The sequence below is a fragment of the Gigantopelta aegis genome, chromosome 4 (assembly GCF_016097555.1).
Source record: "Gigantopelta aegis isolate Gae_Host chromosome 4, Gae_host_genome, whole genome shotgun sequence".
NCBI lineage: Eukaryota > Metazoa > Mollusca > Gastropoda > Neomphalida > Peltospiridae > Gigantopelta > Gigantopelta aegis.
This window is the reverse complement of record NC_054702.1, coordinates 65013828-65153167: the sequence shown is the minus strand read 5'-3', so window position 1 is coordinate 65153167 and position 139340 is coordinate 65013828. Positions and strand designations below refer to the sequence as shown.

Genomic DNA, 139340 nt, shown 5'->3' with positions numbered 1-139340 from the left:
AGAGAGAGAGAGAGAGAGAGAGAGAGAGAGAGAGAGAGAGAGAGAGAGAGAGAGAGAGAGAGAGAGAGAGAGAGAGAGAGAGAGAGAGAGAGAGAGAGAGATAGAGAGAGAGAGAGAAGATAGAGATGAGAGAGAGAGATAGAGATAGAGAAAAAGAAGATAGAGAGAGAGATAGACATATGGTTAAGGACCACACAGGTATTGAGAGAGGAAACCCGATGTCGCCACCTCATGGGCTACACTTTTCGATTAGCAACAAGGGATCTTTTATATGCACCATCACACAAACAGGGTAGTATTACCACGGCCTTTGATATACCAGTTGAGGTGCACTGGCTGTAACGAGAAATAGCCCAATGGGCCAACCGATGAGGATCGATCCCAGACCGACCGCGCATCGAGCAAGCGCTTTACCACTGAGCTACGGCCCGCCCAAACGGAAACAAAACATGATTATAGTGTTATAATGTATTTTATGAAGATATTAACTAGTATCAATGGACGGCGTCGTGGTTAGACCATCGGTCTACAGGCTGGTAGGTACTGGGTTCGGATCCCAGTCGAGGCATGGGATTTTTAATCCAGATACTGGCTTCAAACCCTGAGTGAGTGCTCCGCAAGGCTCACTGGGTAGGTGTAAAATCACTTGCACCGACCAGTGATCCATAACTATCCTGCCTGTGGGAAGCGCAAATGAAAGATCCCTTGCTGCCTGTCGTAAAAGAGTAGCCTATGTGGCGACAGCGGGTTTCATCTAAGAAAAACAGTGTCAGAATGACCATATGTTTGACGTCCAATAGCCGGTAAGATAAAAATCAATGTGCTCTAGTGGCGTCGTTAAATAAAACAAACTTTGCTTTAGTATCAATGCACCAGGTAGGTACCTCTGTATTTAACACAGGAATAACATAATATGTTGTCCACAACTACGAAAGTGAAGGACTTTACTTGGTATCCCAGCAATCAGTATAGCTGTGACAGCACCCTTAAACATGCTGACGGTCTAATAAAGAAAAATAATATTCCTGCAACGACACTCAGTGCATTGTTTAACCAGTGGCTTTTAGGGTGTATACTACCAAATAAAATCCCATATCCGACAATAGTAACATATGTGGCTAAAACTCCTACCTGCAGCGTATCAATCGATATAAACGCCACGGATATAAATACTACCACCCCTCACCCTTAAAGTGAATCGGAAAATATTTGGGGTCAAGCTGCTCATTTCTGAAATAACGGGTAGCGTCTATGACTACCTTAGTTCCGCACAAAATTCGAGTACTTTTTTTTATAGGTACCCTATACATGTTTCAAGCACACGGCTACTTGACACAGTGGTACTAGATGAAATAAAATTGCATACATGTTTTGCTCAGGTGAAACTTGTTTTTTGTGTGTGTTTGTTTTTTTGTTTTTTTTACAACCAACACACTCATATTTATCACCAAACACAGGACGTGTGGTATTCGGTATTCACTTCAATATTAAAAACACCACGAACGTTGACCCAGCCGGATGTTATTTAGTTTAGTACTCCCTTTACATGTCTAACGCTTAGTAATTACAACACATGGTCGATAGTACAAGTTCAAACATTGCTACCGTTGTAGAGGCTCTCCTTTTTATTGATTAGCAGGCAGGTATTGTTTAATTAACTTTCCAACTGTCTTCCTAATTTGTGGTCTGCTGTCGCGAAACGCCACAGTTATACAGGAATATTAATAATAACTGTCATGTTACCAAGCAACCTTGCAGACCGCCATCTATTTTTGTTTTGTTTCTTTGTCTAAACCATGTGTGTTTGTTGTTTAACGACACCACTGGAGCACATTGATTAATTAATCATCGGCTATGGGATGTCAAGCATTTGGTAATTCTGACACGTAGTCATCAGAGGAAACCAGCTACCTTTTTCCTAATGCAGCAAGGGATCTTTTATATACATTTTCCCCCACAGACAACTAGAAATAACGTCAGTACAGAATCTGGGACTTAGACAGTGCCAACATAAACTAAGTTAGACACTACGCGGCCGTAGTTTAAAAGAGTGTGGGAATCGGTTGAAATTTTTATCATAGATCATCGCTTATAATCGATTGGTACCAATCGATCAACTTTCGATTGTACAGTCCGTTAGAACATATAATATATTTGGAAATACTTACATTATTAGGACTATGCACATACTGTCGTGTTCACCGGGGATCAAATTTCCTATGCGAACCAATTCTTTATTTTTTGTTGCTCGTCCCAATCAGTGCCCCACGACTGGTATATCAAAGGCCGTGGTATGTGCTGTCCTGTCTGTGGGGAAAGTGCATGTAAAAGATCCGTTACAGAAATCAAAATTATCAACTGTTTGACATCCAGTAGTCGATTAATAATTATGCAATGAGCTATAGTGGTGTCATTAAACACAAAACGCTTTCATAGGTTTCCTTTGCCTACACAGGAAAACAAAATCCACAGCAAAAAACTATTGTTTTGTTTAAAGACACCATTAGAGCACATTGATTTATTAATCATTGGCTATTGGATGTCAAACATTTGGTAATTTTGACATATAATCTTAGAGAGAAATCCTGCTACATTTTTCCATTCGTAGCAAGGGATCTTTTATATGCACCACCCCACAGGTAGGTCATACCACGGCCTTTGATATATCAGTCGTGGTACACTGGCTAGTCCAATAGGCCCACCGACGGGGATCGATCCTAGTCCGAGCGCGCATCAAGCGAGCGCTTTACCACTGGACGGCGTTCCGCCCCAAACCACAGCATATTTTACATATATTACATACATGACCTACACTATAGAAATAATCAGAGGCGGATCCAAGGCAGAGGGACCAGAGGATCCTTCCCCCTAAATGTATTAAAGTGCCGCCTTTTTTCTGGCTTTTTGTTGTGTATGTATGTATGTATGTATATGTATGTATCTATCTATCTATATTATTATATACAGTTTATTATATATACACACACAATGGATTCCTGCTCAAGGTGGCATTATCGGAAATGAGAAAGTCGACCAATTAGCAAAAGAAGGCTGTCAAAAGCCACAGTATCTACATCGGATGTCCTATGATGAAACACTCATCAAAAGAAGATATGAAAACATTTGGAAATCCAGAACAGGTAGTACATACCCATCGGACCCAATGTGGCACCCGGAAAGAAAACAGCAAGTCCAAATTTTCAGACTCAGGACTGGACAGTGTAGACTAAAGGCTCACCTCCATCGCCTAAGGCTCAAACATATAGGAGAATGTCCTTGCAACAGTGGATCTCAGACACCAGAACACGTTCTTCAAAGCTGCACTCTCCACCAAAACATGCAAAACATCTGGCCAGAAGAAAAGAGCATCAAAGAAAATCTATGGGGCAATCCAGTTCATTGATGCAGCACAACTTAGTGAGCATATGAAACCGAACGAGAAGAAGATATATATATATATATATTTAAACCCTGGATCTGCCGACAAAAGTATTAGTTAACATTTCCCATGAAGATCTATTATTGATTTCATACTCGATCCTTAATCGGTTGAATCCAAAATATTCTCTAAATTCCATAACTACATATTGGAAAATTCAATAAGCTGGCCACCATTTTAGATTAGGCACATTTTCCCATGGACGATTTTTGTGGATTTCTATTGTTGTTCAAGGAACATCACTAAGATGAATTGTGAAGAAAAACATTCTATTGCAATTTGTTTTTGGTCCGACCATATTTTGACTAGACTATTGCGTAGATGTTAAACAGCATTATCAGCCAGAAGAATGTACCTGCAGTTCAAAACGAATCCTTTTGTCCTAATGCACGGGAAAGTATCCAGATGACATGTTTTAAATGCAAGATGTCTCAGTATTAGTGGTCGAATGCTGCCATGCTGCGTGATTCTGGTTTGTTTTTGATTGTTTTTTAAATATATGCTTAATTTTTCTTCACATATATCCATTTAATATCATTCATTGATCACATGGAAACAATTAAACAAGTCAATTGTAAGCCATTCAGTAAAACTTGACCTACTTATTACACAAAAGTAAGCCATCAACATTGTCTACCATCAACGTACTACAGTGCTCCCTAGACTGTTTTTGTTTGAATTTTCAGTGTGTTATATAACAGGTTCTCAAAACATTCCTGGAACATGAATACATTTCAGAATGAGGCCTGACAGTGGATCTCGAGTGTCATTGTCCGTGTAATGTATCACAGCTGAAGTATATTTCTCGTTCTAGACAGTGCACCACGACTGGTATATCAAAGCCCGTGGTATGTGCTATCCTATCTGTGGAATGGCGGATATAAAAGACCCCTTGCTACTAATGGAAAACATTTAGCTGGTTTTCTCTCTAAGACTATATGTCAAAATTACCAAATGTTTGACATCCAATAGCCGATGATTAATAGATCAATGTGCTCTAGTGGTATCGTTGAACAAAAGTAGGTTTCTATAGTCTTGGATGACGTTTGGTCACATCTGGAATGACGTTCCATTCCGCATCTCCGCTAGGTTAAAAATTATACATTAATGCCCAATCTGATTAAAATTAGCTCCACTGGTTAATAACTAGGCCTATTACCTGGTAAACCAGTAGAGCTAACTTCAATCAGATTGACTATTCTGATATTTTTTATTTACCACAGCTCCCTATACTGTGTTTTGAGGGTTTGATCAAAACATTTTTATTAGCTTTTGTTCAGTGATTTATTAACGCAGCCAGGATGTTATACTGGGGGAGGAGACACCCACTGTCTTTTACACGTGTTATGAGGTGACAGGCAAATATAAAAGGTGATGGGGAAAAAGAAGCGTGGTTGGGAGGGGCAAAGGGCCCATGCCACCTCCACCCACCCCCACCCCACCTGGCTACAATAAGCGCACCGATTTTGTACCCAGTGATCCATTTCCCTAACTGATGAAGTAGGGATATTTAACGTTCATTTATTCCAAGTGAGACAATTAAAAACACTCGCTTAATAAGGTCTCACTATACAGATGTCATCTGCCATTGAAACCCATGTTAAATTGCCCACTTTCAAACAAAGATTGCCAATAGAACGGGTTCTCATTGGCACTAACAACATATACCATTGCGAACATACATTATATAAGCATTTATTTATATCGATGCACAATATTACAAAATAACATGGGTAAAATACAGCCAGAAGGCTTACCATTAAACATACATATTGTTTTAATTCTTCACCATTTCCTAGAAGTGAATATGTGAACCATAACATGTGTCACAATTAGGAACTATAGTGGACCGTGATCAATGAACTCTCACCCGAAAGTGATCTGTGTAGTGAGACCTAAACCAAAAGAACAATGACGAGTTCTTTCCCTTCTAACCGAAAGCTAAGCTTAAAGGGACATACCCTAGTTTTTAAACACTAAGGAATATTTTTCACCTAGACCCTAGTTTCAACCCGTAAAAATGGAAACTGTTTTGTTAATTTACAAACCTGCAACACATTTGGATACAACAATGTGAAACAAGAGTCTGTGACGTTGAAATACCCTTAAAAATAGACAAAAACGCGACTCCATAACCGTTACTTCTCAGACGCACGTGCGTTTTTAAAAATATGAAGAAAAAAATGCATTTTGTGGTATTAGAACACCGGGATGACCAGAAACACATCGGTTGTTCAGAAATGGATAATCTAAGCAATACAATAGAAGTAACGTATTCTTTCGGTGGTCATAAACGGCTCTAATAGTGAAAACAATATGCCTTAGTCTTTAAAAACTAGGGCCTGTCCCTTTAAATAAGTATAACCGGCCTCGGTGGTGTCGTGGTTAAGCCATCAGACATAAGGCTGGTAGGTACAGGGTTCGCAGCCCGGTACCGGCTCCCACCAAGACCGAGTTTTGATGATTTCAATGGGCAAGTGTAAGACAACTACACTCTCCTCTCTCTCACTAACCACTAACCTAGACAGACAGCCCAGATAGCTGAGGTGGCAGCGTGCTTGAACCTTAATTGGATATAAGCACAAAAATATGCTGAAATGAAATAAAATGTTTGGCACCCAATGATCCATTTTAGTGACTGCTGGGGTGTCGATATTTAACGTCCATTCATTCCAAGGGAGACAATTAAGAACACTCGCTTAATAAACCAAAAGAACCATGACGAGTTCTTTCCCTTCTAATCGAAGAGCTCTAAGCTTATTTGTGTTCAGGAGTCTGAGCGCTAGCGAATAATTTGACTAGTACCATCGTCTTACATCGTATCATTTCCTCGAATGTTACGCGCAAAAAACAGAACATGCCTCTGGTTTAAGTATGCATGTAATACAAGGCGCTCATTATATTAAGGCAACCGCACGCTTTCTACGTCCGATTCACACCAGTAGGCCTATGCTTGCATCTGTATACACGTCTGTCTGTCTGTCCATTTGACCAATCGTCTGTCTCTCCGAGTATTCGTGCCTATAATATAGTCCAATTCAACTATTATGAGATGAGGGAACAGAGACGCAAGTTAACTGCAAAACTAAAAACAATTTATTGCTTTAAATAATTATTACATGTGGTATTAAAGAACAAATTAATTAGTATTAAAATAGAAACTAAATAATGAACATACCTGGAGATAAATCCAGTAATTTATGGTTTGCCCACACACAACCACAGATACGAGCACTGGTTGGGACCAATCTAATTAAAATTAGCTCCACTATTACATGTGAATCTAACAGCAGCCAGTTGGAGCTCATGTCCACCAATCAAAACCTTACTTGCAGAATCATGCCAGTGATTTAAAAATAATTTGAAAACATTCCGAATTATCCTGAGGGTATACAACATGTTTCGTGTGAATTACGAATGCCTTAAAACATGTTTTATTTTATAAAATAAATAATTTATAATGTAAAACTGAAGACTGATTTTTTATTTTTTTTTTTTTTTTTTTTATAAAATAAATAATTTGTAATGTAAAACTGAAGACTGATTTAGTTTTTAGTTTTTTTAATAAATAAATAATTTGTAATGTAATATTGAAGACTGATAACCCATCCCGTACGTATTGGTATGGTTCGCTGTACTGCGGCCACAAAAATAGACTCGCCCGATATTTTTAGAATTTGTATGCTCCCAAATAACGTTATAAAAGGCGAAGTGTGATTGGTCAATATTTAAATTATTATTTACAGACGAAATGTAACTTGGACACTGGAGACTACGCAGTGTTGTTAAAATTAAAATTAGTTCTGCTGGTTTAAATAAGGCATTCGTAATTCACACGAAACGTGTCGTATACCTTCAGGATAATTCGGAATGTTTTCAAATTATTTTTAAATCACTGGCATAATTCTGCAAGTAAGGTTTTGATTGGTGGATATGAGCTCCAACTGGCTGCTGTTAGATCCACGTGTAATAGTGGAGCTAATTTTAATTAGATTGGGTTGGGACGAACAAAAAACCCCCGAGTCCACTGAGAAAATAGATTCTGAGATCACACCTCTGGCGGAAGCTTCTTTTTTAATGCATTTTCTGGAAAAGTATGACCTGACCACTACCACCCCACCCACCCTCTCCTCCATCCTTAAACACTTTGCTCGCCACAGTCTAGACCCAGGAACGGCGGAGCGGGGAGTGGACTGACTCTGAATCAAAGATATTATTGGTAGTCAATTTTAAGGCAGAGATGAATATTATTTGTAGAATGCAGGAAACTGCATTTCAGGACATCTAGTTTGCCAAATTTTACAGGGGAGCATATCCCCGAACCCCCTAGAAACTTTGCTTTGCGCCCTCGATGCCAATGTCTACATGCTTCCGCCGTGCCTTTAGACCTCACCTCCAGCACACTTTTCTGCAAACGCGCCTTCTCTTCCACTGAGCTACATTCTTACGCATATTGACTAGGGATGGGGGAATGGGTATACATATAAACAATGATTGATAATATCAGTAGCATATATTTAAGTTTAATTTTTCTATCATTTTAAACCACCCCTAGTCAATGCGTATAACATGTTATTTTACAATAACTGTGATACAAACCATATATACAAGAAACCAGACTCTTAATATATACAAAAGGACATAATAAAAAACTACATAATATCTGACTTGTTCAGTAAACTGTACGTTTAACAATAAAACATTATAACATAAGACACAAAAGACGAAAACGGTTAAACGGCAAATAATTAGACCACAAATGCCCCAGATTAGTTAACAATATATATATATATATATATATATATATATATATATATATATATATATAAATGTATATATTGCACATTGGTCCTACGCTATTACTCAGAGTTTCACGCCCTTCGACGATCTTCAGATAGCTGACAATGGTGAATAGATTGCAGGGTTTTTATGTACTGCGGGTTGCGTGGTTTAAGCTTGCTGGTGTGACGGCATTTTGACATGAGCTCAGTCCCTTTGTTCAGATTATTTTTGTCTTTTGTTTGTAGGATGGCGAGCTTTTCCTCAATGCACAGATTGCATTGGCCGGAGTTTCGTTTGTACGTGTTCTACAAACAAAAGACAAAAATAATCTCAACAAAAGGACTGAGCTCATCTCAAAATGCCGTCACACCAGCAAGCTTAAAATATATATACAGCATTGCAATTTTCATCACAATCAATTCTTTGAACGTCTCCGATTGTGGGTTACGAAAACAAGTTGCTACTATGCATAAGATAAATGATCTTCAAATGAAGTCAGTTTTTGTCATACAAAACCCTCCCTTCTCGGAATTGGCCACTGGTGAAATCACAGGTTAAGTCCGAGATGGGCGTGCCTGAACCTTCACTGTATATGGGCACGTAAAAGAGTTCCCATCCCATGTCATACAAAACTATATAGTTGTGAATTTCCAGCGTACAAATATTAGCGGCGCTCCACATAAAACTACACCACATTTAATAATACAGGAATCCACACTAACTCTGAACATCGATTAATCCTGTTGCACAGGTCTGTCTCCATTTTACTTGTCCCGTCTGAAACAGTCGAGCAACATTTGAAGTTGTCTTCCACAAAGGACGCCATTCCATTGCACCCGCAAAGTAAAGGACAGATACGTACAGCTAAGTACAGCTATGCACATTTCACGACTATAATTATTTAGAACATATATGTTCTAATCAGTTAGTACTACAGACCGCGAAGTGCGTGATTAATAGAATCAGATACATCCTCAATACATTGATCTTTTTTCTTCTCTCTCTCTCTCTCGAAAAGACGCCATCGCACTGCTTCCGCAAAGATACGTACAGATACCCACGTGTTACTGGATGCCAGTGACAGAGTCATGGACAGTCGAAGATGTGCATGTGTGCGTGTGCGGGTGGAATTTGGAATACCATGTTGATGGAAGAACCTAAAGACTCTGCGATAAAGCGTTCTAGAAAAATTAGAAGCTTAATATAAAAATTTGTCTGCTCAGCCAAAATAATGAAGGTGATTGATTCAGTTATAATGGGTTGTGGAGACATCAGAAAAATGTGCGTCGTTAACGAAAATAGATACATACTAAATATATTGATTTATTTATCTTTTCAATAAAACGTGGATCTGTACGTGTTTGTGCGTATGTGGCAGTATTACAGACACGGACAGCAAAACTGTTAAACATAACACAGCATTAAATTCTGGAATAAATGATAATTTTGTTAATATCATTCTAATGTTTAGGTAACTTGTCTGGTAGAATAAGTTGTTGGAACGTTTTACTTATCCTACACCTACAACAACTTGTCCCAGACAATCGGACGGGTATTAACGTGCAGCTTTGCATTACTCTGCCGAATCATTTCTTATTTATAAGGATCTCCTTTTGTCCCATTCGGAACACAATGCCTCTAGGAGAAAAATTTGACGACTAAAATGTGTAGAGACCAAACGTCCAGACGCGTGTGCAGAGAGGGTTGGTAGGTGGGTGGGAGTCGAACCGCCCCAGCTCGAAGCAACAAATTTCTTTTGAATGTATTTTCCAGGGATGCCTGACCCGATCCCTCCATCACTAAAAACGTCGATCGCCAGTCTAGACCCAACCCTCCTGCACTACTTCCTGCATACGTGCCTGATGGTGTATACTATGTGATTACTGCGCCTAGAAATAATAACTAGTTTACACAAGTTAGAATCATTGTTTTAGTTTTTAAGGTATTTACAATGAAGAAAGTGTTCCTCATGGATCAAAAAGGAGACTCTTATTTATGTGAAATGACCCTGCCTCTTTGATCTGAGAGTAGATTCTGCAGAATTATTCACTGTTGAATGTTAAACATAACTGCAGCAATATCCCTCCTCCACAACAGGCGAGCTGGGTGTTACACCAATCCTGATGCTGGACGTATCGGAGTCGAACATCTTACCAGAAACACTATTGGTCAGTTCTGAAGCCATTGTGTAAAATGCCTGGTCAACGTTTGAAGCGTTTTTCGCACTGGTCTCCAAATACGGAATACCCAGTCCTTGTGCATATCTCTGTAAGTAAAGTTAGAAATGAGTTTACAAATAATATAATTAGTCAGAGCTGGACGGAGGGGACGCAATGTTTTAAAATGGTATCAACGGTATTCACATTTATACCAACACGCAGCATATTTTTCGAAGTCGAAGTTCGGGGATGGGGGTAAGTATCCCAAACACACACATACCCTGGATTAGCGCCTGAACATAACATACGTAACACACTCTTATTCATTTTGTTATCCGTCATCTTTTCAAGAACGACAAAAATAGTAATGGTGTCTCATTTTAATTAGACTTATGTTTTACATTAAAGCCGCACGCCCTAGTTCCATCCAGCGAAAATAAATTATAATTTGGTTAATCTACAAACCTGTAACACACTTAGATCACGTTTTTATCAAATGGAGTGAAAAAGCAGGTTTTATATCCATAAATACCATGGGAATCCCCATGTCCCAATTGCTTGAAATAATTTTGAAAGTTAGTATTCTGATGTTACCGGTAGATGTCTCTCGAAGCACAACAATGCCTACGTCACGACAAATTTCACAGAGTGCACACAGACTTGGGGTGCGTTCCTTTCACCTCTCCTGGACATGTTCCAACTGTTCTGTCCTGGTTGTATCCCCTCTCCAGATATTGTAAGACTTAGCAAAATTATTGGTTTTAAGGGTTTGTAACGTTTTGTATTGAGATACTTACTTGTCTGAACTTTATTGTTTCTGAAAATGTTCACGAACTGTGAAGAAAAATCTCACAAATGAACAACAAGCAAACGACAACAAATCGGATGTTGATTGCGCGAACCGTGCACGAGAAAACAAACCGAACCAAAATGATAACGGTCACGTAGTATACCAACGTCTGTGACATTGAAATGGGAATATCCCCTCTAAAAATAGATTAGACCTTGTCTGCTCAACGTTTTTTTCTCAGAGGCCCGTGGCATTTTATGAAATACGAAAAATGCATTTTGTGGTATCACAAACACCAGGATTACCAGGATTACCAAAAAACACTTCAGGTGAATGGAAATGTATATTCTAAATAATAAACGGTAAAGTAAAGTGCAAGTTTATTTGTGAAAAATGGGTTTAATAGCGAAAAACAACGTCGTAATGGTTAACAACTAGGGCGTGTCCCTTTAATTAATATAATAATACTGAAGCATACTTTCCTGGGAACACATATTAGTTTTCTGGTCTGACTGTTCAAAGCAATGTTAAGTGACAAAGAGTAGCTATGTGGTGGTTTTACAATCGTCTGACTAGAAGAGTACTCAACTGTTTGCCGAATGTTTACAGTTTGGCTGACAGACGTTATTCATAACCCTACCTCTACTGCTATACCTAACCGTCTGTTAGCAAAATCTCCAACCATGCGTCACTGAACTGAAAGTGGGTTCTTTTACAGAGATTTTTTTCTCTGTTTATTTGTAAAAAAAAAAAAATATATATTAATTTTGTTGACAACAAGAGTGCCGGACGGACAACGCCATACTATAATATGTCCGGTCAATGACGGGCGTACCGAGACCGCCAGTGAAACATTAGTCATCTAATGCCTGTGAGTCTTGTGTGAGTCTTGTGTGTGGCATATGATGCCTTACTGCAGTCTGACTCAAATTCCTTGGCGTCAGGGTCAGGATAATCTTTGATCAATGTGCGTGTACCCATCATCAAAGTTCATGCACGGTCACTACGGGTCCGGTTTCTGACAATGCCAGCCTCTGGAACCGGGATTGAGGGTCAAATTATTTTACTTAACAACTGGATATCACTAAATTATATGGATGCAGTATGTAGCACAATATCCTTCGCATGTCATTATAAAACGAAACATTACATACCTCTGCAGTTGCATAGCCAACTTGTCGCTTGGTCCCTTCGTCACATTTATTACCCACTAGTAACAGCTTCACAGAATCGTCTATACGTTGATGAAGGTCATTCAGCCAGAGACACTGTACGTTCATAAAGGTAGTCTAGAAAAACAAACAAAGCAAAATTACCCACATTGACAGAGGCAACCGGCCTCGGTGATGTAGTGGCTGGTAGATACTGGGTTCACATCCCGGTACTGGCTCCCATCTTGAGCATGTTATAACGACTCGGTGGATAAATGTAAGGCCACCACACCAATTTCTCTCTCACTAACCACTAACCCACTGTGCTAGACAGACAGTCCAAATAACTGAGGTGTGTGCCCAGGACAGCGTGATTGAACCTTAATTGGATATAAGCACGAAAATCATAAATTCACGACAAGGGCATCAAACTGATTTGGATGCTAGTCGTACTACTTGAGCCGTCTCTCACTTCAGTCCAAGTTCAATATTTTTAACATGCTCATATCCCCACAAGAGTTTCGAGCATGTCTATCACGGGTCCCCGTCTCTGGATAGCCAGTGTCCCGACCCAGGACAGATCTCACTTCAGGCGAACTATGATCATCAGGGATAAGTAATTCACACCAACTGGTTAATAATTCAATCGGTTGTAATATATATGTGTATTTAGGAAGGAAGTTTAAAAAATATCAAACACATAAAATATTTCTCACCTGGCGGGTAATATCAAACACTAAAATAATCCCGTGAGCGCCATGAAAAACGGAACTGGAGAACGCTCGAAATCTCTCTTGGCCTGCCGTGTCCCACTGAAAGCCGAAAACAATAATATGTGCACTAAAATTAAATATCTCACATTTAGACACACGAAATACAAGAACAGACCCTACTGACTATCGTACGAATTGATCATAATGTAAGTGAGAAATTCCAGTGACACTAATTATTAAAGACTCATTGGTTGTTACTGGTGTCCATGGTGATTTTAGTTACGCATCTTTTTCAGATTCAACAATGTCTTGCATGCTTCGGGCTAAATTAGCATGTTTACATGGTGATTCACTGTGGTTGAGAAAATAAGTTGTGGGTGGTTATCTGCATATATAGTAGTGTAGAGCCAGAGATACAGATGCAACTTGACAGGATTAATGACTGGTTGCATATTAATGCATCAGGCAGATTCCAACTGAACGGTACACTCTGCTAGCTTGACAGAACACAGGTACATTGTGAAACAGTTATTTGTAATTATATTTTACGTTTTTAATGTTAAAAGTGTCCCGTTTTTATAATACATGTGAAAAATGCAGTAATATAAATGAGAAACAGTTTGTATTTTTAATGATTTTTTTGCATATATTTATGTAAAGTAATGTTTGTTTTTCTGGTTTGTTTGTTTGTTTTTGTTGTTGTTGTTGTTTTGTGTGTGTGTGGGGGGGGGGGGGGGGGTTGTTTAACGACACCACTGGAGCACATTGATTTATCATTCATCGGCTACTGAATGTCAAAGGAAGTGTTTAAAGAGCTCTTCTGTATTATTTTTCGTTGCTTATTTAGCTGCAACGAGGCTTTCATGCATATTGTACTCGATGTGTTGTCCTTTCAAAATATAATGTTTTGTTCTAAGTACTGCAAGGTGCGAGCAGCAAAAAGAGACGTAATGGAAGAATTACATTTAAAAATGAAGACAGCTACTTTTGTCGTAAACTTATACCCATTTTCCTGTAGTTCCAGTTTTCAAATCGAGAACTTTAAAGTGACAGTCCCTAGGTTTTTTTTAAACACTACGACGTATTTCTCACTGTTAGAGCCGGGTTGTTTTTTGTCATTTAAATTAGAATTTAATTACATTTTATTGCTTAGAATATCCATTTCCGTACATCCGAAGTGTTTCTAATCATCCTGGTTTTTGTAATACCCCAAAATACCTTTTATCATAATTTTAAAAACGCAAATAAAACATTTCCTTCCTTCCTTTGTGGGGTATCGTTAAACATTCATTCATTCAACACAAACGCTACAAGAAAAACTATTTCACTCTATCAGAAACCAGAGGACTATTTCGGATAGGGGTATCGGGTTTGTACTTGGGGCGTTTGGACTAATCTCCAATATACAAGTTTAATATCGTGAGTGCCCTCGAAGATGATTATACTAAAATCTGTGGCATCACATTTAAGAAATCGTATGTATAGCCGACTAGACACAGTATGCATCGACCGTTTGGTCATCGGAATAAAGCTAGAGGACTCGAACTATTTTAACAGGTGAATGAAGTTGAAGTGCGGTTACAACTTACTATCACTAATTTCACTTTGTGCCTTCCAACTTCTATGGTTTTTATTTTCTGAAAATAATTATTTGAAACTCGTTAAAAAACAAAACAAACGTAGACATATCCATAACATGATAACAATACAGAACTTTATGAAAGTGATAAAAAATGGTATGACATTCGAACTCGATTATTGCTTTGTTTTTAATTTGTTGTATTTCAATAAATATTTTTACCAAATCATCAGAGGTGCTGGAAACGTAGATCTATGTAGTTCGCATGGTAACAATAAATTGCTTCCTTGACAATACAGTTACTACACACACACAGAGAGAGAGGGAGGGAGAGAGAGAGAGAGAGAGAGAGAGAAGAGAGAGAGAGAGAGAGAGAGAGAGAGAGAGAGAGAGAGAGAGAGAGAGAGAGAGAGAGAGAGAGAGAGAGAGAGAGAGAGAGAGAGAGAGAGAGAGAGAGAGGAGGGGACACAGCAGGCACGTGTGCAGGCATTTTAGCGGGTGGGGTCTAGGCGGTGGTGAGGGTTGAGACATGCTCCCCTAGAAAATGTATTAAAAAAAATAAGAAAATTTACTTGAGCGGAAGGGGAGGGTGGTCGATCTAAAAAAACCCACCAAAATACACCCCCCCCCCCAAAAAAAAAAAAAAAAAAAAAACCAACCCAAAAAACCAAACAGTACCCTGCACATGCATTTGCAGAGAATGGAGAGGGAGAGCGGTGCTAATATTAAAGATGGTGATGTTGACAAAGTTTATCACAAATGTTAGTTTTGAAAGATACATGAGATTCCGTTCACCTTACCCAGTCTATTGTTGTGATCTGGTAATGCTCGTTAAATGTGTTGTCCTGAAAAAGATGATAACAGTATATCAGTCAACCAACAGACATCGAAAAATGCAATCCGACCATGTACATGTTACCAAAACCTACAGACCTGGTAACCTGGTACAAAACATTTATATTACCATTAGTATTCTTTTATATATAAAATCCATTCACAGCTGTACTGGTGCATTGTTACTGATTTAAATTCAGGGCCGTACCCTCCGGGGGCAGGGGTGTGTGGCAGTTGCCCCCCTGAGAATCTCATTTTGTTCTTTTTTTTTAACTCCAGAAAATAGCATACACATCTCAGGGTTTAATTTGTATAGTGTTTCATTTATTTATAAAAAGTAGTGCCCCCCCCCCCCCCCATGGATTTTGATCAGAGTACGGCCCTGAAATTACTGTTAGCACTGTACTGATACTGTATGTGTATTTAAATAACACTCAGTTGATCAAAATATAGGTGGTGTAGTTTTAAGTTAATAAGATTTGGAGGAGAACGAAGTACTGTTCTCGACTTTCTTGACATGTAGTAACCTCCTGGTAACCTGAACAACCGTTCTCGACTGATTTCAATGCCTGAACCAACCAACCAACCGAGTGATCAATCAGTAGACCTACCAACCATCCGTCCAACCAATCCATCCACCAATCTGTCGATCGACAGATCGATCAATTAATCCATCCTACCATCTGTCTATCAGTTATGATGGCTATACAAGCAAAGCGTCTTCCACAAATACAAAACGTTCTTGTTGCTAGGGGATATATTTTTAAAGAATTGTTTTAAACAGGGAAAATGCAATGTAAATTGCAGTGTCACTTCAAATTGTAATGTAATGTAATGTAATGAAAAATGTAATGTAAAGTAATGAAAAATGTAATGTAATCATATGTAATCCTATTTCAAATTGCACTTACTGTAAATCGTAGCAACAGGGACGACTTCCCAACACTTGGATCGCCAATAACAACGAGCTTGAACATGTAGTCACTGAAATATTAATATTTTCATATTATTATTTAGTTGCAGCAGCAGCAGTAGTAGCAGCAGCAGCAGCAGAAGCAGCAGCAGCAGTAGTAGTAGTAGTAATAGTTATAGTAAAAACCATTATAGTTGTTTTATTATATTTAAAGAGTAAAGTTTTAAGAAGATAACTGTCGTCTGATATTTAAGTGTTTTATTATGTCAAGATCTCTAAATGTGTAGACCTATCAATTAATCAAGCCAAGTTAAAAACAAATCTTTTAAAAACTTGGAAAAGTATGCTGTTTTGTGGCTGAACGCTATTTTTAACGCACTTTTTTCATAATGAATATACATGTATGTCTAAAATTATAAAATAATATTGGGTTAATATAACTTTTTGTGCGTAATTTTTTTCTAATGAAAAAAACTTTAAAATATTACGTCTCCATCCTGTTAAAACTTCGCCTTTTTAAAGTTTGAAACAGAAATGACTTCATGGGGCCTGCGGAGCGGGATGTAGCCCAGTGGTACAGCGCTCGCTCGATGCGCGGTCGGTGTGGGATCGATCCCCGTCGGTGGGCCCATTGGGCTATGTCTCGTTCCAGCCAGTGCACTGCGACTGGTATATCAAAGGCCGTGGTATGTACCACCCTGTCTGTGGGATGGTGCATATAAAAGATCCCTTGCTGTTAATCGAAAAGAGTAGCCCATGAAGTGGCGACAGCGGGTTTCCTCTCTCAATATCTATGTCTTCCTTAACCATACGTCTGACGCCATATAACCGTAAATAAAATGTGTTGAGTGCGTCGTTAAATAAAACATTTCTTTCTTTCGTGGGGCCTGTTTATCGTGTCGTTTTCATAGTTAAACATGCATTACCAAGTGACATATTTTGAAACTTTTTACATTGGTTTGTTATATACTGAACAAAAAAAGAAACTTCCGATTTGTACATATAGTATTTGTTGTGTTAAAGAATTCATTGTGTAATGAAATTATATAGGTAGTATTAGCCTTGAGCTGTATTATCAGGATTCATGAATTTTATCGATTATTTTTGCACTGTTAATCGTCAACAACGTGAAATTCAATTTGCACGTTCATGCATGGTTCGACATGTCCCGTGTAGTATTCGGTCAATTTGTTTTACTTGTCTTACTGACATTGTTGTCAAGTAAACGAAAACACTTCAACATTTGTAACAAAATTAACGTTTTTTACATTGTAGCATTTTTAGTATGCCGAGAATACCCAATAATTTACGCGAACGGGCGATTGGCATGCTTGATGCTGGCATGTCGACAGAAGACGTTGCAAGACATGCTGGGAGTTCTAGTCGAGCGATACGAAATCTTCGCGTAAGATTTCGAACGACAGGAAGCACCAACGACTTGCCACGTCGTGGACGTCCGCGTGTTACAACGCGTGGTCAAGACCGCTATATCATGAACACGCATTTGCGCAATCGATTCCAAACTGCCACTGCTACTGCCGCTAACACACCTGGGCTTCGTAATAACCGAATCAGTGGGCAAACTGTTCGTAATCGTCTGCGGGAGAATGGTTTACATGCACGACGTCCTTACGTCGGATGCGTTTTAATACAACGTCATCGTCTAAATCGTCTTAATTGGGCACGTGTAAACACTCGTTGGATACGGCGACGCTGGAATACCGTTCTTTTTTCGGATGAATCCAGATTTTCTTTACAACGTGGTGATGGCAGGGTGCGCGTCTACCGTAGGAGAAATGAACGGTATGCTGACTGTTGTGTTCTTGAACGAGATCGTTTCGGGGGTGGGGGTTGTGGCATGGTCTGGGCAGCCATTGCCCATGGTTATCGTTCACCACTAGTCGTCATTGATGGCAATTTAAATGCTCAACGTTACCGCAATGACATTCTCGCTCATCACGTCATTCCTCTGTTCCATAACAACGCCAACATCTCGATTTTTCAGCATGATAATGCCACCTCTCATACAGCTAGAGACACTGTAAATTTTCTTAGGACAAATAACATTGATTTCATTGATGACTGGCCCGCTAAAAGTCCTGATCTCAACCACATCGAGCATGTCTGGGATAGTCTGGACAGACGATTGAGGCGTCGTCCCAACCCACCCGCTAACGTCAACAAACTTCGTCAAGCGCTCATTCAGGAATGGAACAATATTCCACAGGCAGAAATCAACACTTTAGTCAATTCTATGCGCCTGCGATGCACTGCAGTGGTCAATTCAAGAGGTGGTCATACCCGTTATTAAGTAGTTTTTTTTTTTTTTAACCCCTACCACACTTGGTCAAAATTCCTCCCAGTTTCTGTTAACCTATGGCCATGATTTTTGCACCAAACGATGCATCATGGAACACTCTTTAAACGCATATATAACAATTATTCCCCCGGTTTGTTTTCATCAAGTTATGTTCAAGCAAAGTTAGCGGAAGTTTCTTATTTTGTTCAGTATATATACTCTTCAAAAAAAAAGAAACTTGACATTGATTTTCAAAGTTTAATTAAAACAAAAAACCTGGTAGACATGATACACACAACCAAAGATCAAGACATCATGGGAAGGGGATTACTATGTACATGTCCGAAATAGTATCTCTGGGAATCCACCTGAAACATGTACACAGGCGTATGTGTGACATAGGGGTGGGCAAAATGTCGGTATCGGTTATGACCACCACGAGCCCTGATGACAGCTTGACAACGTCGACGCATAGAAGCAATCAAACGTTGCACAACACGTTGTGGAATGTTCTGCCACTCATGCTGCAGTGCCGTAAGGCGTTGCGGAAGTGTCTGTAATGGTGGATTCCTCCGGCGCACACGCTGATCCAGTGCATCCCATATATATTCTATTGGATTTAAATCCGGCGAACGGGCAGGCCAAGGCAATGTCTGGACGTTGTGGCGCTGCAGAAACTCCTGACTAACACGTGCAACATGTGGTCTGGCATTGCCATGTTGAAACATTCCACCGTTGACGTTCATGAATGACGTGATACTGCAGGATCTCGTCTCGATATCTGATGCCCGTCAGTGCACCTGTCACACGCACAAGAGCCGTCTTACCACCATGGTGGATTCCTGCCCACACCATGACACTGACACCACCAAAACGGTCGACTTGTTGCACGCAGTTTGTAGCATAACGTTCCCCTCGACGTCTATAGACATGTATGCGTCCATCAGCACGTGACAGGAGAAAAAGACTCATCTGAGAATAAAACAGTCCTCCACCTGGCATGTGTCTATCTCACCCTCCGCTAAGTGACGTGGGGTCAAAACGTTACATCGCACTGGTCTTCTAGAGAAAATGCCTACCTCCCTCAGCCGATTACGAACTGTCTGGTCAGAAATTCTGCGTAGTCCAGGGATTTGTGTCTTTGTGGTTGGTGCTGTTGTGGTTCAATTTCGAAGATAACAAAGTAAATGATTGGACCAACAAATGGGGACTCCAGCTCAACCAAACAAAAACATTTCAACCCTCTTTTCCCTCTGTACTCAAAGGGAGAAAGTGAATCTAAAACTTGAAGACCAGCCAGTGCCACAATCAGATACACCAACTTTCCTTGTACTGACACTAGATACACGGCTGATATGGAAATCTCACATCGATGCCACAGAGGCAAGAGCTGTCTGGAAACTGTCATTAATGAAGAAACTGGCTGGGACTAACTGGAGTGTCAACTCCAAGATCCTCAAGCAGGTATACACCGGAACTATAAGACCTACAATGGAATATGCCTCTCCAACATGGATAACTGCTTCAAAAGCAAACAGGAATAAGTTGGATAAAGTGCAGAATAATCCTTGGTGTTATGAAGAGCACTCCAATCAGAGAGAGAAAAAAACAGACCTTCGTCACACACCCTACATCAAAAGCTCTAAAGAAAAAAAGAAATGTTTTATTTAACGACGCACTCAACACATTGTATTTACGGTTATATGGCATCAGCCATATGGTTACGGCCAAAAGCTCTAAGACATGACAAAAACAGACTAAAAAGGCAGTCTCAACCACTATCTGAAGAACCTGCAAAAAATGCATACTAATGAACTCATGCAAAATGCCAGTCAATATGAAGAGCTTTCTCCAAATGTCAGGTCACCAACACACCATCTCCCAGAAATCAAATTGGATGTTCCAGGACTTACAACAAAGGGGGAGCAATCACCATCTCAACATCTAAAATGATAGACAGGCGTTATTCAAAGACAACCTGGTTTCATGCATTCACAGATGGCTCTGTGGAGAATGCTATACGAAAATGTGGAAGTGGAAGTGGAGCATACATCAGTAATCCAGATGGCTCCTCGACCCCCCCCCCCCCCCCCCCCCCCCCCCCCCCCCCCCCCCGCCATTCCAGTTGGTCAGTTAAGCTCCAACTACAGAGCAGAATTGCAGGCCTGATTGCCGCGACAGAGCTTCTGATAGAGAAAGTAAAGAAACAAAATACAGTGCTTTTAACAGACTCCTTGTCAGCTCTCCAGTCACTTTCATCAGGACCCTCAGAACTTGTGATTAGACAACTGCAAGAAAACTGAATGCTCTTAATCAAATCTGCAGTGGATCCCTGCACTTGTAGGAGTTGCAGGCAACGAAAAGGCCGACCGACTGGCCAAAGCAGGCAGCTGCCTCCCACAACCCAACTCTTCCATATCATACAGTGAAGCCAAGACAATCCTAAAGCGAAAATTCAAATGTGATTGGAAGACGAGGAATGGTGGATACAGCCCTGGCTGTGACAGCATTAACCAACTAGACAGAAAAGAACAAACTTTAATCTTCCATCTTCACACTGGACATTGTGGCCTAAAGAAGCACTTAAAAAGGATAGGACTTACCGAGGTGGCCCAATTTGAATGTGGTGCTGAAGAGCAAACACCGGAACACGTTCTACAAACCTGCCCGCACCTAGAAGAAATCCGACAGAAAGTTTGGACGGAAGACACGTCCCTCAACACCAAACTCTAGGGACCTGTCGACGACCTCCGGAAGACGGCAAACTTCATCGCCACATCCGGATTACTGATATGACGGCTGTAAAAAGATTGAACGCAGAAGAAGAAGATGAAGCACCCAGATGTATCAATCTGGAGCGGCGGTCATTAACACTTTGAGTGGTGTTGTACTGTGCCCATAAAGCAGAGATGGTCTGTCTGGAGACTCCAAAGTGCCTTGCCACAGCATGTTGAGTGCCCCTGCTTGCAATCTCCCAATGGCATTATTGCGTTGAGCTGACGTCAATTTTGGCTTTATTGCGTTACCTACAGTGTAGTTATGCGGTCTGTTTGAATCACCAACGGAGGGTTCGGCATGCAAAGTTACAGAACTGCATGATGCACGTGCTTCTCTGAGGGTTGCGCTCTTTGCGTTTCAGTACAAACGTCGACTATGACTACGTTTATGCGAATCGAACGTGTTTTCTAGTGTTTTTGAATCACCATTCGCTCACTTACTTGATTGTCTTTACGATGTCTTTGATTCTGTAAAAATAATCCGTTAGCATTATTTTTACCAATGTCAAGTTTCTTTCTTTCTTTTTTTAAAAGTATATATGCAGTTTTACGTATCAGCCATTGTTCAACCAGCGCAGCTACCCGGTGTTAAACACAACTGTTGTTAAACTTGGCATATAAGTAAGCCACACTTTTCTATTTGCAGCAAGGCAACCTTTACATATATTTCTCCAGTCATAACACAGTATACTTCTACATTCGATAAACCAATGGACAAACACCCGTTGGAACGGGGAAAAAACATCACATATTTTATGATAAGACTAAGTAAGGATAAAACCTATGACTAGGGGCAGCTAATACGGTTGTGTTAATGCTGACGTACAAATTCTTTCCAGCTGGATTAAAAAAAAAGTTTATGTTATGAAAATATTGACGTGTCCTAACTTGTTTTAAGTGGCATAAACACGGTGCGAATTAGTGCAGGGCGCTCATCAAGTCAATACTTTTCTTATGTCCGTTCGGACTCTAGTCTGTCCCACAGAGATCGCATTTTTTTCTTCTTCATATTATATAATTTACTACAAGTTATTTATTTCCGAGCCGATTAATTTGTAAATTTTCTAAACACTTTTACTTTTCTTCTTACGTCAAACCAAACTGAAATTATTTACAAAACAACATGTTAATAGAATTATGGGACGGACAATACTATAGATGAGAATCATGGCATTAACAATGTACGTGACATGGAAATAATTACACAAAACAGCTGGCAGCTGCTGTTTGACATTTTCGGGACGCATTAACAGTCAAACACGGTAATACATTTACTTACTAATCAGCTGATATAGAGACTGAGCGTTCGTCAAATTCCCCTGGCATGTTTCATAAAGCATACGTGTATATATCACGGTACGGAAGCAGGTCACTTTGACATTCTGACACTGGTCACTGGTAAAAGTATTGTAATGGCGGTCTCCTCTATCAAAATTCCGTACGAACAGAGCACGGACTGGAAGTCAAGAAACACTCAAACATGGAACCAGTTGATCAGTCATTTCTAGAAGTACGCAGATTAACCAAATACTGTAATTCGAACCATGACACAGCTTAAATAGTCACAATACATAAATACAAAATGCCGTCGCTGTATTACGATAGGGGATTTCCTCATTCTATAAATAACATTTTAACTCGTGACACGCATGCGCTTTAGAGTCGCGAATGAGTACTGTATCGATCGAGCTAACAGTAACATTGGCGTAGCAGTAATTTTATAATGGGGTGGGGGAGAGGGGCGAGGGGCACCCACATTAGGAGGGGACACTTGCACTATTTGTTTTTACACGGGTGATCGGTAAATACAAAAGGTGGTGGTAGAAAAATAGGTGTGATGGGGGGGGGGGGGGGGTCCCCATCCCCCAACCATCTACGCAAGTGCTAGTGAAATAAACATAACACTGTAATTAAACATTATTAGACTTTGTTGAAATCGTATGTTGTAAATTAATCTACAGGCACGCAGGAAATATATTTGGAGGGTGCACAATCTGTAGCAATCTAATTACAATTAGCTCCACTATTACATGTGGGGTAGGCCTAGTAGAGCTATAATTTTATCTTTATATAGAGTAGGACAAACAAGAGACAAAAACACGTAAACAAATTTCTTTTGTTTTATTTAACGACACCAGTAGAGCACATTGATTTATTAATCATCGGCTACTGGATGTGAAACATTTGGTATATTTGACACAATATCATAGTCTCAGAGAGGTAACCCGTTTATATTTGTCCATTAGTAGCAAGGGATCTTTTATAGGCACCATTCCACAGACAGGATATCACATACCATGGCCTTTGATATACCAGTTGTGGTGCACTGGCTGGAACGAGAAACAGCCCAACGGGCCCACCGACTGGGATCGATCCCAGACCACTCGAGGCGAGCGCTTTACAACTGGGATCGTTTAGAAAATGAACTAACATGCACTACTAGAATATGACAGTTGTTCGTCGAAATACCAAGAGATCACAGGGCTTCTGGATTATTATTTTTTTTATATCCACTAGCCATGGGATCAGTGAGTTTAAAAATGTACTAGCCACGATTAAAAATTCACTAGCCCTACTTTACTTAAATTAATATAATTTTACTAAATAATAGTAATAATTAGGTGTGTCACCTAGAGGGAGATAGAGCTTAAAAACAATAACATTGGGGGTTGAGGTAGGGTCAGGATATTAAGATTTACAAAACAGATTTAGCTGCAACATTTGACCCCAAAACATTCACTAGCCATCGGGCATGGCAATAGTAGTTATTTACTAGCCCAACATTGAATATCACTAGCCATGGGAGTGGGGCTACCATAATCTAAAAGCCCTGGATCAAGATATTACTACATGCTACCCACTAACATTAAAGAAATCCATTAGCAATCTGATTAAAATTAGCTCTACTGGGTCTACCCTGATAGATGTAACAGCATTGCGTGGACTCCCATGTCCAGGTGACATTTCATCTATAAATAAATTCAAATATCGACCAATTACACTTCGCCGTTTATAGCGTTATTCGGGAGCATACAAATTCTAAAAATATCGGACAAGACTAGTTATGTAATAGGCGAACTTGTTGGTCTATTTCAACATTAAAAAAACGGGGGGGGGGGGGGGGGCAGTAATAAACTCTGGATTGTATACTAGTATAAACAGATTTTATGGCTATATCATCACGGGTTTTTTTCCGTCTTGAAACGAATTTTATATAAAATTTTATATTGAAATTAGTTTCCGGCATACTTCGTAATTCACCCGAATCATTTCGTATACCCTCGGCATAATCCCGAATGTTTTCAAATTCTTTTTAAATCACTGGCATGATTTTGCAAGTCAAAGTTTTGATTGGTCGAATGAAATGTCAACTGGACATGAGTTCCAACGGGCTGCTGTTAGATGCATATGTAATAGTGGAGCTAATTTTAATTAGATTGATCCATTAGCCACTAACATTAAAGAAATCCATTCGGAATTGGTGTTGGGGTTGGGGTACGCAATCCCCTGTGTATATGTGTAACGTCAATTTTAAGCCTCTGCACACGTAGTCTAGATATGCATATAATGTGTTAATAATTGATGGTAATATAAGTATATATTTTGTATTTCTTAAATGTATACATTAATAATATTGTTACAATGATAGCAATTCGTCAAGAGGTCTCATGCCAGCGATTCATTTCCATAATTAATATAATCAATGTGCTGGCCTAATGATGGTTATTTAGTTTCGGGCGTATAATAGGGTATATTCAGTTAAAAGTCCACACACGTTACCCCTGGCATACATCTCTATCCACAATAGGGGGCGGAACGTAGCTCAGTGGTATTAACGTTCGCTTGATGCGCGGTCGGCCTAGGATCAATCCTCGTCGGTGGGCTCATTTCTTGTTCCAACCAGTGCACCACGACTGGTATATCATAGGCCATGGTATGATTTTGTTATTGTCTGTGGGATAGTGCATATAAAAGATCCTTGCTACTAATGGGGAAAATGTAGCGGGTTTTCTCTATAAGACTATATATGTCAAAATTACCAAATTAATGGAATAAAGCAATGTGCTCTTGAGGTGTCTTTAAATAAAACAAACATATTTTGTTAAGGACAAGAGGTCTCATTGCCAGCGATTCATGATCATGACCATAATTAATATAATGTATGTGCTGGCCTAATGATTGTTATTTAATTTCGTGCCTATATTCAGTTAAAAGTTCACACACGTTGCCCCCGGGCATACATCTCTATCGACGATAGTCCAGAGGTTAGTCAGAGAGGGAGTAGCCTAATACGTTTCATTTACTACAGGCTGTCCATAACGCGCCGTGGGCCTGGACCTCTATACCATCGAGACTGTCGTGGTATTTACTTATACGTGTACCTAACGACTACGTGTTTACAAGTTACAACAAGTTACTAACACTCAAAGATCAAAGTATCAGAATCGCATTGATGAACACATTGGACACGGCATGCATGGAGTATTGTTTAACGTGATAACCCTGATAACACGTGTACATACTGTCGTTCGACTAAATTGTATTTGGACATACCCGGATTTGTCGTATTTAAGCCCAGCGCCGGGCTTAAATACGGCAATTACTACCTTGGAGATAATAAAGTTTCATCTATAATGAAGGTCAGGACTTACGTTAAGTAGCTGGGAAATAAATATACTAAAGACAGAACAGAACAGAACAGAACTTTATTACACTCAGACCGTTATGCACCGGCGTAAGAGGAACATACATATTCTGATTTTGACAAGATGGTTAACAGGAGGATACAAATAATAGGAATACATTGCTTGGTACATATATGAATACAAATACAAATACATGACATTACATTACAAAGATATGTGTGACAAAAGGAGTACATAATAATTATCGTTCCATGGCAACCTTAGTCACATGCACATGATTCAATATCAGAGGAGGGGCCAGTTATTAATTCGACTTCAACTGAGGAGGAGAAAAGCGTATATGCATGCATTCTAGCCACCAAGGTTTCATAACTGAGGAAAAGAAAGAGAGGAGTGCTTCCGACGCCTATCAATGTAACCTCGTGTACGGTTAATTTAAAAGTATATACGTCAGGGCCGTACCCTCCTGGGGGGGGGGGGGGCAGTAAACGCCTGAGAATCTCACTTTTTTTTACTCCAAAAAATAGAAAATAGCATACACATCTCAAGGTTTAATTTGTATAGTGTTCATTTGTTCATACAAAGTAGTCCCCCCCCCCCTAGGATTTTGATCAGGGTACGGCCCTGCACATCATGTTTAGCTAAGGATTCTTGGCGAAGCGAGTAAGCTTATTAGCACGTTACAAGTTTCGTTTTATCGAGTTATTTAATTACGTAAATATTATATAAGATATCGATTAATTTGAAGGTGTTTTGTCTGAATTTGTTTTGTTGTGTTTTTTGTTTATGATAGTTAAATGAGAGAGAGAGAGAGAGAGAGAGAAAGAGAGGGGGGGGGGATAGAGGACTAGGGCAGTTGGAGGCAGCATATGTGGGTGCCCCCCCTCCCCCATATACATGTACTTAAGAAATCCAATACATACATACATACATACATATTCATGTCGTTCAATGTTAAATTTAGGCAAACAGTGTATGATCGATCAATTTGGAGTTGTTTATTATTAGCCTATTTTGTTGTACTTTGTTGTATTGTGGGGCGCTGCGCTACGTTGCACTGTAGGCTACTGGCGTAGCCAGGATTTTATATTGGGGTGAGGGGTGGGTGGTGAGTGGGGGTGGCGGCAACCAACATTTGGCAACCGTTATCCACACTATGTATGTATGTATACATGTACGTACGTACGTACGTACGTGTGTGTGTGTGTGTGTATATAAATGTATGTATGATTTTATAAAATTTAATAGTTAAAAAGCAAGTATGATTGGGGGGCATGGTCCCCGTGCCACCCCCTCGCTACTGTTCGGGGGAGCATGTCCTTAGGCTACACAAGAAACTCAGGCGTGCTGCGCCCTCAATCTTAGCCTGCCATACTCTAGACACCCACCCCCCTTCCCCTCCACTGCAAATGTTTAGCACAAGCGCCTGATAAATTTTAAGATTCCAAACAAGAAAAGCCAAATAAGGCCAAACAAAATAAATTTCTGGTCTCTGTTCAGTGCGTGCGTCGATTTTGACCTCGCGCGTTAACAATATTTTGTTTTTTAAATTTTCCGCGGTATGATGTCCATTTTTGTAGAAGTAACCTGTGGGATGTACAGAACACCCCCCCCCCCCCCCCCGTGCTACTGTTTAGGGAAATATTTAAGGTACCAAGGCAAAGGAGGAGGCACCATGGCCATTGAGGATGGACCAAAGCAGATGAGAAAGACGGCAAAAAAACTAAATATACCCTCTTCTTCTGCGCAATCCATGCTTAAAAAAAAAAAAAAAAAAAAAAATTAAAAAAAAAAAAAAAAAAAACAAACATTCTGAAATCTCTGTCCCCAAAAACATATATTTGTATATGAAAGCCATCTTCATACAACAAGCAGAAGCTAAAAAAACCACCACAAAAAACAACAACAACAACAAAAACCACCAAAAAACCAACCCCCACAAAAAACAACAACAAACAAACACGCATTTTGATCAATTTAGCGGTCATCTCAGTTGGATTTCGCCACTTGGCGGAGTTAGCCCACACTTTTGAGAGAGTCGCCTCCGCTACTTTTATTTGTAGATATGAAAAACACCTTCAAACCTTTGTCCCTGTAAATTGGTCACGGGTCTGTATTAAAGTGCCTAGAGCCTACCACAGAGCAGGCGTTCAAGCAATTTTTAATTTTTGGGTTTTGTTTTTTTCAACGTGTTTTTCAGAGGAGCATGACTCGACCTCCCCCCCCCCCCCCCTCCCTAAACTTCACTCGTCTGTCTGGATTCGACGCCTGCTAAAAGTCCTTCACCCGTGCACTTGGTAGAGGCTAGGGTCTCCAAGAGTACTCGAGTAGGCCTACTCGAGCACAGGCCGATTCTAGCAAGACTCGAGTCCGTGCAAGGAAGAGCATTATATTGTATTGTATTGTCTTGTCTTGTCTTGTCTTGTCTTGTCTTGTCTTGTCTTGTGTTATATTATATTGTATTATATTACAATCTAATTAAAAGTAGCTCTACTATTACCAGGGTAGAACCAGTAGAGCTAATTTTAATCAGATTGATTATATTATATTATATTATATTTGTTTACGTTTAATATTTTGCAGCCCGTTACATTATATGGCTATGAGACATGGAGGAAAAACAAAAGTCGAATGTGTGAAGATGCCTAATGCCATTTTACTTTATTCCTTAGTCTCATTACCATCTAGCGTAAGTGTCAGGTAGGCCTACTCGGGTCCGGGTCGAGTTTGATCTTCGAGTACTCGAGTCCAATATTACGGATTTTTGGAGGCCCTAGAGGTAGAGTTATCTTAGTCTACGTCTTGTATAAAGACCTAGGCCAATCATAATCATATTCATATATATATATATATATATGCCTATATTATATCATTTAAAGTACTGAAAGCCAATCAGTTTTCCACATTGTTTTCAAAACTATATTTTCTTTTCTTTTCATCCCACTTTTGCTGACATAATTGGTGGGTCGGGTTACATTTTGGAAACATGTTATTTTAATTTATAGTATTAGACACTACAGGTTTTATTTTGTCTACTGTTTTATTTTGTAAAGTATTTCAGATGTTCACATTTTATTCATGACTGGTTAAACCATGTAAACATTATTACGTAGTTTGTTAATAATTTTGAGAAACGATTTTACACACAACCGGAAGTTCTAACCTCGTGATGCCACGTTGGGATATGACATCATGGATATCAATAGTTGAATCCCCCCTCTAGGAGCATATTGCTAAATCGGAAGAAGGAAGCCATCTTTATTTCGCAGGCGTTTATGTCTGCCAACGAAGAGTTTGTGTTAATACAATTTTGATTATCCTAATCAGATACTCATATTTATAAAGCGTGTATATAGTAGTATGTCAACAATGAATCCTGAATAGTAAGTATCCGTGGGATAAATATGAAAATTTATATTAAATAGAAGAGATAGAAGGTTTGTAAGGCGATGTGTCACGGGAGAAAAGGGGTGATGTCACCAGCAGCTGATGACGCCCCAACTGTGCCCCCAGCCTTAAATTAAGCGATTATTAAAGTATTTTAAAAAACAAAATTATACAGTAATGAACACTGTTTCATAAAGGTCTTAAAATATGTGATGGGAATGTTTTTGTTTTTTTTTGTTATGACTTATGGTTGGTTGATTCTATTACCTATTGTCGTTGTCAACCAATTATCGATTATCTTTTAGGAAAGAATTACATATTGTTCTCTCCAACAGCTCTACATTTTACTTTTTTTTATAAATAAATGTCATAAGGATGTATTGTGACTTCATGAACCGAACATTTATGGAACTAAAACATTCTACCACTTGTAGTATATTTACTAATCACAAAGTATCTCTCTCTCCCCCCCCCCCCCCCCATTTTATTGATATATGTATAGAGGGAACCCTAAAACTAACCCTAACCCTAAAACTAACAATAGGGGGTAACAGTCGGATATTTTACCGTTTCATCCACAGACAATTCGTAAACCCACCTCAAACAATTCGTCCACTCGATTACAACATTTAGACCATTAAATCTAAAATGTTATTTCTTAGCCATTGAAATGGTTAATTATATTTCGTTTTGTGGTAAATTACTAGTATATGAAACAAACTAAAATTTAGTGGCACTATCAACTTGTTATTGTCTGTCTGTGTCCATTATAGTACGTTATTGATTTTCATTGTTTCTACTAGGAAGTTTGTGCCAGAAAATAATAGTCAATGCGCACCGGATGAAAATTTTGACATTTATGTTAAAAATACCATAATGTGATGTTGTTCGAAGTAACCAACCAATAAACAACAATATTATCTCCATTCCGCTGCCAAGTTCTTTCATCTGTTACATCCATAAAATCATAAGACATCCTTAAGGGGTGCGCATTGCCCCACTGTCCCCTACCAGGGCTCACCCAGGATCAAAAATACCTGTAGCCAAAATATTAGCCAAATGGAATTTTTATTAGCCATATTGAAAATGTCTTGGCCATTTTTAAAAAAAAAAATTCGCAGTACTGTATAGAGTATTTATATATGAATATGAAAATGTATCTTTTTCAGCTAATTGTGTACAAACTGGAATAAATAGGAATAACAAAACTTCAATGGGGGTAGGGACAGTTAATATATTACTTCAATTTGTCAGCGGGGGTGGGATTGGAATGAGGTTATGCAATATTTTCAGAGTTTGAAACCAGTACCCATACACCCACCCCCACTTCTAAGGCCTATGACATTAAATTAACAAACATACAGAAATATGGGGTGGGTGGATGTTTATGGAGGGTGTTGTTTTTTCTTTCTTCCTTTTTATGTTAGTTTGAATTGCTTTTTTTTTTTTTTTAAGTGACCCATCAATTTCATAATTTGTGCCACATTGTTGCTGTTGATTTCAGCGTCGTGTTAAATGCTTGTTGTGATTTATGCTTACAAAATACCTCAGCTAAGAATGCCGACTTCACAGTATACTCCATTTAATTCATTTATAAAACTAATTTTATTCAGTGTACATTTAACTGCAATTTGTACAATTTAAATACTGCATGTTCATTTCCGGCGATCACGATCTGCATGCGTGCTCTCGACCATGGGTACGAAATTAACAGACAAAGGAATACACAAAAACGGCAGTTACACATGTAGGTATTCATTGATGCAAACAACTAGTTTTTCTACAAATTTACATCAAGATTTACTTTTACGTAATCGTATTGTTTAATGTCCGCAACGATGTCAGCTGACTGAAACGTGACGTATATTCCCACCGAAAGCTGTCCTCGGTTCAGCCAATGAACGTTCTTCCCAACGTTCGCGAACTATTTGATTGATGTTCGTCGTGTCCATTTGGTTTAACGTGAAGCGCACAAACCAGTCTAGTGAACGTTTTGTTTTCGTTCGGTCTGGCTGAACTCGGCCCTTGAGACGGCCTACATGTCTTTCGGCCCTGAACTGGCATGTGTATTCAAATTGACACGCATTGTCGGTCTGTTTTTATTACTTTGGTTCAAAGATTTTACAAAGTAAAAATAACAAGTTACAGATCTTCCAGACATTGCTGTCATGCATGTTGAATGCATGCCGTTAAAATTAATAACCGTGATTATTAAAATAAGCAAACATTATAAGGCCTATGCTGTATTCTGCATGACACTATTTTTCATTACCGTTCGCGAGATGGCTATTACGCTAATTGAATATTTGGTAGTATTGTTATGTTTGAGGTGTTGGATAGATTGTAACCGTTTGTTCATATCAGAAGACAGAAAATGGCTTAGCCAAAATTTTAGCCACTTGCATATTTTATTAGCCATTTTTTTAAAAACTTAGCCAATGGCTAATTTGGCTACCAACAGCGTGAGCCCTGCCCTACACATATGCATGTGCTTTGTCGCCCAAAATAAATAATATTATAGTGAACGAATTGTCCAAGAACAAATTTTGGTTATGGACTAATCCTCTTGAGGTTAACAGTGGACAGATGTTTAGTGGACAGAACGTTCAGAGGACGAATCATCTGCATCCCACTCGAAACACATTAGCCGAAGTATAAGTAAGAATCAATTGGCCCAGTTGTTTCAAATGGGTCAATATCGGAAATCCTCGGGCAATGTTACATAAAACAATAAGAATGGGCATCATGTTAAAAATACCATAACGTGATGATATTCGAAGTAACCAGTCAATAAACAACCATATTATCTCCATTCCGCTGCCAAGTTCTTTCGTCTGTTACATCCATAAAATCACAAGACGTCCTTAAGAGGTGCGCATTGCCCCACCCTTCCCTACACGTATGCATGTGCTTGTCACTGATTTCCATAACAAGTTCATTTGTGTAAGCTACAGAAGCCACTATTTAATTCAATCCCTTTTCTCATTTTGGCATAACTATATGAACAGTATAAATGAGTTGTTCTTATCTGACGTTGTGATCTATTACCTTACAAAAGTGGACTGTTTCCAATTAATAATAAATTAAATAGGCAAAGATGTTTCGATCGTATTGGTACGTCTTCGAAGATATCTATTAAACCTGTGTTTTCAGATTTGCATAGCAAAGGTAAGTACCAGTCGTATTTTAAAATCTTGCAGGGTATGCACTTGGGATTTTTTTTTACTGGCCAATCAGGCCACTCACAGCAACGCTTTGACTCGCCCGTACAACTTTTGAATGATTAACGACTGAATTTCTTTTAAAAAAAACCTGTACTTTAAAAACATGTTATCATAGCATACAAACAATAATAACACAAACGAAGGAAACAGAACTTGTTTTAGTTACATTACAAACTGTTGTAATTAAATTACAATTATTATATTGTCACGGGACCCACATAATCGAGCATGTGGAATGTTTTATCAAGGCTCGGTCTTGGAATGAACAAGGTGCACGATGTTTAAAATGTGCACCAAATTAGTCTATCAACATCACAAAACGCAAAAATATTAGTAGTTTGGCAGTTTATTGCCAGAAGTATATTTTGGTATTGACACTCCTCTAGACAAATTTGTTTTTCCATTTCGGGCGAACTGGGCTAACGGTGGCAAGTTTGATAAACAAAAAGTACGTTGTGTTGTTTTTTCTTCTATAACCAAAACTGAACTGATTCCATTGTTAACTGTACATCACTTTGATGAATATAAATATGAACATTCAATCATTCCACTGTCTGTTAATAAATATTTTTGTCTCCTGGTGGGCAACCTAACCTGGGACAGGAGTTTAACTTGCCCATCAATATTTTCATTGGATCGGGTGCCGTTAAGATCGAACCCTGGTGCATATCGAAAGGTAACATTTACACTCAGTTTGTTTATAATGCATTAAAGGAATGATTTTGCAAGGCTTTTGATCTGGTATGCATCCTCGACAGTATATAATTCACACTATTGCGTAGTATCAAGTATATTATTGTATTTAATTAATAAAACCATTAAATGCCACTCCTGAGATTATTATGGACATTATCAGCCGTCATGCTTTATTACTGTAAATAATTCTGTAAAACTCTTGATTAAATAGACTTTCCCCATCTAAAATCACAGAACTGACCAATTACTTAGTCTCAAAGAAAAGAAAATTATCACTTTACTAACATGAGTGGTCGTTTTTGCTCCAGTGTAGCCTACAAAAATCAATTTTTTCTTTGGATTTTTTTTAAAGAAAAAGATGCTATAACCCCATTTCGTGCAAATTGAAATATATTTAGTTTTTTTATATTATAAAGTCAGGGAAGTGCCTTGTAAATTATTGTGTTTGTTTACACTGCATTCAGGAGTTGGTAGGACCTGACGTCACTTCGTCCCAAACTACAGTACTGAATGAAACAAAATGGCTGCCCCCATTTAGCAGGAATAATCAAGTTTTTTTTTATTAACTTTAAAGTTACACACGTTTTTTATTTCTTAAAGTGTCGGTATGTGTTGGCTCATATTTGACCTCCCTTTTAATACCACCCGTGGAACAATGTTTAAGTCACCGAAAACTTGTGCTACTTTGTTTTGTTTTGCCAATTAAAGAGATCCATCCATTTGGTCATTGGTACGTATTGAGGTCACGAGTTTGTATATAGAGTACTATCCAGGGCTAGTTTTGGATGTGTAGAGAATTTCACCAAATTATCCGTTAGACTTCAAAAATTACAGAAACCTAGTAATTTTCTCACAAAATATCAATTATTACATGAAATTATTTCGCCAAATTAAAATAAAATTTGCCAATTATTAGTTAAATTCGCAATTGGCCAATTTGGCGAGTGCCAGAGCTAGCCCTACTATCAGTGTTTTCATTGTGATATATAATTATTGAAGATAAATAGATGCATGTGTAATAAATTATACACAACGAAAGAAATATTTGATCTCGGTTTTCAAGTTTAATTATTCAAATTGTCACCATGTCTTTCAATCTTCTTTCCCCTTTCCCTCCTTCCACCATTGAATACAATGTTTTTTCATGCTGTTTTGCAGATCGTTTTTGAAAAAATATAATGCTTTGTCAGAATTTATTTATAAATATGATACATTTTTTTAGACATTTGATAATGTAATAAATTATTTTTCATAACAAATAACAATGCTTTGTACCATTAGTGGTATTCCTTAAGACTGGTAGGTACAGGTTTTGCATCTCAGTTTAACGACTCGATGAGTAGATGTAAGGCCACTACACCGACTTGTCTCTCACAAAGGGGAGGGACGTAGCCCAGTGGTAAAGCACTCGCTTTATGCACGGTCGGTCTGGGATCGATCCCTGTCATTGGGCACATTGGGCTATTTCTCGTTCCAGCCAGTGCACCACGACTGGCATATCAAATGCTGTGGTATGTACTACCCTGTCTGTGGGATGGTGCATATAAAAGATCCCTTGCTGCTAATCGAAAAGAGTAGCCCATGAAGTAGTGACTGGGTTTTCTCTCTCAATACCTGTGTGGTGCTTAACCTATGTCTGACGCCATATAACCATAAATAAAATGTGTTGAGTGCGTTTCCTTCCTTCTCTCTCACTAACCCACTGTCCTGTGTGAACAGACAACCAACATAGTTGAGGTGTATGCCACACACAGCATGTTTGAACCATAATTGGATATAATCACAAATAAGTAAACAAATAAATTATTTTTCATGACTGGAACTGGAATGTGCACAAACATACCAAAATGTTGATATTAATTGAATTTGTTCAGTTGAACCATGTACATGTGTTTATTTCCGAGTTTGTGGTTATTATTTTATATTTATGTATATATCCAACACTGGAGTACAGATAAATAATAGCATAATGTTAAGAGGTAGGGATGAGTGGAAGGCTTGGTTTATGTGCATGCAAAATGTATAGAATTGCAAACACTACCATAGATAGTAATGTCTTTTTATTTAACTTGAAGAAGGGAAAGAAGTAGTATACACTCTGTATGGTCAAAATATATATATGTAATCACAAAGGCAAAATCACTAGATTTTGGCAAACTGCCACACCACATACCATTGAAGTGTTAGATGGCTCAGCATCTATTATTAGGGGTATAATCATTTTGACAACATCATTTTGTCCATGTCACTACATTTTAAGTATTTAAGGGTATGTCTTGGAACTACTTGGTTATTAGGCATTTTAGGGTTGTCATAGCATAAAGTACTTCTAAATCAAAGTAGCTGTTTTATTTCTACATTAATTATGTCTGTTAGAAACAAAGTGAAAAGATCCACAGAAAGATTTATTGGTGAAATAGATGATTCGTTGTGGGACCGTGAGAGCTTGTACGTGTAGATTTTGTGTCTAATATATATATCAACTGAATTTTCTATTTGTACTTGCATGTACAGGTATAACTTGTGCTATTTCATGTGCATATAAGAAAGTGTGATCTCTAATAGAAATGTCTGCATTATGTTGTGGTTACAAACTTTGGGAAAGTTTTGATGATGATTTGGATGCTTGGTTTGCTGGTTGGTAAGTTTTACAATATTGGTGAAATTATTATTAATAAATAAGACCAGTCAGCAACCATAAACTGAAACTTATTGACAAGTAGTGTAAAAATATAACATAGGTTAATTACACTTTATACACTGATTACAACTGATAGTTTAAAAATAAATTTTAGTGTATAAATATAAAATAGGTTACGATTTCTTATGGTGATTATGATTAAGATAGAACACAAAACAAGCTGAAATGTGATTTAGTATTCATATTTACTCGTGTGTTTTGCTACTTCTGATTTCTGGTCTCGGTGTATGTGTAGTTTTAATTTTTAGTGATTATTTTATTTGTTTTATTTTTCAGTGATTATTTGTTTAAACTTCTACTGATTGGAGACTCTGGTGTTGGAAAATCCTGCCTTTTATTACGGTTTGCAGTAAGTAAGATTATGTGATATAAATAAAGTGTCCATTTGATTTCCTCCATAAAGTTGAATCAAAGTCTGTTACACTTAGTGCAATGACTGATATGAATATCAGAAAATTATATTAATAACAAAAACGTAATTTTGGTATTTTCTGTATGATAACAACTGTATAAGCTGTAATTTAAAACCTTTTAGGTGAGATAAATATTCTGAATTTGTAGATATATGATTTGATATGTCTGTCTTCAAATTGGTCCAGGATAGTAGGTACACTGTATTCTCCCATCCCTAGCTATGCAAGACAGACCTATTCCATGACGTCAGCCCATAGGGAATAAATCTGTCTTGGCTATGATGTCATTGAGTTTAATATGGGGGATATTACAGCGTTGGTAAACCTTTGTTATAAAAGCTATCTTGTTAATTTGTAGTGTTAAATACATGAAACAGATGTAGTAAATATGATGGTGTAGTTTATTTATGATAAAACAGTCAAATAAAGACGTTACCTTTTCAGCCATCTTTGTTTGTGTAAAATAATTGTTTATTTATCAAATGGATGGGAGAAAAAGGCTCCACGGTGGTAGAAATTTCAACCATGGGACTCTGCAAGCCTCATTCCGGGTCGAAATTTCCACCAATTCGTGTGTACTTTTTCTATCCCACATGACCACATATGATGGAGTCTATTAATGTACAGGTCAGTATTTAAAAATAGTTATATTTTACCCTTACAGAGATTTTGTATGGATGTTAAAATGTAGGGAATTAACTGTGGACCAGATATACAATGCACACATTAGGCCTGGTGCTTATAAAACTTTTAGTACAGACTTAAAAGACTTACAGAATCTAAAACTTTAACGCCACACAAATTTTATGTGTATGACATTATTAAAGATGAAGTCTAGACTCTAAAATTTTATAATCACTGGCCCAGATATTTATAGCAAGTGATTTTCAGATTGTCACCTTGTTTTCATAAATTGCTCGGGATTTGTCTATTTTGCAACAGCTAGTAATTTAGTGGATGTGTTTCTGTCAGACATATTTTTAATTGATTCATTTGTTAAACTTAACATCTTCTCTTTGTATAGCATTGTGTTTTCTATTTATTTTCAGGATGACACTTACACAGAAAGTTATATTAGTACAATTGGGGTGGATTTCGTAAGTTGGCATTTTTGCTTCTACTTGTATGTATTGACATTTTATCCTTTAGACTACTGGATTAATTTTTAACAAAAACCACGTTGAGTGGGTACAAGTTTATAATTTTTACTCACATATATTCACTTAAATGTGTTATAAATACATGCAATAAAGTTCATATATGAATCGGTAAGTATTATTTTCGTGTCTTTTTTTTTGTAATTTTTATTATTTTTAGATCGGCTAATGGTGATTAAAATTAGGCAAAAAATTGAAAAAGTTGCGTTTACTTACGGGCATTTGTGGCCAGCTGTCCAGTATTCCCGACAACAGTGGTTTTCTGACCATAATTTTTTTTTAAACCTGAACTACGATTCATATTGCAATGTTTGGTAATTTTCGTTGTTGGTAAAACGATCAAATTTATTATCAAATTAGCTGTCACAATCGGCTATTGATCCCTGAAAATGACCGCGACGTGCCGCCATTGTTGTCAAGCGAAAATACTTTTTTGTTTTATTATGTTTCCGGTGAGTGTCGTGCACAAAATGGCGGGAAATATGAGTTGGGGAATGCACTGTAGACAGTGTACAGTATGTCGACTGGCGTGACGTCGGGCGAGATATCTCGCCTGCAGTACTCGGAAGGTTAAAGGATAATTTCTTAGTTCAGATAATTTCTTGTATCTTCATCTTCATATTCAATCGGCACTGAAATGTTCCACTGTTTTTATCTGGAGAATAGTAAACACTTTGTTGTTGATCAGTCAGAGCATTCGGAACTGTTGATAGAGCATTCGAAACTCTTGATAGAGCATTCGGAACTGTTTATCAGTCAGAGCATTCGGAACTGTTTAACAGTCAGAGTATTTGGAACTGTTTATCAGTCGAAGCATTCAGAACTGGCACACATCTTGACATAGTGATAAATATTCTGGCATGCTCCAGCCAGTCGCATCAAGAAACTGTCTTTAATGCCTACAGACAATTGGACAACTTGAGAAAAAAAAAAAAAAAAGCGTTATTAAATTAAAGAAATTAATGTGAATCAGAAGAATCGTATATTTTTTGAGGACCATGAACTTTTAAAGAAAGAGAAAATTAGCAGGCATCTTTTAATCCGGAGTTAAGTTAGCTATGTATAGTATGATGATTTAGCAGGGTTTTATTTTTCTCATTCATTAGACCTTTTGTATACTGATGGAAAGAAATCAGAAATCACACCAACACTAACGGAATGAATGATTGCAACCAACACCCCCATCCATAGTGTCAGGAAGTTAACAAAGTTAGGGGACGTTTTTACCTCACACCACTGACATTCATTCACACATTACATCTTTGTTCGTAAACAGTCATTTCTACATTATTAGCAGTCTACAATACCAAGTGGTCTCTTATTTCTTTCACTCGGTTTCACTCAGTATATGTATCATGCCCAATACCTGCTCATTAACTTTTGTGCTGGGATGCTGTTGAATATCCTTCATGCAGTATTGTGGTGATCTTACCCTTTATAGAGCAACTACTGAACATTTTTGGCTCTGGTATGTATTGAAGTTTAATGGAGGTGTGTTTTCTGTTTTAGAAAATTCGCACGATAGAACTGGATGGAAAAACAATCAAACTGCAAATCGTAAGTTTTCATTTTTTAGATCTTTTTTCAATCGCATGGTTTATAGTAGAACCTAAATTCTGTTTATGTATCATGTTTGTTTAATCTTTTATTAACAACACAGAATCATACAACAATATATTTAATCACTACAGTGTGAAAAACAGCTAATTAAAAATAATATTGTCACTTGCACTGATAGAATGTAGCTTAAGTTGTGCTATTACTTGTTATTGTGATGGAGGAAAAGATCAAATATATTACCTTAGTTATAACAAATAACTTTATACATTATATTAAAGGAAACCATATATTTGCAACCGTTGTTTGGATTTTACCAAGGCAATGATCGCAAATACTGTGGTTGCCCTCCTTACTTGATGTTCAAAAATCATACGTAGGTAGCAAGAAAATGTCCTAATGCCCAACCTGGTTTGCAGTTGTTACCTACCCATACATCCCATGTTTTATATACTTAGTTGCGAAAAATAATAATAAAAATTGCAAAAGAAGTCTTTATTTGGCAAAACCATTAGCAAAATATTTTTTAATTTTGATTTTGAGTAATGAATCACACTTGTTTTGCTTTGATGTCCCTCCAACTGGCCTAGATGCTCTAGTTTTTGTTACTAAACCGAATGTAACACTTGCCCCGAAATAAAAATTTGACGCCATGCTGCCTTGCGCTGATATCACTTTTGTTACAGGGAATAATACACAATTACCAAAAAAATGACCCCAAAAACCCACAAGAAATAACTTGATTGCCAACTATAACATGTTTTTCTTTCAGTGGGACACAGCAGGTCAAGAACGATTCCGAACCATCACATCAAGTTACTACCGTGGAGCTCATGGCATCATTGTGGTTTATGATGTAACAGATCAGGTTTGTAGATTCAATACTAATTACTAGCATTGAAAGAGTGCAGAAAATTGAGTTATGTTAAAAAGGACATTGAACATTGACAGTGCTAGCTCTGGGTAAGCAAAAATTTTTGCCAAATTATATATAATTTTTTTTTTTTTAAATCAGTTCTTTTCCAACAGAATACCAATTATTAAATGAAATTGTTTTGCTGAATGAAAATATAATCTGCCAATTGTTCCTAAAATTAGGAATTGGTGAATTTGGCGAATAACGGATTCCCAGATTGGTGTGTATGCATTATAGATTGATCTTCTTCCTCAACGGGTATATTAAACGCTATGGTATGAGTTGTCATGTTATTGGGACAGTTCTTTTATAAATAACCTCTTAATTCCAAATTAAACATGGTACAACAGTCCTGTGATGAATGTGAGCTAGTAACAATGTTAAATTAATGGTGAATAGTATAAAAGTGTTATGCAGTTTGCTTTCAACGGTATAGGAATATTTTACGTTGGTCCTTTCACAAAATATTTACAATTTTAAACTAGCATTTATACATGTAAGATGTTTTTCTTTGTAGGAATCATTTAACAATGTGAAACAGTGGCTTCAGGAGATTGATCGGTATGCCAGTGAAAACGTCAATAAGCTGTTGGTGGGCAACAAGTGTGATCTGACAGCAAAGAAAGTCGTCGACTACACAACGGCCAAGGTAATCATTTGATTTTATGCTGTGTGTAAAATAATATCAATTATATACTGTAACATTTAAACATATTAAACTGTTTCCATTTCATGTCACGTTTCTGCTGTGAGTGAAAATAATCATTTCTAAGCAATCTGAAATTATGAACTGAATATTTGTATGTATTTTATGATGTTAATTTATAAAATATGGTAAATGATAAGTTAAGTGGGTGTGTTGTTTCCAAGTTACAATCAGACCTTTTGTTCAGTAAAATAGGTTTGCTCTGGGCTTTAGGCTCAAATAACATGAGGTCCTTTGGATTTGTTTGGTGTGTTTGATACATTTTAGGATTTTTTTAATTTGCACATTATGCTGCATATGTAGCTAGCTGAGGTGTTGCGACTGATGTTTAATTTTTTTCTTCAGGAATACGCTGATCAACTAGGAATACCCTTCCTTGAGACAAGTGCTAAGAATGCTACAAATGTTGAACAAGCATTTATGACAATGGCGGCAGAAATCAAGAACCGGATGGGTCCAGTGACAGCAGCCTCAGAAAATAAGCCAAGTGTGAAAATCAATTCTAGCACTCCGGTGAAACAAGGAGGTGGTGGTTGTTGTTAAGGAATGCTCATTCTTACCGGTCGGCATTGATATTTTTATGTATACGAATGGGGATCAGAGCGGAGATTGTCAATGCAGGGAGATGTCCTTGTAATCGCAGCCGCTGTGTGAAAGAGAAACCTGACAGAAAAGACATTTATTACCGACAAAAACAAAGTAGTAGTGAAGTGCACTGTGCTGCATCACAAAAACATCTCTCCAAACATGGGTGTATTTTAAATCCAAATGACTCGAATTGTATATCTGGAATCTGTATAAAAAGATAAATTAATCCATTCATTGTGATATCACACACAAAATTTTTGTCCACATTTTGCTAGTTCATAAACCCCTCCAAAAAACAACATAGTACTAAAATTGAAATGACAGATTGGCATGAAAGTCTGTCGTGTTGACAGTCGTCGAGTCGAACTTGATTTTCATTGTGCCGAGATTTTGAGAACTTAGAATATGAATGCCAGAAAAGAAGTGATCCACACACAGATCGATACACTTCAGTTCTTTTGCAACCCATCATCGTTTGAATGATATCAATAAATGTTTCTCTTATTTATTGACTAGTTTTGTGAAGTGTACACTTGTTGTTTGTTTGAATGAGATGCCATCACTGATGAAGCATCTTTGGTATTCCTTCAAGTTCTTGGTTTTTTGAAAATGGGAATTTTCATTTGTAATCACTGTTTTGTTTGTGGTTGTTTAACCTTTTCACTTCTATAAAACAGTTAAGACTGTGCCCAAGAGGGTGCCGTTTTAAATTGGGAGATCTAGATGTGAAAGGGTTAAAGGGATATACATTGTTAATGGGAGCGTCCTTTAGCTTCACACACAGTCAGTTAGACTAGGACTATTCCAGTTCAGTGAATTGTTCATATTGGTGTGCTTTCATAATTGTACATTCATTATTATGGAAATTCATTTTTTTTCCCTCTCACCCATTGGGATGGTCTTACAGATTAATATATATATTTGCAGAATTATGTAGAAATGAAACTTAATTAGTTGTGCTTTTTATCTTTCCAATAATCTTTCCTTTTTATCAATGTACTGTTGCATTATTATATATACATTCTGAAAGAATGCATTTTGTTCGTCTGTATGTTTATTTGGCCATTGCTGCTGGTTCATATGTCGTTTATGATTGACTTTGTCAACAAGAAGTATGCTTCAGTCCATTTGTCCTATCATGCCTTTTGGAATGGAACTATTCTGTTAGTTTTTCGGTCTGTATACCATCCCTGTGCTTTGTAAAGTTGCAACATTGAATTTAAAAAAAAAAAAAAAAAAATCCCACTCAAACATTTTGATTAAAGGCTTTTATTTCCATGCTGATTTCTACATAATTTATTCCGGGTTTTTTCTAAATATAGATATGGGGTGGGAACAGAATTTTGAATTAGTACTTGCTCATAATGGTGTAAAAAAAATCTGCATCTCACTGGTTGTTTTCTTCTGCAAGTTTTCTATTGTAATATCCCATGCATTCATTTAGTCTTTAATTTATTGAACAAGCTTTCATACTAATACATTTAGGAGGCTTTGACCTTGGTATGTCATCAGTATTCTGCTTGTAGCATTCATTCAGCATTAAGTGGGTGCAAGTTATATATTAGTGCTTAGAGTAAATTGGGGATGGGGTGGGCGACAGAAGGTCACAGTTGTTTGTGTTTTAAAAAGTGAAGCATAATCCAGTGCTAATTTCACACAAAAATTAGCAGCAAAAACATTTGCGGAACAAAATGTTTCTATAAATTGGGCAGTGGTTCATAAATTCCAAGGTTTTTGAACCCAATAACACAAAAAAAAGTATTGGTAAACGGGTCTGCTAGAATTCAATCTCGCATACAGTTATGATCTTTAATTTCTATAATATAATGGCGGCGTATCAGGATATCTTTACTAACTGCTTTTACAATATAGCAGCCTTTCCATAAGACATTGGTTGTCTTTTTTCTTTCTTTTTTTCATTTTCACTTGCTGTGAAAGGGGTATTTTATCAGAGCACAGGGAATAAAGAGTAAATTAACTAGTCATAAAAGTGCTGATGGGTTGAGTTGACCACCCTGAAAGACGGACGACCAGTTGTGTCCCTTGAGTGTGTTTTGTGTTCATGTGATTATTCATGGGGTACTGTTTGTGAATGAGTGAGAGAGAACTGAAAGTAGTCAAAGTAAGCTGTATAAAATTATGTTGGTCAAACAAACTGCTTCTCCCATTTCTCTCCATGTAGTGATTGATTACCAAGAGCAAAATTCTGACTAGTAATAAATTATAAAAGAAAGAAATAACTTGGCACTGTATGAATGGAATAACACCTGCCAGATAAATGTTATTTAAGCTGTTTTTCTTGCTGTAATTGGGCAGGTTTCCTTGTTGTATGCTTGTAAAATGACCTGCACTGTATCAACATCTATTGACAATAAATACTTGTAAATATTCCTTACATTTGTTGCAATTGCTTTGTTTCCTATTCTGATTGATAGCACTAACATTGAACTGACGCTTGCCGAAAATTAGTCTTATGCTGGTTTGGTTATAATGCGAGGTAAATTAGACATAAAATGTAGCCATAAGATGTCTGCAGCATGACTAGCTGAATAGGTGCAACTTTGCTAAGTGGGTTGGCATCTGTTTCAGTCAGGTCATATGGATTGAAGAATACCTTAATCAGTAGTGGAATATTTCAGAAATTGCACCTCAGTATTCAGGGAGGTGCATTGTTTAAAAAGGGGAACAATATTCAGAAGTACATCAACATGCTGACCAAGATGTCGCATGTCCCCCACTTAACGCATCTAACCATTTTTGGAACACCTCACAATTGGGAGGGGGTGAATCTCGTGCACTTTCCCTGGTTTCACAACTACCTGTTGCTTCTCTCCAACACCAAACCAATTAACCTTAACTCCTATATCAATGGCTTTAATACATATAATATCTGGAAAGTGTAGAGATAACTTAAATTGGAAAGCTGTCCTAGAATGATGGAAATAAACCTGGGGCCTAATTCCCAAAGGTCTCTTAGGCTCTGTTAGACACCAAAGCATCCTCTTTGCAAGTCCTTTTAGCATTGCACTGTGAGATCGCAAAGTTGCGAGAGTGAATTAGGCTGCTGGAAAGTAAAAACTGATTAAATTTGAAACAATCTTATAATATGGCGGTTGGAAGAACAAAGTCTACAGACTTTAATATTCCGATTAGTGATGTTCCAGTGATCAATTACAATTTAAAAAAAATGATTGGTTGGGGTCTAGATTATAAATATCCATAATTGATGGTCACAGAAATCTTTTAACTAATTGTTGATTCCTCCAGTTTAGATCGCTGAATTGATGCAAATATGTTTGGGTTAGTATTTGTTTTCATGCGTATATGAAGAATTTTTTTTAATTAAATGGTTATTAAAAGGGTAAAATTAGCAATTTGTAGGGCCTTTCAGTGAACGTGACAATACCTGTGTGATTCAATTAATTCAAATCCTTGTACATGTCTTCATTTAATGTTAACCAATTGTGCAATCAAAAGTTGATTGGTTACCGCTTTGTGTAACAGACTATAAACCATTAAATTCCAACTGATCCCCAACATTGCTACTGATTAATATTCATGTTATATTACACAGAAACGGGTGAAATGTGAAGCCATTAGTTTTGTATGTGCATGTCTTTCTATCCAAATTGGTGTTGAATGTTTACAGGGTGCTAGATGGATTTTGAATAGCAAGGAGAGAGCAATTCCCGACTTAGGATGGACAAAGCTTTTTAATGTTTTGTTCATATTGGTGCATGACCTGTTAAATAGGCATGTTCAGTTTCAAACTGTAAGGTGTACATTTAGATCAAGCTGTTATAGTGCAAGGTCGGACTATTGCCAGCTCTTCCATCTGGGACAGGATGATGAATTTTTTAATATGTAAAAACACAAAGTGTCAACTGGCAGATTTCGAACCTATAACACTGAAGTCTAAGGAAGGAAGGATATGTTTTATTTAACGATGCACTCAACACATTTTATTTATGGTTATATGGCATTGGACATATGGTTAAGAACCACACAGATATTGAAAGAGGAAACCTACTCATGGGCTACTCTTTTCGATTAGCAGCAAGGTATCTTTTATATGCACCATCTCATAGACAGGATAGTACATGGCACGGCCTTTGTTACACCAGTTGTGGAGCACTGGTTGGAATGAGAAATAGCCCAATGGCGCCACTGATGGGGATCGATCAGGCAAGTGTTGTACCACTGAGCTACCTACTGCACTGATTTACATGTTATTCGGCCAAAGTGACTGGTAGTTAAAGACTGTGTACTGTCAAACACTTTGTTTGAAATGGCATCGAGTCTAATGATGGAAGGAAGGAAGGAAATGTTTTATTTAACGACGCACTCAACACATTTTATTTATGATTATATGGCATCGGACATGCGGTTATGGACCACACAGATATTGAGAGAGGAAACCTGCTGTTGCCACTTCATGGGCTACTCTTTTCGATTAGCAGAAGGGATCTTTTATATGCACCATCCCACAGACAGGATAGTACATACCATGGCCTTTGTTACACCAGTTTTGGAGCACTGACTGGAATGAGAAATAGCCCAATGGCTCCACCAATGGGGATGAATCACACAACAGGCGAGCACTGCACCACTGAGCTACCTACAGCACTGATTTACATGTTATTTGAAAGTCTTAGTGTTTTATCAACTCGGCCAACGTGACTTCTACAGAAATAGAAGTATTTTAACTGGTAGTTAAGACTGTGTACTGTCGAACACTTTGTTTGAAATGGCAATGATGCTAATGATGGACACGTGGACTAATAGTCCACCAGCAGAAATGTCGACCCAGTATATGTAATATTTAAAAACACAAACCTACTGCATGGTATTTTATTTACAAGTCAATTATGATTACAGAATAAAAAGCTTTTAAATTTTATTGAAAAAAAAAAAAAAAAGGAAAATTTTGTTTTAATTTATTTTAAAGGGACATTCCTGAGTTTGCTGCAATTTTTAAGATGTTATCGACTAACAGACTTTTTAACGATTGTAATTACATATAAAATATATTTTTCTTCATAAAATATTAGTGGCTGTATATTAAACATGTTTCTGGTCGTTCTAATATTTGTACTAGGTAAAATTTCATTTTATTTCCTAAAAATAATTTTTTGGTACATACAAAATTATTTGAAGACAAAATCCAGTTTGGGCTTCTTACAAATATTAAGACGACCACAAACACACTGAATGTACAGACATTGATATTCTAAACAAGAAAATATATTTAACACATAAGTTTAACCGTAGAAATATTTTATTAGTTGGAAACATCTTACAGTGCAGAAAACTCAGGAATGTCCCTTTAATAAAAAAAACTTTGGATGGTAAAATGGGACAGTAAAATTAAAAATAAAGCACAAATTTGAAAAAAGGTTTTATTCAAACATACAAAGGGAAGCAAGTTTATTTTCATATTAATGAAGAAAACTTGTCACAATAGAACCGATGGTTAAATAAATGGCAAATGGTTGACTAAAGCCGTCAGTCAGGATTGGGTGGTCTGTAACAGTTCAGAATGGGTATCACTTTATAAAGATAATATGGACGGAATTTCCCAGATATGAATATAAAATCAGTCACATGTAAAACCACAATGCCTTATTATACAATTATATATACAGCTATATAATAAGGGTTTATTTCTCATGCATTAAATGGATTCAAAATGCAAATAAATTACACAATAATAATGGTAATAAATATTACATTATAGAACTCTAGATTGGTATATATCTTTTTTGTGTGTACAAGTCAAAATATACTGAACCAAAGTAAAAACTTCACAATTGAACGGTTAGGTGCATACTTTATATATTCAAAACAAAAAGAATAAATATGGAAATATTTTGTTTTAATAACTTGTTCTAAATGCATGAACTGTAACAAGAGTTAAAAAAAAAGTTTGTTGTTGAACAACCCCACTAGAGCACATTGTTTTTATCATCGGCTATTGGATATCAAACATTTGGAAATTCTGACTCGTAATCACCAGAGGAAACCTGCTACATTTATCCCAATGCAGCAAGGGATCTGTTATATGCACTTTCCAACAGACAGGAAAGCACATACCACAGCCGTTGACCAGTTGTGGTGCACTGGTTGGAACAAGAAAAACCCCTATCAGTTGAACGGATCCACTGAGGTGGTTCGATCCTGCGATGCAAGCACCTCAGGGGAGTACTCAACCAACCGAGCTAAATCAAGAAGGCAATATAAAGAATTGGATGCGTGACTGTCCAAATGAGATGGTGTAAAGGGATCATAATTGTTCCTGTGAATGGCTAATATGCATGAAGTTCTGTATGCTGCATACAACCTGATGCGCAGGTGCTTTGGGATCGATCCCAGTCCATTTGGCTATTTCTCGTTTCAGCCAGTGCACCATGACTGATATATCAAAGGCCGTGGTATGTGCTATCTTGTCTGTGTTGCTGCATAAAAAGATCCCTTGCTACTAATGAAAAATGTAATGGGTTTCCTCTCTAAGACTAATGTACAAATTACCAAATATTTGACATCCAATAGCCGATGATTAATACATTGTGTAAATCAGTGTGCTCTAGTGATGTAATAACAAAACAAACTTTACACTTTAACAATCACACAGATACGGTAAGCGGATTTGATGGTCTTCAGCATGGTCTACCTGGCCTCGGTCAACCGAATGCTGCACACTTGTCCTAACATCGTAAATTATCAGTCAACAGTATCCCATTACTCGCACAACAACCATTACAGACAGCCCACCATGTAGCACACCAATAGCAATACCAATAACACATTGAACATTAAAAAGTGGTAGCATTGCAACCGTAGGTTTAAAATGATTTTTTGATGTGTTTTTTAATGTTGTTGGTACTTTATGCATAATACACTTTGAACATGAGAGACAATAGTATATTCTGAATGGTAAAGGGTATGTTTTAATTTCGAAATTGTCATTACAGTATTAAACAAGAGTACCGGTGAGGTACATGATATGCCCATCAGGAGTTTGATGGAAAACCGTATCTATATTAATGAATATGTTACAGGTATGATTCAATTCTAATTATGTGAAATTTTTGCACCAAGATGGATGAACAGTTTGTTTTGGACCACCCTCCATCCCAAATTGTTCCTACATATGAGGTTTGATGGTCCTGTATGTATCTGTATGCAAGATATGATTCAGACAAGGATTTACTGTTATGTGCAGTAGACCATGAAAAGTAGGTCACAGTAACCTAGTAACAGAATGTGACACACCACCATCCCAATTGTTCCTACATGTGAGGTTTGATGGTCCTGTATGCAAGATATGGTCCGGATAAGAATTTACTGTTATGTGCAGTAGACAGTGAAAAGTATGTCACAGTAACCTAGTAATAGGTTTGATGGTCCTGTATACGTCGGTATGCAAGATATGGTCCGGATAAGGATTTACTGTTATGTGCAGTAGACAGTGAAAAGTAGGTACCATCATCCCAAGTTGTTCCTACATGTGAGGTTTGATGGTCCTGTATGCAAGATATGGTCCGGATAAGGATTTACTGTTATGTGCAGTAGACAGTAAAAAGTAGGTACCATCATTCCTAGTTGTTCCTACATGTAAGGTTTGATGGTCCTGTATGCATCGGTATGCAAGATATGGTCCGGATACGGATTTACTGTTATGTGCAGTAGACAGTGAAAAGTAGGTACCATCATTCCTAGTTGTTTCTACATGTAAGGTTTGATGGTCCTGTATGCATCGGTATGCAAAATATGTTCCGGATAAGGATTTACTGTTATGTACAGTAGACAGTGAAAAGTAGGTACCATCATCCCAAGTTGTTCCTACATGTGAGGTTTGATGGTCCTGTATGCATCTGTATGCAAGATATGGTCCGGATAAGGATTTACTGTTATGTGCAGTAGACAGTGAAAAGTAGGTACCATCATTCCTAGTTGTTCCTACATGTAAGGTTTGATGGTCCTGTATGCATCGGTATGCAAGATATGGTCCGGATAAGGATTTACTGTTATGTGCAGTAGACAGTGAAAAGTAGGTACCATCATTCCTAGTTGTTTCTACATGTAAGGTTTGATGGTCCTGTATGCATCGGTATGCAAAATATGGTCCGGATAAGGATTTACTGTTATGTGCAGTAGACAGTGAAAAGTAGGTACCATCATCCCAAGTTGTTCCTACATGTGAGGTTTGATGGTCCTGTATGCATCTGTATGCAAGATATGGTCCGGATAAGGATTTACTGTTATGTGCAGTAGACAGTGAAAAGTAGGTACCATCATTCCTAGTTGTTTCTACATGTAAGGTTTGATGGTCCTGTATGCATCGGTATGCAAAATATGGTCCGGATAAGGATTTACTGTTATGTGCAGTAGACAGTGAAAAGTAGGTACCATCATCCCAAGTTGTTCCTACATGTAAGGTTTGATGGTCCTGTATGCATCTGTATGCAAGATATGGTCCGGATAAGGATTTACTGTTATGTGCAGTAGACAGTGAAAAGTAGGTACCATCATCCCAAGTTGTTCCTACATGTGAGGTTTGATGGTCCTGTATGCATCGGTATGCAAAATGTGGTCCGGATAAGGATTTACTGTTATGTGCAGTAGACTGTGAAAAGTAGGTACCATCATTCCTAGTTGTTCTACATGTAAGGTTTGATGGTCCTGTATGCATCGGTATGCAAAATATGGTCCAGATAAGGATTTACTGTTATGTGCAGTAGACTGTGAAAAGTAGGTACCATCATTCCTAGTTGTTTCTACATGTAAGGTTTGATGGTCCTGTATGCATCTGTATGCAAGATATGGTCCGGATAAGGATTTACTGTTATGTGCAGTAGACAGTGAAAAGTAGGTACCATCATTCCTAGTTGTTTCTACATGTAAGGTTTGATGGTCCTGTATGCATCTGTATGCAAAATATGGTCCGGACAAGAAAAAGTTAACAAACGGATGGATGGACAGACGGCTGGACAATGCCATACCATAATACGACCCATAGATGGGTGTATAAAAATACAGATGACTTTACATCACCGATAATTTATTTGTTTATATTTTAGGAATGTAGTTTCTATTTCGATTCAGTATATTTTATCTGTTTTCCCGTCACAAATTGTATCTTAGTCAGTTTTCTACTCTGAAAAAGAAGGGAGTTCTAAATATACTACGCCTATTATATTAAACTATATTTCAAGCTGTCAAGAACAAACACAAAAGTGAAAAAAAACAAGAAGGCAAAATATACTGGAAACCAAAAGAAACATAATATAATTTTTAGGTGTAAGGTCTCACTACACAGATGTCATCTGCCATTGAAACCCATGTTAAAATGCCCAACTTCAAATGAAGATTACCAATCGAACGGGTTCTCGTTGGCACTAACAACATACACCATTGCGAACATACATTATATAAGCATTTATTTTTACTCCAAAATAGAGAACATTTCCATCTCAGTTTTTTGCATCTGGCTGTAATACTGGTCCAAACAGGTGGTTCATTAACCGATTCACTCCGGCTGTCTCTTACGCTATACACCCATGTCCCAAAAGGTCAATGCACAATATTACAAAATAGCATGGGCAAAATACAGCCTGAAGGCTTACCATTAAACATACATATTGTTTTAATTCTTCACCATTTCCTAGAAGTGAATATGTGAACCATAACTTGTGTCACAATTAGGAACTATAATGGCCCATGATGAATGAACTCTCACCCGGAAGTGATCTGTGTAGTGAGACCTTACATTAAACTTTATATCAGTATTTTTAAAAAGGGATTTAGACGTTGAGATTCAGGAGAATTACAGGTTGATATACCGCTTGTCATTTCTCAAAATGAGCACTTGTAATCATGTAAACCTATTCTAACTACAAACTAACCATAGCCCTGATTTGCGTTTCTTTTGGTGATCAGTATGAAATGGACCATTGAGAATTGAGAAATGGGACTGAAATGCTACATACTTTAAATGGGGAGCCAATATTATTGCTATATGCATACAATGATTAAATAAATAAATAACTTCACACATTATCACACTAGAGTCATGTATGTACACACTGATATTATGAATTTACCTAGCTAACATATTAGCATACAGGTATATAAACATTCATCCATTATAAAATGAAATTTAAATGTTTGAAAGAATTGAGTTAAATGAAACAGAATCGTACTTCAAAATACCCTTTTAAAAAATATCTATGATGATGATCTTGACTATGTTGAATTTAAATGTAATATTCTGAACTCTTCGACACACATCACAAATGATGGTATAAATTTCTAACAAAATTAAGATTTAAACCAATCTAAAATTAATGATCTTAAGAATTTGTCACAGTAATGTATTTAGCTACGCCTGTCCAACTGTTGCAACATTTTTTGACAATAATGTGGCAATTCGGTGTCAATTCACGACAACTTTGCAACACATAAATCTAATGATATGGTAATATGTTTCTAAAGCCACAAAAAAATAAAAATAATATAAAATTAAACAAAAATGTACGTAGATGATAACCTATTTGGATTAAGCTGTATGTCATTACATAAGTTGAAGTGGCTGTCTTAAGTCATCTTGCTTTATTAGGCACATAAAATACGGCAACTTCTTGGAGAAATGGAGGTTTTATTTTTACTCCTAATATGCTACTGCATGATGCCAAGCAACTGCTAAAGGAGCCTGCATATGGTCATGTTAGTTGCAGTTAACATGCCAGTCTGATAAGGGTAACTATATCAAGATACCAGGGTTGACCAAATTTGTATATTTAATATGCTATGCTCTAAATCCAGCATTTCATTTTGAAGAAGGGTTGAAGATCGGGGTCATCAACAGACTTCTTATTGACGCCTGCATACACCGACTTGAGTAGTTCTGGTTTGAACACCTCTTCCAGTTTATTCACATACTTTTCCAGAGAAGCTACAAAATAAGATAATGCAATAAAAGTGGCACATTGACTGAAGTAACAATTATCCTATACTACTAGAGCATCAGTTTTCTTAACTTTTGATTTATTTATAGATTTTTGTTTTCAACCATAGTTTAACTTTATATTTCTCAAATATGTATTAATTTTAATAAGTAATAGATAAAAAGTGTAGGAGTATCTTTATAAGAGAACTGTACTGGTGCTAAGTTACTTTAAAAAATAGATGAGTAACAATCTAAATAAAAATGGGTTGAGAGCAATATTTGCTGATATATTTGATCAGTGAACTACATGTATTAAAAAGATTACTGAAACGTACTGCATGTATGTAATAATTTCCAAGGAATTAATGTTTTATTACAAGTTAAGTAAAACATGATGCATATTAAAATAAAATTGTCTTATAAAATGATTATATAAAAGAATATTAATTTTATAACAGTTTATGTACAAATAATGTGCAAGCAATGGACATACACATGCACATACACACACATTTATGCACTCACACACACATTTATGCACACACACACACACACTCTCTCACTCACTCACACTCTCACATTCACTCACATTCCTCTCTCACATACACTCTCACTGTCTCTCTCTCTCTGTCTCTCACTCACTCACTCTGTCTCTCTCTGTCACTCACTCTCTCTCTCTCACTCTCTCTCTCTCACTCACACACACACACACACACACACACACGGTACATGTAAGATATAACTGTTTACCTAATCCGAGAACTCTGCCATATGCTATCATATTTGGACCAAGTCTGGGGTCATCATACTTCTCTGCCTTCATGAGGAGTCGAATAATCTCACCAAATATGTACGCATCATCAAAGGATGGTTCTTTCGGCACAGGAAACTTGCTGTACATATCAACTGCTGCCAGTGGCTTACTTTTGCTCAACATTTCAGCACCCTCGATGTACGCATCGTGAATCTGCAAGCAGTAAGTCATATTATATAAAGAGGATGTTGAATGTTTCTCTGAAAATGCCAGAATTAAGTGTCCATCAAACATCCAGAAGTGCCCAAACTGAAGTCACAGCAGAAAGAAGTCCATGGGGAATGACCAGCATGGAAAAAGAGGTTTAGAAGGAAGGAAATGTTTTATTTAACGACGCACTAAACACATTTTATTTACGGTTATCTGGAGTCAGACATATGGTTATGGACCACACAGATACTGAGAGAGGAAACCTGCTGTTGTCACTTTATGAGCTACTCTTTTCGATTAAAAGCAAGGGATCTTTTATATGCACCATCCCACAGACAGGGTAGTACATACCACAGCCTTTGATATGCCATTAGTGGTGTTTTGGCTGGAATGAGAAACAGACCAATGGGCCCATCTGCGGGGATCGATCCTAGACCGACCGCGCACTTTACCACTGGGCTACGTCCTGCCCAGAGAGATTTAGAATGCATATATGTGGTGATGACATTGTGTACTTGAGACGTTACTGTTACATGTATCCGACTGTTTTGAAAATGGGTTGCAGAGAATTATTTTTTATTGTTGACCTTTTCTTTATTTGGGCATTTTATAATTATTTGAAAATTTAGTGGGTATGGTGGTTTTGTAAATATGTTTTTTGTTATTTAATAATTTTGGTATGATTGGAACAAATGATTAAATAAAAAGTACGGTTTTATATTTAGGAGTTTATGCCAAGAAGTCATAAAAAGAGTGTATTAACTAAAATTATAAAAAATACTGCGTCTTACTTTGGAGATAGTGAAAGACAGAGTTCTACAAATCCACTAGCCTGATGTCGGGACTAGTGCTTTTTAACACAGGGCTAGTGTCAAATGCAAAACCAGTAGCCCGATGGGCTAGTGGCTTTAAAACCCCCACAAAAAACCCCCACCGCTAGCTCACGATATTTTTTCTCCACTGACATATGTTTGATAAATGTTATTCTGACACTGGTCATTGCATAATGTCAACAAATCAATAAGTATATATTAATATTCAACTTAACTAGATTTCTATAAAATGCAGGAACAAGAAGTTTCTACATTGTCAATTACAATATACACAATATTAACTTTGTTTTCTTTTCGTTTAATGTAATTTGTTTTGGGTGGTTAGAAAAGTTGCTTACTCACTCTGGATTGGGGGGGGGGGGGGGGAGGTGCAAAAGCGAAAACGGGACAATGGTTTAGGATAAAACTTGACAAAATAGGGTAGATCATGCAGTTTTAAAAAAAACTAAATTATTAATTTATTTTTGAAACTTCATTCACCTGTACAGGTCGAGATAAATTTTCACTACATAATACTAAAAGATTTTTTTTTTTGAGGTACTACATTGTTTTTCAGCCTTATATAAAGTGTGTTGTAATTGATCAGAAATTTGGGCTAGTGCTTTATTTTGATGGGCTAGTGGAATTTACATACGCACTAGCCCTGTGGCTAGTGACTTTTTTTTAAATTTGCCATAGCCTGTGAAAGATACCACACATGCCTGACTTTCTGTTCGAGTAGACCATACGTCATTTATCGCTGGTTAATTTAGCATATAGGTGGGTTCTTTTCTTATTTGTAGCTGAAAAGTATGTTTGTCTCAGCTACCAACCTACATGTATTAAGTTAGTTGTCAGAGTTGGACTGAAGGGGTTATTTTGGGGTCTAAATTATTAGCTTTTATAGGTCTTTACAAACGTAGTTAGGAAATAAAACTAGAGCGTTAAAAGCGTAATGTTAGTGGAAAGGACTGGTAAAATTAAAAAAACTAATTCGTAATAAATGTATTTCTGTGATATTTTATGATATGTGTACACAAGTATTCTGACAGTACTGCTAAAGGAATACATGTCTCCTACTAGGACCAACACATTTTTGTATCTCCTAAATTCACGGGCACAAATCTGTGAAAAATTTGATATAACTACATGTATATACAAAATTTCATATCAATATCTTCAGTCATTGTCAATAAAAAGTCCGGAATTTCCCCCTCCCAAGATATCCTAAGTTCAAGGGCCATAACTCTCTCTGAAAAAAAGAAAGGTAAACTGCCATAAATGTCAAACTTGATCTGTAACAAAAAGTGATAAAGCTATAAACAAAATTTCAGCTCAACATCTCGAGATATTATAAAAAAAAATCTGGAAAACTGTATGTGGGACATACGGACAGACAGAAGGACGGAGATGAAACCTATATAGTCCCTTCCAGTTAGACCCGTATGGGATATCATCCCGTAAGACATTGTGTAGTGTGCCTAACTGGCAACAGCCTAGGTCTACATGGTATTATGTAATGATTATTGGTTTAGAGAGGGAGGGCACAAAAATATTAGTGATCTAGGGGTACCAAATAAGTCTCTGCTTACACGTGTTTAACTACATACATTTGCTATACTCAAACACCTGTGTTTAAGAAAAAACAGGTTTAATAAATTTGGCTATGAAAGTTTTAAAGCTCAAAGTCCATGCAAACATACATATGATGCCATTGAAATGACTTCTTCATAATATTTCTGTGCTTCATCCATTTGACTGGCTGCTTTCAGTGCCCGAGCCAGTCCGAGCCGAGGTTGGTAGGACTTGGGGTTCAACTCGACTGGTTTACTTGTCGCTGCTGGCTTGTCCTCTGTGGCTACAGCTGGTGCAGACTTCGCCTCAGGCTTTTTATCTGCATAGAGACGTGATTAGATGGAGATCAGTATCAGTGTTACAATACAGAGAGACGTATCTGATTAAAACGATGAATGAAAGGAGCTGCTTATTTCATGTAATAACACTTCAGCACATTTTAAAGGGACTGACCCTAGTTTCAGCCCATGAAAATGCACACTAAGTTTAGTTAATCTATAAACCTGTAACACATTTTTATAAAGTTACAATTGAGTGAGTGTCTTTGAAATGGTGAAATACCCTCTAAAAATAGACTAAAACTCTACTCCATAACTGTTACTTCTCAGATGGACATGCGTTTTTAAAAATATGAGAAATGCATTTTCTGATATTAAAAACACCAGGATGACCAAAAACACTTTGAATATATGGAAATGGATAATCTAAACAATAAAATCTAAGTAAAGTATGATTTCTGTTATCAAAAACGGCTCTAATAGTAAAAAATATGCATTAGTGTTTAAAAACTACAGGGTATGTTCCTTTAATATAATGGATGAACGACAGGAATCATTTTGTTTTCAAAATCTTGATTAAAGATACTTCTAGTTAATTGACAATTGATTTGTAACTACTGTTTAATGTTTTAAATTTCTGTAACCATCTTTGTAAATTAATTGTGTAGTGAATCGCAACACGATACTGAATAAAATGTTCCCTTAATGATTGTTGCCACCAAAGACCTCACTATATATACACATTTCTACTGACATTTGCGAGTGCGAGTGCGAATAATTTTAACATGCTCATATACCACTAGAGTTTCGAGCATGTCCATCCCAGGGCCTGTCTCTGGATAGTCAGTGACTTGCTCCGGGACAGAACAAAATTAAGGGGATAATTTTGAAATTTATATCCAAAAATTAAATAGTGGGCCTTTAAAATTTTGATGCGCATCTCTAATTAATATAATTAATAAAGAAAATTCTAGTCATTAAATTTGGTCGCTAGATTAGCAAGAATATTAAAAATATATCACAATTAGAAACTCACCAAATCAAAGTTCAAAATAACAAAGTTAATACTACCAATCCTGCCAATGGTGATAAATGTAACAGTGTGATTTGTTGTCATAAAATCTTGTTTCATCTGGCCAGTAAATTCCTGTAATATAGGGGCGGGATGTAGCCCAGTGGTAAAGTGCTCGCTTCATGCACAGTCGGTCTGGGATCAATCCCCGTCAGTGGGCCCATTGGGTTATTTCTTGTTCCAGCCAGTGCACCATGACTGGTATATCAAAGGCTGTGGTATGCGTTATCCTGTCTGTGGGATAGTGCATATAAAAGATCCCTTGCTGCTAATCGAAAATAGCAGCCCATGAAGTGGCGACAGCGGGTTTTCTCTCAACATATTTGTGGTCCTTAACCATATGTTTGACGCCATATAACCGTAAATAAAATGTGTTGAGAGTGTCGTTAAATAAAACATTTCCTTCCTTCCTGTAATATAATTTATATAATGTGAACTAGTGTCAATGTACCACAGCTCTACTGTACTGTGCTTGAAACAAGTGCGGGATCCTACTAAAAATAGGATAGCAATTTTTGGGCAGAACAAGGGTAGTCAAAGATAAAACTAGCAACTAGTGTTGGGAATCGGTGGACATTTCATTGCGGATCGTCCGTTATTAATCGCTTTACACCATCCAACTTTCGATTTTCAAGTAGGTTAAGAGTTATACAAACATAAAAAGGATTTGATTCATAAGCACCATGAACCTACTGTCCTGTTCACCTGTATATACATTATAAATTGCTAATTTTACCGTTAATATCTATTTAATATTTTTTTTTTTTTTTATGTACATGTAAAACCAAACCCCAATCCCAACATATTTACATCAATTCCATGACTTAATCTGAAGGAACAATTACCGTAATGTCATGTAATGTCAGTATGTTGATTGAAATGCGCACCATCTAGCAGTTTTAGCCATAAACTGTGAAATCCTTTTTATTTTCATGGGCTTAAATTTGTGTGGTTATGCTAAAAAGCACATTTCACTGGGTACTTAAATTTAAGCATTGAAATCGTAGCATCATAAATTTGTATATGTATACTAGTATGATATGTTCACTGTGTTCACAAATTCGTTGACTACACTATAGTCCACAAATTAATTGAATATTTCACTACCACAAACAGCATGTTACTATTGTCATCTATTGGATTTGATTTGGTGGTATACACCCCAGTGGTGGATCCAGAAAATCCATTTAGGGAGGCCTCCAATGACATGAAATGCCAAGGAACTTTGGAGGAGGTTTGGTTGGGGATCATAAAACAAATTTAAATTAATATATAATAAAATTATAACTGTTTCAAAATTTAGGGGGCACCCAGACCTCTCTCCCCCCCCCCCCCCCCCCCCCCACCCACCCCTTCTGCACCCTATTAAACCTATACAATTTACAAGATTCACCATGTGACATTACTGGTGTTAATGAAAAACTTGTGTGACATGAAACTAGTCCTACCTATTTCTCATTATAGACAGTGCACCACGACTGGTATATTAAAGGTTGTGGTATGTGCTATCCTGTATGTGGAATGGTGCATATAAAAAAAATTCTTGCTACTAGAGTAAAAATGTAGCAGGTTTCCTCTATAAGACTATATGTCAAATGTTTGACATCCAATAGGCAATGTGTTCTGTGTGTGTCATCAAACAAAACAGACTTCTAACTATTTAGTCGTACCTGTCATACAGGTTTTACTGGCAGGAAGTGGAGTAGAAGTCTTCCCTGGAGGTCCAGCCTGTAACAAAACAGTGTGACGAAAATTACAAACTCAGAGCTCATCATGTCATTATATCACTTACTAATGCAAAATACAAACACAACTACAATTTTAATAAACTCATATGTTATCATTATCAATGGGTATTGTCAATGGCCTCCATACAACATTACAAGTGTACCGCCATATTCTTTAATACTTTGTAACACAAAACCAGTGAAGCAGCATCCCATTGCTTGCTTATATGCTGGAGACTACATTTAATTAGTAATAAAAACATTTATGAGATGAGTATAGCCAAACAATATTGAAGAATGGAGTTGGAGCTACCTCTGGGTCAGCAAAATGTCACCAAATTATCTATTAAACTTTAAAATTTGCAAAAAATCCACCCAACACACACTTCATTTATAATTACATTAAATTTATTCTCCAAATTAAAATAAAATTTGCAATTGACAAATATGGCAAGTGACAAAGCTAGCCTTGGGAGTCCTATATGGCAAGAAAATTAATGTTTTGATAGTCTATTCTAAATACCTAACACTGCAGATTTAAACACTGTGATAAAACACCAAAGTTAAACAGAAATGAAATATCTTGTGTGTCCGTTTCTCACTAAAAGTATGATATTACAATATTATACTCTCCCTCCCACCCCAATCAAAATTTCTAGTTTAATGTTTCCAAGCTCTCTCAGCCCAGCTCTCAGCTTAGTGAAGTATAACAATACCTTAGCTCCCCGTGCTCCACCCCTGGCTGCCGCTGCTGTTGCACCCCCTCTAGCTGTACCTCGAGCCACTGCACCTTCAAAACAAAATTGATTTTTCAGCTTTGGTCTCACAAAGAAAGCAATTAATATCACATATTATTTACTTTTGTGGCATTAGTTTTCTAAAGCTAGCAGCTATATTACTTACCAATTACCAGTGTGTATTATAGTATGTGATGTTGGAATTTGTGCATTAAAATAATTGGGATTTTTATTAAATAAAGTCGCAAAAACACAAAATGCCTATTAAATATTATATAGGCTACCTGATATATGAGATAACAAGATATAAAATTATTTTAAATTGAAATATTTTTACATTATGTGAAACACAATAACATACAATCAAACTCTGTTATTTCAACCTCTGTCAGCTCCACAGTTCAAGATACTTGAGTTTGAGAAATTGTTCTAGGGCATAATTTTCACTCAAATCTATTATGTTTATCTCAAGCAACCAATATCTTGAGCATTTTGGTTTGGTCACTTCAACATAAACAAAACAAAACTTGACAAAATACAGCAACAGAAAAATTACCTCAAACATCTTCTCCAATATTTGCATACTTTACCTTTTGTTACATTTTCAGTATTGTTTATAAATAGAAGATAACAAACCAGTTACTATCAAATTTATTTCTGAAGTGAAATAATTTTTACTTTTCACGAGCTTTAGCTAGTGACAAGTGAAAATTATTTCACAAGCGACATAAATTTGATAATACATGTACCTCGTACTGAGTTTGTTATTCTATTTATTACCCCAGCTATTTAAAAAAAAATCTTTTTAAGCCTACATCGGCTACACGACCATGTATATAGAAATTACATAAAACTACTTTACTGTTTTGGGTATTGCTTTAAGTTAGTATTTTATTCACGGTTCACAGATAATTTTAAAAACCCAAAGTTCTATATATATTCTGTAAAAAAAAATCTATAATGAATTGCATTAAACTATTGTTTCATTAAAAGTTTCACACTGAAACCAGAAAGACGTAAATGCAAACACTTTAAACTATGTGACGTCATTGTGTGTGCTTTGCCAAATTGTTATGACATCATATTTGGTTTGTTGGCGTCAAATCGTCCAATAGTAGTGTATGTTAAACCAATGCATGATGATTTTTCAGTGAGAATTTATTATTTTTATTTTCCCCATTATGAGTGCCTGCTGGGGTAATAAATATCTTTATGCCATACTATATATTTAGAACATTAATTATATTTATAGACAGCTCTGTAGACACAGAACTGTTTTGTTACACATGATGCCATCAAATATATAGTATTACACGGGTGACAAATCACAATTCCTCACCTCCTCTTGCTGGTACCCCTCTACCTCTGGCTGCAGCTGCCCCTCCCTTGGTTGCAGCTGCCCCTCCCCTTGCTGCAACTGCTCCACCTCTCCCTGCTTGTCCTGTAGGTTTACTGGCAGAACCTTCATTTTTCTCTTCCGAATTCTTTTTTGCTTCTTCTTCTTCTTTCTTTAGTGCCTTCCACCACTTTTGTCCTATAATACATAGAAATTAACAATACATTTTCTCATATAAATGTCTGTATAGAAATTTAATTGCTGCTTAAATGGTCCAGATTAACTTGAAAGTCACCGTGACTTAATGACGATATGCAACACACTAGCCACAAATGTACTACTACACCAAGATTGAAAGATATTCTTTGGACCAAAACAAAACTTTCACTGACATCTATGCATGTAATTTAGTAGGTAACTAAATTTAGGTCACAGTGACCTAATTATACAACGCAATTCCACACCAAGATCTTGATGGACACGGTCTTCTCACAATTCATCATCAAACCAAATTTGATGATCCTTCATTAACAAACTGTACCTGCAGTTAGAAGTAATTACATTTGTAGCAGCAATAGCTCTCTTATATGCACAGAGTAACACAAACCACATTCTATAATACTGACACATCAGTCGTAAAGCATTTGTGTACGTAGCTTACTCCTCACCATTAAGCTTAAGGATGTACATGTATACCATGGCTTTTGATCGGGTGAAACCAAGCCAACTCCCTTGCCTCCCCCTTGGTATGGCCTTGATCTAGACACAGCCGAAAGACTTTTGAAGCTATCTTAGTGCTACGATAACGTAAAACTGCCGTAAGCTATGACTTCACCACAGCACAAGTCATGTGATGTCATAGCCTACGATGGTTTTACAATATCGTGGTGCTAAGATTGCTTCAAAAATCTGGCTCCGTATTCATAAATATACTTAAGTCAATGTATTTAAATACAGTAAAATCTCGGGTCAAACTCGGAAGGGTTGAATACACTGCAATGCTTGAACCAAAAACAAAATCTCGAGTTACCCATACACATTGTTGACTGAATGGTTGGGTCGAACTACCGAAAACACTTTCTTGAGCCAACGGGATTCAATTGTACTTAATAGATAAGTATCATACTTTGACTTAAAATATGTTTATGAATACAGAACCAGGGACTTTAGTATATGGATATATTTGATGAGATCAAACCTTTGAGCAGGTCGTGTGGTTCCCCCTCCATGGGCTGCCCCTCCAGGGCGATGCTCATTCTGAAGCTGGCAATGGCGTCATCTAGCAGCTTGGTGGCGGTCGAGTCACCGGGCTGGCAGTGGTCAAACCGGTCAAACTGGGCACAGCCCAGCAGGGTCATCGCCTGGCTGCTGCACGGAGTTATCCGCACAATCCGCTGACACGTCTGACAAACAAAGGTAAAGTCTGTGTTTGTTTAATGACAACACTAGAGCATAGTGATGTTCCAGTCATCGATTATAATAAAAACATTGATCGGATTAGCTCAACCGATGTGATGGTTGATTATAAACATCCATAATTGATTGTGTGGGAACATATCAACTACATGTATAACTGTACCTCTAGTTTAGATACTGGAATATTTGTAAATATCTTTGAGTTGATGATTGTTTCCATGTGTACATATAGAAAAAGGATAATAAATAGTTATTAAAGGTAAATGTAGCCATTTGTAGAGTTTATCTTGGTGAACATGACAACATGTGTATGGTCCTTAAAATCCAAATCCTTCTTATGTTCATACAATTATAACCGATTGTATAATCGAAAGCTGGTTGCATGGTGCAAATCAATTACCACCAATGATTGACAGTGAAAATCCATCGGATTCCCAACACTACTAGAGCACATTAATGAATTAATCATCTGCTATTGTAATTCTGACACATAGTCTTCAGAGGAAAGCTGCTACATTTTTCCATTAGCAGAAAGGGATCTTTTATGTGCATTTTCCCACAGACAGGACAGTATTTGAAATACCAGTCGTGGGCTACTGGTTGAGACAGAGTAGAAAAATGGGTCCACTGAAAGAGTTTGATCTTTTGAAAAAAAGCATCTCAAGTGTGCGCCCCTTTTTGGCAAACAAACGAGAAGAATGGTTTGTTGGTCCATTGAATGGAATTTTAGACATAGCATTTACAAATTCTTGAAATAATTTTCATTATTATTTATTTGTTTTTAAGTTAAAGGGCTCTAGAAGTATTAGGTTTTGTCAAATGTGTATATGTAGCCAATAATATGATAAACCAAATGTCTTAGCTAAGATATTTACTCTTAAAAACATTGATAAACGGTTTGCTTTTTTAGTTTTCTGTAACCCATGCCATCATTTTAGCAGAGAGTACAGGAAGGAGTCTTTTGTTACTTTTTATCAGTACATGTTCCTCTAAAACACACTATAGACTATATATTTGAACCAACAGGACATCAGCTTTTGGACATGCCCCCATTTAAAACATTTAATTTTCATAATTTAGATGACTATATAAACCAGTTTCATTTTCCCTACATCAGAAAAAATAGTACAAATTCACTACTACTAAAACTAAAGTGATTCAGGTGCCCATATTTATGGAAAAAACTAAAGAAAAGGAAAAGAAAGAAAGAAAAAATAACGGTAGGAAAAAAGAAAGAAAGAAGTGAGTTGGAGTGACATTTATGAACATTTATAACAATACTCTGTCCAATATTGGCCTTATTACCCGTTCTTGCAGCTCAATTAATTGTGCATTCTTTTCAATAGTTGAGTGAAAAATAAGTGCAGACAGTCTGTGACAGCGCTGTGAAATTTCCGTTACATCGGTGGGCCCCAGGAGGTCAAGAAGGGAGGAGTGGGCTTCCATGAGTACCCACTCCACCTGGTGGTACGTGTCACCCCATGCGAGAGTCGGCAGAACCTGGCTCGCCAACAACCCTGCACTTTATGGAAGACATGCAAAACAGAAGCACACTTTGAAGGGCAAGCAAAGCACACACATAGTTTGACAAACAAGCATGCATATAAATCATAGGCATTGGAAACAGAGCTGTGTGTGTGGGGGGGGGGGGGGGGGGGTGGGAGCACTGCCTCCCAACTTTAAAGTTAATACATTTTATTATCCACATAGTTCAAGATACTGAGGGAAATATAACCAGTATGACCCATGTGTGTCATAATGATTTCACATGCACAACGAATGACGTCATTCTGTGAAGCAACGTCATAACTTAATGCGGCTTATCAAATGCTTATCAAAATGACGTCATTTCTGAAAATGACGTTGTTTTGTAGTCTCTTTTTAGTAATGTTTGAAACGTTTTGATATGGCCCTAGCTTGTTATTCGTGATAATAATATTCTGGATAATGTGGATAATAAAGAAATTATTACACTCGCGTGTGAATCGTACTGATTTTATGAAACTTGTGTCACGATTCATGTATTGCCCTCACTGTCGCTTGGGTAATACAATAATCCTGACACTTGTTTTGTAAAATCAGTACGACACACAAGCTCGTATAATAATCTCTATGTATACACTCCTACCCACCAGTGAAAGGCAAATTAATACATTACTGACCCCTCCTTTTATTGTCATCTTCCAACACCTTTGATTCTTAATAGTTTTACAGTCAAACCTGCTATAGATTTTCTGTTTTCACCTAAAAGGAATGTTTGTTTAAAGACACCCCAGCACATACATTTGTATAGGGTAAAATGTTATTCAGAATGAGATAATTTGAGAGGGGCAGAAAAAGACTAATCAGACATATGAGATAACTCAGAAGAAAACTAGTTATTGATTTCAATAAATGTACATGTATAAAAGCTCACACAGGAAAGATTTCCATTAGTAAAAGTCATATGCACATTCCATGCAATATGAATGAAACAGATAACAAGAAACAGAGCAATGAAATCCAATGATAAACAACTGATTTTTCTTCTAGCATAAATTATAGTATAGTGATAAAATCCAATGACTAGTCCCGTTGTCTTTAATTAAAATCATGCAATTTCTAAACTTAAAACTAACATGTCATGCAGAAGTGTAATATATATATGTTTATTACCCAAGTGGTCACTGTCCCGTTGTCTTTAATTAAAATCATGCAATTTCTAAACTTAAAACTAACATGTCATGCAGAAGTGTAATATATATATGTTTATTACCCAAGTGGTCACTGTCCCGTTGTCTTTAATTAAAATCATGCAATTTCTAAACTTAAAACTAACATGTCATGCAGAAGTGTAATATATATATGTTTATTACCCAAGTGGTCACTGTCCCGTTGTCTTTAATTAAAATCATGCAATTTCTAAACTTAAAACTAACCTGTCATGCAGAAGTGTAATATATATATGTTTATTACCCAAGTGGTCACTGTCCCGTTGTCTTTAATTAAAATCATGCAATTTCTAAACTTAAAACTAACCTGTCATGCAGAAGTGTAATATATATATGTTTATTACCCAAGTGGTCACTGTCCCGTTGTCTTTAATTAAAATCATGCAATTTCTAAACTTAAAACTAACCTGTCATGCAGAAGTGTAATATATATATGTTTATTACCCAAGTGGTCACTGTCCCGTTGTCTTTAATTAAAATCATGCAATTTCTAAACTTAAAACTAACCTGTCATGCAGAAGTGTAATATATATATGTTTATTACCCAAGTGGTCACTCATAACTGAAAATATTTTTCATATTTTCTCGGTGGGAAATATTCTACATTGGTTTAATGTACACTACTGCCATTGGACGATTTGACGCCAACAAACCAATCACCTTGTTGGTACTAAATATTACGTCATCACGATTTGGCAAAGCACACAAAATGACGTCACATAGTTTAAAGTGTTTGCATTTACATATTTCTGTTTTCAGTGTTAAACTTGTAATAAATGGTAGTTTAATGCAATTCATTATAGATTTTAATTGTTTTTACAGAATATTTAGAACTTTGGTTTTTGAAAGTTATGTGTGAATCGTGATTAAAATACAACGTTAAAGCAATACCCAGAACAGTGTAAAGTGGACAAGCAGCTGATGTATACAGAAAATAAAGGCTTTTAAAAAACCAAATAGCTGGGGTAATAAACTCAGTACCAGTTATTATCAAATGTGTGTCCCTCGTGAAATAACTTTCACTTGTCACTCGTTAAAGCTTGTGACAAATAAAAATTATTTCACTCGGGACATAAATTTGGTAATAACTGGTAACTCATTTATCATCTTCTATATATGCAGAGATTTAACAAACTACATCGTGTAGTTGACTAGAAATATGTCATGCATTGAATACAGTGATTTTCAATCAAGAGCAGATGCAGAAATTATATGAGAGGATATGTCTCTAGAGGTTGCTCATTAAAAAAGAAAGAAAACAAATTCAAAGTATACAAAGTTAAATTAATAAATTTTATTCTGTGGGAATTAGCAATAACCATCTCAAACACCTCCATGTGAACATTTGTTGAAAACAAATATGAAATACACACGTGTGAAAGACGTCTTTCGGTGACATGGCATCTTTGAAGTTGAGGTTTTTAGCTAGGAGTTTTCCCAACTGGACGATTCCTCGCAGCAGATGAACGTTACTCACTCGGATCAAGTTATTAGCATGTAAACACGTCACTCGTCTGTGGATTTAAAACAAGAAAAAAACCTTTTAAATTTCTTTGTTATTTATTTAATTGGACATAGCAAGGGATGGGTTTCTTTAAAGTATATAGCTATATTTGCTTTAATTATGTCTTAATAATATTATAATTTAAATGGTTAACACTAATAAACAATAGCAAGTAAAGTGGTGGTGGTGTGTGTGTGTATGTGTGCTAATTTTTTCACAAATATATACTTTTCAAAATACATGTACTGTGACAAATATTTTAATAAAATATTTCTTTGACTACTTTTTATATTTTAACTCTACTAGATGCAAAAAAATAGAAATGTAGTGCTACAATATAAGTACCATTTCTTTATTGCAAAATTAAAAAAAACAAGTTTTCAAAAAAGGAGAAGAATAAAAGTAACTCACTGAAATTCATCTGGATTTTGTGCCTGCTTTGAGTTTTCTGTAAGTAGGGCTTCCATGGCTTCCAGTAAATACCCAATGGCCTCCACACTACGTTTACCTGGACCATCCTTCTGCATGGCCAAGGCTAAACCAAGGTAAAACCTACAAATAATTACTAATAATTAAAAATATATAATAAACTCTTCAAAAAAAGTAGGGAAACCTGAAATATTAATGTTACATGTTTTGACCACAGACATCCTAGTAAAGAACGTTCAGGTCTGTTTATCACATTTGCCCTGTACACGTGCGTGAGGTGTCACTCTCGATTTTCACAATTTCCAGGAAGGTCCATTAATCACTGTGGAACTTTATTTCTGTCAATCTTTTTCATTCTGTTGATCATACAGTTGTTATTGTTTTGTTTTTAATCATTTTTATTGTTTGAATTTGCGATTTACTGATAAGAAAACGTCAACTTTCAACAGTGATGGCAATTGTAAATTCTTATTAGAGTTCCTCTACATTAAATTTTGTGGGCATCAAATAGACAATAACACCCACCAATCTAAGAAAAAAGTTTGTTTTGTTTAACAACACCACAAGAGCACATTAATTTATTAATCATCCGTTATTGGATATCAAACAGTTGGTAATTTTAACATATAGTCTCAGAGAGGTAACCCACTACATTTTTCCATTAGTCGCAAGGCATCTTTTATAGGCACCATCCCATAGACAGGATAGCACATACCATGGCTGTTGATATACCAGCAGTGAAGCACTAGCTGGAATGAGAAAATAGCCTAATGGGCCTACTGACCGGAATCGATCCCAGACTGACTGCACATCAAGCGGGCGCTTTACCACTGGATTACATCCCACCCCTCCAATCTAAGAACTCCATACGGTTATCTCTTAAATGATCGGGGTGGGACATAACCCAGTGGTAAAGCACTTGCTTGAGACGCATTCAGTTTGGGATCGATCCCTGTCAGTGGGACCATTGGGCTATTTCTCATTCCAGTCAGTGCACCACGACTGGTATATCAAAGGCTGTAGTATGTGCTATTCTGTCTGTGGGATGGTGCATATAAAAAAGATCCCTTGCTACTAATGGAAACATGTAGAAGATTTCCTTTCCATGACTATGTTTGACATCCAATAGCCAATGATTAATAAACAATGTGCTCTAGTGGTGTTGTTAAACAAAACAAACTTTAACTTAAATGAGTTACCTTGACAGCTGGTGTTGAGCGTTCCAGAAGAGCGTCACCTCCAGCCTGGCCACGGCTTCTGGGTAGTTGCTCTGCATGACGAGCATTCTGCCCACGTCGAAGTGGTACGCGGCCTTCGTCTGATCCAGAGACACGCTGTCCAAGTACTTCATGAACGCCTGGCCCAGTGACGATTCTTCATCTGCAGCCTTCCGTGCAGCTATACCTTCCTGATGAACACAAGTACTCAATTACTCAAACAAAATGTGTTATCATGGTGGATATCAAAAATAATAAAAAACATTCTTCATTGGCAGCCTTCTGCGCAGCTATACCTTCCTGATGAACACAAGTACTATACTACTCAAATAACACAGTGTTATCATGGTACATATTAAAATAATAAAAACAATTCTTCATCTGTAGCCTTCTGTGCAGATATATCTTTCTGATGCATACATAGGGAATAACTGATTACTGTCTCAAGGGGATGCAGATGATTCGTCTTCTGAACTTGAGACGATTTGTCCACAACAAAAAATTGTTCTTGGACAATTCGTCCACTATTATTTTTATAGTTAAATTTAGAACTTAGCTGGAACCTGGTAGCGGAATGGACATAATATCATTGTTTATTGGTTGGTTACCTCAAATGAAGTCACGTTATGGTATTTTTGACATAAATGACAAAATTTTAGTTTAGTTACTAAATAGTATGTCAGAATTATAGGTGTAATTGAAGAGCAATTTGAATAACAACATATTAATGAAGTACTATAATGGACACAGACAGACAATAACAAGCTGATAGTGCCACTAAAATTTAGTTTGTTTCATATACTAGTAGTTTACCAGAAAATAAAAAGAATTGACCATTTCAATGGCAAAGAAATAACATTTTAGATTTATTGGTCTAAATGTTGTAATCAAGTGGACAAATCATTTGTGGACGAAACGTCCAGGGGACGAACCGTTTGGAAAGCGTCTTAAGATATCTGCTTTATCTTGCAAAGGTTAGAATGGCAAATGCAGCAAAGCTCTGCAATAATAATAATAAAATGTTTCTTAATCAGCAGCCTTCTGCGCAGCAATACCTTCCTGATAAAAACAAGTACACAACTACTCAAATAACACAGTGTTATCATGGTACACAATAAAAACATACAAGACTGTTGTATTTTTATTTTCACAACAAAGAGTGCAGATGAGGCATAGCATCATTCATGTGACATTTTAATATCGCAACTGTTTGTTTCAACATGCAAGCATTTTATATATACATGTATTATATCAAAAGGAAAAGTGTTCTCTTAATTTTTGTCTGTTTCATCATGAATTAACAGTTTGGCTAAATATTGCCTGAAATACCATCATAAACTGCATTTGATAATAGCTAGTGTTTGCACTTACAGTTTCGACAAATTTCTGATTTGAAAATATTTGAAATGCATTTTGAATTCAGAATTAAACATGGAAGAAAAAAATCAACCTGAGTGATTTGTACTATGAATTCAGAAGTCATTAAATATGCCATCCAAGATAAGTGATCGTTTCAAAAATGGAGGGACATTAATTAAACACTTTTTCGTATTTTAACTGGAAAATGACACCATTCCAGGCCTGGCTCTGGGTAAGCAAACATTTTCTACAAATTGTAAACTTCAAAAATGGCAGAAATTGAAAGTTATTTTCTAAAAAATGCCAATTATTACATGAAATTATTTTGCCAAATTAAAATAAAATTCACCAACTGCTTTCAAAATTTCCACTTGACGAATTTAGTGAGCGCCACAGCTAGCCATACATTCATAATTTAGAAAACATTTTAAACATTTGAGATGTTAAAATATTAAAATTGAGTTGGAGGTGTTGCCAGATTTGTTTTAACATTCTTTCTTATGTTTTATTATTCGTAAACAAAAAACCCTAACAATTGAATTCTTTGTCAGCACCCTTCTTTATTATTGTCTATTTTAGTGAAGTGGGCTGGATATAGCCCATTGGTAAAGTGTTTGCTTGATGTGCAGTCAGTCTAGGATCGATCCCTGTCAGTGGGCTCATCGGGCTATTTCTCATTCCATCCAGTGCACCATGACTGGTATATAAAAGGCTGTGGTATGTGCTATCCTGTTTGTGGGATGGTGCATATAAAAGATCCCTTGCTGCTAATTGAAACAGAGTAGCCCATTAAGTGGCGACAGCAGATTTCCTCTCCCAATATCTGTGTTCCTTAACCAATGTCCGGCACAATATAACCATACATAAAATGTGTTGAGTGCGTCGTTAAATAAAACATTTCCTTCCATTTTAGTGGAACCAGAACCCATTTCCTTGCATGTACATATTTGGAAATATAAATCTCAATGCACTTGAAAGATGTGTTAGAACCCTGTTCCCACATAACCCTCACCTGAGAAGCTGTCTTGGAGTACCATGCGTACAGGGACATCACGTGATCTGCCTTCCCACTCTGGCCACTGTTAACCAGGTCGTGGTATTCCTCGTCTATGGCTTTCAGCTGCAGGGACAGAGGGGCGGACGATTCCACGCCACGCAGCTGGCAGATCGCTAGAGCCTCCTCTCGTTTAGAACTCTCTTGAGCTTCCTTGTTACCCAAGCATATTTCTTCTATAACACTCTAAAAAAGAGAAAACGTTATGATATTTTATAAAGATATTTAGATTGTGCCAGTAAGGTAAGTAAAACATATTTCAGTGATTCAATGAAAAACAAGAAGAATGTTTAACTATACCCCAGCATGCACAATGAATCAGCTATCAAGTGGCTCTCTATGATTTACATTTTAAAGGAACAATTTCATGAACAATAAGATTTACTAAGCCCTACAAATTTTCATAAAGCCCTCACTGCAAAGGCCATATCTATGTCAAACATGGATAAATTCCATAAATATCTGACAGAGTTTCGGCCCTTGAATAAATTCCCATGAAAGTTAAACTTGATCTGGTAACTAGCCTCGGTGGTGTTGTGGTTAAGCCATCGGTCATAAGGCTTGTAGGTACAGGGTTCACAGCCTGGTACCGGCTCCCACCCAGAGCGATTTTTAACAACTCAATGGGTAGGTGGTCTATGGCCACTACACAATCTTCTTTCTCACTAACCACTAATAATTAACAACTAACCCACTGTCCTGGATAGACACCCCAGGTGTGTGCCCAGGACAGTGTGCTTGAACCTGAATTGGATATAAGCATGAAAATAAGTTAAAATGAAAATGAAATGATCTGATCATAACTATGTTTAAAATGGATAAATCCCCATGAAAATGAAACAGGATCTGTAACTGTACATGCATGGTAAAAACAACCACAATTTCAGTCAATATCTTAAGGGGACATTCCTGAGTTTGCTGCAATATTTAAAATGTTATCGACTAACAGAGACTTTTCAACGATTGTAATTACATATTAAATATATTTTTCAGCATAAAATATTAGTGGCTGTATATTAAACATGTTTCTAATTGTTCTAATATTTGTACTAGGTTAAATTTCCTTTTATTTCCTCAAATATATTTTTTTCGTACGTACAAAATTATTTGAAGACAAAATCCAGTTTGGGCTTCTTACAAATATTAAGACGACCAGAAACACATTGAATATACAGACACTGATATTCTAAATAAGAAAATATAGTTAATGTGTAAGTTTAATCGTAGAATTATTTTATTAGTCGAAAACATCTTACAATGCAGCAAACTCAGGAATGTCTCTTTAATGCTTTGCAAAAAAAATCTATAGTCCCCTTCTGTTCAACTAGTATGGGACTAACAAGTAGTGCTGCTAAAACGATACATGTCCCCTACTGGGCCCAACAAATTTTCATATCATCTAAGTTTAAGGGCCATAACTCTTTCAAATCCACCTGAAAGTCAGATTTGGTCTGTACATAATATAGCTAAGAACAAAAATTCAATAGCTTAAGGCATTGAATATAGAAATCCAGAAAACTATGTAAACAGATGGAAGCAAAACTTAATGTCCTCTCTGGTTTGACCAATAGGGAACTAAAAATGCATACATTCAAGCAAAAAAGCAAGTATATCAAATGAGGTCAAAATGACAATGTCCTTTTTTGTGGAACTACATAATACGTAAAGTCTGTTGCTTAGATGGGACAGCCTTCTTAACCAATAGTAATACACAACTATTTACAGTAATATGCTGTGGGTTTAGTCTAGCAACATTGAAGTTCTTAAATAATATTATTAGGAATAATTGTGTTTTTTTAAAATCACATTCATTTCAAACTTGAAAGTGAAACAAATGTCACTAAAATAAAACTCCATAATGTAATAACATAATTCTAAAACAAATGTTAAAAAGTATTTTGGAAATTATACCAATTATCAATCATACAAATAGTTACTGCATGCATGTACTCAATATACAAATACATGTTTATATACCATATTCAAGTAACTAAAAATAAACAAATTAATTATGGCAAAAAAACAAAAAAGACTGAGGAATCAGATATTTGGTTGGCTTGGCTTTGCTTTAATCATTTTACATGCTCCTATACCACAGAGGTTTCAAGCATGTCCATCCTGGGACCCGTTAATGGATGCCATGGGCCGGCTCTGGGACAGAAATTTACCTGGACAATTTTGAAATTTAAAGTAAAAAATATAGTGGGAGTCCACAATTAAATATAATTATTAATTATCTAAAAATTTTGGCACTTTTAGAGTGGGCTTGTCTAAATGAAAACTAGTAACATAAATTTTAATTACCATTTAGCCCTTTGAGGAACAGGGAGGTTGGGATAGGTTAGGCCTAGGCCATAGGAAATTATTTAGTGGTTGGGGAAAGTGAAGGACACCAGGCCTATTAGGCACTTCAGTGTGACCCACCAGGGGACAGTGCCCCGACGTCCGACGCCAGAAAGTTTAGAAGATCCAATGATGGCACCACTAGGAGAGTGGTGCAGTCATTAGGAGAGTGTCCCTCACTGGAAACGTTTATTTTAATCCTTGGCCCAAATATCTGGTGAAGAAATTGAAATCAATTGTTTGCGGCCGAATTCTCTGTATAAGGAGGAGTTTAGTTGAATTTTTATTTTGAATAAGATTAAAATAAGGATAAAATATGAAAACAAATTAAAAACGAGCACCCTGTAAACATATTATACATTTTTAAAAACAAAAACACCAAATTAAAAAATATATAAATGGTCAAGCTGGTGAGTGGAGGAAGTAAGATACTGCCAGGTAACCCTCTCCCCCCTCAATACAAACCTGGGGCTGACACATTCACACACAATCATACTATATATAAACACCTACATCACAATAAAATTATACATATAAAAATAAAATTAATTAAACTGCGCATTTTCTTTGTAAAAAGTAAAAAAATAAATATAATTTTATCAAGATATTTGGTGATGTGTTTGAAAACCATATTCAAGTAGTAGCCACTAAAATTAACCAACTAATTAAGGCAAAATACCAAATAAGACTGAGGAATCAGAGATTTGGTAACTTGCGCAGTAAACAGTTCTACCTAATAATTAACTAACTTGTAACAATGTTTTCAAAAACCAATAGTTGAATTAAATACTGATATGCAGATACACAAAATAATGTAATAAAATTAAACGATGACAATACACATGTATCTCCACCAAAAATAATGATATCCAGCTAGAGATTTTGTAAACTTAGCACTACAATATCATTAAACCATCATTGGCTATAACATCACTAAAGCCCATGCCATAGTGATGTCATAGCCTACGATGGTTTTACGATATCATAGCACTAAGCCAGCTTTAAAAAATAAGGGCCCAGACCTGTAAGAATTGGAAAAGGTTAGAGGGCTTGTGATCCTCCCATTTGAGGACCATGATAAATAATTACCTTTTTTGTCTTACTACTATATACAAAAGAGTACTGGTGAGATATATGATATGCCCATCAAAAGTAGGTCGCAGTGACCTAGTTATGATATGCCAAACACTGCCATCCCAAGTTGTAGTTCCATGCAAGGTTTGATGATCCTATACGAAGTGATATAATCTGCAGTAATGTGTGAAAAGTGGGTCGCATTAACCTAGTTATGGTGTACGACACACTGCCATCACAAGTTGTACCTGCAAACAAGGTTTGATGATCCAAAACGAATTCATAAGAAAGGTATGCTCCGGAAACAAAAAGTTTACAGTGGATGACAGATGGATGGATGGATGGACGGACATACAACACCATACCCAGACAGGCGTATAAAAATAACTTTTAAAAGTTGAAAATTGTCATCTCAAATATTGTTTTATTCTTCAGATTCTAGGAAATCAAGCCATCAAAAATTAAAACTTCGAGATGGCATAGCACAGGCTTTACCATTTCCACTACACCTTTTCTATGAGCCGAATTACTCACTTCTTTCTTCAGTCCAAACAAGTCTTCTGCGTAATATCGCTCCTCCTGGACCATGGCCAGTTCGTGGTGCAGGGCATGCTGTTTACCAGAGAACTTGATGGCCGTAGCGAGGTTGTACGCCGCCTGGTTCAGGTGATCCAGTGGAGTTTCTCCTTCGTCATACTTACAACTCTGACCTGCAGGGTTACAGATGCAGCTTTTATGATTGACACTACAGTACGATATGGTGTTAGTGTTTTCCCAAGAAATAATTTGGAAAGGCACGATACACTTTTGGGGCTTTTTCACCATTTTCAGGGCACTTTTTGGTTTCATTAAAAACAAAAAATTAATCGAAATAAAAATAAATAATTAATATGCTTGCTTTAATAAATGAATGGCAAAGTATATAAAAGATATTTTATTGATTAATAATACATTTTCCGAGGGTTTTATAAAGGTACTTTTAGAATTAATTATTGAAAAAGACTTGTTTTATCTCAGGGTAGCATGGTGCTGATTAAGGCAAGATGATACTAGACTATTGTGGCATGGTGCAGCAACATGCTAAAACAAGCTAGTGAAAACACTAAGGTGTATATAGAACAGTGGTCATGTGCCTTTTTTTTTTTTTAGTAAGTTTAGACCCTTGATGGAGTGTCAGTAATGGATTACTCACTTTTATGATTTGTTTGAATTATTATTATCCTACAACTACAAGTGTATAACATCATCAAACTAACAAATACCTCTGATGTGCGAGTGCCATGGATTTTAACATGCTCCTATACCACTAAGGTTTTGAACATGTCTGTCCTGGATCCCGTCTCTGGATATCCAGAAGCCTGATCCAGGACAGAATATATTACAAAGGCAGTTTTGATTATTATAGCCAAAAGAATAAGGGGACTTTACATAATTTTTGTGCACTTCCAAATTGTTTATAATATAAATGATAAAACATACTCATTAATTTTGGTGCATTTTTGATCGGGCTATCTAAAATAATTTTACTTTTAATATTTAATAATAATTAAGCCCTTACATGGAGGGGAAATGGAGGTTGTGTAGGGAAGTTGCATGGGCCTCTGATGTACCCATTATCTTCTGTAGGCTACAGGCATTTATCTGGGATATTTCACTAGGGTCCCATGTCTGATGGGATTGTGAAAAGTAGTGTGAGTAAATCATACTTGAGATATGTTTTCAGGCCACTGAATGATGCTGTACACCACTGTTAAAATTAATTTATTACAACAGACATAATTAAATATATATATACATGTATTGGGAATTTTTAGTACAGAAATTGGGAATTATCAATGCCACTTTCTATTGGGAAGGGGCCTATTTTCGGTCCCACAAAACACCTAGATAAATCATTGGACTATATGCAGACTTAAAAATACCCAGTCGAGGCATGGGATTTTAAATCCAGATACGGACTCCAAACCCTGAGTGAGTGCTCCGCAAGGCTCAATGGGTAGGTGTAAACCACTTGCACTGACCAGTGATCCATAACTGGTTCAACAAAGGCCATGGTTTGTGCTATCCTGCCTGTGGGAACCGCAAATAAAAGATCCCTTGCTGCTAATCGGAAAGAGTAGCCCATGTAGTGGCGACAGTGGGTTTCCTCTCAAAATCTGTGTGGTCCTTAACCATGTGTCTGACACCATATAACCGTAAATAAAATGTGTTGAGTGCGTCGTTAAATAAAACATTTCTTTCTTTCTTTACTTAAAAATAATACTTTTAAAATGTAAATGAATAGAATTCTGACAACTCCCTCCCTTTTCCTTTGTCCAAGACAGGATCCTCTTGATGTGATTTTATATACTCCCTGGGTATCTACTGACCCTTTGTTTCATAAGCACTGGTAAAGTCAAAGCTGTTTGACATATATAGTTAAACATAATCAGTCTGTCATCCATGTTTAACCATTGATGTGACTTAAAATGCCACCTTATAATTATCCTCATCTGACACAAGACAAAGTACATGTAACTTGATATTAGCACAAGTCTTGACTTAATTCAGACTTCAACACAAATCTTAAAACCAGTGCTCTACAAAGCAAGCTCAAATTTACTCTTCCCTGGCCAGTAAAGTATAATATTTTAGTCACAAGCCACTTATATTTAGTAGCCAGCTAATATATACTTGTAATTAAATCGATTCATCTGCCATTTTACGGCACATTACTAATGCCGTAATTGTTATTAGGACTGCATTCGAATGAACTCATGAAGAGGTGATTCCTAGTTGTTAAATAGAAATTACAAGTTACTGTTTGTGTCCGGTTCCACTAAAACAGTGAACGACTATTAATTATCATTATCAAATTCCGTACCCAATAATTGTATTAAACGAATTTAAGCGAATTACTATTTTAATGGCACTGCTAAAATATGCATTTAAATTGCAGTACTAATTAAAAGTTAAATAAAAGCATTTGATAATATCTACCAGGCTTCAATGTGTTGCTAGTAGTTATCAATCGGCTACCTTACTTTTGGTTTAAATAATATTTATTTTCGTCACATACTGCCTTGTAAATCCATAAATACTGTTTTGTAAATAGTTGTGTCTTAAAAGCCGTTTAAAGTCGAGTCATGAAAATAGAAACATGTTTTCATCCTCCACTGGTGAACATGACTTCCGACGTGATTAAAACGACATTCACGATTGGAGACGTCGTATATCGTGGAGGGACCTGTTATCATGATAAACACGAGACGATTGGAGCGCAGAATAACACATACATGTATACAAGTCGACATTTAAAATAATTAACGTTTGAGTTTCAAACAGACAAGTAAAGACACAGTGGTTCAAAAATGTCATTTTAATACATAAATAAAAGCTGGCTCTAAATGGGACAGGACCGACTTGATCCAAAACTGAACTGGGGCCAAATTATTTCAAAACGCTTGATATTCAAGTTAAGGGAGATAACATCATAATGAAATATTACCTCCCACTTAATGTCACCGTGTTTACTCTTGAATACCGGAAAATCGTTATTCATAGTCCGATTAACATGTCTCAAACTTTTATTTTTCAAACAAATTACCGATAGAAAACATGTTTTATGGAAGATAAATTGCCACTGGTCCACAGTGTTTTCTGATGTCCAGTTTTGTTTACAGATTAAAGTAAAATTATTGGACAGTCGCCAACTGGAGAATGTGATTTTATTTTTAGATGCCAGGGAATGTTTTTAGTCGCCATGGGAAGTATTTTACTCGCTTTGTTGAGCACTGAAAACAAACAATATCCTAAAATGACAGGATAGCAATGTTAGCCTTATGCTTATTATTATTACTTTCCTATTCGTCTAAACCCAATGCAGTTCTTTGGTATATAAAGGAAATCTAATCTGAGTAAAATTCTTAAAATGGAAAGATGGCATGTTTGGTTGGCCAAAAAAGAAAATACTGGTGTTTTGAATGTTGTCATGTATGTTATCATAACCTCAGATAGATGAGGAATTTTATTATTAGGCATAATATCTTTCACTTACCATAATACAATCTAGATGTTTGACGGTCAGTTTATATAATTTTAATTGGCCTGTGTTCCTTTGACCTGGTGTCATTCTCTTTGTTATTAACAATGTCAATGTTCAAGAATTTTTTTCAATTGTTGTCAAACATTTTAAACATTTACTATGTAATACTAGTATGTACACAGTTTAGTGCTAGTTTAAATCTCCACTCATATACATGTACGTGTACATGTTACTGATATTGAAACTAGTTATCATTTGAAATATTAATATGAATGCTTAAAACAAATATACTGAATTATTATTTAACTCATAAAATTATGCAACATATTTACAAATCAAATTTAAAGTAAATAAATATTGTTTTTCAAAAGTAAATTCAGAGCGGTAATTCTGTTACCGAACTGTGTAATTCCGTTACCGGCATTCAATGTTGTACAACAAAATTATGAAAAAATAATATGTAATATAATTTCTATTTTGTTAATCACAAGTCATTAGATCATCATTCCATCATGAAGATAAATAATTATTTCATCATACTTCACAGAGTTTGTTGATGTTTTGCGGTGCCCGTAAAAATGGTGTCCGTTTTTACGTAATTCCGTTACCAAACTTTAATTAAGTACTCATGCACTACACCTTGCAGTAGAGAGTCTCAGTTCTGTCCATAAACAAGCACTAATGCAGTACTAGTGTATTACATAGTTACACCATTATGCTAATTTTTCTTATGTGGACTAGCTGAGTTTAATGCCTGAAATATCTCTCCAACTTGTAATTCCGTTACCGTGGAATTGCCCAGAAGTCATATGTAACATTTGCATTCAAATATTAGGTGGGTGGTTTTATGGGTGAGATTAAGTTTGTCTTCATATTTATAGTAAGATATAAACAAAAAGTATTCACCTGGTCTAGGCAAACTTTTGAAATACTGTTTTAAACACTGTTTGGCTGTATTAGACAGCACGTTAACATCAGTCTCGTCAAATATTTGATGTAGACCTTTCTCCCATTTCCGCACCTGCCAAGTCATTAAAGAGAGTAATTTAAAATATGAATAGAATATGATGTGTGTGCTATGTAAAACAGACATTTTTCAGTTTATGTTTAGCATTACAGCAAATCACTGCAATCAAATCTTTCAATTAGCCATTACATACAATGTTGATATTTTCAATTTAAGGAATTTAAAAAGTTTACAAAACTGGGCATAATGTTTCCAACTTTTCATAGCAAAATTAAATAGTAATATCTTTAGATATTTTTGTAATATTTTTAAAAGGACACAAAATTCATGTACGTATGGTATGAAATTATATGTACATTGTATTTCTATCTAATAGTTTAATACTTTTTTGTTCCCATACAGCTGTAATGTATTGTCAACAAAATTAAACTATTTTTCACATATTTAACCACTTTCCCATTTATTATATGCAGTTTGGGAGTTCAAGAGGAACTGGTGCTAACAGATAGTCACAGTACCAGTCCCTTAATAATTGTATTTCTCATTCCAACAAATGTGCTGCAAAAGGGAAGATCAAAGGCTATGAAATGTATTACCCTGCCCTCTGAAACACCTTGATGATGTTGTGTGACAATGGATGTTGTCTTTTAGTTTCTACACAGTGATATAAACCTAACGGCCATTATGATAAATGTGCTGGAGGCATCATCAACATGATTTTCTATTCTCACATTTCTAGATATAACTAACCTCATATTATTGGCTTTAAATCATCTCATTCTGAAAGGCCAATCAGAGGACGAACCAGGGACTGTGCTTGTAAAACTTTTAGAGTCTAGACTCAAGACTCTATTCATGGCAACGCCATACGAATTGTATGCATGTGATGTCATTAGAGATTGAGCCTGAACTCTAAAAACTTTAAAAGCACAGGCCCAATTAGAAGGACCACCTGACCTTTACTTACAGTTAACATGAACCTAAAGTTCAAACGATGATTACTCATTATTAGATACTTGTTCATTCCATTTACATTTGTAGTTTCATGATCTGTTTTAAGATTACCCAAGAGCTTATAAAGCTGAAGGCTGGGTTTGGCTGTTTTGGACCTCTGGGATAGCTTACTTACTTTAAAGAGACGAGCTGTCCTGAGTTTACTATCATTGTGTAGATGTTTTTAAGTAAGAACTTTTCTCCAAGACAAAAATTACATATTAAATACATTATCATGTTTTCAATATCAGTGTGACCGGCCTCGGTGGCATAGTGGTTAGGCCATCGGTCTACAGGCTGGTAGGTACTGGGTTCGGATCCCAGTCGAGGCATGGGATTTTTAATCCAGATACCGACTCCAAACCGTGAGTGATTGCTCTGCAAGGCTCAATGGGTAGGTGTAAACCACTTGCACCGACCAGTGATCCATAACTGGTTCAACAAAGGCCATGGTTTGTGCTATCCTGCCTGTGGGAAGCGCAAATAAAAGATCCCTTGCTGCTAATGGGAAGAGTAGCTCATGTAGCGGCGACAGTGGGTTTCTTCTCAAAATCTGTGTGGTCCTTAACCATATGTCTGATGCCATATAACCGTAAATAAAATATGTTGAGTGCATCGTTAAATAAAACATTTCTTTCTTTCTTTCAATATTAGTGTAAAGAACTACTTGTACTTGTATATGGAAAAATGCATTTTGAAGAACCTTTGGCTGAATTGTTTCAAATTGTGTTTGGCAGTTGGAAGAAATAATAAATTTGTAAATATGAAATTATCTGAGCCAAAATCTATATAGAGGTACTACAAAACATTATATTATGTTCAGAAATACATTGGTTATAAAGATTTATACATATTCAACGAAAGAAAATGTAATTAATTGTAATTTTAATAATGTAAAAATATTTTATATGCCAAAAACCTTTTTAAAATGGCTACAAAAAAAGAAGAGTTTTTTTGTTTAACGACACCACTGGAGCACATCGATTAATTAATCATTGGCTATTGGATGTCAAACATTTAGTATTTATGACACGTAGTCATCAGAGAAAAACCTCTACATTTTTCCTAATGCAGCAAGGGATCTTTTATATGCACTTTCCCACAGACAAGAAAGCACATACCACGGCCTTTGTCAATTTGTGGTGCACTGATCGGAATCATTTTTCACAACATTATGTGTATTTTCAATACACTATGGCTTGTAATATATGATTTCTTATGTTTCTCAGAATGCTGATTTCAAATATGATGCCCCAAACATTTGATATGAAGCATGTATATCAATATTTGCTGTTAAAGTGACCTATAATTAATGAGTTTATTTATAGAATCACATTAATATTGACCAATATTATGTTGTATCCATTCTTCCAAGTGAAAGATTCTAGATATACAGATTGGTTGAAATTCTCCTTGTTTCTGTCCTATACTTATTTGTTATACAGTAAACTGATAATGAAATGCAAAAGGAAAACATGAGAAAGTTTTGGTTGAAATGACATAAGAATGTACATTGAAAGTCACCACCAAACTACAAAAATGAGGCTTACCGGGTATATACATGTATTTCCAGGGAATGGCAAGAATGATGTAGTTATGCAAGAAACCGAAGGTAAAGAAAGCTATAATTTTAGATACTTCAAATAATTTAGCAGCTAAGAAAGTGTATAGTGAAGGGATAAATACAACATTATATCCCTTTATTGATCTAAGGGTTTTGGTCAAAAAATGTAGAACGGCAATGAAGACAAATACAATAAAACAGAAAAATGGAGAAACCTTGAGGTGTTTTCTCCTTTATGGATACATTAAATGTCCTCAAGAATGCACTTGTTTGAGGACAGGTAATGTGGAAAGGAAATGGAGAAAACTTACCTGTCCTCAAACAAGTGCATCCTTGAGGACAGGTAATGTTGAAAAGAAATGCTATATAAGAAGGTAGGGACATTTAATGATAGCATGAAGATGAATGCCTCTGATAAAAGAGGAAAAAATTAAAAGTATATCGATGGAGAGCTGGAGCATTTGTTTAAAATGACCGATGAAAGCTACACTGTAATATGTAATGAAGGACATCGGAATCAAGATCTTGGGTGAAAACAAAGAAATGTAAGAAGAAACTAAAAGAGTCAGTCTGGAACAAAAAGAAGATCAAACAGATGAGACTTATAAGCACCAAATTATAAATAGAAGAATGTAATAACTTAGATCCAGACTTAGATAGTATGACCTCAACTCCAGTCAACAGTCGTTTTGCGTTCAGGGCATATTCAAAAGTGCTCAACACCAGTGGTCTCACCAAAAATTCAAATTAGCAGATCAAGCTAGATTTTGCCTTCAATAATTTCATACATGCAAAACAACAAATCCTGTTTAAGATACCATAAACAATAATATTTCCATCAGACACCAAAATATAATTTTTCAGGGTTAATCAGAGAAGTAAGTTAGTTAATCTATATTTTAAACATGTTTCTTGGTTATGAAAAAAACAAACAAAAAACCATTGGTTAATCAAAGTTCCCTAATATACTTTTAATAGAATGTTGCATTGATTCTGTTAAGTTGGCATCTTTGATTTGATTTCTATCCATGTCCGACACCAAAACTATTTAAACTTGACTCAGTCAAAAAGAGTTAATTAAGGAATTGGTTATGAATGGTGTTAATGCAACTCCTCTTGCCTCCTACAAAACTATATTACTTTACTTCCTAATGGGAATGAATGACTTAAAAGGAATACAAGCGCAAGGTTTCAAATTCCATCTGACACCAAAACAAGTATTTTGAAATATATCCTTCCCAATGGGCACAAGAAACAAATCCATTTATAAGCATCTCATTGATATGATAATGAGTTGAATGCAATCATATCTTCAGTTGTTACAATCAAGACAAGTAAAAACAATAATATCAAGTGTCTTTTAGATTCTAGAGTGTATTTTAGAGATTCAGCTGGTATACATCTGTTTATCGACTCAATACAAACATTTTCAGCTACTATAGTTATAAATTCTGTCCGTTGGTTGGTTTCTTACATAAGTGTATCATTCTTCTCATGAGAATACATCCATTAGATTGTTAGGCTTTGAATTCCCATTTCTTTTTATACAATGTTCCATCCTGAAATCATTTTCAAGTTCTTATTTTGTGTTTCTATATTAATTTATTCAGTAATGAATACAACAGCAACAGAATATTGGATGGAATCTCTGAGAACTTCATAACGAACAGCAACCAATCCTTACATATTTGATCTGGCACCTGGATGATTGGATACAACATATTACCGGGTAGTCAAAATTAATGTGATTCTACACCTTGCCAGTAAATATCAATACCCATGCATCAGATCACATTTTGGACATCATATTTGAGATCAGCACCCTGAGTTTCATAACAAAATCATATATTACAACCCATAATATATTACAAATGAACCTAATATTATGAAAATTGTTATTTGTGGCAGCCATTTTGAATTTTTGTCATTAACCGATATCAAACATCCTGCTACATAAAAAATCCCATCAGATTCAGATTCTACGGGCAAAATGGCCATAGAAATTACAACTCTGCAAACTCAACTTTTAAGAAAAAAAAGTTCAAGTTTGTCCAACCCTAGCTCTAGTAGTAGAAAACATTGTACAATGGCAGCAAAATCAGGACAGCCACTTTAATGTAGGTTTGTAAAATACAAACATAACCTGGAAAGTAAAACTGACCTGAACACTGTGAGAATCGTTAAGTTTTGTGTCTTTGAATTTATCTTTCAAATTCTGAAAAGTAGAAGAAAACACTATTTAAGACTTCTAAATTATTTAGAAACAGAGGTACATATAACGGGTGGCCATAAAAACAATGAATGTTTACAGTAATTATTCTGAAAATATTTAACAGACGAGAATATACATTCTAAAAAATTAAGTATTATATGGACTGAAGATGTTACATATTGTTGTGTGATACATTGGAAAAAGTGCATGTTTCTGTCAGTTTCTCATCATTAAATTCCTCATAAAATAACGTTTTCCTAAAATTACAATAACAAATATATGTAGAAAACCCCCCCAACAGAACAAAAACAAACCTCTGATTTAAGTGGTGTATCACATGATTTCAAAACAGATCCAAGTTTTCCAAGTGCAGTAACCTGTGATTGTCCTAACAAAGAATATAAATCCATAAAAAATAATACATTTATAACAGTAATCATGTCTTGCAGGAAATTATATGAAAACGTCATTTCTATAATGCAATATATACCAATTTCTAGATTTTGCCGTTATTAGTGAAACTATACTCAACAATACGACAATAAAGTTTCTATCAAAATGCACAATATATACATTGAACAGAGTGTTAAAACTATACCTTGTATGATATACACTATTTTATACTGTTGAATATTAAAGCCATGTTTTTATCAAAGTGAAGTAAATGGATATATAGCATTTTGGAAATGCACCCTTCATATATTTCACAGCAGAAAATTCACCATTTCACTATTAATTGTAACAGATGTAACTGCCTTTTAAAAAAAGAAAGAATAGAATTTATTGAACAAAGAACAATAATTTAAGAATCAGGCACAATTAATGCAGCATTACTTCCCTTGGAATACAAAAATAAGCAGCACATGTAAGAAGGAATAATTGAATAGTTCGATCCTCTCTTCTTTCTCACATTTATTTTTGGACTGTCATTCTAAAATGCTCCAAATTATATAAATATTTGACTGAGAAGTCAATTCTTTTTTATTTTTGGCTAGTTAATTTTTTAATTAAAAAAAATATATATATTATCTTTTTCTCTAATTGCTATTCCAAAATTCTGTCCTTTTCCAATTCACCCTACCCCACCCCTTTCTGTCCTGAACCCAGTCACTGGCTAGGCCAGAGACTTTGCCCGTGAAAGACGTGCTTGAACTTTAATTGGATATAGGCAATCCAATCCAAGAAGGAATTTAAAACTTAAGGTTGCAAAAAATGTAAAGTAATAATAATATTATTTTGATGAAAAAATTAAACAAATAGAAGTATTAATGGCATTTCATCTTGATCTGTTAGTGCCACAAATGCATCTTCCAAACATGATAGCATGTATTAAATTGTACCATGATCTTTAGTACCTGTACCTCAATCTAGAGCTCATCTTGGAATAGGAAATAACCCAATTCAACGGGTCCACTAAGAAGCATCAGTCCTGTGACTAACTGCACATCAGATGCCGGATTATGGTAATTATATGTTATGGTCTTTGTCACAGTCTTTTGTCCAGTGAAGCAGGGTCAAATGATCGAATCCCTTCAATGGAATAATTCTCTGATTGAATTTTTCCTGGTCCAACCAATCCCCTACGACTGGTATATCAAAGGTAATGGTATGTGCTGTCTTGTCTGTGAGAAAGTACATATAAAAGATCCCTTGCTACTTATGGAAAAATTGAAGAGGGTTTCCTCTGAAGACTATATGTGTAAGAATTATCAAATGTTTGACATCCAACAGGTGCTCTAGTTGTGATGTTAAACAAAACAAAGTTTAACTTTACCTTTTGTTTATTACGTCATTGTTCAGCTTAAAATTATTGTTCATTACATACAGCAGCTTAAATTACTAAACCCTTTTGCATTTTAAACATTTTATGATGAATACAGGCAATGATTACACCTACCTCCATATGTGAGAGGAACACAGCCAGACAGTGATGATATTTTTGCATCCAACTCATGGTTTTCCACTCTCCAGTCTGATGCCAGAGGCATGTTACTCAGTGGATCAAACTTAGATGTTTTTGTATATTCATCAATCAAAGGTGCCGAGAAAACATGAAGAGGCTGACTTCCCTTGATCGAGATTGGTCGGTACAGGGGACATAATGTTATTGGGCATTCATAATTAAGAGCCAAATCTTTGTCCATAATCTTCACAAATCGAGGAAATGGTTTCCGTGTAATATGTATATTGTAAACCTGAAAGAAAGTTAATTTGAAAATGTAATATTTTGTAAAACTGAGAGATCTTCTGCCTCCGATATAAATTAAATTTTCTAAATATTTATTACATATATTTAAAGTGACAGACCCTAGTCTCAGCATGTGTAAGATGGACAGTAAGTTTGGTTGATCTCTATCAAGATACAATAAAGTGACATAAGAGTCTGTGATGTTGCAACGTAGAAATATCCTCTGAAATTAAACTAGAGCTTTTATCCGTAGCTGTTACTTCTCTGGAGCACGTGTGTTTTTATAAGTATGAAAAATTTATTTCGCTGTATATATTACAAACACCAGGATGACCAGAATCATTCAGATGTATAGAAATTGATATTTTAAACAATAAAATGTAAGTAATTTCCAAGTACAATTATCAAAAATGGATCTAATATTGGGAGTGTTTAAAAACTAGGGTCTGTTAAATTAATATTTAATATATGTTTACAAATATTTACTAAATCTTTTAAATATTTCACAAATGTTTATTATTTATTAATATCTGAAATATTTATGTAGAAACATGACTCATACATATGAAGAGTTCAGGCACAAAAACCGATAAACACCATTTTATCCAAAAACAGACTTCTACTATCATTACTCAGTTAAAGGCGTTATGTTCAGATGTTCGTACTCGTTTTTTAAAAATTATCTCCTTTATTTACATTATTTATTTCAAATTAAGATCACCTATTTTGGACTCTTTTGCAGAAAATTACTAAAATGCATTTATCGGTTTTTGCATCTAAACTCTTCATATTCTGTCACTTCCAATATTCTCCCAAATCGTCTATTTTAACACAGTATGACCTGTCTAATACAACCACCTGCCATAAAAGTATCCTTCCTTGGATGGCTGTATAATGCATGTTGGCTGTATTTACTAGTTCTCTACTAGCTATATGTATGTACCTGCGTAGTGGACCCATCAGCAGAAGTAACTTGAATAGGGATGATGGTGTCACCAAAATTAAGATCTGTCGGAGTGTCAGGTTTTTGGCTTCCAACCATCAGAGTGATCTTTGTATCAGGTGCTGTAGGTGTGATTAACACCTCAGTAATATCACATGGCAATAAGCCTGTAGGGGAAAACATGGACAAAAGATTAACTTAAAACATCTGAACCGTATGTTTTGATTTACACAAGGTTTTTAGAATAGCTCAAAATTTCTATAGATCCTTGTTTTATAATGCAAAAAGTATCCTTTAAAAGCAGCAGTGTCGAGAAAAGGATTATTTGTTGAATGATATCTCAGAATAATTTGAACCAGTACTGTAAATTCTTAAATAGATGCCTGTCTTCGTTAAAGGTCAACTTCTGCTATTGTAGCTTTGTTAGGTAAATGACCAAGTTCTACTCGTCATTTCCATTGCATAATGTCAAAAGCTTACAACTGCATGGCGAGAACAGGAAAGGAAAAGGTTTTTTTCATTTCTCAGTGACATAAAAGGTTTCCACTTGTATCAAAATGTTTGGAAGCCTACATTATAATCTGACTGTACAATAAGGTTATGTGACAAAATTTTGCATGTCAAAAAATTGAATCCTGCCTTAAATAGAGGCTGGGTCTCAGAGCGTCATGGAAAATACATAACCCTAAGATATTATTAAAGGATTTATGTATGGCTATTTTCTATCTAATATATGGTCATTTTGACACTTGGTCTAGATAATGAGTGAGAAAACCTGTTGCCACCACATAGGCTACTGCCATTGGATAGCAGCAATTAAGGGATCTTTTATGTATACATGTATGAGGTTTCACAGAGATATGAACCGTTTCTGTTTTGAATAAAATGCATTTCGAAATACTTTAAACCCTATATAGGATAATTATGAACACATTCAATTTTCCATATTTTAAAAATCCAACTGGTCCCTTTCCCCTTTGATTTACATTTCATTATCTTTCCAATTATGAAAGAAACAAATGTTTTATTTAACGATGCACACAACACATTCTATTTACGGTTATATGGAGTTAGACATATGGTTAAGGACCGCACAGATAGAGAGGAAACCTGGTGTCACCACTTCATGGGCTACTCTTTTCTATTAGCAGCAAGGGTTCTTTTATATGCACGATCCCACTGACAGGGTAGTACATACCACAGCCTTTGATATTCCAGATGTGGTGCACTGGCTGGAATGAGAAATAGCCCAGTGGGCCCACTGACAAGGATCTATCCCAGACCAACCACACATCAAGTGAGGACTTTACCATTGGGCTACTCCCCCACCCCCCATGAAATATACCCCTCTCTTGTGGCTATCTGTACAACACTCCTACCATTCCCATTGATGTTTTTGAACCACTGAAAATCGTCAGCTTGACAAAATTAATAATTTATAAGCAATTTAATGGCCAAAAAAAAAACCCACCCTGCAATAGCCAAAAATATTTTACACTGCCTAATAACTAAGCATCACAGACTCTAAACTTATTCTAACGGTATCAGTCAAACATACATGTGTAATCAAAACGGTCTGGAGAAAAGGCTGGGTCCAGCTTCCCAGAGCTGATGATCAACGATGTCAGACTGGCATCTTTTGCCGATAACCGCTTCGCATGGATCACATAAGACTTTGTCGTTCCATCCTCTGCTGAAACATCGATTTTTATGTCAGTCACAGCACCTTCCTTCAGTGTGATTTGTTTGCTACCTCCACTAATCTGAAACAGAGAAAGACAAAATTAAAAAAGAATTAAAATTAAAAACAAAATTAAAAATCAGTGACATGCAAAGGAACATAAATTAGTTGTTAGAGCTGGGTGGTATAGACATTTTTGGTTTGGTATCGATATCGATATTTTGTGGGTGATTTACCTTGGATTTGGTACGGTATACGGTATTGACACATCACCTATATTGACACAATACTGACAGCTATGCAGATATTGAGCAATATTTGAGCAAGGCCCACCTGCTAATTTGATCTACTTTCCACTAACAGGATCATCTCGTGGGGTAGGGTTACGGTTAGGGTTAAGTTTCTTTGTTGATACTTCTCATATTTTCCATGAAATAGTCAATTCCATGATTTTAAGACTCGGCTTCGAAAACTGGCAGAATTTTACAACGTTGCTATGGAGCTTCAACTGATGAATGTCGGAGGTCCAACAAAAAACCCTACAAACTAGACCATAGACCTTTACCTTGGTGAACTACCATCGATGTCACAAACTGCATTCAGCTAACAACAAAAACAAAACTACGATTTGTACAGAAAGAATATTCTCCATTTTTCAGTTAGAGTATGTAAAATAAAATATATTCCAATTAGTTAACGTAACAAAAAAAAAAAAAAAAAATATTGTGGACGTAAAAAGAATCCATAGCTGTTGACAGGAAAGTCTTTTCGGTTTTTAACTGCTAGGGATGGGATGGGTTGTTTTTTTCTTTTTCGGTTTGATTTATTCATGATACTTTCCACAAGTAGTACAAGTATGCCAATTACCATACATACATTTATATAAACTATTTTTTGAGCAAGATACTTTATTTTTAATGATCACTTGTAAAATAATTATAAATATAAAATTATATCTTGACTAGAAAACAAAAATTGCATCTTTGCCATGCCATGTTAGCGTGTTGTGTCTGGGATACTTGCAATGGGCAATGTGTCCCCCAGGATTTGAGTTCAGAGGGTTGGTAAAATAATTTGGGGGTGACAATACTAGGGGTAGGATAGTCTCTCCCATATTTGATTTTTATTCAGTTGTCTTTAGATGCATTCTGGAGTACATAATATATGGGTGTCATGTACACATTATAGAAGTCTAAAAGAAAGATGTATGTGAAGACATATTTCTGTAATGTTTATTATTATTTTGATAATGTCAAATCTTTGATGAGAATATATATATATATATATATATATATATATATATATATATATATACATACATACATACATACATACATACATACATACATACATACATACATATATATATATATATATATATTTTTTTTTTTAAATATGGAATAACTTGAATAAGCACAAATACTTAATATACTGTATAGGCCTACCCCGGTACTGTTGATTATTTAACTAAACACATGTTACAGAAAGAGGTATCACTGCTTTAAATGGACATTCCTGAGTTTGCTGCATTGTAAGATGTTTCCGACTAATAAAATATTTCTACGATTAAACTTACATATTAAATGTATTTTCTTGTTTAGAATATCAGTGTCTGTATATTCAATGTGTTTCTGGTCATCTTAATATTTGTAAGAAGTCCAAACTCGACTGTGTCTTCAAATAATTTCGTATATATATAAAAAATATATTTTAGGAAATTAAATTAAATTTAACCTAGTACAAATATAAGAACAATCAGAAACACGTTTAATATGTATCCACTAATATTTTATGCAGAAAAATATATTTGATACGTAATTACATTCGTTAAAAAGTCTCTGTTAGTCGATATCATCTTAAAAATTGCAGCAAACTCAGGAATGTCCCTTTAAAAAAAGCAAAAAAAACTAAAACAGCATAGATAAGCAAGTACAAGTACATGCACATAATATATAATAGTGAATTATTTAGCTAGTTATTATTTTTATTTTTGCTCGTACTGAAAGTGAAAAACTAAATCTGCAAAGATTTATTTTTTTAAAAAAGAAAAAAGTTCAAAGTAGTTTGTGTACATTGTAGTTCTGGAACTGCGGACGATTTCATCCTGATAAAAACTTACAGAAATTAGTGATGATGAATCATTTTAATATGACGGAAAATGGGTGCCATTTTATAATTATTTTTTCAATTTTGACGACTGGGACAAAAAATACTTAAAATGTTTATTTTCTCTGTGATTAATCACTGATGGCAGTCTCTCACGCACACACACATACATATATATATATATAACATCGCTGCTGCTACTGGATCAAGAAAAGCAACCACTTGCCCTCCCCACCTCGCTTCCTATGCCTATGAAGAGTAGTGAGTTCACATCTTTTTTACTCATCATCACTATCAACACTTGATGTCAATACACCAGTGAATAGTTTGTTAAATATAAATTTTCTAATGAACGTATTCTTAATTAACAGTTTATACACTCAAATGTATTTATATAAATTTACTTGAATAAAAACAACTTAGTAAAATTAATGGTTTTAGTAGTTTGTAGTTGTAAAGGTTGTATTTATAGTCCTTCCCATCATTCTATAAAAATGTTTTTTGTTAATAATTTCAAGTTGGTTTGATGTAAGAAGAAAAGTAAGTGTTTAGGAAATAACACAAAACACCAACTATTTTTGGGTGAAATTTACAAATCAATCAGCTCAGAAATACATAACTTGCATGGGTGTAGGAATTAAGTGCCATATTACGTGCGTGTGTGTGGGGTGTGTGCACACACACATATATAAATATATGAAAAATCCCATCACTGCTGCACCCCTTGCACTCCTCACCAGCACGGGCATAGGAAGTGTGTGTGTGGGGGGGGGAGGGGGGGGCAAGGGGGCATGTGCCACCCCACTTTTCAGATATTTTGCTTTATATTTTCTTTATAATAGTGTAAAAGTGTGTAAATATAAGTGCGCCCCCCCCCCCCCCCCCCCCCCCCCCACACACACACTTTTGGCACCTTCCTATGCCACTGACCAGTGACTTGTTGTAAATTTCATAGTTATGATAGTATCCTATTATTTAGAAAAAGGCGTCCCCTATCAGCCTATGCCATGGGACGGACTATGGATATTTGTCTGAACTTTACTGTTAATGAAAATATTCACAAATGAATGACAAAAAATAATAATCTGATTTTGATTGTGTGAACCCTGCACAAGAAAACAGGCCTAGCGTAATTTGAAGTCTTAAGCAGTTAGGAACGTACAGGCTGTAGACTACAGTCAGTGTTACCGAGTGTACACTCAGTAACACTGTGACAGCCTTTTTGGCCCAAATAAAAAAATAACCTACTGGTATCGAATATGATGCACCGCTGTCACTTGTCAAAGGATCTATAAATATTTTATCTACATCGCTCGCAATTATTACGTTATATTCTAAAGTATTTTTGTGAAATGCAGGAGTTAACTTCCCAGGCTTCACTGCCAATTTTTCAAGATCACAGTCGTCCATGTTGAAACCCAGGACGCTTTATCTTCACTGCGGTCCTGTTTTTGTTTTTTAATTCAATTTGCTTTTTTCTTTTCTTTTCTTTCATTCCACAGTCTTTCTTTGGCAATTCATATTTTTTATTAAAAATATAGTTTAAAAATATATACATATTTTAAAATCACGTTCTTTTGTTAATGTTTAGCTCCGAATATATTATGACCACAGGGTCTCACTCAATACATTTTCTTCGACTAAAACCTAAGCGATAATTCATGGTTCGACTTGGATAATATATTAACACACGCGCGCACGCGCGCACGCGCGCACACACACACACACACACACACAGAGAGAGAGAGAGAGAGATAGAGAGAGAGAGAGAGAGAGAGAGAGAGAGAGAGAGAGAGAGAGAGAGAGAGAGAGAGAGAGAGAGACAGAGACAGAGACAGAGACAGATACACACACATATACTGAACAAAAAAAGAAACTTCCGATTTGTACATAATATATTATAGTATTTGTTGTGTTAAAGAATTCATTGTGTAATGAAATTATATAGGTAGTATTAGCCTTGAGCTGTATTATCAGGATTCATGAATTTTATCGATTATTTTTGCACTGTTAATCGTCAACAACGTGAAATTCAATTTGCACGTGCATGCATGGTTCGACATGTCCCGTGTAGTATTCGGTTAATTTGTTTTACTCGTCTTACTGACATTGTTGTCAAGTGAACGAAAACGCTTCAAAATTTGTAAAAAAAAATAAAGTTTTTTTACATTGTAGCATTTTTAGCATGCCAAGAATACCCAAGAAGACGTTGCAAGGCATGTTGGGAGTTCTAGTCGAGCGATACGAAATCTTCGCGTAAGATTTCGAACGAGTGGACAGACGATTGAGGCGTCATCCCAACCCACCCGCTAACGTCAACGAACTTCGTCAAGCGCTCATTCAGGAATGGAACAATATTCCACAGGCAGAAATCAATACTTTAGTCAATTCTATGCGCCTGCGATGCACTGCAGTGGTCAATTCCAAGAGGTGGCCATACCCGTTAATAAGTGGGTGTTGTTGTTTTTTAACCCCTACCACACTTGGTCAAAATTTCCCCCAGTTTTTGTTAACCTATGGCCATGATTTTTGCACCAAACGATGCATCATGGAACACTCTTTAAACGCATATAACAATTATTCCCCCGGTTTGTTTTAATTAAGTTATGTTCAAGCAAAGTTAGCGGAAGTTTCTTATTTTGTTCAGTATATATACACACACGTACACACACACACACACACATATATATATATATATATATATATATATATATATATATATATATATATATATATATATATATATATATATATATATATATATATATATGACTTTTGAAAGAATGCTTCTGAAAGAAGGCTTTAATAACATATTTATATATATATATATATATATATATATATATATATATATATATATATATATATATATATATATATATATATATATATATATATATATGCGAACAACAAAGTACTGCGAAAACTGCGATGAACTAAAGATCGCAATACTTTCTCCACGCAGTATTATGTCGTTGGTGATTTTTTTGTCTTTCAAAAAAAGAAAAGAAAAACAAAGTATCAAAATAATTAAAAATCAGTTTTATTTAGTAATTTAATAATCAACCAGTCAGAAGCAAACATGTTCAGTCTTTGTAAATTGCACAATTACTCACTTTGGCCTAGTAATCCTGCCAAAAACCATCCCCTGAGAATCATTTCTTTGTCTTTTGACAACTGATCCATGCAGACCACAACCCACCGAACATGAATAGGCTTGATCACACGTATTCTTAAGTCAACACCTTTGTCATTCTTTTCTTTCAAGTTCTTAGCTACAGTATCAGCATACCACTGAGTAAACCTTTCCTTCATGGCAGATTTAAAATCTCCGTTCACGGACAGATCCATTGGCTGCAGCTCACCAGTGCAGCCAGCCGGAACAAATCTAATTTCGAATTACCGTTTGCGTAACAAGTCAAGAAAAGATTTGCATCTGTGGCAATGCTTAGCTCAAAACGTCAGCTTGCCAATTAACTGAAAAAACACGTCTAAGTTTTCACTCCTTGCGGTTAATGATAAAACAACGTTATTGTGTTAAGTTTTAAATACAGTTCTATCAGCTGAGGTCGCAGTACTTTCTACACGCAGTTTTGGTCATTGTTGACTGCTCGCAATACTTTCATGACGCAATACATAGATGATTTACAGTATATATATATATATATATATATATCTTTAAGACAGTAGTTTTGGTTAATTTTTTTCATATATATGCCTTTTATGGGCTCGTCAATTCAGTGAACATTTGACATCATTTTCCTCTACATATTATATAGAGAATAATACATGAGCGGCGGTTAGATACCATTTATCTCACGAGTTTATAATAAAATGTATCTACACGAACGAAAGAGAGTGATACGTTTTTAAACAACGAATTCTGAGATAAATGGTATCTAACGGACACGAATGTATTATTCTATTTCTTACATATCTTCAAAAAAACAGGTTTTAACCAAATTTTAATATCTTTATCGACTACAAGATATTTACAACCCTTTGCACAGACACATGATTGCTAGTGTAATCGATTTTCACCGCGCTGTTTTTTTATTGGACGTATGACATTGTTGACCTGGTCATCACCTAGGAGCAGCCAGTCGTCTGTCTTGAAATTGTTAACACACGTACGTATGTAAACAACTATGTGTTATCAAAAAATAGCACATGGTGTTCTCACCAACAGGTGTGTAAAAAATATTATATATACTACTCAAAAGAATTTAAGGGTCAGATGATATTTTCGACATTATTTTCTGAATGTCAATTATATTAGCTAGACCATAATGTCACGCATGGTATTGTTCCATTTTGACGAAAGTGGGTCTAAGCAACCCATAAATGAATTAAAATCCACTGTCATTGACACTGTCGACTAGTTCTAATGGCGAAAACATGCTTACATTTGCACGTACATTAGGGCGAAAGCGAAAGGTCTGCTAAGTGCCCATAACTTGCTTTTTCACAAAGCGCTTCATTTGCACGCTTTGCACGTGTATTCCACGTTCCCAATGCTGAATTTCCGTATAATTGGAGCTTGCGTTCGTGTACGGTGCACACTCCAAATTCGACAATGGTACGACTTCAACTGATTATCGAAGATCGAGGAAGGGCTATTGCTTGGCTTCAGGATGGCAATACGCAAAGAAATGTTGCTCTGAGACTTGGTGTCAGTCAGAGTGTCGTTGGCCGACTGTGGCAACGGTACCAAACAACGAATTCTGTTCGAAATCGTCCACGTTCGGGAAGACCCCGAAGACCCCGAAGCACTACAAATAGAGAGGACCGCTACATCACCAATATGGCTCTACGTCAACGCACAACCACTGCACGTCGATTACGTGACAATCTGCGGACTGCGACTGGAACTCGAGTGTCTGATCAAACCATACGCAATCGTCTGAGAGCCAATAATCTACGCTGCCGTCGCCAGGCTGTTCGACCACCACTCCTACCACGTCACAGAACGGCCAGACGTCACTGGTGCACGCTTCATCTGCGGTGGCAACGTGTTCAGTGGGGTCGAGTGATGTTCATTGATGAGTCCAGGTTTAGTCTCCAGTTCAACGACGGTCGGGTTCGTGTCTACAGACGTCCTGGGGAGCGCTTCGCTGACTTTAACGTTAGACAACGTCACCGGTTCGGTGGTGGCAGCGCCATGGTGTGGGGCGGCATCTCTATCCACCACAGGACCCCCCTCTATGTGGTGGATGGCAATCTGAATGGAATCCGCTATCTGAATGAGATTATCCGGCCGTTGGTTCTCCCAGGCCTTCAGCAGATTGGCGGCGGGGCAGTTCTGCAGGATGACAATGCCAGACCCCACCGCTCCAGGGTGGTAACGGACTTTCTCAGACAACAAGGTATCGCCAGGATGGATTGGCCAGCATATTCGCCTGACTTGGCCCCAATAGAGCACGCCTGGGACGAATTAGGCAGGAGAGTTCGGGATAACCATGCCTCTCCGGCCAACCTTCATGATCTGGGTCAACTTCTTATGGCAGAGTGGCAGGCCATTCCCCAAGAGTTCTTCAGACGTCTGATCAACAGCATGAGGCAACGATGTGTCGAGTGTATTCGCACCAGGGGTGGATTCACACACTATTAAACGAATGTTCTAATGTGTAAAATCCATGTTTGACAACCTTCAACTTTGACAGCATGTCATGTGACTTTCTTGTATACAGTGACGTTTATTTGTGGTTTTTTGTAAATATGGAACAATAAATAAAATGTTTGGTGTAGTTTACATCATCAATCTAATACACTCTGAAACTTATTTGGTTATAAATTTTTGACCCTTAAATTCTTTTGAGTAGTATATATATATATATATTATACATACACACAACGAAGTGGGGAAACACACCTCAGTGACTCATACACGTAGTCATGATGTCGTCAAAGCGTCTTTTTGAATCTCAATGCCTTGTGCAGAGATGGATTCTGTAAATCCTAATGGTTTTATCATTTAGATTAGACAACCATTTAAATCGCTGTAGTTTAAAATATGATGATATTCTTTTCCTGTTCTGTGGGTCGGAGTGTGGAGATCAGTGATATGACAAGTCACACAATTAATGCTCACTGTCCAGGGCAATACACTAAATACTTAAACCCAACTCCCACAATCGGACTAAATCGTACCAGTGTCGTGTCTGGGAACTGGGAAACTCTTTTTGCGTGCCCCTATCCACAAGGGTTCAGGCACGCCCACCCCGGATTCAGCCTCTGACTGCGCCAGTGACCGACTCCGGGGCGGGAGGGGGGGGGGGGGGAGTGTGTGAAAGAGATGAGGGTGACAATTTTTAATAGTGTGGTAAGACCACTTAAAAACAGAGCCAAAGTTAAAAATAATTTGGGGTCTATCATTACATATGTTTATATTTATATTAATATAAAAGCACCATAATTATAATTAAACCTATAACATTCTATTGTTTTATAATATAATTAGTAGGTGCATAATTATAATTAAATTTTCAATCGGGCAGTTCAAAAATAATATATACTATACTTATACATTTAATAATAATATCTATACATATATATATATTATATTTTTTTATTTCTTAATTTTATTATTTAACTTTAGCCCTAGAGGTAAAAGGATTCGCAAAGGGGGGAACCCAGCGCCACCGAGCAGTCCGGCGTTCCAACAGGCGTGGGGGCCCAATAAGGTAGATCCTGATTTCCATGGGGGGGGGGGGCGATCCGGGGGGGGGGGGGGAGGCCTCCTAACAAGCATCCCTACCGGCCCAAACCGCCAACGCCCTATCGCACCCAAATATGCACCCTACCACGGCGTCCCCCCCCCCCCCCCCCCCCCCCCCCCCCCCGGTTATCCATATAACACAGATGGGCCGTATTTAAATGAGATGAGTGGTATGATATAATACCTAGACAGAACATGTACATATATTTAAATACAGTTTACGAGTTCAAATAGTCGGATCAAGTGTGATTATTTTTTAAATAGATGATACAATTATTAAACCTGAAAAAACCCAAAGGATTAAATCAACCAACTAACTAACTAGCCGCCAGCCTACGAACCAACCAATCAGCTAGCCAGCCAGCCAACCAACCAATCATCCCCTCCCCACCAGCTAGCCAGCCAGCCAACCAATGAATGAATGAACCCATCAATCTACCAATAAATCAAATTTATCCACTTCTCTGTCAACCAACCAATCACCCAACCAGCCAACTAATCAACCTATTAATCAATCAATCAATCAATCATATAAACACACTGCTACCTCTGCAGGCGCATGTGCAAGGTGTCGAGGGTCAAACGTGCATTTTTGCAGTCATGATGAATATGTACTTATAGAAACTAGTAAAATTGCATTTCAGGACATCATTTCCCAGATTTACTGTGTCAAAATGCCTCCGAACTTCTCTACATTTAGTGAACACGTTACCAAGAGAGTCAACTCCTTAGTAACACGTTATGGGGAATTTTATTTGAAGAATGTAGGAAATTGCATTTCAATATATCTAGTTTTCAAACATTTCCGTAAGAGTATGCATGCCCCCAAACTCCCCTAGAAACCAGGACGCTTCGCCCCTCCGAACTCAGCCCGCCACACTCTAGGTTCCCAGCCCCTGCAAAATGTCCTGCAAAGACAGTCTGCTTTGTAACCATGTTTGTATTTATTTATTTATTTATTTATTATTATTATTGTTATTGTTTGATGTTGTTGTTACTACTACTACTACTACTACTACTACTACTACTACTACTACTACTACTACTACTACTACTACTACTACTACTACTACTACTACTACTACTACTCCTACTCCTACTCATACTACTACTTGTCTACCTTATACAGGCCCCTAATTATCATAACATTTTACCCAGCAGTCTTAAAGTTGTCATACTTTATAAATAAAACAGGATTTACGTTACTTTCAACCCGGAAGATTACAGGTTAAATAATTTAGAGGTGGGGACATCACGTTTGACGTTTTCAAAAGTGAAAAATTAAAAAATGGATATATACTCAATTACCGTTTGGAAAGTTCCCTGGATAGACAGAAGCATAGTATTGTGAAGACCAGTTTGATCATCTTGAATTTGCTGATGCATGGAAAGGCTAACGGGTTGCGCTCGACTTAATTAAGATGATGCGAATTATGGAAACCACTTCTTACGTCATTGCTAACCAAAAGATGATTTAAAATCGCTCAGCTATGTCTATGGATGAAGATAACGAGAGTCTGAGTAGTGAAACCGACGTGGACAGTGGTAAACCCGTCGTTGTAAATAAGTTTTATGGAACAAAGAGTGTGGTTAATATAAAAGATTCTAAAAATATCAAGGTAAACATCTCTGAGGAACAAAGTGGACATGCACGAACATTTTGCAGTTCACTGTGTGGTAAAAACATACAATTATGCAATAACAATACTCAGGCGAAGAGAAATGAAATCACTTTTTCTGGAGGGTTGTGTTTTGTTTCCGAGGAATTGACGCCGGAAAACCCAGTGTATCTAAAAATAACTGAAACCTACTACACTAAGCACGGGGACTGCACAATGGGTTTCACTACGACGGACCCATCAAATCTGCTTACAGCAGGAATACTGAAGTCCATGATTAGTAAGGCAGTTCCCCAGGGCTACAAAGACTGGTTCATGTTCAAGCCTCCCCTGGCTAGTTGTTCGTACAAGGGAGCAGACGTGTTTTTCTGGTGTACCGAAGAAGGGACTGTCGTCTTAAAAAACAGCAGAGGGATAGAAAAGAGTTACGATCTTGGAATCGATCCCAGAAAACCAATGTGGGCATTCGTTGAACTCAGCGGTCCATTAGAAGCAGTTGAAATGATACGTCCCGAATTGCACACCGTTTGCGGTACAGGTGTTTCGATAAACAAAGACGTTGTTGAACACAACTCGACTCTGTTAGGTCAATTTACGAGTCGCAGTCATGGTTTTTTATGTTTTTCCAAAATGCCTTTGGAAACAGAAGAGCGATTTTATTTTAAAGTATTACGGGTCTTTTCTGCATGGGCTGGGAACGTCCGAATTGGAGTTACCAGTGTATCGCCAAATCTAATTTCTTCCAGTAGTCTCCCAGAAACTGTTACTGATGATCCACATTACAGGATGGTTGAACTTAGTTTGCAGAATGCCTCTTGCGATAACACTATTAGCGTTTTCCATGACAACAACCGAGTTACGTTGTTTGACAAAACAAAATTAACTGGCATAATTCCAGTAAACAGATCCGAAACTGTATGGGTAGTTATTGATCTGTTTGGTAATACGACCGGAGTGGAACTTGTTACCAAGTATTTGAAAGCAGTGGAACGCGAAATACGAGATACTGGAAATGACGGTCATTTAGAATGGTCGTCTGATATAAAGAGTATACACAACTGGTGGATGAAGTGCGAGGTTCTGGTAAACACTCTAAAGCAGCTAGCAAATGCGATATCTGCCCAGACTCTGTGGACAACGGAAGGATCTTGGAATTATGTGGTGAGGAAAACCGCAAACGCTGTTTCCTATGTCACGAACTTTATGGGAATTCAGGACAGCACTACAGAGAGTTTACAAGTTCTTGAAAGCAGCAGCTACCCAGAACTCATTCGTTCAGAGTGTCCTACTATAGTGGAAAAGGTGCAGTCATTTATCGAGGAAACAAAGATATTGAAACGAACACTTATTTCACATCTCCCTCCAGAAGAAGGCGGTGCTTCATCTGAAGACTCCCTGACTGACCTACGCCAGTTTTTGCAAGACATTCCCGAATTTGAACTTCATGGACCAAAACGAGGCCCTGTGCCTTCATCACCGTCACCAAGTCTGCTTGACCTGTCGATGCTACCAGTGGATGCCGTGGATAAAAATGCATATATAACAGAGCGAGTTGCAAAGACGTTCGAGAAGACTGCACAGAGAATAGAACATCCTCTGCTTAAGCTGGAGAACTGCAGATTTAATCTGTATACTTAATTGGTTAACACTTTTATCTCTGATAATCATTTTACGGAGACGAGCTCTAGTCTATGTTAGAGTATATTTCATCGTTTCAACGTCACAAACTCGTTTCACTCCGCTGAAACATTATTCGAACCAATTAGATTAACCAAAATTAGTGTCTAGTTTAATGGGTTGAAACTAGGGTATGTGACTTTTAGTTAACTTCTTACGGTGTGTAAACATGTGCTAACGTCTATTAGCACGACAAACATCGCCACCATATGCATACTGCATAGAACTTGTGTTTCGTGTTATTGCTGGAATATGTTTTATTGTATTATAATCATGTATGTTAATAAGCATTATGTAACCATTTAAAGTCTAAAGAGCAGGGACTTCTACCCATTGCCTACAAGTTGTTTTAACTATGCGTTTAGGTTGGATTAAATTCTTTTTATTAGTCTTTCTGGGCACTTAGAATTGCCCTCTTTTAATTTTTTTTAAGGGCATATAAATTGTGTAATTTTTACTGGTTTATTTACCTTTTTGGAAATGCCCAGTCAAAAATAAGCGTCACATCAAATTAACTAAAACTATTTTCTATATAAATACTATAGGTTATTTTAACGACGCATCAAAATTTTCCCCTACCCCATTTTTATAAATAATTCAAAATTGACCCATTAATAATCGGTCTGGGATCAATCCCCATTGATGGACCCATTGGGCTATTTCTCGTTTCAGCCAGTGCACCACGACTGGTATATCAAAGGCCGTGGTATGTACAACCCTGTCTGTGGGATGGTGTATATAAAAGATCCCTTGCTACTAATCGAAAAGAGTAGCTCATGAAGTGGCGACAGCGGGTTTCCTCTCTCAATATATGCGTGGTCCTTAACCATATGTCTGACGCCATATAACCGTAAATAAAATGTGTTGAGTTCGTTGTTAAATAAAACATTTCTTCTTTTTTTTTCTTTTTTTTAGCAGCTACTTCTAAACCAGCAACACGGTTTTCATATAAAACAGTAATATTTATTTTGTATGAAGTACAAATAAATTGGCAAAATAAAACATGCCCAGTTTACAAATTACGAGACTTGACTGTCAGGGATTAGGATATTCCGAAAAGAGAAGAGATGTACTAAACTATATAATAAGTAAACAAAGGTTGCAGTAATATGTACAAATTAATAAATTACAAATCTATAATGCCAAAATCTCAAAAAAATATGTGAATCAAAGGTTTTTGTAGAGCCGCAAGAATGGATTTTTTATTTTATTTTACCTTTTAAATGGTTGAAAGATTCAACATTATTGTGGTTCCAATATAGAATTTATCAACGTATTCTAGCTACTAATATATTTTTATATAACTACGTACAATCAAATTCTTGTAATTCTGCAATTTAGCACCTGGAACATTACAACACCAATTTACGACTGTAATATAGTACATAATTTATGGCAAGAAATAGAAACATAGATTTTGTCAGAAATTTTGAATTTGTGAAAAAAAAACCCAATAAATTTTGCCATGATAGATGATGAAAAAAAGTAGATTTGTAAACTGGCTTACGATCAACGTCAAATATTATATCTGCAGAATGAAAACTCAAAAACAAACATTAAATATAAAAGCCATCAAAAATATTCTGCAAAACAGTTTGAAATAGAAAAGTATGTTCTTTATAAAAACTGTGGTCAGAAAAAAATCACTGAAAATTGGACACCATGGCAAAAGCTATGCCGAAAAAATAAAACAAAACAAAACAGGCCCACCCCCCGAAAAAAACATCATAAATAAAATAATAACAAATAAATAAACAATTAATACATTTTAAAAGAAAAAGTTCTATATTGAAAAACCTCAAAAAGGTGTTTGAAAACAGATGTTACTTTTTGTCTGTTTTATTCACCCTCAAACTGCTGAGTGTGTGTGTGTGTGTGTGGGGGGGGGGGGGGGGGGGATCCCTATCCGATCTCTTTTTCTGTTTTCCCCTTCTTTTTTCATCTTTCTGATCCCCAAAATTATCTTATTTTTTCCAGACGTTTTTGGTGCATTTCTTCCTTTTTCTTTTTTTGGTTTGTCTGTATGTATGTGTTTGTTAAAAAAATAATTGTATTAATGCTTTTCAATTTTTGCTTTTTAATTGACCATATCACAAGAAGTTATTTTTGATAACATAAAAATATGTACATACATTAGAGTCATTGCATGTATATCATATGTAAATTATATATTAAAATAATCTAAAACAATAATGTGAAGCAATGATTCAAGGCTTGACTTTGCTGTTGTGTCTGGGGACTAAAAAAAGAAACATATATATACTAGCGGAAAAAAGTTCCTGTGCACTAAATGATTGCATATAGAATATAATTTACTTGAAATCTGGTTATAAAAATTTCAGTAACTGAACGTGTAATCACTCCCGTCGATATTCCAGCGGTGTCTTGTCAATTGCACGAACTATTCATACTTTGTGATCACACGTTGCATTACTAGCATTCATGGTCACGTGCTCCTGTTTGACGTCATTTTTCTTATCATTGGACTTTAAAACTATTGTATGGATTCTCATCACTCAGAAAAATATTTTTGTTGGTATCTGATCGTCGTCAGTGTGATGCCACGCCTCCCAGAAAATGGACTCCTTCGAACGATGGGTATGACTGAGGTTAGAACGACACAAACGCTGTTGCTAGTAATTTTGGTATTCATTGGTGTTCATGAGAACACTATGCAATATCTGCGAAGATGTTCTCGACAGTTTAGGGGTACTAGGGATCTTCCATGTTTAGGGAGTCGACACGTGACGCCACGTCAGCAAATTGTCAGTATTAAGCGGGTACACGTATAGAATCATTTGGAAAAGATACGTTTAACATCCTAATGCATCTCTAAGTTAAGGCCAATCAGTGAAAGAACTGAACGCAACCGATTGAGAGAGAGAGAGAGAGAGAGAGAGAGAGAGAGAGAGAGAGAGAGAGAGAGAGAGAGAGAGAGAGAGAGAGAGAGAGAGAGAGAGAGAGAGTGAGTGCTTGCGTGCGTGTCCTGACGGATGTTTAGATACGAAAGGCAATTAAACACTAACATATTATGTTTTATTTTCTTCAAAATGAAAATACTGCTGTGAATTAATTCTGATAGCGCCAGTTAGTATACGATTGATTTATAAACAAATTCAAATGGAAAACATATATCTGAATAAATAACTTGTAAACATTTATATCTGTGTTATGATAATGTTTACTATAAATATACTGAACACTAAAAGAAATACAGGGTTATGGTTGGTTTGTAATTACAATTTATTTACTTGTTTACAAAGGCAGAGGGAGCAATTTCACAAAACATCGTAAGTTTACGTCTGAAACTAACAGTTTTACCGGGAATACATTTACAAGTGCTTGGCATCTATTTCACAAAGAAAACTACATCATTAAGGAAAATAGAGCATCTTAAAGACCAACGAAAATGAAATATGTGTTCTTCTACCTATATCTGTTGTACTATAATAGTAATAAGAATTGTGCTTTAGTCGTAGATTTATGTTTACGTGCAAAACTAAGCTTACGGTGCTGTGTGAAATTGGGCCCAGTTCTATAAAATGATAAAGGTTATATCAACCTCAGCCCCTCACCCCGCCCCCCCCCCCCCTTGCACCCCAAACCACCCAAGAAACCCCCAAACTTCAGGAAAACCCAACCCGCCCGACCACCTCACCAATCACCACCACCACCCGAGACACCCAGAACCCCCAAAACCCCAACCTCGCTACTAAATGGCTAGTCAAACTACACCCCCTCCCAACCCAAGAAACAACTCTAAACCATCTACAAACCGGCAACCCGCAACTCGATATCACCGACGCCACAACATGGACGAACGGATATGTGCTTATCACAGCTAAGATCAACAACAACCGATATATCTTCATTCAAAGACGCCGATACCCACTACTCCCATACGAGATTAAGCCATCGAAATGCCATCACTGCCAACAATGGGGCCATGGAGCTAGCAAATGCAAACATCACAAAGAGCAGCCCACCTGCTACAGGTGCGGCCAAAAACATCCTAGGAGCTCCCGCAATTCACCCTGCACTCGGCCCATCCAATGCCCGAACTGCCTAAGTAGACACATGGCCCATGACGACAAATGCCACCACTACCAACGTGCGCTTAGGCAGTTAAACAACAAAAAAGAACAAACAAACCAGCAAAAAAATAGTTACCCAACTCCAAAGCCAGTAACAACCAATGTTACCTACGCTAAAAAAGTGAAATCAAACGAACTAACTCAAATAACCGAACTTAAATCAATAATCGAAACGCTAGTAGTCGAAATGAACAACATTAAAAACAAACTTAAGAACTAATAATTCCCAGTAAAAACACTAATCTAATACAGGACCACAGTATGGGAGATACGTCTCCACATACCCATACTAATAAAAATAACTCTATAAGTAAAGGCCTTAGCGTTCTCCAGTGGAACGCCAAAGGCCTCCATTCAATGGGACATGGTGCTGAACTCATTCAACTAATTAGTACCAGTAACAACAAGCCAGACATCATCTGCCTACAGGAAACCTGGCTAGGAACTTCCACCAACAAACAAAATAAAATAATAATAATAAAAATAATCTAACCAAACCATTCAAAATACCAGGATACACGAGCTACTTTAAAAACAGAGAAAACAATACTAGAGGTGGGCTAGCCACACTAATCAAAAATAATATACCCCACTTAGAAATAAAATTCCAACCAACCAATAATAGTTTAGAAATCCTAGGTTTAACCATTCAGCATGATACTAGGAGTTTAGACGTTATCAACGTATACAGCCCGCCAGGTCCGGAGCACAATAAATTAACCCTTAATGACTATAATAAACTTATCAGTTCAAACAATAATGTAATCATAGTAGGAGATTTTAACTGCCATAGTAGCTTATGGGGAAACCCCACCACAGACTTTCAAGGCGACATATTAGAAACCTTCATCAACAATAACAACTTAGTCTGCCTAAACGACGGTAATACCACCTTTATCTCTGATATCAATGGAGGCACTTCAGCCGTCGACCTAACAATCACCTCAAACAATATAGGAGCTAACTCAAGTTGGGAAGTCTTGGAAACTCTTAATAGTGACCACTTGCCCATATTAACTAAGTATAATTGTAATGAAACTTTCATAGAAGAAGAAATATTTACACCTAAATTTAACTTCTCAAAAGCTAACTGGGCAGGATTCTCCAAAGAATGCCTAAACCTTAAAGTTAATATTGAACTAAATGTTAATGAAGCTACTAACGAACTCACTAATAATATTCTTAAAATAGCAAATAAACATATACCAATAACTAAACCCCTTAGGAAAAATCAACCAGTCAGCTGGTGGACTGAAGAGATCAAAAATAAATGTAATCTCAGAAATCGTATGAGGAAATTTTAAAAAAAACCTCGCAAACCAGAATATCACAATAAATACAAAATAGCTAAAAATGAAGTCAGCAAACTAATAATTACAGCTAAACAAAACAGCTGGCAAAAATTATGTAGTGAAATAGATAATAGAACAACAACATGTGGAAAAAAGTTAAAGCCATCCAAAGGCACCGCGCCATACCCACAGTCCTTCAAAAACATAAACCTGCTCTCTCTAACAAACAAAAAGCTAACCTACTCAGCAAAACCTTCAGCAAAAACAGCAGTAACGAAAACTTTCCTAAAGAATTTCTTGATCAATTAAAAAAAAAAAAACTCTACCCACTAATCAACCGACTGAAACCAAGCAGCCCAATAATGATAACCTTGAATTTAACCAACCAATAAACCTAATTGATCTTAAAACAGCACTCAAAGCTAAAAAAAAGTACTGCGACCAGACCTGATAAAATCAGCTATACTCTCTTAAAACATATGCCGGACGCAGCACTAGAGGTAGTGTTGTCGCTATTTAACAAAATCTGGAGAGAGGGATCCATGCCCGAAGCGTGGAAACATGCTGAATGCTTTAGTCTCCCTAAAGCAGGCAAGGATCACTCTCTGCCGGGTAGTTACAGACCGATAACGCTCACTTCATATCTAAGTAAAACCTTAGAAACCATTATAAATAAACGTCTCAATAACTACTTACTAGAAAACAACCTTATAGCTAATACTCAAAGTGGATTTAGATCTAAACACTCCACCATTGACCAAATACAAAACACTATTAATGATGCTCTCAGGAAATCCAACAAAGTCATCGCCATATTTATAGACATTGAAAAAGCCTTCGACATGGTCTGGAGACAAGGACTACTAACTAAACTTAATGATAAAGGGATAAAAGGCAATATGTTCAACTTCATCAATAACTTTATTCATAACAGATCTATAGCAGTTAGAGTTAACGGTCAATACTCAGAAAACCCCCCAGATATACTAAATGGAATACCACAAGGTTCGGTCCTATCACCAACCTTATTCAACATATTTATAAATGATCTAACTATGGCACTAAATGACAAAGAAAAACCAAATCAAGCCTCACCACTAAACACAGCACTATTTGCCGATGACTGCGCCATCTGGCGAACAGGCAGAGTAACCTTAGCTGTCTGTAAAAAAATGCAACTCGATATGAACAGACTTAACCAATGGGCACTAACTTGGGGCATTAAACTATCTGAAACTAAAACCGTATTTATGATCTTTAGCAAAAAAATAAAAATAAACCAGAAGAAGGCCAACTAACTTCCAATGGCAAACCTATACCTAGAGTCAAAGAATTTAAATTTCTAGGAGTCATATTCGACTCAAAACTAACATTTAGACCTCATATTTTAAACCTAATTAATAGATTAAAAAAACCCCACTAAACCTACTCAGGGCTATTTCAGGCACGAGTTGGGGAGCGCAAACTGAGTCAATGCTCATGGTATACAAAGCCTGCATACTCTCCATACTGGATTATGGAGCACAAGCCTACAGCAGCGCCACCCCATACTTACTCCATAAATTAAAAGGAATTCAAAATCAAGCTCTTAGAATAATCGCTAGGGTGCCAGCTAATACTAATAGACAAAGTTTAGAAGCAGAATTTAATAGTATGCCACTGGACCACCGCAGAAAACTTCAACACCTTAAGTACCACCTTAAAGTTCACTCATTTGATCATGAACACCCAGTGCAGGAACTTACTCCAGTGGCTAAAAAAGTAGGTGTAACCTTAAAATCTAACTTAAAACTAGGCAACTCCTTTGCTACTACAGCACATAATATAGAAACCGAAGTAGGAATAGATGATATACCAGTGGCAATGCACACCCTAAACCAACCAGTGTATTGCCACACACCTTACCTAGTTACAACAGCTACGGATAAAAACCCCTTCCCTCCATTCAAAAAAATCTTATATGAAGTCTGTGCCAACGAAAACTACCCGGAGCACACCCACATCTTTACGGATGGCTCCAAAAATCCAGATAATGGCAGGGTTGGGTATGCAATAGTAGAAGAGAAAATTACATGGCACCCTAAACTAATCAAAATTGCTAGGCTGTCAGATAATCTCTCAGTTTATACAGCAGAACTGACAGCCATTTTAGAAGCACTAAAATGGATCAAAAACAAAAAATACTCAAAAAGTGTAATCTTCTCCGATAGTCTCAGCTCTATCCAATCTATTCAATCTAATAGAACCACTAGACCAGATATAATCTCAGCCATCTACAGAGAACTAAACGAGCTAAAATAACTAAATTTAGACGTAACAATAGAATGGGTCCCAGCTCATGTAGGCATTATGGGTAACGAAATTGCAGATTATGGGGCAAAAAAGGCACTGGCCATCAACATTAAACATCAGCAAACTATTCCACTAGGCATTACTGAACTAATCTCAATAGCTAAAAAACATTACATTGATCTATGGCAGGAAAGCTGGGACCAAACAAAAAACTTCTGGCATTATAATATCAAACCTATTGTTAACTCAGTTAGACCTAAACATAAAAACTCTCTAATCGATAAAACAATAATCAAACTAAAAATAGGAAACTCAATGGCACTCAACAACAGTCTGGCTATTGTAAACAAAAGCTCACCTAACTGTCAATGTGGCACGCCAGAAGATATGAAACACTATCTCCTGGATTGCCCATTGCATAATAATCACAGAATGCAACTACTAAAATACTTAACATTAGCAACCCTGCCACCATAATACCTAATAACCTACTACAACCAGATAAGAAAACAAAAAACGAAATCTTTCACGCGCTCTACCAGTTCGTACAATCTACCAAACCTAAGTTATAGCAACTGTCACTCCTTTAGCCACTGGGAACGGAATTGCCACCATGCCGCACTCGACCACGATTAGCATTCCAAACCAGTGGTTGAACACCAGACAGTAAGATATATAAATAAAAATAGGGAAAATAAATAAGGAAATATTAACCACTCAGCTAAATAAAATTAACATACTGCCACCAACCGCCCTCTGAAGAGATGTTGCCACCCTGTTGCACTCGACCCGATTAGCGCTTCAAATCGGAGGGTGGCCCTGGGGACAGATTAACCAGTTATAGTATTAATTCTATAATAGTAAAATAAGCTACCACATTTCAATGGGAGATTGTCGGGTTATATCTAATTAAAGATGTATGCTATAAATAAATAAATAAAAACACCTCACTAAGTTGTCAACCAGAGGACCAACCAGGGTCACTAAAAACTCTTAAACAAAATAGAACCAACTAATTTATACCATCTCTTTTCCAGAACCATCAGTTGACCGACCAAAACCAACCAACGACCAGAACTGTACATACAATGTAAATAAAATATTAAAATGTTATTATGCACTTATATGTATGTATGGTAGTAGATACAACTTCCTCCACAGCAGACCAAGGTGAGTAATAGTCACTACAACAGATCAGACGACTGCCATTAAGAAAACAAGATACAAGTAAGATTAGCTAACCAACTATCTAAGTAACTAGATACTCATAATCCCCTAGGGGGGCCTGGGTGGGACTGGGAGGCATACCTATCGATACTCGTGTGAATATTGTGAATGAATTGTACCTACTACCAAATATTATCATATGCAAAGCACTAGGCTTTTTAAAACTACACTCATACTATAAGGGAAATCCCCTTCAAATTAGATAGCTAGAATAACTAATACCCCCCCCCCCCCCCCCCACACACACACCTCCTAACATTCACTATGCAATTCAAGGAGAGGGGGGGGGGGGGATGGGTGGCTTTGATCAGCCGTTGGAAACATAGAATAAGGACTCAGTACAGTAGAAACAACCATAACATAAAATATAGGCAAACACAAACACAGCATGCACTCAACATACCATAGGGTGCATTGACTAATAACAATGCACCCGTCCATACATAAAACCAAAATAATGGCCCAGCACGTACTCCAATAAGGAGTCGGACAAACGAAACCGGCTCCGAGTACACCACTGCACTGCACCCAGAAGGGACTGGACAAAAGAATACCAGCCCCTTCCCCCAAACCCAAAATAAAACTTTCCTTGGCGCTGGCAGGACCTTGGGCAAAACGTACGAACCTACTCCACCTCCACGGCAACAGCATCGGCAACAGTATCCAACATCAAGCTCTCCATCAACGCCTCTACCTCGTCCAACATACACAATTGCTCGAGTCTCCCCTGGGTTGTCATGTCACGATCAGAAGAGATCAGGCCCCTTCTAAGACGGTCATAATAAAGAGCCACTTTCGGAATACTAAAAGCAAAACCTATTGACTCTCTTCACTATTTCAGTTAGAACGACCATCAAAATTGCGCCAAATTTCCTTCATGTAAAACGCGCACCTCTTCCTCTTTGACATAATCCTACGGGACTTCCAAAATTCCATAGCACCAAATACCCACCGCCTGTCACCAACACTGGACTGCTGATGCTCCCTTGCACTTGCCAGTGCAGGCGTTCCCTCTCTACAACCCTCCCCCAACCCTTTCCTGTCCTGGATAGGCGTGTGCTACAACAGCTTGCTCTGAATGTGCACGTAAATCTCTTTGTCATTTGTCATTGTCATCAACCTGTAATATTATGTTAATCCCTTCTTTAAAAATCCCTCACAATTTAATGTTCGCATTCCTTTTGATGTTCAGTATACGTTATACATGTGTAAAACGGCTAAACGACCTTTTGTGAACATACGAACAAGTCATTGACATGCATGTCAAACCTTTATTTGAACAGGACACAAATAGTAGATATGATGAGCAAACAACTATTGTATACATGTTATTGTATATCAAGACAAGACTATGTAATCGATATTCACGTCCAAACTAAGCTTTTAATTACGCTAAACGTACCCGATGTATCTGTGACACGGGCTACGCTGGCCGATTTACCAAGGTTTATTTACACGTTCCCACGGAGAGAATAGCACATACTACTATCGCCTGGCGCATATGAACATGAGTGGGGAGGGGCGGGGATGGGAGAATCAACTGGTTAAGTTGTGATTTTGATCAAAATTTATCCCCTGAAGCTAAAATCATAGGATCGATTTTCAAATCACTTTGGGGTTGGTTTTTTCCGAGGCCTGGGCCCGTGCTTATAAAACGTTTAGAGTCCAGACTCAATCTTTAATGAAAAAAAAAGTTTGTTTTGTTTAACGACACCACTAGAGCACATTGATTTATTAATCATCGGCTATAGGATGTCAAACATATGGTAATATTGACACAGTCATAGAGATGAAACCTGCTACGTTTTTCCATTAGTAGCAAGGGATCTTTTATATGCACCATCTCACAGACAGGATAGCACATACCATGGCCTTTGATATACCAGTCGTGGTGCACTGGATAGAGCGAGAAATAGCCCAATGGGCCCACCGACGGGGATCGATCCTAGACCGACCGCGCATCAACCGAGCGTTTTCTCACTGGGCTACGTCCCGCCCTCAAATCAATATTTAATGACGTCACATGCATACAATTTGTATGACGTTGTCACGACATTACTGTCTCAGACTCTATTAGATTTTATAGTATAGACTCTAAAGTTTTATATGCACCAGGCCAGGTTTATCATGAAAACATGTTAGAGCTAATGACATGGTCCTTTACTGGCACTGAAATGACAAAGATTTGCCTACTGTGTGATCTGTATTCAATCTGTTTATTAGTATTATTATTCTCAAGTTTACCAATGTCAGATATATGCACCTTTTTTGTTTCAATCCCCAGTCATTAAGATCAATATATGAATCATTATCATTTAAAGATGTGTCCCGTATCAGATAACTGGCTATCCAGAGATCAGACCCGTGACAGACATGTCTGAAACCTGAGTGACATGGGGGTATGACAAATTAGTTCACGTTCACTCAAAGAGTTACCGTACGAATGTATTCGAACAGTTAAAAACATACGCGAACTGTTATTATTGTTGATAATGCACTCAACTTCACATTTAAAGATTTGATTTAGGCTATAACAGAACATAAATGGAAAGTTATATCCAAATATGAAATATGGGTAGATACCGATATATTTGGCCATGTAGCCAGAGGAACGAGAACTCACAAGCCAACATCTCAAGCACTCCAAATTTGAATATTTCTGCAATTAACCAGTTGTTTCATAGTCTATATAAATTTATAGAAACCTTCATCAAACATGGATTAAAATAAAAACGTGTATGACAATAATATGTGTTCTTATTGCACCTTGAACTTTAACCCAGCCGGATGTTATTTGCTTTAGTACTACCTGTAGTGAGACATAACAAAAAAACATCAAAACCTTACGTTCAGTCTTGTTGACTGTAAACAAATTACCCATTGACAGGAAAACATTATTAACCGAGTTAATAATGGTAAATATCAAATGGGCTTATGACATGGATATTATGAGTAAGTTATAGGATAATTCAAAACATTTCCATTGATCAGAAATATAACAATTTACTCGAATCCGGATAAATTGGGGTTCGTTTTTGAATTTGTAACTAGTACATGTATAATCTTAGAGATAAATTTCACATGGCTGGATGTGACAATTCTGCAAACGTCAGGGATTTTAGATCTTGATAATTTGACCACAACAGGGTTTTAGTTTGTTTTGAGCACATAAGGTTATTATTATTATTATTATTATTATTATTATTTTTATTTTTTATTTTTACTGCAGTAATTTTACTATAGCCTGCTGAAACGTTGTGCATGTTCAGAAATGCAGTGGTTTGGGGATCAACATGTTTGTACTTAATTTGGAAATAATTATTTTTTATTTTTACTGCAGTAATTTTACTATAGCCTGCTGAAACGTTGTGCATGTTCAGAAATGCAGTGGTTTGGGGATCAACATGTTTGTACTTAATTTGGAAATAATTATTTTGGGCACACTGTTTATCGCCTCGACTTTGGTGTAATCTATAGCCAATAATTTGCTATTAGTAACAACAATCTAAAGGCGACTCCACACGATGCGAGAGCAGCCGATGCAGTCATGTGTCTTGAACACTCGGTAGTTTCATATACGAGACATACGAAGTTAAGTTTTAGAGAGAGAGCAAGACCATATGCTATACGTTTAAAGCACATAAATTGTATTTATAAATTTACATGTGATTATAACTAAGAACAATATTATATGATCAATTGGTAACACTCAGAATGAATAAATCAAAACAAAAGTCTGCCAACTGTAATTTCCTAGCATTTGTGCTTGTATTTACAACACTTTTCCCCACTAAAAACTATAGTGAGTTTTTAAAAATCTGTCTCAATGCAAGGTGAACCCAAAAGACACACTTTGTAGGTCCAATTCGGACTAAATATCGCAGTAAACATTGCAGACACACACAACTCCGTTACTTTGTCCAATCCACAGTTGCTCATATGTGTCCATGGCAACTGCAGTTGGTAGAAACGTTTCCTCGGGCATTGTGAGAGCTTTTTGAAATCCTTCTTCTAGACTGTAAACCAGAACTGATGCTGATCCAGTATCTGCAACGTAGATCTCATTGTGGGTTCCCCAGCACACATCCACAGGTTGAAACTCTTCGTCGGACTCTGCAAATGGATTAGAACACAATGTCTTGAACATTCCATTCTCTAAAGCAATGAGGACAATTTGATTGTCAAAGCTTATCCAACATTTATCTCCGTTGTCAAAACAGTCAGAAGAAGGATACTGTTTTTTGATATTCCCAAACGGGCCATGGGTGTCCTGTCTGTCAGATGTATCATCCAGATCTCCTGAAATGTCACAGCGGATGTCTAAATCTACTTTAATATTTGTTCCATTTGGTATCTTAATTGGCCAACTTTCATCACGTTTAACCTGCCATTTATCGTCAAATGAATCTGGATTTAAATGCTTCTTCATTATCGTTAATGTATCATCATTTTCGTAATTCTTTTGTGAAATGCGTATTCTGTCTTGTATGCCTTCTCTTGTACAGTGAAGCAGAACATATTCCCTATAACCTTCATTTAAATAACTACAATTTGAGCTCACGATTAAAGCCTTGTTCAACTCCGAGAAACTGATGGACCGATTTTACCATTGCCACAACTGAATCGACTTAAAACATTAGCTTCTACATGGTACTCATTAACCTGTTTCAAAAGACTTGTTACAACGTCATTGATGTCGCATCCTATTCCATCCAAATAATCGTGAGGCGAACTGACAGGAAGACGTCTGCGACAACCGTTATGGGTGATCGTGACGCTGAGGTCCATGTTTTGAACTTCGATTAATCTATCTTTCATTTCCCTATCTGCTCTCAAAACGTCACAATCAAGACCATGTTTTAGCTGGTCTGTGATATGCTCCGTCTGACGATTCAAAAACTCTTTATGGCTTTGCATCAATTCTGAAGCACCTGCGAATTGTTTGTTTGATCTTTGTCTCACTTCTTTCAAGGTTTCCACTGCCTTGGTTCTAATCTTATTTATTCTTTCTACTAGATGGTCTGCAAAAGTGTTTATTTGAACGCTGACATCGTCATAGGCGAGCAAAGCATTAGCATGATCGGTATTTATCTTGTCCATGGATTCCTTAATTTCAGGAAGATATTTCTCAAGTTTTTTTTTCGTTTCAACCAAACTGCTTCGAGCGGTGGCGACGACATCACATATATCTTCAGTGTTATGTCCTTCGTGGGCCGTGAGCTTACAAAAAAGACAAATGGCTTTATCGCAAAGCCTGCAGTAAAATCGTAACTTTTCACTGCTATGTTTTACACAGTACGCATCCCTGACAACAAATGGTTTATCCTCGAGAACATCACCAAGCTGAATAAGCAAATGCGATTTCGTTACTGGGATAAACTTGTGGTTTTTTACACACGTTTCACACAGAGCGAGTTCACATTCATGACACACATGGGTCGCTTTCTGTTCACACACGTCGCAGGTGACGTCCCTGTTGTGTGCGTGCTTCACCGCTCGGGCTTCAACGTAGAAATTAGTTTGAAATTTTGTAACGCCTCCCTCTGGCAATGCCACCTCGTATCTGCATACTGGACAGTAAAATCGGTTATTTACTGAAGCTTTAGAAACAAATTCCTGTAGACATTCACAACAAAACGTGTGAAAACACGGCAGAAGCTTGGGATGGTTAAATGTATTCAAACAAATGCCGCATGTTTCTGTACTATCTCCCACATTCGTCGCCATTTTGTTTCGTCTTCCTGGTTTCGATATTACACACGTACACACACCGGAAGGTTGTGGGTTTCCCCATAAGGTCTCACTACACAGATCACTTTCGGGTGAGAGTTCATTGATCACGGTCCACTATAGTTCCTAATTGGGTAACATGTTATGGTTCACATATTCACTTCTAGGAAATGGTGAAGAATTAAAACAATATGTATGTTTAATGGTAAGCCTTCTGGCTGTATTTTGCCCATGTTATTTTGTAATATTGTGCATCGACCTTTTGGGACATGGGTATATAGCGCAAGTGACAGCCGGAGTGAATCGGTTAATGAACCACCTGTTCGGACCGGTACTACAGCCAGATGCGGTCATATAGCAAACAACTGAGACGGAAATGTTCTCAATTTTGGAGTGAAAATAAATGCTTATATACTGTATGTTTGCAATGGTGTATGTTGTTAGTGCCAACGAGAACCCGTTCTATGGGCAATCTTCGCTTGAAGTTGGGCAGTTTAACAAGGGTTTCAATGGCAGATGACATCTGTGTAGTGAGACCTAAGTAATCAGTATCGTGTTCAGGAGGCGAACTATCTGGTTAGTACAAACAACGTCTATTATATCACAGTGGCGGATCCAGAAAATCAACTATGGATGGAGGGGTGGGGGTGGGGGGTGGGGGTGGGGGGGGTGGGGGGGGGGGGGGGGCGTTCAATGACATGTGGCCGAAGGGCTACAATCGTTCTCAAAGGGATTCCTCGGATTCTCCAACGTAAAAAATGAAAAAAATTAATTAAATTATAACTGTCGCAAGCTTTAGGGGCTGAATGGGCCCCTGCCCCCCCCCCCCCCCCCCACCCCCTTCTTCTTAGATCCGCCACTGGTTGACGGTCAGGCATTGGTCTGAAAGCTGAAGGGAACAAAATGTTTGGAAATATGCTGGCATGTAGTATTATGGTCGCTAAAAACCTATGTTCATCAGTTTATGTAATAAGTAAATACACACATTAAAGACATTCAAACGGAGAAGAATGCAAATACCACATAACTGGTTGAACAGAAATTTCTGAAAGCCATGTTAAATCAGCTAATTTCCTCTTTGAAACATTTTTGTAGACTCCTGGCTGTGGGTGTGGGTGGTTTGTCTTAGGGAGACAAAAAGCAGGGTAATAACACTGAGATGAATGTTGAACTAAAGACCAAACACGGGGAATCTGGTACCCGAATAGTGCTTCATGCAATTCACTGTTCAAAGTATTTCTCGCTGCAGCCAGTGCACCACGACTGGTATATCAAAGGCCGTGGTATGCGTTATCCTGTCTGTATATCTTCTGTTCAAAGCTATCTGGCTATATATTGTTGTACATATTGTTAAGAGACACTGATGACCTGATGGTTTTTGCTTTTACACATGTCCACTAACAACGTAACAATAGGACAATTGCAGGAAAACTATTCCTCGAAACAGACAGGACTTAAGATGCTGCGAGATCAAATTCACGCCATATATTCATTCATGTATACATTCATTTATTCTCGTGCTTCTATCCCACTGAGGTTATAGCACGCTGTCATGGGATCAGCTATCTGGACTGTCTGTCGAAGGCAGTAGGTTAGTTGGCAGTGGTTAGTGAGAGAAGCGTCAGTGTAGTGGTCTTACACCTATCCACTGAGTTGTTTAAACTCGCTGTGGGAGCCGGTACCAAGGTGAGAACCCAGTACCTACCAGCCTTATGTCCGATGGCTTAACCAGTATACCACCGAGGTCGGTCACGCCACATAACATTGAGTTGCTTGGTTATATTATGGGACTGTGGCGAGTTCACGGTTCACTAGAAACACGTGTGACATTTAGTATTAGTGCAGTCAGGCAGAACTCCGGTTAAAGAAAATGGCGGACCTTTCAGATACAGAGTGATAAATGTATAGCGTGATATTTATGTTTATGGTGTATCACATATGCCCGAGGTGTCATGTCTGTGTCGTTTCACATTTTTCAATTTGTAGCAAGGGATCTTTTCTATGCACCATCCCACAGACAGGATAGCACATACCACGGCCTTTTATGTACCAGTCATGGTGCACTGGCTGAAGCGAGAAATAGCCCAATGAGCCCACCGACGGGGATCGATCCTATACCGACCGCGCATCAGACGAGCGCTTTACCACTAGGCTACGTCCCGTCCCCACGTTGATTAAATAATCATGGGCTATTGGATGTCAGACATTTGGTAATTCCGACTCGTCGTCTTCAGAGGAAACCCGCTATATTTTCCCATTAGCAGTAAAGGATCTTTTACATGCACGTTCCCATAAACAGGACAGTATATGCCACGGCATTTGATATACTAGACGTGGGGCCCTAGCTGATACAAGAAAATCTAATGGGCCCGCCGGTTCGATCTTACGGCCCAATCACCTCAGTCGAGCACTTGACCGACTGAGCTAGATCCCTCCCCTCGATCTCTGAAGGCGAACAAGCCAATACGATTGCTAACGAAACGCAGCAGTCAGTCAAGTCGTAAGTGATGTGTTGTGTACAACAGTGGTCTGCTAACCCAGTGATGTACAAGGTCAGATGGTAATACTTGAGTTAAATAAATGACGTGTTCGAAACCCTAGTGGTATATGGACAATTAAACAAGTTACTAAGCTAAGCTAAATAAATGAAGAAAACAACCCGATTTGTCTTGTGTGCAATGTTTATTTGAACATACATTTTTAAAGTCCATTCGTTGTGCATTTATAGAAAGTTAGACGTTAGACAAACAGGTGCTAATAAATCAAGGAAATGGTTTATTTAACGACGCACCACTCGACACATTTTATTTACGGTTATATGGCGTCGGACATATGGTTAAGGACCACACAGATATTAAGGGAGAAAACCCGCTGTTGCCACTTCATGGGCTACTCTTTTTCGATTAGCAGCAAGGGATCTTTTATATGCACCACCCCACACACATGATAGCACATACCACGACCTTTGATGTACCAGTCATGGTGCACTGGCTGAAGCGAGAAATAGCCCAATGGGCCCACTGACGGGGATCGATCCCAAACCAACCGCGCATCAAGTGAGCGATTTATCACTGGGCTACGTCTCGCCCCATAAATCAGTAAACATGTTTAAGTCTATGACTGTAGCTAGCAGAGTGATTCAGATCCTATGTGCTATTTCATGCACGTGTGAAAGTTGGGTGGGGTATGGGGTGGGTGCGGGTGGAGGTTGAACCACACTGCTCCGGAGAAACTTTCTTTCAATTTTTTTTTTTTTTTTACAGGGGAGCATGACCCCGACTCCTAAAGACTTCACTTGCCACAGACTAGATACCCCCACCCCTCGAACTGGCATTTTCATATAAAGCACTCAATACTTATCTCACTACGTCCTCACCTCCCTACCCCACCGCAAATCCTTATTTTCAAATAGCACCGCAGATTATTCAGGTTAGGTTTGGTCAAGTGATGTATTTAAACTAAAAGTCCCGTAAAACACTGCGTATTTTGACCGACAATGACACACATTAGTTCAGGGCACAAATATTCCGGTTGCAGCACAATTACATTACAGCCGATTCGTTGCAGCCGACATACTGGGTCTAGATTCTTTCGTTGCAGCCGACATACTGGGTCTAGATTCTTTCGTTGCAGTCGACTTACCAGGGTCGTACCCTGATCAAAATCCTAGGGGTGTCAGGGCACTACTTTTTATAAACAAATGAAACACTATACAATTAAACCTTGATATGTGTATGCTATTTTCTGGAGTAAAAAAAAAAAAAGTGAAATTCTCAGGAGGCAACTGCCCCTCGCCCCCTCCTCCCCCGCCCCCCGGAGTGTACGGTCCTGCATACCGAGTCTAGATTATTTCGTTGTAGCCGACAAATACTCCTTTTCACCGGAATGATGTCATTTTGTTCGTGAAATAGACACCAATATATGACCGGTATAACTGCTAGTCGCAGACGTAACTTACGATGTTTTGTGAAATTTGCCCCCGGCGCTTATGACCTCGTCCGTCTTCTTGTGTAATGTTTACTTATTCACAAGGTCACAGCTATCGCATACTGGTTTGGCGCTTAGAAAACGTTTAGTTTGAACTCGAGACTTTATCGTCATAGCAACGCCATACAAATTGCATGAGTGTAACGATATTTGAGATTCAGTGTACTCTTAAACGTTTATAGGTACGACTATACCAAATAAAATCCCATAGGCGGCCATGTTAACGTTTGTGTTTAAAAACACTATATGCAATATATCAACCAAACTATGACCCATAAATATCAGTACTACAACCCCTACCTCAAAGTATTAACTGAAGAAAATGGTATCTTTCAGGGCTTATGTTTCGGTATAACTAGATGTTTTTACAAACACGCACAAAATTTGAGTACTTTTTTTTTACAGGTACCTCATACATGTTCCAAGCAAAAGACTACTTGACACAGTGGTACTAGATGAAATAAAATTATTCCAGTCAATATTCCATGTCATTTCATTTCAATGGTGGGTTTTCTACACTTTCGTCAGGTATCACGGTAAATCCTATATGATCCAAGTGGTTAATGATCTGAAAAACAAGAAGAAGAAAACAATAAAACAAATTATCACATATTTTAATATATCCACACTAATATAAAACTTGAAAGATATAGGTAACTGTTGGAGACGGTTATGACACCTTTTTCTTAATTATAATTTTGTTTGCTTTGTTTAACGACACCACTAGAGCAACTGATTAATTAATCATCGGCTATTGGATGTCAAACATTTGGTAATCACTCAATCACTTGAATGGATCCGCTGAGTTGGTCATTGTTCTTAAATATTAAATACATCTAGCATAGTATTTCAAAATGCTGTGAACATTATTATTTCTAAAACCATAATTTCACATTTTGAAGTCACAATGATAAAACATCACGTTGACAAATGGAGCCTCAAATAAAGCTGCACGTGTATATATCAACGAATAGTAGTTAACATATGCAATTTTTTTTAACGTTGAGATATCTTATGAACGTATGCATAACCTTGACGTTGAAACGTCGACAATGGTCATATGTCATCATAGCATATCTACAATTATCTGTACTTATGTCTGCTTAAATCTGGCAGACGTTTTATAAACATATAGTTTTTCACATTTTCCTATGAATTTTGAAAAGTGAAAACAAACTATTTGGTCTCACCTCTTTTTCTGCTTCCTGTCGTCTGTAATCGGGTTTCACAAGTGCTAGAATAGATTATCACAACATTCGTCACTCACAACCCAAAATCAAACAACAAAAAATCACCCTGCCCCCCCCCCCCCCCCCCCTCCCCCAAGTTTTGTTTTCTTTAACGACACCACTAAAGCACATTAATTTATTAATCATCGGCTATTGGATGTTAAACATATGACACAGTAGGAAACCCGCTACATTTTTATATTAGTAACAAGGGATCTTTTATATGCACCATCCCACAAACAGGATAACACATACCACGGCCTTTGATATAGCCTTTGGTGTGCGCTTTACCACTGGACTACGTCCCACACCTCTAAACCCCAAAATTAACAGCCAACAAAAAAAAAAAATGAAACAACGAAACAAACGAAAAAATACAAACAAATCAAACAACAATTAAAAAAAAAATGAAACCTCACATTTTAATAAACATGGTATACAGAGGTATGGCATGGCAAATCTGTTATAGAATATACTAAAATATATGAGCAAAAACCATTTAAACTGACAATATACAGCAGAAAGAACTATTATGGGAGTAAGAGTTACTGACGTATTTTACCTGTCATAACGCCGCCTACAAAAAGAGCTATCGTCAGAAACGTGTTGGCCGCCAATATACTGACTCCATTCATCATCGCTCTCATTCCCAGAGTCAGCACGATGCCAAAGAACTGGAAATATAAAAGGTTTTATACGATATCTTAAAATACAAGAACTGTACACGAAGAACCACTTCAATTTCTGAAGCCCTGGCAACGTGAATAAGGCATAAAACTTTACAAATGTAAAATTATTACAGTCTAAATCTAAAGCAAAAACTGGAGAGAGAGATAAGATTGGAAAGATGGGGGAGAACCACGGGCGGAAACTCCTTCACTGATTTTCAGCACGAATTAAAACGAAAATGTCCGAATCTGGATAACAATATCTATTCATATTATCAGTACTTCCAAACGGCTATGTAGAGTTGGAAACGAATCACTACACATTTTTACGTGCATTTCCACTAATATTGTGAGTAGATTAATGGATACGCATGGTGAAAAGGTTTCAGGCAAATTCATTTTCCCCGAATATCTTCGTCTTTTTTGCCCAAATTTGCTAAAACCTTTGCCACTAGAGCTGGGCGGTATTGACCTAAAGTTTAAAGTAAAGTTTGTTTTATTTAACGACGCCACTAGAGCACACTGATTCTTTATCTTATCATCGGCTATTGGATGTCAAACATATGGTCATTCTGACACTGTTTTTTTTAGAGAAAACCCGCTGTCGCCACATAGGCTACTCTTTTACGACAGGCAGCACGGGATCTTTTATTTGCGCTTCCCACAGGCAGGATAGCGAAAACCATGGTCTTTGGTGAACCAATTATGGATCACTGGTCGGTGCAAGTGGTTTACATCTACCCATTGAGCCTTGCGGAGCACTCACTCAGGGTTTGGAGTCGGTATCTGGATTAAAAATCCCATGCATCGACTGGGATCCGAACCAGTACCTACCAGCCTGTAGACCGATGGCCTAACCACGACGCCACCGAGGCCGGTCATTGAGATTCGGTATCGATATCGGTATTTTTGGGGTGATTTGCATCGGTAGGGTATTCGGTTTTGACACAATACCGATATCGAGCGCTATTTTCGGTATACTCGGCTTTAAATGCATGCCTGAGTTAAGGCTCACCCACTAATTCCATCTAAATACAAATAAATTCCATACACAAGGCTCTCTGATTTATACCAACCCATTTTGCGTTCGTCAGATACATTATTATTGCTTTACTAAATGTCGGGAAATATTTTTCAATACCGAAATTTCGGTATTTTGAAATTTGCTCGGTACGGTAAATCCGTATTGACATAATAACGATACCGAACGGTATATACGGTATACCGACCAGCTCTACTCGCCACCCTGTATCTCGTACGCTTAAGTAACTATGAGTTACAAATTCAGAAGAATGGAGCACAAATATTGTGAATACCATGGCGGAAGCTGTCAAGATGCCAGATGACGTCCCTTCTGATTCCGGGTAAGTAATTTCTGACGCAAACTCATAACCCACAGGAAGGTAGCCAGTCATGAAAAACCTGTAATCAGTAATGACATTACTTATATGTCGACGTTCTCTTGTCTCAAGTAATCAAATAAAGTTATCATGAGCTAGATGTTCAACTACAGTGCATTACTTGCCGTTTTGACACACTATATATATATATTCCTTGTAATCGTAATCGTAATCATGACATTCTTAAGTAATCGTAATCGTAATCGATTACTTTTGTCATGTAATCGCCCCACGTCTGATATATATATATATATAGGGTAAAGTGATCGCAAGTCGTTATTCATTGATCAAGGACGCTTCCCACTAACTTTAGTATAGTAGATCTGAAGAGATTACAATTTAAATGTATTTCTTTATATAACTATACCAGTAGGGGTCAGAATTGGTTAAGTAGTTTTGCAGAAGAAGTTGGTGACGTAACAGTTTAACTGCAACATTAATGTCATTCAGAAATTAGATAAACCGTTTATAGACCTTTACATCAAGACTTTGGTTATAGCATTTGTGGAAATAGAGACGACTTTCTTTTAATTGGCTTATTTTTCTCTTTTGGTCCCCACTCCTCAGGCCACTGGGGATCAAACAAAATGTGCTTAGAATTAGTGAAGTGTGTTTCGAAAAGAAGTTGAAGAAATTACAGTTAAAATGCATTTCTCTAGATACAACTATACTAAACTTCACCCCCACCCCAGGGACAAACAAGGCACCCAACATTAAAGGGACATTCCTGAGTTTGCTGCACTTTCTAAGATATTATCGACTAACACAGACTTTGTAACGATTGTAATTACATATCAAATATGTTTTTCTGCATAAAATATAAGTGGCTGTATATTAAACGTGTTTCTGATCGTTCTAATATTTGTAATAGGTTACATTTCATTTTATTTCCTAAAATATAGTTTTTTCGTACGTACGAAATTATTTGAAGACAAAATCCAGTTTGGGCTTCTTACAAATATTACGACGACCAGAAACACATTGAATATACAGACACTGATATTCTAAACAAGAAAATATATTTAATATGTAAGATTAATCGTAGAAATATTTTATTAGTCAAAAACATCTTACTATGCAGCAAACTCAGGAATGTCCCTTTAATGACATTAATCTATTAATCTATTAAGACTACTCAGTTATATCATTTCGGGAAGTAAAGTAGATTTCATTTTAAATTGGCTTAATTTTGTCTTGTCTCTGGGGTGGTGGTGGGGGTGTCACAATGATCAAATATGTTTCTCCATATACCAAGGGAGCTGCCCATAAAATGTGGTTGCACTTGGTTAAGTGGTTCTGGAAAAGAAGTAAAAAATGTGAAACATTTACACACGACTGACGACTCACGACAACGGACGAAATGGGATTGCCAAAGGTCACTGGGCTATTTAAGTGATAAGTGACATCGTGACCTGATAACAGTTTCAGTGACGCCACAACACAGTATACATTTATCGTCAGTTCTAGAGTAAACAATGACAGCTGTACTTGAGACAAAGTTGTATATAATCTGACTGTAATATGCATAGGCGTACTGGCTGACATTTTTGTAGGGGAGCAGACTGGCTTTTGCCCGAATTAAATGAAAATGCCCGAATCGGGATAACAACATTGATTTAATATTAGCATTACTACCAAACAGCTATATAGGGTTGCAAACGAATCAGTAAGCATTTTTACATGGATTACAAATACGTTTGAGTGTAGACTGATGGAAATGCATGGTAAAAAGGTCTCAGGTTAACACATTTTTCCAGAATATATGTATAATTTTTGCCCGAATTTGCGGTTTTGCTCCAGCACTGGAGGGAGGGAGCGGCAACCCCCCCCCCCCCCCCCCCCACCACCACCACCACCACCACCACCACCCACAATGCTCCCCTGCCTCGTACGCTTATGGTAATAGGAGCTCCGATTCACATTTCCCCCCAGTAACTCCTGTTTGGCTGTTTTCAATAAAACACATACTGAACACTAAAAGAAACGCAAATCAAAGTTATGGTCAGTTTGTAATTATAATAAATTTGCTTGATTACAGACACTAAATTATTCTGTAAAATGATAAACGCTATATCGGTCTGCAATTCTCCTGGGCTGCGTTCGACGAAGCAATCTTAGTACTAAGATCAGCTTAAGTGCATAACTACCTTATGCACTAAACGTGATCGTAGCGCTAAGATAACTTCGTGGAACGGGACCCAGACTGAATCTCAGTATGTGTTAATATCTTGTTAAAAAAAAAAACGGACTTTAATATTACAGCTGAAATTTATATTCGCATTTTGTTTTTTTAGTTCAGTACAGTTCAAGAAATAAACTAAATACTGACCTACCGATTCATTATTAAACTACTACAAGTGAGTTAGGCAATAGCAAATCAAAACAGTTCCCTGATCATACGTAATATTAAAAGTGATTTGGTTTGTAATTATTACCCAAGAAACCCGGCCGTCAGAAATACTAGCCAAATGTGACCGAGGTTGAAGTAGAGAATAACGGTGAAGGCCAGCATTCCGGCCCACGCCAGGAAGTATATAGCTGTGGACGTAGATCTGAAACGAAAACACAATACAAAATCAACATATTGTATTTTCTAGTCATATTAATTATACCTGTCAACCATGCACTAAAATTGGTTATTGTTGAAGGGGAGGACAAGTCAAAATATAAGCCTTATGTATTGGAAGGAAATGGTTTAATTAACAACACACTCATCACATTTTATTTACGGTTATATGGCGTCAGACATATGGTTAAGGACCACACAGATACTGAGAGAAGAAACCCACTGTCGCCACTTCATGGGCTACTCTTTTCGATTAGCAGCAAGGGCTATTTTATATGCACCATCCCACAGACAGGATAGCACATACCATGGCCTTTGATGTACCAGTTGTGGTGCACTGGTTGGAGCGTGAAATAGCCCAATGGGCCCACTGACGGGAAACGAGTAAGCATCAAGCGAGCGCTTTACCACTGGGCTACATCCCGTCCCGCTAGACTGGTTTAACAGTAAACCAAATGACCACGTCGGGAACCAATGAAATAGTTTGGGAACGTTAGCAAAACGTTCGCTGTCTGAACTTGGTGCTGATGCTATAGTTGCTATAGTAGCTACAAGCTTGCGACGGTCGCGGCTAAACGAGTTGCCGTGTGAAACCGTTTATACTACGAGTGTGTTTTCAATCGTACATCACGAGCGAAAACGAGTGATGTACGATTGAAAACACACGAGTGTCTCCCTTGGCTCCTAAAACCATGGGATAGATGTAAGAAGTGTTGTTCTCTGTCAAGTTATAATCAAGCTAAGGTTATTTCCTTGATTTGGCCATCATCATGGCCGCCATCTTGGATTTTTCAAATTCCTCAAGGGTGCGTATCTATTACACACACACACGCACACACGCACACACGCACGCACACACACACAGACAGACATACACACACACACGTACATACACACGTACATACATATACGTTGTGTGTGCATTTATATAAGATATATATATATGTGTGTGTGTGTGTGTGTGTGTGTGTGTGTGTGTGTGTGTATATATCAATGTGACTTTCTTATAGGTACGTGTTCTGTCCAACCAAATCCCGGCGACCACTGCGCCACATATACCAGTTAGTACTATCGTCAGTCCGATCAACCCAACACTCTGTTCCTCTCCCTGTAAGCATATAATTAAAATATACTAATTAAAACACTGAAATATAAGTAGATGAAAAAGGTAATATTTAAAATATAAATAGAAAATAAATTAATTTTCTACGGAAATTCGCCTAAACCACGAACCGCCGCTACCTTCACTTACTTCACATTAGTGCTATATTGGCACCCCACCATTATAGCCTAAAACAAAACGTTAACTACGGTCTTGACATTCAAATATTACAATAGCTATAAGTCGGACTACATACTTGGATATTTTTATAAAAAATTAAAGTCAAATGCACATACTTTGTCCATTACAAGTTTAAAACATTCTAGTAAATTGTGAGCTCTTATGCCAATTAGTCTGATGATTTAATATTTATTCTTACACACCAGTTGGTGAGAACACCATGCGTTATTATGATAACACATACTCTGTTTATACACGTGCGTGTGTTAACAATTTCAAGAAATATCACTGGCTGCTCATAGGTGATGACCAGGTCACCAATGCCATATATTCAATGATAAACAACATGATGGAAATCGATCAGACTGTGACGTATAGTTAACCTGACAATCATGTGTCTGTGACGCGTAAGTCGAAAAATATGTTAAAATTTAAACTAGTATACACATACACACTACGCGTACGCGTGTACATATACAGACATATACAGACACACGTGCACACGTGGCTTACCTGGAAATAAAACAACACCATAGGATTGAGTAGAATGGAAATTGCGTAAAACGCACCTGTATTGATACCTGCAAAAATGTTCAAACTGAATTAATGTTATAGGAAAATATGTAGACAATGACAGAAGTGGGGTAGGGTGATGGGTCAGGCCGAAGGTTTTAAAAGAGGTAGACAGAAAATCACTAAATTGATCCACGTAATATACCGTAATGATGCATTTTTCATGCAGTTTCTATTTTTAGCCAGATAATCTTAGATTAACCATTGTTTACGCCTAGTGGTAGCACATAACGATTTTAATATTTTTGAGATAATAATTAATTAATTGTTATCGAGAATATTTGTTTCTTACAAATGTAAAAATAGCTAAATATGGCACTTGAAGCTGTTTTTATGGACCTTTTTGTGAGTTATTAGATCAGCTGAGGGCATCATCAAAAGTTTCAACATTTGTTTTGTTCAACGACACTAGAACACACTGATTTATTAATCATCGGCTATTGGATGTCAAACATTTGGTAATTTGATATTATAGTCTTAGAGAGGAAACTCGCTCTACATTTTCCATTAGTAGGGCATCATCAAAACAACCACCTGCTTGTAATGTACCATTATCGATATAGTTGATTATATAGGTTTTAAAACATAACAGTGTATCGAAGAAATATGCTTTACTTGCATATAAAGGACTATTTCACATAACATAACATAACATAACATAACATAACATAACACAACAACATAACACAACATAACATAACAGTGCATCCAAGAAATATGCTTTACATATTCAGAACTATTTCGACTCCAAAAGTAAAGTAAAGTTTGTTTTATTTAACGACGCCACTAGAGCACATTGATTTTTAATCTTATCATCGGCTATTGGACGTCAAACATATGGTCATTCTGATACTGTTTTTTTTTTTTAGAGGAAACCCGCTGTCGCCACATAGGCTACTCTTTTACGATAGGCAGCAAGGGATCTTTTATTTGCGCTTCCCACAGGCAGGATAGCACAAACCATGGCCTTTGTTGAACCAGTTATGGATCGCTGGTCGATGCAAGTGGTTTACACCTACCCATTGAGCCTTGAGGAGCACTCACTCAGGGTTTGGAGTCGGTATATGGATTAAAAATCCCATGCCTCGACTGGGATCTGAACCCAATATCTACCAGCCTGTAGTCAGATGGCGTAACCACTGCGCCACCGAGGCCGGTCTCGACTTCAAAAGGCAGACTTACCATATGATATAGCGATTAAAACAAATCCTGGGTTCGACACAAGCCGTTTCAGAGACATTAAATAATTGTTTTGCACCAGAACCTGTTTCGCCAATTTCTGAGCTCGGCTGGGAGGAAGTGGCGGTTCTTTCTGGTACACTGTAATAAAGGTATAATGAACAAAAAAGTTATTAATAATTTATAATTAGTATCTTTATTAAGCTGAGAGATTATAACTAATACTTCTGTGGGAAGTGGGACGGAAGTGTCAACAAGGGAAGTGGGACGGAAGTGTGAACAAGAACCAATCACGAAAGGCATCACAGATGCTGATTGTTTGTACTTTGAAACTTTATTCACTAAACTTAGGCATTCAGTAATTACTGTATAATGAATATTTACAGTGACCAGATGACAACAGGCGTTCTTCATAAAATATATACAGACATAATTCAAAATATCAATTATTATTGGAAGTAAATTTTAACGTAGAGATGAATTGTACTTGTAGAATACAGGAAATTGCATTTCAAGACATCTAGTTTTCAAAATTATACGGCGGAGCATATTCCCGACCCCTAGAATTTTGTTTTGTTCTCTCAATCTGAGTCAGCTCCCCTCCATGTCTACTTGCTTCCACCGTGCCTGACTACTTTAAAAGAAGACAAAGAGGAGGAGATTGATAGTTGTAAGATGTGTATGTAGTAGTATTTAGTGATACTGGAGATGAGTTTCTGTGGTTTGCTGAATTTAACTGTAATTTAAGAAATGAATTTCGAATTTGTTTTGGTGTGTGCTTATGCTATTACAATGAAACATTTCTCGAATGGTCAGCTACTAGTAATGCATCATTAAAGGGACAGACCCTGGTTTTTAAACACTAAGGCATATGTTTCACTATTAGAGCCAGTTATGATCACTTAAATCAAACATTACTTATATTTTATAGTTTAGATTATCCATTTCCCTACAACCGAAATGTTTCCGGTCATCCTGGTGTTTCTAATACCACAAATGCATTTTTTTTCATATTTTTAAAAACGCACGTGCGTCTGAGAAGTAACGGTGATGGAGTCGTGTTTTAGTCTATTTTTAAGGGTATTTCAAAGTCACAGACTCTTGTTTCACTCTGTTATATCCAAATTTGTTACTGGTTTGTAAATCAACCAAACTTAGTGTCCATTTTTATGGGCTGAAACTAGAGTCTAGGTGAAAAATATGCCTTAGTGTTTAAAAACTAGGGTCTGTCCCTTTAAGCATATAGGATCTCAGTAATTGAAAAAAAAAAAAAATATTTGTTATACAACACCTCACAGACTTACCTATTAGCATTAGTAATAAGATCACCGTGCATACGACAGCACCGCCGTAAAACATGACGGAGAGACCGCCACTGACCACGTCCAGGTGCTGCGAGTTGGGCACAAGGAGGGGCGGCAACAAGAAACCAATAGCCACCCCAACCTGTCGGAAATAATGGAAAGGAAAGTTAAATTCTGTTTGGTTTAACGACAGCACTAAAACACATTGATTAATAAACCAACAGCTATTGGATGTCACCCATATGGTAACTGGCACACGTGTAGCCTTCAGGGCCTCGTTCCACAAAGCGCTAAGATCACCTTAAGTGCATATGCTAGCTGTGCAGTTACGGTGATCTTAGGGCTAAGATCGCTTCGTGGAACGGGGCCCAGGATGCCAGAGATTAAGCCCGTGATGGACGTGCCTGAAACCTCCGTGGTATAGGGGCACGTATATAGGTAGTACTAAACATTTTTTTTTTCTCTCACTAGGTACTAAACATCAGTTAGTCCCACTGCCTTGGGAAAACAGCTCAAAAAGTTGAGGTGTGTGCCCAGAACAACGTATTTGAACCTTAATATATAGTATACACACATCACGATGACATCAACGAATGTGCGAAACAATTGATCCACCCGTATAACCATTGGTAATCTTTAAATATTTTTAAAGAATACATTTAATCGAATAGTATTGATCCCACCGCTTCACGATTATTATCATCATCATTTACCTGGTTTCCGAACACTCCTATTGATGTTGCCGTGGAGACCTCTTTGGGACCAAACCACACTGCCGCCAGCCGGGGCGGAATGCTGACGACAAACACTTCCGCTACTGCGCAGACGATCTGTCCTATCATCAACACAGCAAACCGATCGGTCCCCAGACTTGCGCACTTGAGCCACGCGCCTACCGCGTTCAGCACGGTCCCAACAACGTTATTCACCTTCAGCCCCTTCTTGTCGAGGAGCCACATGGCAGGAAAGATGAAAGGAACGTAGCAGACGAGGTAGCTAAGCGACAGCCAATCAATGACCGTGTCCTGTTGGAAGCGATCCTCGGGGAGGCTGGAATTGTAGTAGCTGACGATGATGTTTCCGATGATGCCCAGGTGGATCCACTGGTAGGCGCTGCTCAAAGAAAACAAGGAGAATATGGCCAGCATCAGCCATCGCCTCTTGTATAACCGGACGGTCTCCGACGTGTCGATGGTGAGAACAGGTTTCTTCTCTTCATCCTGGTACTCATCCTGATCCACCGGTTCTGATTTCTTGTTCTCCGAAAAACAATAGTTATATTTGTGTTAAAGGCATATTGTCACAGACCACTGACCTATTTAATGGTCTAACAAAGTATTACCTGAACAAACATAATTTGATTTGTCCCTAAATGTACTTTATTCAACAATCTTCATAACCACCATACTCTATTTATTAATGATATTTTGTAAAAATAATTGAATTATGGCAATGGTCCATAATTCAAAAACTAAAATTGCCGAGAGGGTTGACATGGTTCAGTTAAGGTGATGCAATAGCTAGCTTTTGTTTGCAACAATTAATGTAATTTTTAGTTATCTATTTTTGAGAAATAAGGTCCTTAAATCCGTGACAGTATGCCTTTAAGAAGCCACCATAGGTACATTACAATAACTTAGCTATTAAGGGAGCTTTAATTAGTTAACGACACTTCAACATGTTTTATGATAAGACAATTTGGTATGCAACATCTATGGTTATTTTAATACTTGGTCTAGAGTGGGGACGGGATTTAGCTCAGTCGGTTGAGTGCTCGCTTGAGGTGCTTGCGTCGTAGGATCGAACAACCTCGGTTGATCCATTCAGCTGACTGTTTTTTTCTCGTTCCAACCAGTGCACCACAACTGGAGAAAGGCCGTAGTATGTATTTTCCTGTCTGTGGGAAAGTGCATATAAAAGATCCCTTGCTGCATTAGAAAACATGTCAGGGGTTTCCTCTGATGACTACGTTTCAGAATTACTAAATGTTTGGCATTCAATAGCCGATTATTAATTAATCGATGTGCTCCAAACGTTTTTGGTCTTGAGTGAGAAGTAGACACCACTGCCGCCACTTAAGTTACTCTCATCCTCGTGGGATCTATTAGATCAACTTTTCCATAGACAGCACAGTACATACCACGGTTTTTGGTGTACCAGTCACGGAGCACTGATTGGAGCACAAAATCTGGACCACAAAACTGTTATCCGCTATCAAGACCGTCGAATGGGCATTTGGCAAAATAATGGCTGATTCCATGGATCGCTGTCTAGTGTCTCGTCAATAGGAGAACAGCACTCCCGAGGAAATCCTTTACTGGACAATACATACTTCTCGCTCCGCCACAAAGAGGACTACCACTCCAAAGGAACGGTCCATTGGTGTGTTTGATCGGTCCTATGACCCACTGCACTTCAGTCGAGCGCTCTACTACTGAGGAGGGCGGGACGTAGCCCAGTGGTAAAGCGCACGCCCTATGCGCGGTCGGTGTAGGATCGATCCCCGTCGGTGGGCCCATTGGGCTATTTCTTGTTCCAGCCAATGCACCACTACTGGTATATCAAAGGCCGTGGTATGTGCTATCCTGTCTATGGGGTGGTGCATACAAAAGATCTATTGCTACTAATGAAAAAATGTAGCGGATTTCCTCGCTATGACTGTGTCAAAATGATCATGTTTGACATCCAATAGGCAATGATTAATAAAGCAATGTGCTCTAGTGGTGTCGTTAAACGAAACAAACTTTTTTTCTACCATTGAGCTACGTCCCGCTCTTACTCGGCATATTAATTAATTAATTAATTAATTTCAACTTATTTTCGAGCTTATAGGTAGTACTAAACCAAATAACTTCCGGCTTGGTCAAAGTACGAGGTGAACTTTTGATAGAGAAGTGAACACCACAAGTCCTGTGATTGGTTATAAATGTGAGTGTGTTGGTTGTAAAAAATAATAGTTTCATCTGGATAAAAAAAATATGCAATTTTATTTCATCTAGTACCAATGTGTCAAGTAGCCTTGTGCTTGAAACATGTATGGGGTACCTGTAAAAACTAACTTGTTTTAGCATGGTGCAGCACCATGCCTCAATAGTCTAGTGCCATATTGCCTTAATCAGCACCAGTAATTAATTATAAAATTGCCTTTATAAAACACCCAAAAAGGTATTATTAATTAATAAAATATGCCTTTTATATCTTTTTGCCATTCATTTATTAAAGCAAGCACATAAATTGCTTTAATCTTTATTTCAATTAATTTTTGTGTATTTTTAATGAAATACAAGTGCCCCGAAAATGGTGAAAATGCCCCAAAAGTGTTTGGTCTACCATGCCTTGCCAAATTACTAGGGAAATCACTACGCAGTGACATAATAATAGATTTATTATTTAGATTCAGTAGTGCAACTAGCCTTGACGTTTTTAAGTATGGGCAAGATATTTATTTTGGAGGAGGAAGGGGCCAGACCTATTTTGAATGTGAGGATTGGTGGGGCAGTGGTGTTGGTGGATGTTATCCCGGGGTCTGTGGCCAAAGACGCTGTTCACGTTAGACAACTTTACACAAATATATCCTGCCCTTAAAGGCATATTGTCACAGACCACTGACCTATTTAATTAATGGCCTAACAAAGTATTATCTGAACAAAAATAATTCGATTTGTCCCTAAATGTACTTTATTCAGCCATCTTCATAACCACCATACTCCATTTATTAATGATATTTTGTAAAAATATTTGAATTATGGCAAAGGTCCATAATTCAAAAACTAAAACTGCCGAGAGGGTTGGCATGGATTTCACTCCATCATCGTTCAGTTACGGTGATGCGATAGCTAGATTTGGTTTCCAACGATTAATGTAATTTTTATTTATTATCCATTTTTAGAGAAATAAGGTCCTTAAATCTATGACAGTATGCCTTTAAACCTAACAATAATGCTAGAATAACATCTTTCAAAAGAAAAATATTACCTAATTACAAACTTTACAGAAACTTCCAGGAATTTACTGGCCAGATGAAATAACATTTTATCACAACAAACACTCTCACTTCATTTCAACTTATTTTCGTGCTTGTATCCAATTACGGTTCAAGCATGCTGTCCTAAGCACAAACCTCAGCTATCTGGGCTGTCTGTCCAGGACAGTGGGTTAGTTGTTAATTGTTAGTGAGAGAGAAGAGGGTGTAGTGGCCTTACACCTACCCACTGCGTTGTTAAAACTCGCTCTGGGTGGGAGCCGGTACCGTGCTGCGAACCCTGTACCTACCAAGCTTCTGTCCGATGGCTTAACCAGGACACCACCGAGGCCGGTAAGCACTTTCACGTTTATTACCATTGACAGGACTGGTAGCTCAACTGTGGGATGAAAAGTTGGATGCACCTCGAACTTTGACCTACTCGATAATATTTGGTGTACGGCTGCCTATAGGTGTGATAATTCTACAATGATTATAAAGCAGCACATACCTGACCAGTGATCACCATGTCCACAATAAATGCACGAATTATATAGAGGATATAATGAGTGTTCATCACCTGTAGGCGAGATACATAGAGCGGGGGAAATGTGATAAATCTAGGCATGAACGTCGTAAAAAAAACCTTGTCGTGAATATGGACCTCGTTATGCTGTGCCTTGTAGGTCATAAATATTCTTCCGATCGACGATAAAATGTGACATAAAACCAGGCCTCTGAAAATTGCGAGAACGATCGTTTCGTTCGCGCGTTGCTCACGCAAATCTAATTTTACGTAACCAATTTTTGGTTCGCGTAAAATTTGGAGCTCCATAATTTTACTTGGATATAACAGGTTACGCAAAAAGGAAATGGGTTACCTGGATTTATTTCTTCGTAACCGATAAATGGGTCACGCAGATTTTGAAATCTGAGGTCTGAAAACTATATTTTTTAAAACTACAAAACGATTATATTTTCACATCTAGCATTATATTTTATACATTTAAAATCGTAATCACACAATGCACATAATCCTCCCATTGCTTGTAATATGCAAGGTAACATGGTAAGTGCACACACCAGAGCTGGATCCAGGATGTTATAAAGGTGGTCACAAAATTCTAAGAAGGGAAATTTGAATTTGTCGTAGGTAAATGAGCCGAACTACTGCCAAAAGCAATGAAATGAGTGGGGTGCGTGCGAGGGGTGCCCCCCCCCCCCCCTGGAAATTGTTGAAATAAAGATGTTCATAGACGTGTTTTCAGGGCAATGTAGTGTTGAGGATGATAAATTTGTTTTAAAACATTAAACAGGACACTTCAAACTGGCGGGGGGGGGGGGGGGGCATGGGACACTTGACACCCCTATAGCTCAGCCATGTGACGTGACATTCAAACTGACATCACATTGTGTTATCTGCAAAAGATAAATTTAGAAGCACTGTCCTAGTTATTAGTGTGAAATATGGGGCACATGCGAGTGGGGCACATGCACATGCAAAAATATCCCCCTCCCCCTCCAAGGGCTATTTCAGAATTGATTGCAAGAGGGAGGCATTTGTGCATACCCACGGCCGAACAAATAAAATTTTATTTAAACTATGTATACATTAAAGAAACCCAACAACACCCAATTGTATAAGAATTACCAGACATAAGCTAACCAGGGCCGTAGAAAACCAGGGGGAGGGAGGGGGGGTGGGGTGGGGGGGGGGGGGGGGGGGTTGTGCCCTCCATTCGAGGACAAAAATGTTTTTGTCCTACTCTATAAATAAAGCTAAAAATATGGCTTGTGCACCTCTCTATGGAGTGTGACCTCCCACTATAGTTTGAGCCCCCCCACTAGAGGTTGTACTTCCCCGCCCCGCCCCCCCCCCCCCCCACCTCCAGATATAGTTCTACGGACCTGCTAGTACATGTGTTTGTGATGCTATCCAAGCGTGATAAATTCTGCAAACAGCTGGCTTTGCACACGATCCTCCAGGTTTTATAAAGCCCCGAAAAACCAGTTTTAAGATGTGTAACTCAGTTTATTTAACAATGACCTGTATGTCAGTGATATGTATGTAATACTGTGATAGGCTATATTTATGAATGGCATTTTTATAAGCATTGTAATGTAAAATCAATCTCCACTCTTTTCCGCCATTAAAGTATCAGTGCATTATATTTATATAATAACATTTACGGGTACTGTGGAGGTCACGTGGGTGTCTTCCCCTCCCCCATTTCCCACTCGTTTGAAGTACTCCTTTTAATGTTTAAATTTTAAAAATTCATCATCTACAATATGCAACATTAAACTTCCCCGATAACGCGTTTCTGATCATTTTTATTTTAAAATATTTTGGGAAGCATGACCTACCCCACCCCCCCCCCCCCACCCCAAACACCCACACCCACCAAGCCCTTCTACAGATCTCACTCCACTGGGGAGCTGAGTTCATTTCGCTTGAACACATTCAAATTGCCTTTCCCCCGAATTTTGTTACCGTCCCCCGTTACAAATTCTTGGACTTACCCATTCCATGGAGGAGTGTTCAGTTTCAAAGAATGATTTCAGGGAATCTCGGAAGTGTGCCACGGGTCAACAACCAACCATCAAGGAAGAGACAGCGTCGCCGGTCACACCAGCACCGACAGCAACACCAGCCACGGCAACAGTGGGTAGAGAATCTGTATGAAATATATGTGATATACACAGAGAGACACCGTCTCAAGAATGAGATCAGTCTGCTTTCACGGCACGCAGTGATCTGGTCAGGGTTTTACTATAATGGATTACTGAAAATCGATGAGATCTAGAATCAGACGTAGCAGACGCAACAGAACGCCCTGGGCCCGTCTGCTAGACGTTCACTCACACGCCTGTACAGGAGAGAAAGATCGACCTAAAAGCAATAACAGAGTAAATCTGTGCCATTTCTTAAAATAAACTCTTTACTGTACTTTAGATAACGTTCACGTGTGTGTCGTGACTGGGTTAAATTTTTCTTAACAGCAGTATTATGAGCTCACTTGGTGTGTCGGATACGGACGCATGATACGAATACATAACCAGAAAATATTGTGTAAATGAACATAACCTAGTTTAAGCGAGCAATCGCGACTCAAATAGCGGGGGCGTGCGCAGGAAATTTTGCAGGGGGGGGGGGGGGGTCGAGGTATCTGGCGAAGCCCGACACCGCGAGCGCCGCAGGCGCGAAGCCCGCGGTGGGGGTCTGGGGGGCCCTCCCCCCCGAAAATTTTGAAAAATTGACCCCTTCTAGGGCTATTCTGAGGTGTTTTCTGCTGGCTAGCCGAGCTGCTTTCTGACCACATTCACAGGAATGTAAAAAATCGGGATTTGAAAAAATAATTCTGTGTAATTTTACGTAATATATAAAAAAAATTCTTCACATCTGATAACCAGTGATTGTACCAACCATTAAAAAAACAGAAAACAAAAAGAAAACAAAAAAGATAAAAAGAAAAGGAAACAGTAGGTAAATGGGAGGTAGAACGCCAAACTCTTAATGAGATGTGAAATAAATGTATGTGAGAAATGCTTGTTTAAAGAGACATTCCTGAGTTTGGTGCAATGTTTAAGATGTTATCGACTAAAAGAGACTTTTTAACGATTGCAATTAAATATCAAATATATTTTTCTGCATAAAATATTAGTGGCTGTATGTTAAACATTTTCTGATCGTTCTAATATTTGTACTGGCTTAAATTTAGTTTTATTTCCGAAAATAATTTTTTTTTTCGTACGTACGAAATTATTTGAAGACGAAATCCATTTTGGGCTTCTTACAAATATTAAGACGACCAGAAATACATTAGATATACAGACACTGATATTCTAAACAAGAAAATATATTTAATATGTAAGTTTAATCGTAGAACTATTTTATTAGTCGGAAACATCTAACAATGCAGCAAACTCAGGAATGTCCCTTTAAAGACACAACCACACTATTTCTTCATTTTCTCCAGTACTGCAATTGTAATGAAATATTACCTATTATAATAACATGTTATAGTATACTGAACACATGAGAAATCTATCTATCTATTCATCCATCCATCCATTGATGTATGAATATCTATATATTGTATGTATGTCGAGATTGACTGTTACACACATAGATATTAACGCACTGGCGCAGGGGATAATTAAATCCTTTCTGGCCTCACAAATTGTCCCATGCCGTTGCTGGGACTCGAGCCTTTGACACCGAATCGCCCGCAAATCGTGACTAACCACGATGCGTTATGAGCTATCCAGACATCAATTTCCAGGAACCTGTCGGCTTTTTTTTCAATTACATTCACCATCCATGGGTCCACATAAAATGCTATGTATATACTCTTTCAAATTACATATTAGTTGGGGGGGGGGGGGGGGGGGGGGGTGTGTGTGTGTGTGTGTGTGTGTGTGTGTGTGTGTGTGTGTAGGAATTCGGGAAAAAAGAGAGAAACTAATGCATTAAAAAAAAATTTTAGGGTCGTCTGTTTTTTACTAGGTAATGTCGCGTTCCAGAAAAAATACAAGTCTTATTTTTAGGTCTAAATTATTATATCAAATATATGACTCATTGATCTGACAATATGAAGTATACTCAGGTGTCCGGGGCTAGATTAGTAATAAACAATGGAGTTATGGAGGTTTGTGTGGACAGTTCCAATTATACATTTGTACCATTTTTCTGATGATGGAAAGAAAGAGAACGTGTGTGTGTACATACTTATAGATACATATATACACGCATATATATGCATACAAAAATACACATACATGCATACACCAAAAAACAAACATGCGCGCGCGCGCGCACACACACACACACACACACACAAGCGCGCGCTCTGATACACACACACACTCTGATACACACACGTGTGTGTGTGTGTGTGTGTATGTGTGCGTGTGTGTGTGTGTGTGTGTGTGTGTGTGTGTGTGTGTGTTTTCGCATCTTTCATTTTATAACAGATCGTGTTGAGTTGCAGAAATTTTATATTTCAGTCAATGAACAAAAATTGCCAAAACACTAACTGCAGTACTACAGATCGCGTGATATTATCTGCATCAAGGATACAACATTTTGAAATTTTTATAACAGATAGCGGCAGCAACAGCAACGCTAAATGTAGTTACTGCCGATAGCGTTGTTACTGCAGATCGCTGTCGCTCAACTCTCATTTAATTAAACAAAACAACAATATAATTAAAATTAGCTCCACTGAATAGAACAGAACAGAACAGAACAGAACATTATTTCACTCAGGCCGCTATTCAGCGGCATATGAGGTACATTAACAATAATTATATGACAGTGACAAGATGGGGTTTACAGGAGAAAATTTATATGTACAAAATCAAAACAAAATATTTCTAATAATAATAATAATACAAAATGAAATATACTTCTAATAGTAATAATCTATATATATGCAAACACGGGTAGTAATAGTCGGAATAAAACAGCATAAGCTTGCGAGACAATTCTTTTTAAGGTTTACCGAATTTATCCGTAACTTCTTTTATTAATTTGCACAATTTTTTTAGAACTTATTTTGTCATTTGTCATTAGTTGCTTCAATTTCAGAATACTGGATTTGTTATAATAATATGGCTTTAACAATTTTTTGCGGGAGTTATTAAAGAAAGGGCATGTAAGTAGATAATGAACTTCGTCTCCGATGTCATTTTTGTTACATAGTGTACATAGTCTGCTTTCATCTGGGGTGGTGTTCCATAGTCCTGTTTCGATTGGTAAGTAATGGTGTGATATTTGTGGTAATTTTATAATATATTTTTCTAATGTTAGATATTCTTTAAATGTGGTGTACATTTTACCCCTTGATGATGAAGCTATGTCGCTATTCCATCGTTG

At 37.2% G+C, this 139340-nt stretch overlaps 5 protein-coding genes across 6 annotated transcripts; 1 reads left to right on the top strand and 4 right to left on the bottom strand.

The window, feature by feature from the left end:
* Positions 1-9207: 9207 nt before the first annotated feature.
* LOC121370937 (ras-related protein Rab-1A-like) lies at positions 9208-23033 on the bottom strand. Of its 2 annotated transcripts, XM_041496483.1 has the most exons (7): positions 22716-23033; positions 16359-16431; positions 15414-15458; positions 14624-14671; positions 13038-13133; positions 12325-12459; positions 9208-10487 (listed from the first exon to the last, which is right to left on the bottom strand). In XM_041496483.1, the coding sequence occupies exons 1-7, from the start codon at positions 22760-22762 to the stop codon at positions 10281-10283; spliced, it is 651 nt and encodes a 216-aa protein (XP_041352417.1). In that variant the 5' UTR covers positions 22763-23033; the 3' UTR covers positions 9208-10280. The 2 variants fall into 2 exon arrangements, with proteins under 2 accessions (XP_041352417.1, XP_041352418.1); XM_041496484.1 differs by lacking the exon at positions 14624-14671.
* Positions 23034-29308: 6275 nt separating this feature from the next.
* On the top strand, positions 29309-43818 carry LOC121370936 (ras-related protein Rab-1A). The gene is made up of 7 exons (XM_041496482.1): positions 29309-29465; positions 36367-36439; positions 37553-37600; positions 39170-39217; positions 39990-40085; positions 40651-40782; positions 41185-43818. The coding sequence occupies exons 1-7, from the start codon at positions 29443-29445 to the stop codon at positions 41380-41382; spliced, it is 618 nt and encodes a 205-aa protein (XP_041352416.1). The 5' UTR covers positions 29309-29442; the 3' UTR covers positions 41383-43818.
* A 7297-nt stretch (positions 43819-51115) lies between these two features.
* Positions 51116-92071, bottom strand: LOC121372183. The gene is made up of 20 exons (XM_041498466.1): positions 91910-92071; positions 88433-88637; positions 86875-87041; positions 85641-85938; positions 84058-84131; positions 83693-83746; positions 78914-79028; positions 74518-74693; positions 70525-70752; positions 68136-68344; positions 66919-67059; positions 66377-66517; positions 63598-63814; positions 62075-62279; positions 60880-61074; positions 59520-59593; positions 58747-58804; positions 55855-56045; positions 53126-53342; positions 51116-52381 (listed from the first exon to the last, which is right to left on the bottom strand). Exons 1-20 carry the CDS (start codon positions 92069-92071, stop codon positions 52242-52244), a joined length of 3267 nt encoding a protein of 1088 aa, XP_041354400.1. The 3' UTR covers positions 51116-52241.
* A 21135-nt stretch (positions 92072-113206) lies between these two features.
* On the bottom strand, positions 113207-115324 carry LOC121370935 (tripartite motif-containing protein 45-like). Its single transcript, XM_041496480.1, has one exon. It carries the CDS (start codon positions 115305-115307, stop codon positions 114156-114158), a length of 1152 nt encoding a protein of 383 aa, XP_041352414.1. The 5' UTR covers positions 115308-115324; the 3' UTR covers positions 113207-114155.
* Positions 115325-118488: 3164 nt separating this feature from the next.
* Positions 118489-136396, bottom strand: LOC121370934 (feline leukemia virus subgroup C receptor-related protein 2-like). Its single transcript, XM_041496479.1, has 11 exons — positions 135983-136396; positions 130212-130757; positions 129499-129640; positions 128198-128335; positions 126956-127023; positions 126165-126268; positions 125030-125146; positions 122511-122616; positions 121089-121200; positions 120488-120531; positions 118489-119865 (listed from the first exon to the last, which is right to left on the bottom strand). The coding sequence occupies exons 1-11, from the start codon at positions 135989-135991 to the stop codon at positions 119791-119793; spliced, it is 1461 nt and encodes a 486-aa protein (XP_041352413.1). The 5' UTR covers positions 135992-136396; the 3' UTR covers positions 118489-119790.
* Between the last annotated feature and the right edge of the window lie 2944 nt (positions 136397-139340).

What these genes read in the sequence shown, in the direction of transcription:
- LOC121370937 (XM_041496483.1), bottom strand. Translation starts at nt 22,762, where the DNA reads ATGCCAGGGGAATTTGACGAACGCTCAGTCTCTATATCAGCTGATTA. An exon ending in CCCTGTTGCTACGATTTACA is followed by an intron (nt 15,459 to 16,358) that starts GTAAGTGCAATT and finishes CATCTTTTTCAG; the next exon opens with GACAACACATTTAACGAGCA. An exon ending in AGATCACAACAATAGACTGG is followed by an intron (nt 14,672 to 15,413) that starts GTAAGGTGAACG and finishes AATTATTTTCAG; the next exon opens with AAAATAAAAACCATAGAAGT.
- LOC121370936 (XM_041496482.1), top strand. Translation starts at nt 29,443, where the DNA reads ATGTCAACAATGAATCCTGAATA. An exon ending in TCAACAATGAATCCTGAATA is followed by an intron (nt 29,466 to 36,366) that starts GTAAGTATCCGT and finishes TTTATTTTTCAG; the next exon opens with TGATTATTTGTTTAAACTTC. An exon ending in GCCTTTTATTACGGTTTGCA is followed by an intron (nt 36,440 to 37,552) that starts GTAAGTAAGATT and finishes ATTTATTTTCAG; the next exon opens with GATGACACTTACACAGAAAG.
- LOC121372183 (XM_041498466.1), bottom strand. Translation starts at nt 92,071, where the DNA reads ATGGACGACTGTGATCTTGAAAAATTGGCAGTGAAGCCTGGGAAGTTA. An exon ending in CTGATGGGTCCACTACGCAG is followed by an intron (nt 85,939 to 86,874) that starts GTACATACATAT and finishes ACTTTCTTTCAG; the next exon opens with GTTTACAATATACATATTAC. An exon ending in AGGGGTACCAGCAAGAGGAG is followed by an intron (nt 59,594 to 60,879) that starts GTGAGGAATTGT and finishes TTTGTTTTGAAG; the next exon opens with GTGCAGTGGCTCGAGGTACA.
- LOC121370935 (XM_041496480.1), bottom strand. Translation starts at nt 115,307, where the DNA reads ATGGCGACGAATGTGGGAGATAGTACAGAAACATGCGGCATTTGTTTG.
- LOC121370934 (XM_041496479.1), bottom strand. An exon ending in CTTATTACTAATGCTAATAG is followed by an intron (nt 128,336 to 129,498) that starts GTAAGTCTGTGA and finishes CCTTTATTACAG; the next exon opens with TGTACCAGAAAGAACCGCCA. An exon ending in TGTAGGCGGCGTTATGACAG is followed by an intron (nt 120,532 to 121,088) that starts GTAAAATACGTC and finishes AATCTATTCTAG; the next exon opens with CACTTGTGAAACCCGATTAC.